Source organism: Petaurus breviceps, unplaced genomic scaffold (assembly GCF_028583685.1).
Source record: "Petaurus breviceps papuanus isolate PSGF00001 unplaced genomic scaffold, PetGlider_PUasm1.0 90721, whole genome shotgun sequence".
In the NCBI taxonomy this organism is placed as follows: Eukaryota; Metazoa; Chordata; class Mammalia; order Diprotodontia; family Petauridae; genus Petaurus; species Petaurus breviceps.
In genome coordinates this window covers 6,321,629-6,457,571 of record NW_027187322.1, presented here as the reverse complement: position 1 = coordinate 6,457,571, position 135,943 = coordinate 6,321,629, and the positions used below count along the sequence as shown (strand labels likewise).

At 50.4% G+C, this 135,943-nt stretch overlaps 1 protein-coding gene across 1 annotated transcript; it reads right to left on the bottom strand.

Annotated features, from left to right (window-relative positions):
• Positions 1 to 18,859: 18,859 nt before the first annotated feature.
• Positions 18,860 to 115,237, bottom strand: ANO1 (anoctamin 1). Its single transcript, XM_069066539.1, has 26 exons — positions 115,016 to 115,237; positions 95,744 to 96,058; positions 84,567 to 84,665; positions 83,658 to 83,809; positions 80,480 to 80,534; positions 77,201 to 77,246; positions 75,083 to 75,148; positions 74,528 to 74,583; positions 72,663 to 72,704; positions 70,995 to 71,059; positions 70,038 to 70,172; positions 67,068 to 67,228; positions 52,650 to 52,732; positions 50,042 to 50,053; positions 49,301 to 49,372; positions 44,401 to 44,475; positions 41,820 to 42,021; positions 41,621 to 41,732; positions 39,481 to 39,538; positions 38,799 to 38,899; positions 38,092 to 38,231; positions 35,298 to 35,450; positions 29,200 to 29,252; positions 27,259 to 27,443; positions 24,758 to 24,863; positions 18,860 to 20,741 (listed from the first exon to the last, which is right to left on the bottom strand). The coding sequence occupies exons 1-26, from the start codon at positions 115,124 to 115,126 to the stop codon at positions 20,481 to 20,483; spliced, it is 2,916 nt and encodes a 971-aa protein (XP_068922640.1). The 5' UTR covers positions 115,127 to 115,237; the 3' UTR covers positions 18,860 to 20,480.
• Positions 115,238 to 135,943: the final 20,706 nt, after the last annotated feature.

Sequence of the window (135,943 nt, the reverse complement as noted above, 5' to 3'; positions counted from 1 at the left end):
CACCAAGCATTGATTGAGTGCTTACTGTATGCCAGACAGGAAAGGCAAAGACTCAGAAGCCAAGCCCGACTCGTCCCCTGCTCAGTTACTGCTTGGCTGTGTTTTGTCCTCCCCTCCCTCTCCGAACTCTAGGCATTTTCACTGGCTCTCCCCCCCCTTTCTCCTCCCAGCCTTTCCGCTTCCCTGGCTTCTTGGGATCCTCTGGAGGAAGCCTCTCCCAGCCCTCTTTGATCTGAGTGCCTCCCTCTGCTGATCGCTCTGTAACCCTTGCCTGGAGCACATTTGTATGTTAGATTGGGAGCTTCCTGAGGGAACGACTGCCTGGTGCTTAGCACAGTGCCTGCCACAAAGGGGGTGCTTAATGAACGCCTCCGTGAGTGTAGGCCCATCCAACACACATCCTCTCATCTCTGGGTGTAAGGGAGGCACAACAGCTGTTTCCTTATTCCCTGTGTCACTGTAGGCCAGTCCTTTGCCCTCCCTGAACCCCAGCTCCCTCCTCTGTCTGTCTGGCCCCAAGGAGCCCATCTGTGGCAGCTGCTAACCCACAGCCTGTCTGGAGCTGGCATGGAACTGGATCCACTGTAGCTTTGGAACGCACCTTGCTGGTGCTGTCTTTGTCGTCCAATCATTTCAGTCGTGTCCAAATCCTTAACATCCCATTGGGGTCCATTTGTCATTTCCTTCTCCAGCTCATTTTACAGATGAGGATATTGAGGCAAATAGAGTTAAGTGACTTGCCCAGGGTCACACATCTAGGACATGTCTGAAGCCAGATTTGAACTAAAAAGTGCTTTTGACAAAGGCCCAGTGCTCTGTCTCCGGCAGCACCACCAAGGCCCTAAGGGACATGCCTAGGATTTCCTTACTCTGCTGAGACCCTTTCCACTTCATTCTAGAACTTTGTGTGGACTGGTTTGGTTCTGGATGGGGGCTTGTACCTGACTCCCTCCATGCATCAGGCTCAGCCTCTGGAGGCTGGGGCAGGGACTGTGTTTCTGCCTTTCTTTGGGTTGTTTTTTTTTTTTTTTTGGTGGGGGCAGGGAGGCGGAGGGGCCATGCAGATGGATTGGACTCCTGTTTTTCAAGCACTAGCACCCTCTGCATGCCCAGCACCTGTCCATGTTTGTTCTGTGTGGCCAGCCTTTGATGGCCCTGGATCTGTCAGGGGGAAGCCTCCGAAGTCGCTTAATGACGCAGAGTGCCCTCTGCCATGCTCCTCCTGGAAGGTGTGGGCACAATTTGTCCCTCCTACAAGCCACCCACATGCTGGGTCCTGGGAAAGCCTTGCCAGGAGCATGGCAGGGCATGGCGCCTGGCACTTGTCACCTCTTCAGGGTTAAAGAAGGTTGGGGAGACAAAATCCCCCCGTCTCCTCCGTCTCCCCATTTTGGTTTTCTCCAGAGGCTCCCAGGCCTTTTTGACGCTCTTCCCTGCCCCGCCTCACCTCCAGTGATGCCATACTCTATTCCCGTTTCTAGACTCCTGGAGACTTCTCTGCTAGATTCCCCAGAGGGAGCTCCAGGCCTTTGAGAGGGACCTACCAAGTCCTGGGCCACACGGGTTTCCAGGCTAGAACCCCTGTGGACCAGCAGGGTAACTGGGGGCTGTTGTGAGCATTCATAGTACAGCAGAGTGGGAGGGATTTTTGAGCAAATAGACCTACTGGGTCTCAGAGGTGGAAGGGCCTGCTAGCCAACTGGGGGCCGAACAAGAATGTCTGCTAAGACATCCCCGAGGAGCTGTCATCAGCCTCTGCTGTAATACCCTCTGGTACAGGGAGCTCATCACCTCTCAGGGCGGCCAGTTTTACTTTGGGGATAGGTGGTTAGAAGTTTCTCTTTGCAGGCCGGCCCCAATTTCTGTGCGCTGGAAACAAGCACAACGAGTCTGACCCCTCTGGCACTGGAAAGCAGGGAAGCAAGGATGCACTTAGAGGCTTGGGAGCCGAGTTCAGGTTCTAGTTCCACCGTTCCTCACCTGGGCCCCTCCTGGCAACTCTCCAGGCCTCAGGCTCCCATCTATAAAGGAGGGCCTGCGGCTGGCTGACCTCTAAGGTGTCTCCCAGCTGCAGGTCTAGGACTCTGGGGCTTGACACTAATTGGTTTTGAATCTCATCTAATGAGCACAAGTCCAAGGCTCTAGTCAATAGAAACTTAGAAGCCAGGCGTCTCATTCCGAGTTCAGAGTCCTTCCACTGGGCTTAGAGTCTACGTTCTAGTCTAAAGTTCTTCCCACTTGGGCATTCCATGTTCTAAGATCCCTCCTCACTCTGACCTTTAACATTCTCTTTCCTGAGACCCCTCCCAGCTCTGACATTCCTTATTCTAGGTAGGAGGATCCTTTCCAGGGTTGACATTCTGCTTTTTTATAGTCACAGAATTTGAGAGTTGCCAGGGACCTCATCTAGTCCAACCTGCATACCAAAGACACCCCCACTAACATGCACCTGTGGCCATGCAGCCTGTATTTGAACATGTATGTACTAGCCCTGCGCACACCCCTGTGCATTCTGGGACAACCTGAATTGGGAGGAGGGTGTTCCCCACATCTGGTATCAGTCAGTGGCTTCTTTGTAGCTCAGGGCCAAAGAACAAGGAGATGTCTTCTCTACCAGAGAGCCCTGAAATTCCTGACCGGGGCTGTTCTCTCCCCTGCCCTCACGCGACTTTTCTCTAAGCACCTTCATCTTCCTACTGGTGATCCTGGTCTGCCTTCCCAGACCAGGCCAATAAGTCGACTCCTCTTCCACTTGAGGAGTCAAGGCAACAAGCATTTATTAAGGACCTTTTATGTCAGACACAGTGCTAATGCTGAGGATACAAAAAGGCGAGAATACTATCCCTACCCCAGAGAAGCTTATGTTCCAATGGGAGAGACCATGTGGACACAGGTATGCACATACAGAATATATATGTGTAAGTGGATGCTAATCTCAGAAGGAAGACATGAGCAGCATGGGAGGCACTAGGAAAGACTTCTGGTAGACAGAGGGATTTGAGCTGAGCCCTGAAGGAAGCCAGGGCAATGGACAATGGGGGTGAGGAGGTAGTGCCTTTCACAGTGGCCCCCAGGGAGAGCAGGGAAGGGGGCACAGAGACATGGGAAGCTCAGTAAGGAGACCAGTGCACAATTAAGTGGACTGTAGACACAATGTGTAAAGGGAGGAATGGGGAAGATGGGAGGGGGTCAGGCAATGAAGAGCTGGGAAAGCTAAACAGGGTTTTATATTTGATCCTAGAGGTAGTAGGGAGACAAGGATGTTTATTGAGTAGAAGAGGGGGAATGGTGAGTAACAGTCAAGCTATACTTCAGGAGAATCACTTTGGAGGCTGAATGAAGGGGGCCTGACAGGGGAGAGCCTGGAGGCAGGCAGAGCCCCCTCCCTGCAGCAGCTATGGAAAGAATCCAGCTGTGAGGTGATGAGAGCCTCTCCCAACACACTGGCAGTGTCTGAGGAGAAAAGGGGGCTTTTATCAACTATTTTATGAAGGTAGAAGCAATAGTGTTGACAACTGATTGGTGAGAGAGAGTGGAGTTGAGGATGGGACCTCGGCTGCCAGCCTGGATGACTGTGAGGGTGGTGATGGCCTCAATAGGAATAGAGAAATTAGGAAGAGCGGAAAATATCAAGTTCTGTTTTGGACATGTTGAGTTTAGGATGTCTCCTGGATGTCCAGTCTGAACTGTCTGAAAGGCAGCTGGAGATGAGAGATTGGAGGTCAGCAGAGAGATTGGGGCAGACAAGGCAGTGTGAGAATCACCATCATAACGGGGAAAACTGAATTTTTGTGAGCTGATGAGATCCCCAAGTTATATAGTACGGAGGGAGAAGAGAAGAGGGCCCAGGACAGAGCTATGGGGAGCACCCAGAGTTCTTGGATCTCCCCTAGGGAAAGATGCAGCAAAGCAGATTGAGAAGAATCCATTAGGGAGATAGAAGAGCCAAGAAACCAGCACTGTGACCCAGTGTTAGCTCTCCCTTCCAGCTTTGGGCCTACTTGGGATTCTGTCATCTGCAAATCAGATAAAGATGTTGCTTCATCCTTTCTCCCAGTCATTGATAAAAAATGGTAGATGGTGCCAGGCCAAGCACAGACCCTTGGGGCAGTCCACTGGAGACCTCCCACCAAGTTGAAATGGAGCCATACTCTTGAGCTTGACCATTCAAACATTTCCTAAGCACCTCAACTGTTTTATTATCTCTAATATCTCCATGTATTTTACACAGCCACAACAAGAGACACGAGACACTGCTGAAATCTGGGTAAACTGTATGGGCGGCATTCCTCCAATTTATCACTTTAGAAACTCTGGCCAAGAAGGAAATGCAAGCTTCCTGAGTGACCGATGGTTGGATGGACTGTGGCGTGACTTGTTTCTGAGGCTCTCCTGCCGGTTCAAGGCTGCCTTTCCTGGAAACTTACCAACCATTCTTCAATGATGCATTCTAGACGCTTTCCAGGCATCGGGAGTCCCATTCACTTGCATTTTCTTCCACTTTTTGAAAATGGCCCCTCAGGGCTCTGGCATTCTATGTTCTGTCCTGGGCAGGGTTCCCCTCTGCCAGCTGCTGCCCACCTCTGGCTCTCACCCCCTCTAGCCTCTGGCTAATGAGGAACAGCAAAAGGGGCCATGTGCAGCTTGCCTCTGAGGAAGACTCCCCAGATGCAGGAGGGTGATTCATCTCCCTGACTCTCTGACTTTTGACAGGGTGGAATTTGGCCTGGACTGGGGAGAGGGGACACTGACCTCCTGGGGACAGACACGCCAGTGCAGAATTCTGGTGGCATCTCTACAGTGGACAACGTACTGCTCCTGGAAGTCAAAAAAGACCTAAGTTTAAGTCTAGTTCCAGATACTTACTATGTGGCAAACAACTGAAATTTTGTTTGCCTCGGTTTCCTTCTCTGTAAAATAGGGATAATAACAGCATCTACCTTGCAGGGATCAAATGAGAAAATATTTGCTAAAACAAAGTGCTGACAGAGTTCAGTGCTTGGCACATAGCAGACGCCGTATAAATGCTTACTTTCTTTCCCTGCCTGCCCCTTCCCCATACTTATTTGTTGGGCCACTCTAAGAGGGAGGGAGCCCTCCAGAACCAACAGTGTGCCAGGGGCTGGAGACGCAAAGACAGAAAGGAATAATTCCTGTCCTCAAAGAACTTACATTTTGCTGGGCAAGAGAGAACAGCCCCACCAAGATGATTATGTAAAAGGGATTACTTCCCTACAGGAGTGAGAATCAATGGGGAGGAAAATTAAGTAACAGTTTAAGACCCAGCAAGAGCCCAGAACTTGCTGTTTTAATCTGGATTTCTTGAGACCATCTGCTGTCTCAGCAAGTTTAAGAAACAAGGCACTTAGTGAAGAATGACTGAAGAAAGATGGCTTGTGACTGTGCTGGGGCACCATTGGGCCATAAGAAATGAGGAAGGGGATGGTTTCAGAGAAACGTGGGGTGTGGTGCTGGGAACCCATTTCCAAGATCCCACTTCTCCCTAGCCTCTGAACACTGTCCCTGACAGTCTTCTCCCTAGCCCAAGGGCACTGTGCCCAGCAAAGACTCATGAGTGGACCCCAGTAAGACAAACTCTCTTTCCCCATCACAAGAACAGGCTGACCTCTGAAGATATTCTCCTGTAAAAACAGGACTATCCTGTAACCACAGAATTATCATGCATCGATTCCCAAAGTTATTGTGTTCAACCCAGAGGTCAAGCTATAGGCATCAACTCTCAAAGTCATCTCGCTGCAGCCTAACAGCTCAACAGACCAAAAGTACCCCTGAGAAAGCCTTCCCGTGGTATCCAGCAGTGAATGAGCCAGTGACCAAGGATGGAGGTTATCACATAACTAGCATATCTGCCAGATTATCCACTGCTTTTCCTATATAAGCTTTAGCATCATTCCTGTTAGGTGGCAAGTTCCTTAAGAAGCTCTGCCCGCCATATTAGTGTTACAATAAACCTTTACCACCTTGACTTAAAGAATGCTTGAGTCCATAAATTCATTCAAGACGACCCTGTTATGTACTCCAATCTTTGAGGGGTCCCTGAACCCCTTAAACCACGTCACCTGGGAAGACTTGTATGACCTGACACAGAAGGAGGCAGAAGCGGAAGGATTTATTATATCACACCAATATTGTAAAAATGAATAATTCAGAAAGGTTTACAGACCCTGACCTATGAACGGATCAGCCACGATTCTGGGGACCTCATGACAAAACATGCTCCCCATCTCCTGACAGGCAGGATAGACTCAAGATGCACAGAGACAGATTTCTGGACGTGGCCAGTGTGGGGATTTGTTTTACCTGACTACATATATCTTTTTTGTTCTTTTTGGTGGGGGGAATGAAGGGCTATTGGGGTTAAGAGACTTGCCCAAGGTCACACAGCTAGTGTTAAGTGTCTGGGGCCAAGACTATATATATCTTACAAGAGTTTTGTTTGTCTTTTCACTTGTTTTTAAAGGAGAACAGGGAAAGGAAGCAGAAAAAAATACTTGTAATTAAAAAAGCCCCAAAAAGTACCTGGAAAAAATTGCCACAGTCTCCAGAAAGGTTGTTTCTCTCATACTGATTGATGAATTTTATTTTAATTGAAAAGTGCCCAGAAAGCCGGGTAGGACACAGCGCTTCCTGCTTTGAATGGAGAGGAGGGGCCTTTGGGTTCAGATAGCGGTCTGAGCCAGGGGTGGTGGCTGTGCTGGCCGGCTTTGTGATGAGGGAGGGTTCAAGGAAGTTGGATATTGAGAAACACAAAATCCATAGCATTTATTTAGTGCTTTAAGGTTTGTAAACACTTCATAAACATTACCTCATTAGAGTCTCACAACAACCTTGGGAATTAGGCACTATTATTACCCCCATTTTACAGATGAGCATATTGAGGGCTAGAGGTTAGATTACTTGCTCAGGGTCCCACATCTAGTAAGGCTGTGGCCAAATTTGAACTCAGGTCCTCCTTGACTCTGAGTCAAGCTCTTTATCCCCTTAGCTGCCTCTTTAATAGATATTAATTAGCAGACATGTTTATTGTAAGTTTGTAAGGTGTAGTAGTTTGGAAACTGACCCCAGAGTCAGGAACACCTGGGTTCCAGTCCTGCCTATGAGCACAGTAGCTGGGTCATTCTGGGCAAGTCCCTTGCTTTCTTGGAGCCAGCAGAAGGTGAGTCTTTAAGAATGAATTTTAGAGAAGGTCTTGCCCTGCATCTTTTCTTTCTTTCTCCCCCCACCCACCAGTTTAGAGGTTTGGGGAGGTAGAAGGATGCATGGAAGGACCTGGGGATGTTTCCTCTGGAGAAGAGAAGGCCAAGGGGAAGTGTGCTGCTGTCCTCTAATGATTGTGGAGGAGGGAGTGACCTGGCACTGCCAGACAGCAGAGCCAGGACCATGGGAGTGGGGGGGGTGGCAAAGTAGCCACTTGGGGCTGGATGGCAAGAAGCACTTCCTGGGCTGTCCAAGGTGGCACAGGCAGTCCCGGGAGGTGGTGAGCTCCCCTTCACTGGGGATCTTCAGACTGAGACTGGAAGTTTCCTCATCAGGAGAGTTACAGGGGAGATTCTTGACAGACTGAAAGCCTCTGAGGTCCCTTCCAGCTCAGGAACCCAGGGGTTTGAAGGATGCCCATTCCACAACCAGCTCCCAGAAGCCCAAGGGGTTAAAGAAATGAATAACGGGTTCAGAACCTATCTCAGCCTGAAAGTATGCTTATTCACATTGAAGCATTTCAAGACAGCAAAAATATTTCCCCTCCTGTATCTTAGAAACCCAAGAAAGTGGAAATCCAGAAGGCTTAGTGTGGTGGTGGAGACACTCCAGGGAGTGTCTGTGTGATTTTCACTACAGCCTAGAAAGGGGCAGACTGCTTGTGCCCTCCTTGGGGATGGCAGAGATGGCCAGCCAAGGTCCCAGCAGATGCCTGAAATACTCTGTCAGTAGCTTCCAATTCTGACTTCACCTGTACTTGGTGCCAAGCCCAGCCTGCAGAGGCCTCCCCCTTCTGCCTACATGGGAAGTTTTCTCTGCTCCCCTCTAGCCACATGGCAATTACATTATGACAGGCAGGCTAAAAGCATCTTGAGGACAATCTGGCCAATGCCATATCCTTCAGGGGGCCCTGCTGCTCTGCAGAGACCTTGGGTGCTCTGGGCTGGTGCCTGGGGCTTGGCCAGCAGGAAGGTGGGTGGTGAAGGGGGGAGCAGGGAACAATCTTGTTAACTGTGGCTTCTTACAGCTCCCTTTATCCCCCAGCCCTGGCTGGGGCTTTAAGGGTACTCCAGTCTCTATTCCTGTCTGGGTGGAAGGCTTTCAATGCTGCTCGTAGACTCCTCAGGACTGGGGATGGGGCAGGCTAGGGGTGGGGATTGTCCTGCTGCACAGAGGGCTGAGAGATGGAAGGAACCCTAGATATCATCAGGTTGGCATTTCTGTCTTTTTACCCCCAGTGGCAAGTACAGCGCTTGGCACATTATGGCATTTAATAAATGGTGTTGAATTATAAGTCAATGTTGACATTTCTACAATTCTGAACTCTTCATTCATCCCCTGCCATCAGTCTCATGTCCTTCCATCTTTCTCTGGTCTCTTGCTCTTTCTAAAGCTATTCTTTGCCCCCTTCCTATAAGCCCACCTCTACATTCATCTCTGCTTCCTCAGCCACCACCCCTGCTCCGTTCTGCACAAGCTTGAACTATGACTAACCGGCATCGAGGTAGACTTTGTACTCAGGTCCAAGTCTCTTGGTTCGTAACCCTAGCCTAGAGTCACCTCAATTCTTTCCTCTTTCTCTCCCACATCTAGACAGGTGCCAAGTCCTCAGATACTACCTCCATGAGATTTCTCAAAATTGTCTCCTTTCCGTCTATGGGATCACCACCCTGATTCTGACTCCCCTCCCCCTCTCAGGGATGCTTGCTTTCTCTTCCTAATTGGTCTCTCTGCCTCTGGGCTCTGTCCATTCGTCTCGATCCTGGCACAGCCTGCCACATCTGGCCCCCTGCTTTGCAAGGGGCTTTCGAGTGCAGACTTTTCATCGTGGTATTGATAGCCCTGCTCAGACAGATTTGGTTCACCCACGTGCTGGACCCTGCTTCTCCCTCTCTGGGCTTGTTTCTCCCCCACAACTCACCAGTCTTTTCACCCTGCCCCTGTGGTGCCTTCCTCTGATGGATCAGTCCCTCAAGGGCGTCCGTTTTCAGGAAGGTGCCCAGGTCTTTCTGAACTCTGCCTCCTTGCATGTTTTGCTCCTTCTGCTTGCCAGCTCCCTCTTTTGAGTAGTCTTCCCCATGAGAACAGAAACTCCTTAGCGGCAGGGATTGGCTTTCTTTTGACTTGTATTTGTATCCTCAACCCATAGCACAGCCCTTTGCATACAGGCAGCGTTTAAGAAATGCTTGTTAACTTATTGACTTGACTTCATGTCCAGTCAATGGGATAGATATATGTTCTCTGAATTGGCATTCCTTCTCCTGTGTGTCTTTTCAGCTGCTTTTTCCATGCTTGGGAAAGGATTCCTTCACTATTCCTTCTCAGGAGACTGATTTTCCTTCAAAGTTTAACTCTATGCCTCCTCCAGGAAGCCTTCCTAGATGTCTTAGTGGTCAGTGCTCTCGTCCACCTCTAATTCATTCATTGTTTGTCCATGTCCCATAATTAGCAAGAAGGCTGAGATCAGGTAATTTTTGTCTTTGTATACCTAGCCCTGAGCTCAGGATCCAGTATATCATGAGAGCATAATAAATGTTTGCTGATTGCCTGGAAAATGCCTACTCAGTCTCTGATATACTTTTCTTTTCTGGAGTTTGGCTAATGAATCCCTGTTGAAAGTCCTTAGTCAATAAGAATCTTTGTGTTCTTTCAGGCAGAGTGGAGCTCATAGGTGGTCAACGTGTGTATGTGTGTGGGCAGTGCATGTGTGTGTGCCTGTATGTGTGTGCATTGTGTGAGTGTGTGTGCACGTGTATGCCTGTGTGTGTGTGCATTGTGTGGGTGCGTGTGTGCATGTGTGTATGTGTATGCCTTGCGTGTGTGCATTGTGTGAGTGCATGTGTGCATGTGTATGCCTGTGCGTGTATGCATTGTGTGGGTGCGTATGTGCGTGTGTGTGCACGTGTATACCTGTGAGTGTGTGCATTGTGTGAGTGCGTGTGTGCATTGTGCATGTGTACACGTGTATGCATGTGTGTGCACGTGTATGCCTGTGCGTGTGTGCATTGTGTGGGTTCATGTGTGTGCATGTGTATGTGTGTGGGTGCTTGTGTGTTTGTGTGTGTGCGTGTGTTTGCATTTTTCCAAATGGACGTATCCATAGAATGCCTGAACTAGAAGAGAAGAGAGAACTCCCTTTGCCCTCGTTTTGTAAACGAGAAAGCTGACGTCCAGACAGGTGTACTAGAGCCCAGATGAGACAGACTCACAGTTTAAGAAATGCTGGACCAGACCATCTCTAAGGTTCCTTCCAAATGACCTTCTGTGTTCAATGTCTTAAGGTTCATTCATTCATCCATTCATTAATTCATTCGTTCGTTTGTTCATTCCTTCATTCATTCATTCATTCATTGATTCATTCATCCAAATGTTTCTTGGTCAAGGTCCTGTGTAGAGACACAAGGATGAGTAACAGACCTCATCCCTGTCCTCAGGGAGCATACAGTTTAAGACTCAGTTGTTAAAATGAAGGCACATTCCATGTATTAAACTGAATACAATGGACATTTATTAAGTGCCTACTGTATTCTGATCATGGCTAGACTTTGTGTGTCCCTGCCTTCAAGCAGCTTATAGTCTAATAGAGGTATAAAGTCAAAATACAGATTAATGATATAACTTAAAAGAGTAGAAAGAGGCAAGCCTCAAGGAAGATGTGTTGGGGTGGGGTGAGGTGGTGGAGTTGTGAAGCAGGCAGAATCAAGGAAGGCTTCCTAGACAAGGTGGCATTGGAAGTGACCTTTAACAAATGGACAGAAGGGGTTAGGGAGGAAGCCTTTTTTTCTCATTCTCCTCTCCCTCCACTTCCCCTTCCCTCATGTGCATAGAAGTGTGTGTGTATGTGTGTGTGTGTGTGTGTGTGTGTGTGTGTGGTGTGCTTCCTTTGGCCCCAAGAGGAAGCCAAATCTCTCTTGTCAAGTTCAAACAGATGGTTCTGGGTTCCCATCTGTAGGGCAAAACCTGGGCCCGTCAGTTCAAGCTTGAGTCCTTGTCTTTAGCTTTCTTCACCTTCCTGACCTTGAACCTCACTCCCTCATTGGTTAAGAATGAGCCTTGAGCATTATTTAAGGCCAAGTGACTCATGCCTGTCCCAAGTCCAAATTTTTGGGTAAAATGTGTCATTTGGTCCAAAGGTCACATCAGGAAAGAAATGGCGCATCCTTCCTCCTCAAGAGCTCCCAAGCGTGGCACTGAGGACTGGCCGGGACTTTGTTTTCCTTTGATGCCTCTTACATTACACTCATTTCTGCTTATATGTCTCATCTCCCACCCCCAAGGGAGTTTTCCATGATGAGGAAGGAAAAGAAAAACCGATTATGCAAAACCAACCAGCACAATGACCACAGCTGACAAGGCAGCATCCCATTTCTACCCACAGGACATCTCTCCCATCTGATCCAACCACACCTTAATTCAAGTCCTTATCACCTCTCACCTAGGTAGAGGGCAACAGCCACCTCCAGAATCCCTTCCCCACTCCTAGCCCTCCTTCACACTGCTCCCCATGATGATTCTGACCCCATGTGACTCCCCCACTCAACTCCTGTGCCTTCCTCTTGATTTTTGGAAGAAATGCAAAAGTCTGTTCTTAACTTGTAAGGTCTCACTCAACTTGAACTCAGCCTCTCATTCCAGACTCATGTATCACTCCCTCCTTACCTCTGCCTAGGAGAGACCCTCTCTTCCTTAACTATGAAGTCCAGACTCTCCCTTCTACGTTAAACTTTGCTGTAGCCAGCACTCCCCAAAGCAGAAAAGTATCCAAAGGGTAGGTGTGGACATGCAGGCCCTGTACTCAGTGGCTGCATCCCCACTAGCACAGCATGTGGTGCCCAGAGGGGATTCTTTATTTAATGTATTGTGCTGAGAAGTCTCCAACCTCTTTTCCAATTCTCCAAATCTGTGATCTGGCAGGTCACCCCCTACTCAATAAACTCAATGAAATCCCATCTTTTATAAGAAACATTTCCCAGTACCTCTCAAGTCCAGTTCCTTCCTCTTGTGGGTTATTTCCAGTTTTTCATTTGTACATCTGTCTATCTATCATCTGTCTCTGTCTCTGTCTATCCATCCATCCATCTCTATCTATCTATGTATCTATCATCTCTCTATCTGCCTGTCTATCTATCTCATTTGCATGTTGTTTCCACTAGACTGTGATGTCCCTAAGAGCAGGGACCATCTTTTTTCTTTCTTCGTATCTTCAGGACTCAGCACAATGCTTAGCACATGGTGGGCACTTAGTGAGTCTTTATTGACTGAATACAGGATGTGACCTTGATGGGACCATGTGGGAACTAGACTGCTTGAGCCCATTCCCCCAGGAACTGAGGTGGGATAGAGGACAGTGTGCCTTCGAGGTGTTGGGGGGGGGGGATGCCTATACTTCTGTCCTTGCTATGTCTTGGAGATACATGTTCTTTTATCAAAAGTAATTGATGTGAAGTGATTACTTCAGATTACTAGGATGCTGGTCCTTCAGTGGCATTAGTGAGGGGGATAAACCAGCACCAGAGAAGAGATGCCTCAAATCCCTCAGGGCACTTCTGGAACCCAGGGCAGAGGTAGCACTGCCATGCCTCAGCATCTTTCCTGCAAGTGTATGACAATGCTCTTACCTGCCTCCCTTGGCCATTGGCTTCTGGTCCTGATCCATGTGACAGGGTGCAATGGCCAGGAGCATGTGCCAGCATCAGAGCCCTGGGCAGTCCTTGGCCTTGAGTCAGAAAGGAGTGCAGCAGCCCCTTCCCACATCCTTTACTGTTTGTGTCCTATTAAGCCCAGGGTCATCCAACAGATGGACTCCAAAGTCCCTCTCCTGAAATGTTTGGCCAGAGTAGGCCAGCTTGACAATTAGCAAAGCCATGTCTGAACCCCCAGGCCCTGCTCTGTTCCCCAGGAGGTGGCCTGTTCTCAGTCTATAAACACTAACTGAACTCAGATAACTCCCTCTTTGAAAAAGCAAAACCAGTCAGCAATCTGTTGGACTTAATGAGTTGTTCCTAGGGATTTTTCTGTCAGTCAATGACCTGCCCTTAGCCCTGGACCAGAGATGGGGGCAGAGAGGGTCTGCTTTGGAAGAACTTAAGAGATCCAGAAGGGGAGATGGGAAAATACACATAGAAAACCCCAGGAGCAGGAAAGAGATAAATAAGGACATAATGAGAGACAGCATAGTATGGCTGGCTAACTCGGGGTCAGGCACCTGGATAGTCTGGGAGACCCTAACTAGCCCCCAGTTAAAACCCAAACAAAGGGAATCTTGGTGTTCCAAGATTAATCCCTACATGAGCACCCCACAAGAGGCCATCCAGCCTCTGCCTGAAGACCTCCTTCGATGGGGAACTCCTTCCCTCTGGAGACAGACAGCCCATTCCCCTTGGAGGCAGCTCTTTTTTTTTTTTTTAAGCAATCGGGGTTAAGTAACTTGCTCCAAGGTTACACGGCCAGTTATTTCTGGGTGTGGTGCTGAGTATCTGAGCCCGGATTCGATCCCCAGGTCATCCTGATACTGGAGCCGGTGCTGTTACTCGCTGAGCCACCTGGCCGCCCCTGGAGGCAGCTCTTAATGCTGGCATGTTGTTTCTTTTTAAACTCGAGTCTATACCTACTTCCTCTTTGCAACTTAAACTAACCCCAATTCTGCTGTCTGGGGCCAAAGAGGACAAATCTAATCCTTTCTGCAGGTGACAGCCTTGCCAGTTCAGAAAGACAACTGTCCTCCCAGAATCTTTTCTGCCTTGGCTGAACATTCCTAGTTCCCTGAACCAATCCTCATGTAACAAGGTTTGGGGACCCTTCCTTTTAGAACCATCCCACTCCAGACAGTCACTCACCAGCCCATCCACAAACTTACTACAAAATGGCACCCACAGTTGATCAGACTCCTCTGGGTGAGTTGGACTAGGGAAGGCCCCGGTGGCCAGAGGATGGCCGGACTTTCTGCCCCTCCCCCCCAGCTCTTATTATACAGCCTACAGTCATGTTGGCCTTTTGGGATTTGAGGTCATAGTGCTAACTCCTAGGAGCTTGTAGGCCATAACAACCCCCGCCCCCCGATTTTTTCATCTGAACTGCCATGATTGAGTGATTCCCATTCTATAATTGTGCTGTTGATGACTTGGAGTCCAAATGTAAAACTTGACATTTATTCAATTCAATAAACATTTATCAAGCACCAACCATGGCATTTGTTAGACTCAGTCCATTGTTCTCTATTGCCAAGGTCTCTTTGGTCATCCCCTTCACAAGCTGATAGTAAATTGTTCATGTGGGAGCTGACAGTAAAAGAGAACCCCAGGGGCTGAATGTAGAATGCTCAGAGGGCTTATTTCATCAGATTTTTACACCCGCACTGGGAAGCAGTCTGCATGCAGCAGCCCCATTTTTCAGGTGAGGAAATTGAGGCTTACAGAGATCAAGTGACTTGCCCAGGGTTCCAGAGCTGTCAGAGGCAGGATTTGGACTTGGCTCTCCCTGACTCACCTCTAGCATTCCTGGATTATCTCTCTTACCTTCATGTTTGATACCCAGCTGACAAGCATCTCAATTGATCATTTACTCAAGTCACGGGTAACAAAGAATGGCTAGGACAGTTCCAGCAGAACTGACCTGGAGAAGGAGCTGGGGCCTCGGTTTCTGCAGCTGCTTTGTGACCTTGGGCAGGCTCCTGGTCCCTCCCCCGCCCCCCCCCCAGGGCCACTGAGGAGGAAGTAAAGTGGGTGGGGCAACTTTTGGGGCATTTGGGGCCTCCTGCTCAGGATTCTGGGACTTACAGTGACTCTTACTGAGGTGAGACAGTCTCTTGGCCAGGTGGGTGTTTTGGTGAGCTCTCAGGGTCCCACAGTGTCCTGGGCTGCCCCGTAACTGACTCACAGCCAGTTCACAAGCAGGGACACCTCAACCTTCATCTTTTTTTTTTTCCTTTTTGGAGGGGGGAAGGCAGGGCAATTGGAGTTAAGTGACTTGCCCAAAGTCACACAGCTAGTAAGTGTTAAGTGTCTGAGGCCAGATTTGAACTCAGGTCCTCCTGACTCCAGGGCCCGTGCTTTATTTACTGCACCACCTAGCTGCCCCTTCAACCTCCATCTTTTATAGAGTCTAAGACTAGAAGAGATGGGAGGCTAAACAGAGAAAAGCTGGTGACACCCACACCCATACCCATACATGAGAGATAAGAAGGGGGGAGACAAAGAGAGGAAGAAAGAGAAGCAGAGAGAAGGTGGGGAGAAGAGAGAGAGAGAGAGAGAAGGAGGGAGAGACAGGGAGAGGGAGAGTGTTGTGGTCCTCTGGAGGTGAGCATGTGGTATATGGCTAGGCATGTGGCCCCTCCAGCTGACCACAAGGTCCCAAGGAGGGCATTGGGTAAAGGCAGCAGTGGCATGACCAGTGAATTATTGGACGATGTTGAGCTGCTGGATCGTGTACAAGGTGAGGAACTGCCAGGGAAAGAGCCACAATATACTTGAACAAACTCACCAGGTGTAAAAGAAGTCTGGGTTTGGAGTCAACAGACCTGGGTCCAAGTTCTAGTCCCCTGCCCTCTCACCATAGCCTTGGGCAGGTCACCTGTTGACTGATGTGTGAATGGGAGGGCTGCTCTAGCTGATCTCACCATGAAATCTATCCTTTCACTGGTATCATGACTGCTAGGGCCTGGGCAGGTCCAGGATTGGGGGTCTGGGGACTTGGGTGGCAGCCCTGGCATTTTTGTGTGCTCAGTAAGACACAAACCTGCCCTGCCTCTATTTGTTGTCTTGTTAGCCTGAGTACTTGTGTGGTAGCTGAGTGGAGACTTAGACCTGTGTCAAACTCTGATACTCCCACCAAACCCAACTTCTAGATTGTACGTTAGATTGGAAGTTCCTTGAGAGAAGGAGTTGTCTTTTGCCTTTTTTGTATCCCTAGAGCTTAGCACAATGCCTGGCACATAGTAGACACTTACTAAATGTTTATTGATTGATTGTGTAAACCCAGAACTTTGGTTCTGCACTATGGGGGCTTTTCCAGGAACGTTATGAGTTTTGGGTCAAGCAAAGCAGACTCCTGGACTAGCTGACTCGTCCCATTTGGTAACACTGGATTTCTATTTGGGGCCAGTGATTTCCGACTGATCAGTGGCCAAGTTTAGACAGACTCTTATAAGAAGAGGGCAGGCACCAGGTCCAAGGAGCAGTGGACAATTGTGTATCTGGGTGAGTGTAAAAACCAGTTAAGAGATCTTGATTTTAGGGTCCCATACCAAGTGTGAGAAGGGCACCACTGAGAGGGCTCTACATGCTGGATTGACTGAAGGAGTGAGCAGTGAATAGAATGCTGGGCTTGGAATCAGAAAGAGTCATCTTCCCGAGTTCAAATCGGACTGCAGACACTTCCTAGTTGTGTGACCCTGGGCAAGTCACATAAAGTTGTTTGCCTCAGTTTCCTTCTCTGTAAAATGGGCTGGAGAAGGAAATGGCAAACCACTCCAGGATCTGCCAAGAAAGCCCCAAATGGGGTCATGAAAGGTTGACCACGACTGAACAGCAAACAATGTTGGGCGTATAGTCTATTACAATCCTCCGGTCTTCTCACATAAACAATTTTTCTAAACTCTTCTCCTCACCCTGTGCTGGTGCAGCTGGATTTTACATTTATTCCTATCAAATGTGCATCATCTGTTAAGGTTGAACATGGAGGGAGGAAGATATGTGTACTATGAAGATAAACAGGAACTTGTCATTGGATGTCAGTTATGTGTCCATCCATCCTCCCTGGCCTCTAGGCTATAATGAGACATCAATGAATTCTTTGGATTCCACCCATCCATGTGCAGAAGGGTCCGGAGATCTGGTGCATGGCTACATCAGAGACAGCCTGGAGCAGTTCCTGAGGGACAGAGAAAGCACTCAGGACTTCAAGGGATTAATCATAACATTTTTGTCTGGAAGGGGAGTTGGCCTGTGTTGTGAGTTAGTACCAACATTCTAAGAATTCTGAATGAATGGGAATTGAGTGTGACCAGTGGAGAGCCCAGTAACTTCTGAGGCCCTGAGAGGGAGGGAAACTCCACCTGGGTGCTGGCAGTGTGCAAAGAGGGCTTACTGAGGCTAGTGAGAGGTCCCGGGTGGGGCCTGTGGACCAACATCAGCTTTTAGGGAGAAATGAGGGAGAGCGTGGAGGATGCTGGCATGTGGCCGGCAGAGCAGGAAGTTCCAAAAGTCTCTTATGAGTAGAGGTTTCTCCCAGGGAGAAGCCACTGGACACAGGCCCTGGTTATGAGTGTTGGATCGGTGTGAGCTATGGCACCACCTTCTGAATACTGATTCCACTCTTTGTATTAGCTGGCCCTCCCAGTTCTGTGTCATCCACAGAGCGGTGTCAGAAGCTGGTGTCCTGTGACAAGCTCTGCCTGCCAGAGAGCTCTGCACCCAGCAGTTGGGGCTTGCCCTGGTTGTCCTCTCGGCATGCTGGGAGGTTCGACCTCCCTCCTTACTGTGCCACCACCTTACAATCCTAGCTTCCTCCAAAACATCCTGCCCACTCAGATGCCACTGCTGCCTCAAGCTATGGAACTGCTTGCAGCAGAAATCCCCCAACATTTAGGAGACATGTCTCCAAGTCCATGTGCATTCGCTCCTCTTGTGAGATCAGAGAACATTTCCTTTCTGCTTTTGTTTTCCCTGAGCCCAGCAGTGTCTGGCACAGAGTAGATGCTTAATATTTGTTGATTGGTTGATAGAACACAGGCTAGACAAGGGGGATGAACACACTCCAGTAGAAATTGTGATTCCCCACAACTCAAACCTTTCATTATTTAGGACAACAACCTTCGGTCCTCTACTTTTAAGAAGCAATATAGAGGAAAACATGCAAAGCACCCCTGCCCACTTTGTGGTATGGGTTCTGGGAGCATGCCTTCCTGCTCTCTCCTACCTCCTGTGACTTGGGCAGTGATTCCGGCTGCTGGGACGGAGCCTCCCACAGCACAGATAAGTCCCTGTTGTGCTCTAGATCTTTACCAAAGGGCCTCAGGTGACGGCACAGATGACTCTGCACATGCTGCTGCCCACCTGAGGGCTGCCACACTCACAAGATGAGATTATTTCCAGTTTCTTCCATCTGTAACTCATTTGTACATAGTTTGCAGGTTGTCTCCACCATGAGACTATGAGCTTCTTGAGAGCCAGCACTGTCTTTGGCTTGTTGACTTGACTAGGGTTAAAGGTTTTTAGGAATCTGGTTTTAAGAGGCTATTTAGAATTTTAGTATTCTAAGGTTCCCACCCCCCCACTGAAGTAAATGGACCAGGAGTGTGACTCCAGACACAGCTTTGCTCAACCACACATAAAGGGAAACATAAAGCCCCAGACTAGATAGAACCACCAAGATTGCCTAGTCCAACACAGGCTCAGACAAGAAACTCCCCTAAACATTTCCATTAACTGGTCACCATTCTGTGATTGGAGACTTCCAAAGATGGGCTACTGACTACCTTTAGGATATCGAGCTAAATGCTCCACACACCCAAAATCCAGAAGAAAGGAAGGAAGGAAGGAAGACACTTCCAACTTTGAACAACTAGACTGCTGAACTGACTTATTTCAACCTTTCAAATCTCCTGTAGACAAAGGGGCAATGGAAGGTCTCCAACTTAAGAAAGGATTGTGCATTTAAATTTATTTTGAATAAATGCTCAGCCAAAATACTACATGGATCTGTGTACATTTACTTTTCTTTAAAAAAAATTGTTTCCATGAAATGATTTTTTTGGGTAATCACCTAATTTTTAATACAATATTTATATACAAAACCCCATTTCAAATAACTTCCTGTACAAGAGAAAATAAAGCATCCATTTGTACAATTTCAGCAAATACCAAAAGTATCAGAGCCCCTAGTGTTGGGGACAGGGACTGCCTGCCGCTCACACAAACGTCAGGCCATCACAGAGGGAATGGAGAAGATGAGTGATTACATTCATTATTCTCTTGGAGAGGGTCTGGCCTTTGGAAATCTCAGACCCTTAGGCTTTGGTGTACATGGACAAGACTCCTGCTACATACGAGAACTCTGTGTGTGTGTGTGTGTGTGTGTGTGTTTAATAAACCTTGTAAATGACTGTTGTACAATAGTGAAATTCCTGTAAGTAAAGATAGAAGAGAGTGTTACCAAAATATAAGCCCTTTATTAATAAAAATCTTTGGTAGGAACAATCTTTTAAATGCCTTGCAGAGATATTTGGTTAACATAATAAATTCTGTCCACCTCTGGTACATTTTAGGACAACTGCAGAAAAAAAAATCAATCTCACCCCATAATTTATTTTTGAAACCAATAAATACCATGATGCTGAGACTGTCTCCTCTGGAGTGAGTCGGTATGACTTCTATTTAAAACTTGAAATAGCCTCTAAAAATACCCCTCAGGATGCCTCGCTTCTAATAGTCCTTTGTAAAAGTGGTTTCATTGGAACTAAAGGGTTTGACAAAGGATTGGGGGTGGGTGGATAGGGGAAGGAGAGGGACAGTATACATTGGGCTTGGCCACTGGGGCATGTGGGGGTGGTCTAGAGTCCCTTCCTCCGATGGCAGGTCACACTCTGCTCCTCCCAGCATGCACTGCATCTGGGACCTGGAAGGCCAGACTCCAATTTCCATTTCCCTGGGCTGGTTGGGGCAGGGCTTTCTTGGGTGGAAGCTTGGAAAGCCCCATTATGAAGGACAAGAACATATCTGGGCAGAAATAAATTCTTTTCCCCTGCTCTGGTAGCTTCTGAAAACCCACCTCCAAACATAGCTTGTGATTCGACAACTCCCTCTGCTGCTTGGAGCTCAGGCTTGCATCTAGGAAAACTGCTTTGTCTACATGTTAAGGCATCAAAAAAGTTAAAAAGGTTTTTTCCTCTGGTGACCCTTGCTCATCTTTCAGCAGAAAAGACACTAATGAGTCTTCAGAGATCTGTTTCTAGTAAGTATCTGCTATCTGCATTGACTCTATGGGCATCACCATCAACTTTTTTTTAAATTAACCTTAAATAGAGAGAGAGAGAGAGAGAGATTCCCTGCATTACAGTTTGTGCAAAAAGAAAAAAAAGGAAAAAAATGTCCCATCAGGACGTGGTCCTCCGTTTCTGCAAGAAGATAATCTCTGCTCAGCACAGGTGCCACAGGCATTGACTGGCTCTGGCCCCTGTGTCAGGCTGTCCACGAGGCCTGCGGCATTGCAGGCAGAGTGGCTTGCACGTGTGCCCCAGGGTTCTGGAATTCTGAGCCTCCCTCCCACTAAATCGCCACGTGGTAGGAGTGCCTGGCTGCTGTGCTGTCTCCCTGGGTCCTGGGGAACGTGGGGCTGTGGTTAGTGCAGTTGTCACCCTGGAGGGTATCTTTCTCCTTCAAGGTGTCCAGCATCTGCTGCTTGCCCTGTTCTTCCTTCATGAACAGTTCCACCAAGAGGACCTTCTCCTTGTGAATCTGCTGGCTGATGTCTTTGGGAATGTCAGGGATGATCCAGTCTACGAAGTCACTCATGAACATGACCAGGTTCTGGGGGGAAGAGAGAAGAAGGGTGGAAGGGAAATCACCACCATAAGAATTCAACCTTCTTTCTAGCCGTGCCCGGTGACCCCTATGCTATCACCCATTGCTGGGCTCTGAGTGGTCCCCTGACCCCTCCACTGGGGGGCCATTGAAGGGGATGGGTAAACGAGCAGAAAGTCATCTACTCAGGATGTCAAAAAAGAAACAGCTTGTGCTTGGGAACTCCAGGAGTTCCAAGGGATGGAGGCCATGGGGGAGGAAGGAAAGAGAAGGGAATTTGCCTTTCCTTCTTTTCCCCAGCAGTAGTGAGGGTGAATCAAGCACAGGAGGTGACCCAACCCACACGAATAATTCATGTTCCTTCATCACAGCGGCACCACTTGATGACCCTCTTCTCTGAGGATTCAGAAGGCACTTCGGGACTTTGTAGGAATCATCATTCTGAATTTTTTAGGTGGAAGAGATCTCAGAGACCATTTAAGTCCAGTAAGAATGCGTTCTCCAACATCCTCAGCAGGGGCTGTCCAACCCTCTCCCAGAACCCTTCGAGGGGGGAGCCCACATCCTCCCAAAGCAGCCCCCTCTCCACTGACTGCTCCTAGCTCTGCCTTTGAGGGTAAGCAGAACAAATCACTCTCTTTTCCCCTACATTGTGCTCCAAACACTTTCAAGATGGCATCTCAGGTTCTCCAAGGATCACAGATCTAGAACTGTGGGGGGAGGCTTGGTGACTCCAGGTTTGGGTGTCTTTTCACTGCATCTCAGTGCCATCTCCAGGTTCTTCAGCTGATCCTGTATGTCACAGTACTATTAGCCAATACCATGGAGAAGTGGGTAGGCAATGACCTGACAGGCAAACTTGCTCTTCTGCCCAGTCAAGGTCCTTTGGTCCATGCCAAACTGATTAATTCTATCGATAGGCATTTGCCAAGCACCTGGGATAGCCTGCATGGCTCTGTCCATGGTGCTATAATCATCATTTGCATCTTCTCCCTAAGATGCCTTGAAACCTCTGGCCTCATGGTTATACCCATGCTGTGCCTACTTTAAGCATGAGTCAGAGCACATGGGCAAGGGAGGCCAGCAGCTTTCTGCTGACTCTACAGGGTGACCCACCTTTCTTTGCAATCACCATTCCTACAAGCTGGCCCTGATGGGCAAAAGGAACTGAAGGATCTGCTTCTTCCAGAAGCTACTCTCTTGACTGCTATAACCTACAGCCCTAGGCTTCCACATGGTTTGGAAAGTCACAACCTAGAGCTTGGGATTGGGTTCTCTCAGTCCAGACGTCACCGCTGGTACATGACTCTGGAGCTCTGCCTAGGACTGGGCCGTGGTTTGGGCCCTGCTTTCTGCTGGAGAGCTCTTTCCAGCCTAATTTACAGAGACAAATGGTTTTCCCCCTTTACCACTCAATATCTTGTTGAAGAGAGAAAGAAGTGACAACAGGCTGATATAGACTGCTCTCTGTTGCTGTCAACCAATGATTTTCAGTTGTGTACAACTCTCCATGACCCCATTTGGGGTTTTCTTGGCAGACACTGGAGAGGTTTGCTATTTCCTTCTCCAGTTCATTTAACAGATGAGGAAAGGGAGGCAAGCAGGGCTAAGTGACTTGCCCAGGGTCACATAGTCAATAAGTGCCTGAGGCCAGATTTGAATTTAAAAAAAGATGAGTCTTCTTGACCCCAGCTCTGGTTCTGCATGCACTATGGCACCACCTGGCTGCCCAAGGCCACTCTCTAAGGAGCATCAAATACAACAGCCGGGGCTCAGGTCCTCAGTGTGCATATGTTTCTTTAAGGAATTCTGGTAGTCAAGGCCCAGACCTTTGTCTGTGTAGTTTTTATGGACCTGACATCTTAACTTCTCCCAATTAGTGCTCTAGGAAATAAAGAGATGTTTTTTAAAAATTAATTTAAAATGTTCACCAACACATTTTGTTTTCCTTTCCATTCATTTCCACCTACATTCCTTTCCCACCCCTACCCAGTGAACCATCCTTTGTAACAAAGAAGAAAAAAAGAGAAAGATCTCCAATTGAGCCTGACAGGGTGTGCCCTGCTCCACACTCATAGGCCCTCACTTCTGCAAAGGGAAGAAAGGACATTTTCTCAGGGCTGTCTTTAGGGAGTTTCTCCTGGGAAAGTCCTCTGAGAGGCCCCACCCGTTGGTCTCTCCCCTGGTTATCTCATATTGCTGATGTTTCATTGAAACTCCTCCTACCCTTAGCTCCAAGCATTCTTTTTCCAGCCCCCACAAGCCTTCCCCTTTTCCCCTCCTATTGAACTACTAGCACCTCCCCAAGGCTCTATGTTTGGTCATTTGTTGGCCTCCCTCCTTGGATGAGCTCATTAGCTGATGTTCTTCCAATTACCACCTGGACATGGATAATGCTGGAATGATTGTCAAGCCCTGACCTCTTTCCATTCTTGAATAAATAAATGAAATTTGTTAGGTGCTGACTATATGCCAAGCACTGTGCTGAGCTCTGGAAATACAGATCCAAAAGTGAGACAATCCTTGACCTCAAAGAGTGTGCATTCTAGCAGAGGGAGATATCATCTTCATTGATTCTCTAGAAGGCTTCAGAACATTGGGCCAAATGAGCTCCGAAGTCCCTTTCAGTTCTAAAATCCAAGTATGACCTGCTAATGATGTCTGCTTGGGTGTCTAACTGCCACTTGCCCCAAACGAGCCCCAAATCCCTCAATCCTGATTTCATCATTGATACCTTATCTGTCCCCTCATTACCACATCCTGTTCTCTCTCCTTTATCCACACCTCTCAGATCTGTCCCTCTCTTTCTTATTTCTGCAGCACTCCCTTCACACCTCCACCTTCCCCTCCCCCCTCAGATTATGCCTAGATTCTTGTGACAGCCTCCTTGGTGGAATCCATGCCTCTATTCTCTCCTGTGCCCACCAATCACAGAACTTTAGAATTCTACCAGTACTTAGCAGCGGCCAACTAGTCCAACCCCCAAAAATGAATCTCTACTACTTCATGCCCAACAAGTGGACATCTTGCCTCTGCCTGAAGACCTCCAAGGAAGAAGGAACCTGACACTTTCTAAGATTGGTCACACTACTTACAGCAAGGAGACCAGGACTGCTCAAATACCCTTATCATTAGGTCACTCTTCTCCTTAAGAACACACAGTGATTCCCTAATGCATCCAATCCCAAGCCTACAGAGTCTTCCCATGGCTGCCCATTCTTACTGTGCCAGTCTTGCGTGGTAAGTGGTCACTGTGTGCCAGGCACTATGCCAAATGCTGATGATACAAAGCAAGACAAAAATGGTCCCTGTTGTCCAGGAGTTTACATTCTGATGAAGGAGACAATGATAGACATCTAAGATATATTCAAAGATGGAAGATGATGGTGAGGAGAAGGCACCACCATTGGAAGGGATGGGCAAAGGAATTCTGCAGAAAGTGGGAGCTGGAGAAAAATGGGAGGTGGAAATGAGGAGGGAGACAGCCAGTGAAAAAGCAGAGATGAGATGGAAGGCTGGAGCATGTGAGCCACTGCGAGGACACCAGGGGAGCTGGATTGTAGAGGGTGTGCATTGGGGTCAAAGGAGGGAGGGGATGTGTGAGAAGACTGTAAAGGCAGGAAGGGCTTTAAAGGTCAAACGAAGGATTTTAGATTTGACCTCGGAAGCAAGAAGGAGCCACTGGAGTTTATAGGGATTGGGTGGGGTAGAGTTAGAGTCAGACCAGAGCTGAAGGAAATTCCTTTGGCAGCAGAGTGGAGCACAGATTGGAGACACTTTAGCCAACTAGGAGGTAATTTGAACAGTCCAAGTAAGAGGCTATGGGAGCCTGTGTAGGGAAGAGAGAGGGGAGACATAGACAAGATATTGTGAAGGGAGCAATGACAAGATTTGGTGACAGATTCAAACTGAACCCACTGCTCAGGTGAGGGGGGGAACCAAACCTCCCAAGGACCCTTGGCTCTGGGATTGTACGGCTTATGTCCAGATGCCACATGAGGGGTCTGGACCTGCCCAGGTACCTGGAAGACGATCACAAAGGCCAGGCGGGCGGCCAGCACGGCCCAGAAGTCCTTGGATATCTCGTACTTGTTTTCCGACCAAGGAGGCTCTCGGTAATCTTTGTACCTGTAGAAGACAAGAGGAGGCCAGACAAGGCTTTAAACAGGACCTGGGTTTCTTGTATTCATTCATTGGTTAGGCATTTATTAAGCACCTGCTGTGTGCCAGGCCATCTTCTAAGACTACAAATGGGTGAATCCATGTTAGGCACTGGGGGTCCCAAGATAAAAGCCAGGGTTCCTGCCCTCAAGGGCCTTCTGTCCTATTGGGGAGACAATGTTCCCCCCTGTGAGCACAGGCAAAGAAGAGGGAAGGTCATTGGAGGGGCAGCAATCAGGGAGCAAGACCTCAAGAAGAAGGAGGAGTGGAAGGGGGGGCGGTGTGTGAGCTAAGCCAGGAGGGGCTGAGGGTGTACAGGAAAAGTGTCCAAAGTGCTCCCTGGCAGACAAGTTTCACCACTGACCCTTGGTCCAGCCCATGGGTGAGACACCACCCACGAGATGACAGGCAGCATGGAAGACCCTGAATAAGGGGCTGTGGCCAGGCTGACCCCTGAAGATGGTGCTGGGACATGGACTGAGCCAAGGAGATGAGAGACGCCGCTTGTGTGTGATCGGCCCGGGACTGGAAGGGCCAGCTAGCATTTATTAAGCACCGATTCTGTCCTAGGCTCTGTTTTCAGGGCAAGGAACATTCATAAAAACAAAAGAGAATGGGGAGGTGAAAGTTAGAAATGGAAAGAGGCCTTAGAGATCACGTCTCTGTCCCTTTCACCTTACAGCTGGGGAAACTGAGGTCCAGGGACAAGAAGTGAATTGCCCAAGGTCACACAGTTGTTAGTGTCAGAGTTAGGACCAGAAACCCAATTCAAGACTCTTCCTCTTACTCCTGCCTCAGTTTCCCAGAGTGCCAGGCTCCTGATGAGACTGTGTCTGCAAAGCCAGTAGGGCAAGTTCCAAGGATGGGATGAGGGGAAAATTTTCCCTGGAAAAGGGAAGGGCAGAGTCACCCCAAACCAGCTCTTCTGGTTGAGTCAAGGCTGAGAGCCATGGGCCACCAGGGACATGTTTTCTGCCTGCTTGGGGAATCCCACAGCAGCCCTGGGAATATGGAGGAGCTGTCCCACTGCCACACATGGCTGGCACAGACCAGGTGGCAAGGCAGAGCCAGCCCTGGGCTGGGAGTCAACAGGCCTGATTTCTAGGGCACCATGACCAGATTGCTACACAACCTGGGGCAAAGCCCTTGCCCTCCTAGGGGCTTTACATCAAGGGGCTTTAAGAAAAGTCAGACTCTCCATCCCCTTCTGTGATTCCAAGCTGCCCCACAGAGCAGCCCCAGAGGGACAGAGTCAGGTCACCACAGCACCTCTGGACACCAGAGGCAGTCCCACCTTAGCCTGATCTGGTCCTCCCTCCAGACCCATGCTCAGAGGGCTTTCAGCTTAGAAGCAGCCAGAGTGAGCCAAGGCCGGCTCTGCAGACCAGGAAGAGAGAAGGCTGTTGTGGTCTAGGACAGCAGGCTCCAGGAAAAGAGAAGCAAGGCCAGTGAGGGGTACTGGCAGCTAAGGGCTCTCCCAGCTTGCTCCCCACAAGGCCCCATTGTTTCTTTCCCCAAAGGCAAAGACTAGCCCTCACTTGCTTCAGTCGGGTGCCAGGAAGGTTGATGACTTCATGCCTGTGACACAAGCTGGCATTAAGGAAAAAATACTCCTGGGGCCACTAAGAGGGTGATATGGGAGTGCCTTAGTCTTTGGGTAGGGAGGGAGGGGTACATTGGGGAACAGAGGCAGTATGGGGAAGAGGCCCCGGGTGGGGTCCCAACTCTATTAGGTAGATAAAAGGAAAGGCAAAAATTCTGTGTCTGCCCTCAAGGAGCTGCCATTCTAATGACAAATAACCATGCACACAGAAGATATAGACAGGATAGGTCAGGGCTGGGGGCCTTCTAGGTCTTCCGGTGCGTCCAAGTTCTATGGAACAAATCCTTTTACAAAGGGGATTTGTTCTGTGAAGTTTGGATCCAGTCAAAGGGATGCACTTGAGGGCCTAGGGGGCTGCAGATTTCCCCACCCCTGGTGTAGGTAGAAGAGAATGGCCAGGCTGAATTGTCAGATTACTGAGGTATCACTGGATTTCAGAGTCACAACTTAAACATTTTCATCATGGGAGGAAGCCCGCCTCCCCAGATGTCAGCACCTGGGGGCAAAGCCCAGTTTGCTCCCTGCTAGTTAAATTTGCTGGCCCATCCTCTCTGGCCATTGATGTCCACCTCCACCTGTCCAGCTGCTGGCTTCCCCCAAGAGCCTGAGGACAGAGAGGGTGACACTGAGGATGAGGAGCTCTGCTTCCATCATCAGGGATGCCCAGGGGAGGGAAGGTATGCTGTCCCAACCCCAGGCTAGGCCAGCACTAGGCCAGCACTCCCACTGTGTGCTTCTCCTTTTTGTAAGGGGCCATACCTGCAGATCTGCACCTCATAACCCAGTTCCATGGGATTGTCGGGAGCCGTCCCAGCTTGGAAGTCGCTGACGTTGAAGTAGGAGAGGGTGTGGTTCACAAAGCCATGCATGGAGCCATTGGAGCTGTACATGTAGCGATACACGAGCCGGGGAATGAAGTCTGAGGTGAAGGAGATGACGAAGGCCTAAGGCCACAGAGAAGAGAGTCAGTGGCACAAAGATGGCCTAGCCACCCAGCACATGGCGGGTCCTAGCCCAGTTCCATCCTGGGGAAGGAAGGCCTCAGGACTTTCTCTGAGTAAACCTGCCTTGTTCCCATTTCACTGTGCCCTGAATGAAGTGAGACCTTTGAGCAGGCAGCCCTGAGCAAGGTGCTGGCTGGAACTCCTGTAGATGGCCTCTCTGCACCCCACCCCCCTCAGCCCAATATTCCAGGCCCTCCACTCCACAATACGAGATCCCATTGGCCAGCCCCATTCCCAAGCAGTGCTCTGTGCTCTGGGCCTTCTTCCCTCTCCCCTGCCCAGATTTCTTGGCCCTGTGCTCCATGCCTTCAGAACTCTGGTGAACCAGATAAATCCAGTCCAACCAGGCTGATGATGGCCTCATGTCCATGTGTCCTCGCTCTTGTGTACTGGGGACACTGGAGGCCTTAAGACAAAGCCTAGAGTCTTGGGGAAATGTCAATACTGGGAAAAGCCAGTGAGAGAGACTAAGGCTGTTCTTCAAACCCCACCCTGGCAAGGAAGCTGATCCTTGTCTACCCATTGGTGTAGCCCTGGTCTGGAGGCAGCAGCCACAGACAACACCTCCAGAGATGCCTTGAGGAGTCCAAGGGAGGGCTCCCTGCCAATCTATTCTTGGTGAGATTACTAAGATGTTGTTGGGACAATGGCTGGGTGCCTCCCTGGGCTCCAGGCACAACAGGTGTTTCATAGATTGGGTAAGCCTGTGCTGATTGGCTACCCCAAGGACAGGCTTTGGCTGCTGGAGAAGCAGCCTCTGGCCTTCTTGGACAAAAGTCTGCTGGCTTCTGATCGGGAGCACGGGGCTTGAAAGACACTGCCCAGCTGCCAGACTTCCTCCTACTTAGGGAACTGGCCAAGGAGACTGCATGGGAAGTGACCACCAGGCCCAGCGTGCACATGCTAAATGCAATTGAGGAAAGTGCAGTCCAGAAGTCAAGTGCTTTCCCCAAAGTCACACAGCACCTACATAAGAGGGAGGATCTAAAGCCAGGCCTGGTAAGTCCAGAAGCCCACCTTTTCTCACTCTGGCACCCGGCCTCAGCGGGACGACATGAGGGGACCTCAGCTCCATTACTGATGTCCCATGGGAACTTAGGCCAGTCTCTGCTTCTCTGGGCCTCAGTTTCCTTGTCTGTCACAAGAAGGGATTAGACTATCTGACCTCTGAAGTCTTTTTTAGTTTTGAATCCTCTGGGCTTTTCCTGAGGCTGTGACAAAGAAAGCTCTAGTATGAGTTTGTATGGTTTTTTATCTCCAAACTAGCCAAGCCCCAGTCAATATAAGGAGGGGGCTAGGAGGTGTAATACATCTCAGAGTCAGGAGGACCTGAATTTAAATCCTAACTTAGACATTGATTGGCTATGTGGCCCTGGGCAAGTCACTTTCCCTGAGGCATCTGTAAAATGAGGGACCTGGCCTCAGGGGTCTCTAAGGCCCCCCAACTTATCTAGGAGCTCAAGAGACAAACTTCTGGAAGGGAAACAATTTCTTTATCTGGGTTTAACTCTCTGGAGGTCAGCGATCTCACCTCTTCTAATTAACCAAATGGCCATTCAGGGGATGAAACAGTAGGGGAGGTGAGAGAAGGGCCTGGACCTTGCAGGGGCCCTGGATGCACCCAATCTTCATGCACCCAGTCCACTGACCAGCTCCACACCGATGCCCTTGCTTCTTGGGTAGTCATTGTACTTACATTGATGATAACAGCCAGCTTTCCAATGCCTCGGAGAATATTGTACCAGATGCCTAGAGGAAGGAAAGAACCCCAGATGAAGTCAGAGTGAGGGCTGCTTTCTTTGGGTTCATCAAGGTGGCCAAACACGGTCAGTCAGGACCAGCTGGGGACAAGAGCCATTAGAATCCATGAAGAGCCTTATTTGAAAAGAATGCCCATTGGATTCTTTGCGATGGGGTGAGGGTGAGGGGGCCATAGCCAGGACTAGAATGAGGACTGGGCACTGAGGAGGTCCTTAAGGAACCTGCTTTAATGAACAGATGAGATGTGATCATTAGCTAATCTGCCATTTAGAAGGAAGTGTTTGCCAGGGCCAGCTCATTCCCCTTAAGCACGTTGGACTATCTTCTCTTGTTTACACTGATTATTTGCTTAGAAAAGGCTCCCAACATAAATACAGCCCAGCTCAGCTTCCGTTTAGGCCTGGACCAAAGGGTCTCAAATTCCCCAGGAGTGGTGGCCAGATCCATGCACTATGGGCCACTCTGCCTGGGGAGCCAACTTCGGACGGAACAATGGTCAGCGAGGCTGGGGCAGGCCCTGGGAATGAGCTCCGAATGGAATTCCTGAGGGGCCCCCCAAGCCTGCCAGGGTCTTGGGTCATATGTCAAGGTAGATGAGGCTTCCTGGAAACATGGCTGGCGTTCCCCAAGTAAACCATTCCCACCCCTGCCACCAGTCAGCTTACATTAGGAGGGGGTGCCTGGGAGGGCAGGCTTCTGCCGGATCGCATGTGTAAACACAGGAGGAATAATTCAGACTTGGAGTATACACAGCGCTTATTCATCCTCTCATTACCCCAGAGAAGGAGGGCCTTAGCAGATGCCAGGGAAGCGGCCCAGCTGCTTCCGCTCACAATGTGGGGTCAATGCTTCCCTCTTGCCCTCAAGCCAGGAGTAGGTCCACAGGCACAGAACAATGCTGGCCCGATCTTGGGGTGGAAAAGAAAGGCTCAGCCTCCAGGGTGAGAGGGCCACAGTCCTGCTGTCCTTCCTTGGGCAGACCCCCTGGGGAGTCACTTGTGGGCACCAATCCAGAAAGGACCTTGATAAGCTGGAGGGCATCCAGGAAGGTAGTTAGGATGGGGAAGGAGCCGAGAGCAAACCATCCAGACCCGAGGGAGGAACTGAACTCGGCCTGTTTATTCTCGAGAAGACAAGACAAGAGGTGTCAGATGTGACAGTGTCGAGGAATTGTCTCCCGAAAGAGCAGTCATCACCCGTCATCTGAATTCGTGCAAAAGCCTTGCGGCTGGTCTCCCTGGCTCCAGCCCAGCCCCATCTGAGCTGCCAAGGAGAGGTCCCTAAGTAAAGATGTGGCCAAAGAACTCTCCTGCTCAAGAAGCTCCAGTGATCCCTGCTACTTCCTGCTGGCATTTGGGACCCTTCCCAAACCAGCCCCTGTCTTTTTTTCCCCACTTTGTGATGCGAGACTCTCCTTGGCACGGGCTGTAGCTCAGCCAAGCTGGCTGCTTGCTGCTGCTCAGACATGGAGCTCTGTTTTCTGCTTTCATTTCTTTGTCTGGGCATATTGTCCCTCCTCACCTCCACCTCTCAGAATGCCATTCTCCTCTGCAGAAGGCCCCCCATACCCACTGAAGCTGCTGCTACTTCTCTCCACACCAAAATGGCCCCGATCCTTTTGGATCTCTTTGGTGCAAACCTCTAAGGTTGGCATGTGCCTGCATTGTCTTCCTTGGTAGAGAGGTACTCTCTGAAGGCAGGACTTTCCTTTGCATCTTCAGTACCCAGCCAGGTGCTGGCACACAGTAGGCACTCAATAAAGACCTGATCAACTGATTATTGTGCTTGGTCTCTGCAAAGAAGTCAACTTGGGCTTGAGGTGAAGAGAAGCTGTCAGAGTAGGCTGACTGGGATGGGTGATGGTCTCCCCATTACTGGAGGTCAGAAAGCTGGTTGGGCGGCCACTTGTGGGGATGGTAGAAGGGATTACTGTGCATGGATGGGCTGGAATCAACGCCTCTGAGGTCCCTCCTACCTCTGGGAGCTGGTGTCTCTGCAACATCTGTCACAGCCTGAATGAACTTGATTGGGTCATTTTTGGCCCCAGCAAACTCTTGCATAGAGGAAATGCCTAATAAGTGTCTAAATTCAATGACCATGCACTTGATGCCTACTGTGTGCTTCAGCCCTATTTGGGGGGTACAATGGAGTAGCTGACACCTTCCTTCCCTGTAACTCAAGGGGTCACAGAAGAATCTGAGCAGATTGGCCTCAGACAAGTGGGCCATAGCTGAAGGACATGTCCAGGTTTGGGCTGGCCAGGGAGGTCAGAGGAAGGAGAGGGCTGTGGGGCCTCAGTGATGCTCTGGGACGTGTTCAAGGCAGGGCAGATATGGACAAGCAGTGAGGAGGGGGAACCGGCAGAAGTAGAGATGTGGAGGAATGACTCGGCCTAGGGGGGGACAGAAGGACTCTTTCAGGAAGCACTAGGAGGCAGTCACAAGATATCTTCTTGGAGCCTTCTAGTGATGAGAGGCTCGCTACCTCCTAGGCAGCTCATTCCCCTCCGAGACAGCTCCCATGACTAAGAAGCTTTACTTTATCTTGAGCCCAAATGTATTTCTTGGTCACTTGCACCCACTGTTCCTGGTTCTGCCCTGGGACCCAATGGACCAAATCAACTCAAAATCTGACAGATATTCACCATCACTGCCTTCCAAACATCTTCTGCAGGTTAACTATTGGTTCCTTCAAGCAGTCTTGTATGGTGCAGACTGAAGGCCCTTCCTTCTCAGACCAAATTGCCTGTCTCTGGATGCTTGCTGGGTTAGCTCTGCCTTTGCCCAAGTCAGGAGGGGGAAGGTAGAGTGGACAGAGAGCCGCGAATGCCAGGATGAGTGACTAGGACTCCTCGGTCTTGGTGGTCAGGGCCAAGCCCCCAAGCTGAACTCAGAAGGACCATGGTTAAATCCTGGTGCCGCTGCACACTGCCTGGGCAATCTAGGCTGCATCTGTTTTCTTCACTGTAAAAACTTGATCCTCACAACAACTTTGCTATTATTAGCCCCAGTTTCCAGATGAGGAAACTGAGGCTAAAGTGATTTGTCTAGGGGTTACACAGCTAGTATCTGAGTCAGGCCTCTATCTAAAACGCTGCCAAGTGGGCAGAGGGTTGGGGCTGGCCCAGGAGGGTCCTTCTAGCTCTGGCTCTGGGAACTATGGGCAGGACTGGGTTGTAGCAATGCTTTTGGGTTTCCCCTGGGAAAGGTTTTCCACCTTGGGAGGGGCTGCTGATTGTTATCACAACCAGCAACTGAGCAGCAGCTCCAGTCTCATGGTGGGGAAAGAGGCAGGGGAGGCCCCAGGCCAGGGGGACTTGCCTCTCCTTCTGCAGGGAACTTGGGGTCTCCCTCCACCACTCCCAGTTGAACTTGCTTCACCTGAGGTGTCTCTAGACCAAGCCAAGCCATCAGGCCAGCCAAGCTTCTCAGAGCCTCCCTGATCCTTCTAGGGCAGAGGGATGCATGTAGGGACTTGGCCCAATCTCGTAGGGATGCCCGAGGGGCACAGGCTTTAGCGTCTCACCTAGAGCTGCTTTGGCAATAGTCACGCGCTGCTGGAACTGGCGCCCAATGTGAGAAAAGGCATCCTTTTTGTAGCCAGCCCCCTGAACTCCCTTCCCCTGCCTGGGGCTGGCTGCTCCAGGCCTGACCATGGATCATAGGCACAAGACCAAAGGACTCTCTTTTCAGGAAGGGCACACTCATGGAGTCCACAAACAAGCCCCGGAAAGAAGAGTCAGATTCGGGGTTCTGAAGACCAGACAGGAACCAGGTAAAGGCCAGCTAACTCTGCAGGAGTCAGCCAAGGGAGCAAGAGTTCAGAGGAAATTAAGCCAAGGGTTAGCCCCAGTCCGAGGCCCGGTGTCCAACCCTCTCAGCCCACAGGGAGAGAAATGGCCCCTCAGGCAAGTGAAGCCATGTGTCCGAGGCCACTCAGGTGGAGAGGTCCAGAGCAGAGACTGGGACATGACTCCTGAGGCTCCTTAGCCAGGGACAACTGGAAATGCTCCAGGGCTAAGGGCGCAGGGCTAGGGGGGAGGGGGGAATAACCCTTCACAAAAGAGGACAAAAAGCCACAACCAGAAGTGAGTCCAAAGAACCATCTGCCCCAGAGACAGGGAAGGAGACCGCTCTCTGGCTTCCTGGCCCTTGGAGGTAGAACAGGGCACACTGATACAAGCTGCTGGAGCACAGACCCAAATGGACATCATCTGAACCTCCTCTTTTGTCTGTCACATTCCTTCATGTCCAGTGTACCCATTTACTAGGACCCTCTAGGAGAAAGTAAACTGGGGTGGGGGCAGGGGCATTGGCAGCAGCAACTCAGTGCCAACAGCAGGACACTTTGACAAGGCGTATAAAAGGAATGTGTTGCATGGAACTGAACCTTTGGACCTCAGTTTCCTGCTTGGTTAGAGGAGGGGCTTTGAAGATGATGATCCCAGAGGTCCCTTCTGGCTTGCATTTATAAATAAGTGTCCACTATGGGCTAGGTGAGAAGCACTCATGTTATGCAGTGGCTAGTGGGCAAGCTGGCCTTGGAATCAGGAAGCGCCAGGTCTGGGCATCTCCTCTGCCGCCTCCCAGATGTGGGGCCCGAAGCAGGTGCTGATATGCCTGGGCACGGGGAGAAGTCAGAGCCAGGATTAGGCATATCCCTTTGGCAGCAGCAAGGAAGACAAACTGCAAAGGAGTGCTTAGAGGCAGAGAGAACAGGAAATAGGACCTGAGAAGAGGCCAAATGAAGCGGGAGAGAGGCCTGAACCAAAGCAGGGGCTGCAGAAGTGGAGAGAGGGGAGGGGGGTGCCAGTCTCTGCAAGATTTGGCAGCTGATCGGATGTGTGGAGTGGGAGTGAGGGAAGTCTCAGAGGAGCCTGGGGCCAGGCAGCTGAGGATCCAGAAGGCCCAGAGACACCCCTGGAGGGAGCAGCAGGGCTGCATTGTGGGGGTGACAGAATCACTTCTGATTTGGCTATGTTGAGTTGGAGGAGCTTGTGGCCCATCTGGTGGGAGCTGTCCAACAGGCACCTGGTGACAAGGGGCTCAGCAGAGAGACGGGAGAATGGAAGCGGTGGGAACAATCCCCAAGGGGGATGGTATGGAGAGCCAAGAGGAGGAACCTGCACAGAGTTGGAGGGGAGTCTGCAGCGAAGCCTATGACGCTGAGCCCGGGGTCCCGGAGGCCATCAGGCTGGCTGACACCCGCAGAGGAATCTTGCCTATACTGCCTGGCAAACGGCCATCCCTCCTCAGCTCCTGAAACTGCCCATTCCAGTATAGGCTCATTCGACTGCTTAGAGAGCTTTCTTTCTATGTAGACTAATTCAGCCTCTTTCCAATGGCAACTGCTCCAGTCCTGCTCGCAGGGGCGAGCCAAGAAGTGCCAGTCTCTCCTCTCGCCAGCAGCCTTCCAAGCACCGGAAGATGCTATGCAGCATCCCCCCCGGTAAAAGATTGCTGGTTCTTCCCACTGTTCTTCACGTGACAGGGACAGATGACATTGCTGGAGTTTCAAGTCTTTTCTCCTTAGTTTTATCACTTGGAAAATAGGAGCTGAGTCCTCAAAGCTATCCTCTTTCCCAGTTTACAGGGACCAGAACTGTGACTTCACTGACAGCAAACTGCCAATGGAGAAATGCCCTCTGCCAGGGCTGGCCTGCCTGCACTGAGATGTTAGGGGACTTGCTCAGAGTTGCCCAGCCTCTGCATGTGAGGGGCATGACTTGAGCCCAGGTCTGGCTCTGTCTGCAATGCCAGACTGCTAGGCTGCCCCATTAAGGCAGCCCTTAGTGCTCTGGCCCCCCTGGAGCATCCTGGACCTTGGGCTGACAGACTGTCCCCAGTGATTCTGTGAGAAGCAGCAGCTCCTAGGAAGGGGCTGGGTCAGTGGGTTCAGTGATAGCAAGGTGAAAGTGTCCAGACACAGGAGGTCTCCATCAGATACTCACTCTCTGAACAATTGGGTTTAGGGCTGCTGGGGAATTTGAGGGACCAACAAATGATGGCCTTACTCTTTTCTCTCCTTACTTACCTATGTCTTTCGCTCTGACTGCCACAGGTCTCCGGAGCTCAGTAACAAACTTCTTGGCATCCAGACGGATTTCTATGATGTTGTTCAGCAGGGCAAACAGAGGTGCCAGTGGGAAAGAGGCAACGAACAGGGTGACAAACCCAAACTGGATTACTGGAAGAAAGATGAGGATGTATTTATGATCTATGTATATATGTGGGTGTCTAAGGGTGCCCTGACCCAGCTGGGTGGCTTTAACCTTTGGGAGAAAGGCACCTTCTGGACAACTGATTCACTCAAGGCCTTCTATGAATTGACACCATGGTGTGGCACCCTGAGATCTAAAGCACCATGGCAGGTCTGATGACATAAGAAAGGGTTCAAGCAAGGGCCCTGGGACCAGCAGGGTGTCTTCTTTTTGAGGCCCCTGATTGGCTGTTTTGGAAGACTGGCTCCAGAGGAGGAAGCCTTCAGCTATAGCAGCACTCAATACCGACAGACTCCTGAGAGTCCTAGGGTGAGGAATGGGTGGAGAAGCTGCACAGGTTAACTCCTAAGTCACAGAGGGCCTGGGATCTTAGGTACTCCCTCAACAGCCCTTTCTATGTACTGAAGAAAGACCTTGGCCATAGTTAGCTGTGAAACCTTAGGCAAGACCCTTAACCTTCCTGGTCACTAGTTTGTAAAACATGAAAGCAATGGAAAAGGATGAGCCCTGAGAGCCATTCTGGCTTTAGGTGAGCTGTCTCAAGCCCTCAGAACAAAATGGCCCGCGGGGGCCAAGCTGTGCTTCCTGACACGAGCTCAGGCCTTTTCCTGGCCACACCCCTGGGTACCTGGTCTTCACTCCCTGCAGTCTGTGGGATCGGGGCGCTTCCTATGGAGCTGGGTGTGCACACTCTGCCAAGGAAGAGCATGGAGTTGGTGGTGAGAGGGAACGGCCATCCCGTCCCTCTCATCACCTCCCTCACACCTGGAGTTGTTGCGTCCCAAATACAGAGCCCTGAGCTTTGGCCCAAATCACAGCTATCCCGGAGTGGGTGGGTCTTCCCTGGCTGGCTGAGGCACCAAGCTAGAGAGTGTCTGAAGAGGAAGCAGAAGTCAACTCTTCCTGATTCCCACTCTACTACATCACACTGCCTCATCTGAAAATGGGAAAGAGTAACATCGGTGCCCCCTGAGGTGCTCAGGAGAAAAGTGCTTTGTCAGCTTCAAGCACCAGACCAGTGAGGCTGCCACTGACCCAAACACCTGTATCAGCCACTGCCTGCCCAGCCCGGACCCAGCCCTCCAGGAACTCCACCTCCACAGCCAGCAAAGACTACTGTTGGGAGATGAAGCCCCCAGGGGATGGGAGGCTCATCCCCCCAAATATGAAGAGTAAAAGATGAACCCTAAAGACACCAACCTGCCCAGAAAGCCAGTAACACAGGAGAGCTCCAGAGGCCTCACCGACCATGAGGAAACCTTGTTAGAGCAGGATGCTGCCCCCACGCCCTACCAACCCCGGGAGCTATGTTGTAACTGAACTCAATGTCACTTCAGGAATACAGTGGGCGGGCCAGAGGCTTGGAGCACCTTCCCCTCCCAGGGGCCAGTCCCATCCACTGCTCCATCTTTTATTTAGATGTGGTGCTGTCCATTAGGCTAGGCGCTCTTTGAATGAAGAGACCGAACGTCTGCCTTTTTTGGAATTACAGGTGCTTTGCACAGCACCTGGAATACAGCAGGCACTTAATAAATGCATGCTTATTGCCTGGACTGAACAGAAATCTTTTCCCATATTAAATCTCAAAGCTCTTTGTATATGTACAGGAGTAAATTCCTGTACTCTACTCCTGCCCAGTTCCCTGGAAAGTCCTTTTGGAACGTTAGGAACTCGGTTTGTTTAAAACAATACTTGTAAGAGAAGGAATTCCTCCCTCTAGGAGGACAACTACCCAGAATGCTTTGCCCAGTGCTATCTTCTTCATTCTCACTCAAACTGAGGTAGAGGAAACATCTGTGTGGTCCTCTGGATGCCACAGACCCTGACTCTAAGGGGTAGCAGAGAGAAGACAGTCTTGCCCAGGGTTTGGGGGTGATCACAGAATGATGACCTGTAATTTTTGGCCCTGAATCAGACATCTCCCAAAGAGCCATGATTCCATCCTGTCAGTGCTGCCCCCTGCCTCCCCCCACCCCCATCCTAACCCCTCATTGCCTTAATCAAGGATCCCAATGGATGGCTGTGGCCAGCCTTTTGAAGAGGTGCTCCTCCAAACTTAGCTTGGATGGTGAGCTGGCCTTTGGATAACTATCCATCATAGGCTTATTTATCTCAGTTGGACCTGTCACACTGGGCCCTTCCAGGACAAGGCTGATTACTTCCAGAACATGGGGAACCATCAGAAGTTGGGGAAAGGAAAGAGTGACAGTGAAGGAAAGGAGTGCTTCCCACTGGGAATTTGATGAAAATTCCTCTTTCCCTTTGTCAAAACTGCGAAGCAGGAGAGCTGTGTCCTGGCAGCTTCCCCCACCCCTCTGCAGTGCCTTCTGTAGAGGAGACGTCCCTGCCTGCAGTGCCTTCTGCAGAGGAGGCGGCCCTGCCTGCAGTGCCTTCTGCAGAGGAGACGTCCCTGCCTGCAGTGCCTTTTGCAGACGAGGCGGCCCTGCCTGCAGTGCCTTCTGCAGAGGAGGCAGCCCTGCCTGCAGTGCCTTCTGCAGACGAGGCGGCCCTGCCTCCCAGGCAGTGCCTTCTGCAGACGGGGCGGCCCTGCCTCCCGGGAGGCACCCACACTGCCACACAGTCCGAATTCCTTTAAGTCTCACTCACTCATCTCCATGTACTCTGGAGTCAGCCCTGCAAAGGGTTCCAGGTTGTAATCCACCTCGTACCGCTGCTTCTTCTTGGCGGACTCTTCATGGTCAATTGGTCCATGCTGTTTTAAGTAGCGGAAAAATTTCTTCATTTTTCTGGAAGACAGATGAGGTGGCATTAATTAGCTTTGGGGGCAGCCAACTGTCAGGTGCAGCCATCTTAGTTCTACCAAGTAATTAACATGACTCAGGCCATGGAGAAAACCCTACATTAATTACAATGTTGAGATCCCTCCTCCCACCCTTATTCTTGAACCTATATAAAACTCAGGGAGAGCAGATGTGGAAATGGGGGCCCAGAAAGAAAATGACTTGTTCAAGGTCACACAGGTAACACATGTAGAAGTCTAACGCTTGGACTAGGGCTCTTTCCAACTCATGTTCCCTATCTCTCCATGCTGCCCAGAGAAAGTTGGAAGGTTCATCAGACTGTCCTGATGCCCAAGGAGGTGAATCCAAAGGCCCCCACATTTCCATGCACTCACTGCCAGGGACTTTTGTGGGGGGCATGGAAGGGGCCTTCAGGGTCATCCAATCCAGCTTCCTGCATAGGGGGCAGAGAAGCCCCCACTCCACCCCAGTGGGGGACCACACTCTTGGCTGCTCTAGGGCCCCAGCCCGGGCCCCTTCAAGCTGCCCCGCCCCCCATGGGGGGTCACTTACGGGATGCCAATCTCGAACAGGTTGTTCTGAATCAGCTGTTTGCCCAACATGATAATGCTAAGCTGGATACAGAGCTCCATCAAACAGCCTCCAGGCGCACACTGGGACAGCAGAAGGGAAGGAGAGCTCATCAGTCTCCGCCGGTCCCCTCTCCTGTCTCCTTCTCCGCCTCTTCCCCTCCACTCCCCCTCCCTAACCCTGCCAAGCGAGCTGGGGTGGGGGCAGGGGGCTCTGAGCCACTCAGAAGCATCTCTCTGCCAAGCCCAGTGTTTCCTGGGAAGAGAAAACCTTAGTGAGCCCCTGGGAGAGCACCGAGGTCAATGCTTCTCATCAGACCTGGGGAGACTGAAGTCCAGAGGGCACTCACTGAGCTGTAACCTGGCTATCAACCAGACATGGATGGCTAATGCTCTACCCATTAGGCAATGCTGCCAGTCTGGTCTACATGTGTTGATATTTATCTTGTTTTTAAATCCAGGGAAATATCCTGTTTGGGGGCCACAGTCTAAAGAGGTGGACTGTGCAAGATCCAAGCTCAGCTGAGGATCTGGGGACGGCATAAGCAGGGATTGGCGGCCATCACTGCTTCCCCAAGTCAGCTGCTTTCTTTGAAAGGCCCAAAGGGACAGGTGATGGAATCAAGGCCAGAGCTGGGTGGGGAGCCCTGGGGAGGGCCAGTTACCTCTTCCATGCGGAAGGAATGAAAGATATAGACGTAGTCTCCCGGGCGTCCGACAAACCTAGAAGATGAGGGGGAGGGGGTGATGAGTAGGAAGCCCAGCTCCTGAAGCATCGTGGGAGAGCAGCTCTTCCTCCCCTCCCCCCTCCCCACTGCTCTGGTGGGAGGGGTGGGGAGCATGACCGGAGGGTCTGCTGGTCTAAGGGACTCTTTGAAGTGGGACCGGGCTGAAGCCATGCTATCTCCACACTCTCGTCTGCTGCTAAAATACCACAGATGTTTCTGCTTTGCCAACATTCAGTCTGACCCCTGTCTCCCCTGTAAACATCCCTTAAAAGTGTAAGAGAGTCAAGAAGAAAGACATTTATCTTCCCCAACAGGAAAACAAGGATGGAGGATGGGGAGAATGTTGCCCCAAAGTGGGGGTAGGGAGGACAATGAGCTCAGCATCTTAGCAGAGGCTGGGTCAGCCCTGGAAGCCATCTCGAACCAAGCAGTGTGTGGTGCCCCAGGACCATGCCCTAGTCTCTCCATACACTTCATGGCCATGAGACAGACCCTCCTACCCAATACAAGAGGCTCCAGGCCTGGGAGGCTTGTTGTGAAACTCTCTCTCTTTCCTCTCTCTATGACTGACACACAGACACAGACACACACACAGACACACACAGACACACACACACACAGACACCCCCCCCCCAACACACACACACACTGAAGGAGATTGAAGTAGAAGCTGGGGGAAGGAGAGGACTCTTTTCCCCATCTTTGCCTTTCTCTCCTCTTTTTCATTGCAATGGAAGACCAAAGGGTTTTGGAAAGTAGTGGTTTCCTGGGGCTTCTCCTGTGAAACAAGTGCCCTGCTGGTGGAGGTGGGGAGTTGCTGTAGAAAGGGGGGAGGTGGGGTGTCCTGGGTCTTCTTAGCAGAGCTGCTCTGAGCTGGCTTCATGGCCAGACAAGCCAATCCACAGGCTTTTTGATTGGAAGAAATCACCAATCGTCCCATAGCCCTGGGACGGCAGCTGATGGCATCACAGTGGCAAAGTGCCATGATTTCAAATCTGGCGTCAGACACTTCCTAACTGGGTGACCCTGGGAAAGTCATTTAACCCTGTTTGCCTCAGTTTCCTCACCTGTAAAATGAGCTGAAGGAGGAAATGGCAAATCATTCCAGTAATGGGGTCACAGAGTTGGACATGACTGAAAAAAATGGGATTTTGATTGGAAGAAGTTCCCAGAGATATTTGTGCAACTTTTGACCCCCTTTAAATAAAATAATAATAATAGTGGGCCACAAAGCCAGCATTTTCCATGGTTCCCATCAGAATTCTGGGAGGGAGATGTTATTATCCCTATTTTACAGATGAGGAAACTGAAGCAAATAAAGATTAAGTGACTCGCTCAAGTTCACAGTTAGCAAGTGTCAGAGGCAGGATGTGAACTCAGGTTTTCCTGACTCCAGGCTTAGAGCTCTAGAGGGGTAACCTGGAATGTGGTCCCCCGGGATTGAATCTTTTAGACTGGAAATGAGGCTGATTCCATGGGCAGAAGAAGTGAGCTCTGAAATCCAGGCGCATTCCTGGGAATGCAGCCAGGGAGGCCTTGGTGCAGATGGTCTGGAAGCTGTGGGTACTGGGTAGGGCCTTGCCAAGATCACCCCCAATGGCCACTTCCCACTGGCCAGCACCTGAGGAGGCGGGACTAGGAGGGCCAGGGCGATACAGCTGGAAGGGGCCTTCCCCTCATTGACCCAGGACTCCATGTTGAGTTAGGATTCAAACTCAAGTCCTCAGACTCCAAAGCCAGCTGTCTTTCCTTTCCGCTACATGACAAACCACCCAGGGTTGCTGCCCTGAACCAGCCTTAGACCAGGACAGGTCTCAGGTCTAGACAGTAATGGGTGATTGGGGTTGTCTGGGCATCTGTTCATCTCATTTGGGGGAGGGGAGCCCCTTGACTATGTGAGGTGAAAACTTCAGCTGCTGATGTCTGCTTGGCCACTGTTCCCTTGGCATTGAGTGACCCACCAGGACATTCGGGTGTTCGCAAAGTCATTTTATTATATACAACCTGAAGGGCTGCCTTCCCCCTGTAAGGCTACACCCTCCCAGGGACCAAATATGCTGGTTGCTGGGGTTCTCACCGGCCTTTGAAGAAAGCCACGTAAAATATGGGGGTGTAAGCATTCACAAACTTCAGCAGGAAGGCCTTGAAGATCAACCGCTCCTCAAAATTCTTGTCAGTCTTGGGAACCTCTAAAACCAAGAAGATGGGTTTTGTATTCAAATGGCCCCTGGCGTGAAGCTCCAGTGGGAGTCCGTACCAGACTGACTGCTACTCACCGATCTGGGTTAACCATCGCGCTATGGAGCCATACAGCTCATCCAAGATAATGATGACCACTAGGTTAATGATGACCGCTGTGGCTGTGACCGTGACTCGCACGTTGGACCGGCCAGAGGGGGAGGAGCTGATGGCCAAAGCAGCCGCGGTGGAGATTCTGTAGATAATCACTCCAAACACAATGGCGAAAGTCAGTCCGATCTGGGAAGGAGAGAGAAGCGTGTCCTTCATTCTCTCAGAAGAACCAAGTGAGTCAGCAGAGTAAATCCTGGAGGCCATGCATTCAAGCAGCCCAGGTAGTCCTGTCTTATCGGAACCATACAACATAGCATGGATGAATAAAACATCTACAGAGCAATTACTGTGAGCAAACCAGCAGAGATTAATGCAGAAAGGCACTAACTCAAAGGCACTCCCATTCCATTGGGGGAGGAAGTTGTCCTAGGGTGCAATGACTTGTCCAGGGTCATCCAGCCAATTCATCAGAGGTAAGACTTGAAACTTGAAACCACATTCTTCCCGGCTCTGAGGCTGGCTTTCTGTCCACTACACTGAACTGCCTGCAAAACACTTCACATTCATTCTATCCTGATGTTTACAATTGCCATGGAAAGGAGCTGTTATTATTGTCCCCATTTTGTAGATAAGGAAACTGAGGCTAGTTTTCCAGGAGATATTCACCAGGAACAGAAACATTCAAGTTCTAGCCCTATCTGGTTGGTTTGATTCATCACCAGAGAAGCCCATGACTAAGCAACCAGAAGATGCGATGAGTTCAAATCCTGCCCCAGACACTGTCTGTAAGATCCTGGCAAGTCACTTAAGCTAAATCTCAATCTCCACATCAGTAAAGTGGGAGCAGCCAAATCTAGACTATCTTCCTCACAGGGCTATTTTGTTGGGGTCATGTTTTCAGTCATGTCCAATTTTGTGACCCCATTACTGGAATGATTTGCTATTTCCTCTTTCATCTCATTTTACAGGTGAGGAAACTGAGGCAAACAGGGTTAAATGACTTTCCCAGGGTCACCTAGTTAGGAAGTGTCTGAGGCCAGATTTGAAGTCATGGCAATGACTCCAGCACCTCTGTGATGCCACCAGCTGCTGTACCAGGGCTATGGTGAGTATCCAAAGAAAGACTACATTAAACATTATACATGTTTTATCATTCTTATTGCTGTTATTATTTTCACCAGCAAAGACATACCCTGATAGGCTTAAAAGAATTAGCTAGAACAAATCATGCCTTGTTTTTGTTTGTGGTGTCTGAAAACAGGGATAACTGGAGAGAGGAACAGAAGCATCCAAGAGATTCAGGAGATGAATAAAGATTCTACCTAGAGCCCTTCCCTTCCCAGAAGAGCCCTATGGGGAGACCCTCCCTGATCAGATAGCTGTTTCTGAGCCAGAGGCTTTCTTCCACCTTCCTCACTCCCATCCAGACAGCAGCTGGCAGTTCTACCTTGTGGGTTCGAATGCAAGAAAAGGTGACACCACCCTGCTTGCTGATGACAATGATGAGAGGTACTGAGAGTCAACAGCCTTGGCAGGAGACAGGGCCAGCTCTGGCCTCCCATTGGGTCCTTCTCATCAGCAGATCCCAGCAATGCCTGGAATCCCACCCAACTGGAGAGACTGCTTCCTTTGCTTTTTAGGATTTGAGTTGGGGAAAGAGGAGAGGAATGGAGGCAGAGTGGGAGATCTGGCTTTTAATCCCCCTTTAGCCAACTCCTGGCTGGTTGACCCAGGGCCATTTCACTTTTTTTTTAAGCAATAGGGGTTAAGTAACTTGCTCAAAGTTACACGGCCAGTTATTTCTGGGTGTGGTGCCAAGTATCTGAGCCCGGATTTGATCCAGGTCATCCCAACACTGGAGCCGGTGCTCTCACTCGCTGAGCCACCTGGCCGCCCCCCATTTCACCTTTTGTGACCTCCTCCATGAGATGGGGAAAAGCGCTGCTCCCTGTGAATTCATATAAGATCCCACACCCCAACCGAAAAGGGAGATGGAGACGCTAGCTTTCCTTGCCCAGACAGGACCTTAATGCTGAGTCAGCCTGAGGCTCACATCTAAGAGCTGGGAATCTGGCTTCATGACAAAGACGAACAGCTGATTCTGAAGCTGATTTAGTCATCCAAAAACCAAGACCTCAAGGGCCTGATAAACTTCAAGGCTCCTATTCTGGCCTGTAAGAAGGCTACTAGGCAAGGTGTCTATCCGGTGCCCCTGCCTGCTGCAAGTCCAAGACTGATGGCTTCCTTCTTGGAGTCCTGGGTTTGAAAGTCCTAAAGCACAGGTGTGATGGTGCTATTCCTCTGGCCAAGAACCATCAGTGGCTCCCTATTACCACTCCATCCCCCAGTTCTTATCACTTCCCCTCCCCTAATTACTTTGCATTTGCACTGAATGTATTTCTTACTTATTTAGACAAGGGATGAGTCCCCAGAGGGCAGGGACCATTCCAACTTTGCCTCACCTCTCCAGAGGCTGGCAAATAGACCTGCCCTATTGAATTATCCAGGATTCCTGCCCAGCCAGGAGAAGTCCCCAGGTCTGCCTTTGGTTTCCTGAGCTCTTACCATGAAGATGAAGCTGACAAAGTTGGTCAGGTAGGCTGGGAGTCTGTCCTTCCATGTCAGTTTCTCCTTATCGATCTATAACATGAAACGAACATGTTGTCACTTATCCCTGCTCTGCCAGCCCTGGGCAGGAAGCAGGCTTGTGTGTGCGGTGAGTTAAAAACAGGGGGGCAGTCCTAGAGAAGGGAGGCCAGAGTGCTCTTCCTCCCACTGCCTCCCAAGCTGGGGGAACCTGGCTTGCCTTGTTGTCCATCCCACAGTTCTTTTCCTCCTCTACATCAAGTTGAAATAAGCCTTCCCCATCACAGGTTAACATGCTATTTGCCACCCTCACCAATCATGATGCCAATTTCTAAGCACTCTTTTTGATTTCAATCCGTTAATTTACCCCTTTGGCTATAAAAACCAAGAAGATGGTTATCAAGCTTAGGAGGCAATGTTGTTTAGAAACCTGCCATTGACCCGGTAACCTTTCCTGCATGGGACTGCGGGACTCTGGGGTTATCAAAGTGCTGTTTAACGAAGACATCCCTGAAAACAATGAAAGGGATATATACGTGCCAGGTGGGCAAGGGGGCATGCACGTTCATTAAAAAGAACACGTGCACCCAAACCAAGCACACAGCCCACAGGCAACTGGGTCAAGCTAGTTTGTCATGCTTCAGGAACTGCTAGCATCTCCCTCCTTTCAAAAACAAATCGCGATCTCAGCCATGCAGTGCCAAGCTCTCCATGGGTGCTAGATGGGCAAAGGAGATGGGCATGAAAATCAGGAACAAAAGCCTGGGAAGCCAGACTTGGCTGGTGGCAGGGGGTTAAGGCAGGGAATGATGGATATCATTGACTGTTTTTCAGCAAATGCCCCAACATTTCAATTCCTTCAGGAAAGGAAATGTGCCAGTTTCACCCCCACCATGGCTGTCTTAACTCTTTTTCTCCATCTGTTTGCTGTCTCCTCCGGCAAATGTCCAGGCTTCTGAGAGCAGGGGGAGGGAAGGAACAACAAAGAAGGACCAGGAGCTGGAGTGTCACCCCAAGTGGATGCTAGGTCCCGCTGAGTCATCCTCACCCGCCAGACTGGTGTGCGCAGCCCAAGCAGAGAGCTCACCCTATGCTTTGCTCACTCCAAGGCTAATTTCTGGTTCAGGTCAATTTAAACAAAGAACAGATGGCAGGTGTTCAGCTTTGAAAAGAAATGCCACAGAAGAGACATTTGGGAAGAAAGGTCAAGCATAGAATAGAGCTGGATGCCGCCGCCATGCTTGAAACCACTCCATATCCTGGGACTGGAGGCCAGGATTTAGTACTTAGAGGGACCTCAGAGACCACAGGCTCCACCTCTCTCTTTTTAGAGGAAGCTTTGGACTAGGCCAAGTCCTTCCGGGATCTGAGCACATAATTACAGATTTAGAACTGCAGGAGAGCTCAGATTTCAGTCCAACATCTTCATTTTACAGTGAGGAAACTGAGGAAAAGACACTTGCCCAAGTCATGTGTGGAATTCAAACCCAAGTCCTTTATACCCAATTTGATGTGCTTGCCCACTGATCCTCTCCTGCCTCTGGGCCTTTGCCAAGGTAGGATGCTCAGCCTGTCTGGAAGGCATGCCAGTCCTTCTGGCTTCTGCCTCAGAGTCTCTCATTTCCTTCAAAGTCTTTCCTGACCCCACTCCCTGCAGCCATCAGCACTTTCTGCTGTTCTCTGTACTAACTCCCTTGGGAACTGTTCTATCTCTTCAGGAGAATGGCAGCTCCCTGAGGTCAGGGACTGTTTCATTTTTGGTCCTCCCCCAGGACTTGGATTTAAGGTCCTGTTATACCACAATAGTGTTCCTCTCTCCCTGCAGGAGACTGGATGAGGTCCTGACAGCCCCCTCAGCTCTCCAGTCACACAAGCCCACATCTCCCAGGGACTTGCCCCCCCCTCCCCTGACCAGGAAGGAAGGATGCAGCTTTTACTCTGACACATCCCAACACTCACTTCTCTCCTGAGTATGAAGGCCTAGGGGGTGCTCGGCCCATTGTGATCACTGGCTGGGTCCCCTGATGACAGGACTCTTGACCCTGTCACCAGCTATGTGGCCTTGGGCAAGTGGATGCTCCTGTCCAGGCCTCAGTCTCTTCATCTATCAAATGGGTTGGTCTAGATGACCAAAGTCTAAGGTCCCTTCAGGTTTAGGCACTTGGATCCTGTTACTATATTCTCCCCATACAGGTTGTCGTAGGTTGCTAAGTGGCACAGTGGGTACAATGCTGGCCCTAGTCAGGAAGACCGAAGTGTGAATCCTGTCCCACATGTGGGTTGATGAGTTGTGTGGTCTGGGTCACACCTACCCCCTCTTGGTCTCTGCTGCCGCCTCCCAACAATCGGGGACCGACCTCACAGGGCTGTTGTGAGCCCCAAATAAACATACGAAAAGTGCTCTGCCCACCTTTAAGTGCTACGAAAATGCAGGTTAGTTATCCTTGGCTCACTAGTACTGGGATGGATTCAGCTTTTATTGGCCTGGACCTCTGAGGCAGGCACTGAGCTAGCTGCTGGGGAACCTCGATCCAGAGGGCAGGGGATGCAGCGTACACCATACCCACCAATGAGCTGATCCCCACCAGGTGGCAGAGGAAATACTAAGTACTTTGGGGCTGGCGGAGTGCCAAGTGTCTGAAGAATGCTGGGATTCTTCCAGGCAGAGGTAGAGGCAGGAAGAGCATTCCAGGCAAAGAGAGGAGGAGGCTTTCTTTTGTGCCATCAAGGGCCACATCCTGCCCCAATTATTTCAGTCTGATGCCAGGAACCAGACACCAGCTGGGCTCCTAGGCTCAGGCCAGGAGAGCTAGCTGTCGAGGGTCACACTCCCACACCTCCCAGTCCATCCACTAGGGGCTCCTCCTGAACTCTTCACTTCCTCACCCCCACCACCATGTCCAAGCAGATGACAAGCCCCTCGTCTGCCCTCTGACATGGCCCCCAGCCTGGTGCAGCTCCTTCTCCCCTCACACCTGGATTGTGGCTGTTGGGTCTGCCTGCCTCAGTCTCTCCCCACTCCAGCACAGCCTAAAGCCCAGCTCTGATCATATCACTCTCCTATTCAACAAGCTCCTGTGGCTCCCTATGGCCACCAGGATCAAATACAAAATACTCTTTGGCATTTAAAGCCCTTCCTGCCTCCTACCTCTTTCTGGGCTTTTATCTTATGGCTCTACTCTGTGACTCAGTGACATTGAAGGGCCTCGTGGCCCTTCCCCAGACAGGTCCCTTCGCCTCCTAACTGACCACGCTCACCTGCTGACCTAGAACTTGCCTTCTCCCTCCTCTCCCTGCTTAGAGAGTTTCCCTGACTTCCTTCAAGTCTTTGCTGCAGTCCCACCTTCTCCAAGAACCCTTGGCTGGTTCCCTTCCCTCTGACAATCACCAGCTCCTTGGTTTCCATCTGGTTTGTGCAGTCATCTCCCCCTCATACTGTGGGCTCCTTAACAACAGGACTGCTTTCATCAGGTTGGGGGGGGGAGACCCTAGCAATTAGCACAGTGGCTAACATACAGTAGGTACCTAATAAATGTTTATTGACACGTACAAGGTGAAGATCTGTCTCAGTACATGGGCAGGGACATCCTGTATTAGCAGTGAGGGGCCCAGGCACTGGGGAAAGCCTTCCTTCATCCGCCTGCCTGGGCACCTACCTCCTAATTCCAAGACTGAGTCCTCCTCGGACACCCTGGGGCAGCACCTGGGGAGTCTGCCGGCAAATCTGGCCGGGGAGACAGGGGGCTTTTTTTTCAGGTGTTTCTATCATTTTTCCAGACACGAGCAAATGCAGAGGCTCATAAATCACTGAGGAAGAAAATCCTCCTTGTAGACATCAGAGGGGAAAAGGCCTGGTGACTGGCAAATGTATATCTGGGATGGGAGACAGTGGAAATGAAAGCAGGCTCTCTACATCTCTGCGCCTAGCACAGGACCCGCTGGGAGGGCGATCGAGGAGGGCTCACGGGAGGGGGAGCGGGGAGGGATCGTGGGAGGGAGGGGCTCCTTGGCACTGGGCCCACCTCCTGCCAGTGGGATTCTGGCTGCTTGCTGAGGGTCCTGAGGCTTCCAAGGGGGGACGGTCAGCCTTGCAGCAAGCACAGAACTGCCCAGTTATCCGGCAGGCACAGGTCAGGCCACCTCCTGGCTCCAGGAGCTTCAGGGGTCCCTGCTGCCCACAGGCCCCTGTTGGGAGGAGGCTCTGGGCGGCCCTCCCAGAATGAACTCCCAGCACTGCTCTCGGTGCTGGCCTGGGGCCCTCCTTACCCCTTACTTCCCTTCAGCTGCCTCAGCCTTCAAGGGTCTTTGCCGACCAACCCTCTCCTCCCCACATCCCACACTCTGCAGCTCCTGGGTATATACTTTCTATTTACTTCTCAGCATTAACACTGTATCTTGTCCATGGAGTATCACTCTCCTGAGGGCAGCACCACAGGGCACTGGCCTTGGAGCCAGAAAGACCCAAGTCTGAATCTGCCTTAGACATTTCATAGCTGTGTGACCCTGGGCAACTTACTTCATCTCAGCCTCAGTTTCCTCATCTGTGAAATGGAGGTAATGGTGGCCCCTACTTTCCAGGGCTAGTACAAGAATCAGAGAAGATATTCTATGTAAAAAGCTTTGTAGACCTTAAAGCCACATATACAGCTGCAGGTCTGTGTGGCATCATCACACCATTATAGTTACTGCTTCATTCCTGTGCCCCAAGGGCCCAGTGGAGCCCTGAGACAGGGGCATAGGGGCTTACTAGCCATCCTGGTGGGCTCACTGCTGGGCGACCCTTTGCCTGGTGAGGCCAGCTTCAGGCCTCTAAGAGAATGCATTCCCCACAAAGGATCCCGGCTCTTACTGAGTACTTCCATGGCCACAGGACACCTACCTCCTTGTTTCGGGAATCTTTCCGAAGGGATTTCTCCAAAACCTTGGCCTCATACTCTGCCCTTGGATGAGCCTGTGGAATAAAGTCAGTCTCCAGTTTAGTTACAAAGCAGAAATGCCAGGCCAGCCCAGATGTGAGCACATGGCCAATGGCTTCCTTGACTTGGGTCAGGTGTGTGCCTGCCCAATTCACAGAGCTGCTGGAGGTTGGTGCCAGGTCAGAGCTGTGCCTTTTGGACCACCCCCACCCCTTTCCTGGCCCTCACCCTTGTAGTTTCCTGGGAATTCTCCCCACTGGCAATGGAGGAGAGGAGCTTCCCCCCATACCTGGGGCAGCTTCTGTTTCCTGGCAGCAAACCCCAGGCAGTGGAAGAACTTGCTGACCATAGAACTGGTAGCCAGAGACAAGTGCCATACAGCCATCAGAGGAAAAAAGAGTAGCCTGAGCAAGCACCAGCAGATGCAAGGACCTCCCACCCTCCCATCCCTCCCCCATTCAAAGGCAGGCGCTTGGCTTGAACCAGCTTGAAGAACAGAAATGAGAATGGGAGGCTGAGTGTTAAGGCAGGCCAACGCTGGCAGGAAAGGCAGCCTGGCTACTGGGCAAAGGGCCACCATAGAGGGCTCTGTCAGAAGCAGGAAAGGAGATGAAATGATGGCCAGCATCAGGGGTGAGCGCACAGTCCCTTTCTGCAGGGAGACAGGGCGGGAGAAGGAAATGGAGTCATAAAAAGTTCCAAACCTTGACGGTCTCCTTCATGGATCAGTAAAATGGGGGGAAGAAAGAAACACAAATGTGGAATTACTTCAATGGGCTCAAGGGAGACATCCACTAAAAACTGCAATCTCTCTCTTTGCCTAGAAGTCAGAAAGCCAGGGAGAGCAGAGCTGGAATGGGGGCAAAAGGGACGGCTGGGGAAGGTTCCACCCTGGCGCCTGTCGAATCCCGAGTCATTATTTAGGGAATCATCAGAATAAATCATCTTTATTCAGGAGCCTCCCAGAGGATGTGATCTGTTTAAATCCTTCAGGCTCATGTGAAGAAAGCACACAGCTGAGTAATGAGACTCCATGGGCCTCTTGCCTCCTGATTTTACCCTTAGCCAGTGGTGCCCAAACCTCTGGGGACACAAAATGCCCCAGGGCGCTAGCATCTCACTCCTGTCTTGTCTAGCAGTGCCTGGGGGGCCCAGCAGGGAGAATGGGCCTACCCTCAAGAAGTCCACTTTGGAGACACTGGGAGTCTGAGGCCACTCAACTGTTTGTATCATCACCATGGCAGCAGGCCGGCTCTCAATCCAGGCCTTTAGCTCCCTGGGCCCATTTCCTCTCCCTGCCAAATGAGGGGCTTGGGCCTCTAAGGTCCTGTCCTTCCAGCTCTGTCTCCAGGTGTGGTAGCCTATGAAAGACTCAAGGGGAGCACAATTTTCCTATTGGGGATTTCCCATTCCCAAGGCACACCAGGGACTGGTGCAGGATCTTCCTACAAAGACGACCCATGTATAACTTAGAGTCTTGGAAGACTAGTTAGCTGAGGTTTCGGTTGCTGTGTCCAGGGCCACACAGTTAGTGAGTTGAAGAGACTGATCCCAAATCCAGCACCTCTAACCACGATGCCATGTTGTCCATTAGGCACAACATGTCAGAAATGCTTCAGGCCTCCAGGGTCCTACAGCCATGCCAAGAACAGCTTTGGGTGAAGAGGAACCTTCCCCCCAGTTCCCCTCTTCTCTTCACCTCAATCAAGTCAAAGAGTCAGACTCTTCCTGACTTACATTAGGAAGGGAGCCCCTTGTACCTCAGCACTTGGCACCAAGCAACAGCTTTCTAAATGCCATTTAGTAATCTCATTTGATCAAGCTTCATCCACTTTTGCCTGTAACACACATGCATGCCCTCCTCATGCGTGCCCACACCCCCGGCTCCTATAGCACGCACAATCCACTACACCAGTGTCCTGCCCATCGCATATGCTACACATGTGTTCCATGTACATTCTCCGACCACATGTTTTCTACACGTGTGCCCTGCCCCAATATTTTTGTGGTAATTTATGGAAGAGTGTGCCCACGCAGCAGGGATCATTTCTCGTCTCTCAGTTTCCAGGTTGTTTAGTTAAATATCTCTTTTGGGGACAAACCATCTTGTCTTCTGTATGGCTGGTAGATGTAAGCACATCAGTGGGGGCTCCCAAGCTGTGCTTGTTTGCGGGTAGCGACCCAGAAAATGCCTTCAGCCTAGGGCACATGCATGGGGCCTGGGCATCACATTTCGGAGAATAATGAGGGGGGGCATTGGGGATTATGTGATCCCCATGGGAAAAAAATCAAAAATCATACTTGTGCCTCTGACCCCAATGGTCACTCTCCATCGAGATAGGTGAAATGACTGCTGTTGTGTCCCTAGACATATCTGACTGCTTTTAGACACAAAGGAGATTTTTACGTCATAACCCAACTGCCATTAAGGGTTTAAAAAATAAATGAATGACTTAACAAACTCAAATAGTCTGCTATAATGTGCAAAGGAACTCATGAGGTCACAGGACTGGCATCTGGTGGGATCTCTTGAGGCCTTGGGGTCTGTGCCAGAAACATTTCTAATAAATGATCCCATTTGTTCATCTGACAAGATCTGAGGGCCTGTACCCGAAGAAACCAGCAATTAGTGATGAGTCAAAGAGGGCACTTCTCCTCAGATGCTGGGAGAAGGCAGAGAAGTCTGGCTTCAAGCCCTTCCATGAAGCCATAATTACACTTTGAATCTTCCCTCCTTTTTTTAGATCCCAAAGGGGCCAATGGATTCTTGTCCCCTTCAGTATTTCCACCTTCTCCCCACCCCGTTGCTGTTAACCACACCCAGTGGTAGAAGCATTAACCAGCCAGCTGGCCAGAGGGAAGTTTGGGCCTCCTTTGTGTGAGCCTTTCATCTCACATTACCCTGGCAAGGTCGGTGGGCACGCCTGGAGGGGCGGGCTGGCTTGCATCACATGGCCCAGGCCCTGCTTTTAGCACCTTAACCAGAGCCCCAAGGGAGTCTGGGTAGACAGGAATCTCCATGAGCACACCAGAGGCTACAGTGTCCCACTGGTGTGGATGTCCAAAGCATTCTTGCACATACATGGGGCAGGTCTCCCTGGTAACCAAACATGCTTCCAACACAACCAGAGATGAGCTCAGAAAGAGGCCGTGTGGAGCATTTTCATTCAGCCCTTGGACGGGATCACTTTCCATCCCATGCCACACTCACACAAGGCTGGAGGACAGACTGAGTTATTTTGGGGCCTACAAACTGCCCAGCAAATACGGAGCAAGAAGGTTGGAGATGCAGCCAGCATCCAGGGCACTAACCTCTTCCTCCTCGAACCCGGTCAGGTCCCATTTATAGTTGAGCCGCATCTGTTTTCTCTTCCAGTGTTCCATAAACATGGCAGCTGGACAGAGCAGAGAAAAAAGAAGTGAGTCAAATTCACAGGCAACTTGGTTGGTGTCTACACGGCTTATCAAAACCCACTTCAAGCCGCTCAGAAGGACCTGTTTCGAGGCTGACTGCTGAGGCTGAAGTGAGTCATTACGGCAATCCTCCCCACAGGGCTGGCCTGGGTTAGCTTTGCATTTCCAGGGCCCTGGGATGGTCTGTGTGCAGCCTCAGCAGTCCAGCCCAGCTTCCCAGACCCCGAGCTAATGCCAGCTCTTTCACGAAGCCTTCCCTGGTATCTCCAGCTGGAAGCCACCCCCAAAGCACTTTGTCCTTCTCTTGAGGCACTCACCACAGTCTCCTGTTATTTTTATCCATGTTTTATGTTCCCAAGTCCCATGAGGGGGGACTGAGTCACCTTATACATCTACCTGCGAGCTGTTTCCCCGTCTGTCTACAAACATCTAAGTCTCCCATATCCTTCAAATAACCAGACCCTTCACTTGACCTTGCTGCCCCCTCAGGCTGTCATCCTGTCCTTTCTTTCCTCTCACTGCTCACTTTTCATTCTCTTGCAGACTGGCTCCCAAACCTACCACTGGACTCAAAAATCTTCTCCCAAGCCACCAGTGACCTCTTAACAGACAAACCCATAAATCCTCGTTCCACTTGAGTGCTCTGCAGCTTTGATATTGGTCACACACATCCCCCTCCTCGACAGACTCTTTCCTTGGCTTCCATGGCATGGCTATCTCGGTCCTCTCCCTTCTGTCTGGACATTGCTCCTTCTCAGTTCCTTGGATGGATGATCATCTGTCTCCTGGCCCCAGAATGGCTGTTACCTAGGTCTGGATCCTGGACACTCAGCTATCCATCTTGAAGCACTCACCAATGTCCATGGGTCACTTAGCGCCTCTATGGTGCTGCCGTCCAAATCGAGTCTCTTCCTTGGGCACCAGGCACTGACCTCTCTGGACAGCCCACTGGACTCTCTTCCTAGATGTCTTATGTGCATTTCCAACTCCACTTGGCCAGACGGGAATTCCGCATCTGTCCCCCTGACCGGCCCCACCTCACAATGTTCTTCAGTCTCTTGAGTATATCATCCCTGCAGCCCTCCCGCTTCACCACCATGGAGTCAGCCTTGATTCTCCCTGCGCCTGGCCCTGTCCACTTCCAGTCAATTGTCAAACCTCGTTGTTTCTATGATGATCATTTCTTTCACGTCACTTTCCTCCCATCCACTCTCATGGATACCTCCCTGTCTCAGACCCTCAGTATCTCTGTTGGACCACTGTGACAGCCAACTGCTTCTCCTGCATCTCACACGCAGCCCATCCTCCCCACTCCTGCCATGTGGATATTGCTAAAGGACAGAACTGACTATGTCACCCCATTGCTAACTGCCTAGGAAGCTCCCCCATCAGGTTCCAACACATCTCTCTAGTCTTATTTCATATATTTTTCCATCCTGAATTCCCTGTTCTACCCAAATGATTGAGTCACTATGGCTGAAAGCTGGTCTTTGGCTCTGGTCTCTGAGCAGTGCTTGCAGCCATCACTTGAACCCAAGACCCATGGTCATCACTGTCAATCCTTTCAGGCTCCTGGAGCTGCCACCAGTCCTCCAACAGTAACTCTGAGGGCAGGGCTCTGGGCTCACATACATTGAATTCTATCAGTATGTGTTAAGCACTTAACCTTGGCCAGGCACAGTGCCAGGCCCTGGAGATGATATAACAAAAAGAATCAAAGAAACTGTGCCTGCCCTCCGAGGGCTTCAAGTCTCACTCAATACCAGCTGCTTGACTTTCTCCTCCCTGTAAGCTCTAGCTTTGTGTCCTCATCTCTCTTCTCTCTCCTCAATCTATTATCTTTCTTTGCCTTGGGGACCTGCTTGGCACACAGAGGCCTTAAGCCTGAATTGAACCGGAAATGTGCTTACACATTGGTCCATGATGTGCTTTTGAAAGGCAGTCTGGAGAGCAGACTCTCTGGAAAGATGGCTCCAGGAGGAATCTTGGTCTAATAGCTAGAGGACTGAAGATCTTGGCTTGAAACCTGCCTCAAACACCTACTAGCTATGTGATTCTGGGTAAATGGCTTAGCTCACTGGGCTTCAGTTTCCTGATCTGTAAAATGGGAAACACTGATCCAAGGGGGTTATTATCAGGCTGGAATGAGATAGTATGTGTAAAGGACTAGGGCAAATCTTAAAGCCTCGTAAGCTCATGGGTAGCCTGAGCTGCCCTGAAGCTCCATGTCCTCATCTGTTTGCATGTGTGGAAGCTTTCCAGCCATTTAGATGCTTTAAGCTTGTGGGCTGCAGCCCTGCCTGCTGACCTGACTCTGGGCTCTCTGCTGTCTCCATATTTTATGTATTCTCTCACCTGTGGCCAGGTGAGGGGACCAAAAGGGAAGATGTTAGACATGCGGTAGAGAGAGAAACCCCACAAGTAGGAGCTGCCTGAGGCCAGGGGCTCTTGGGGTCCAAACTCCAGCCACAGTGCCTGGCACAGAACTGGATCTCCAGCTCTCAAGGGCTTGGCTTTGTATGGTATGAAGCAAGGAGGGGCCCAGCCAAACTGTGAATGTCAGGGATGGGTGAGCCAAAGACAATGGAGGCCACAACCTTCATTGTGTGTGTGTGTGTGTGTGTTGCAGGAGGGATGTAAGGCCAGAGACAGAAAGCAGCCTGCCCAAGGTCACACATACTCAGTGGCAATTAAGTCTTGTAATTCTGACTTGCTTCTAGGACTGTGCCAGCTATTTGGGAGTTAGGACTTACACACACAACATGCAATTCGAGCCAACAATGGCAAAAGCAGGCAAGTCATAGTAATTGGGGGACAGAAAGGTCTAAGAATCAATAGTCTACTCAGGCTTCCCTTGAACCCCAGAACAGTGCCTCCCTTCCCACCCTCCTTCCTTCCTCCCTTCCCATCCTCCTTCCTTCCTCCCTTCCCATCCTCCTTCCCATCCTCCTTCCTTCCCCTCTTTTCTCCCTCTTTCTTTCATATTTTAAGCTTCACCAATGCTTTTAGTTTTACATGGAAGTCGCTTCTAGAAATCCTCCACCTCAAAATCAAACTGTCAAACACAAGCACCCTGTAGCTGTCCTAGACGATCACTCATGACCAGGGGCACTGCTGGCACTGTGTAGTCACTCGCTTGCCAGAAAAGCACATACACGCCACACTTGGGAGGCAACACTGTACTGTTAACATTTTCTTCATCACTTTCTTAAGTCTAGATAATCAGCGAAACAAGAAATCAAGCCCTGATCTACAGCGACTGTTGATTTCCAAGCTGTAAATGTTAACATCTGGTTCTTTAACACCCTAATGTCATTGCCCCCTGACCCCCCCCCCCATCACCCACTGTGAGGGGGGCTCCATCGCTGGGCTGCCTAGCTCACATCGCTCTGCTCAGTTCAGTTCCTGCACTGGAGCTCCCTCGAGGCCCACACTAATCTTAATTCTCAGATCAGACCAACGCTCAGGGAAGGATTTCTCAAGGTCATGCTAAGGATCAATGGCGGAAGCTCAAGCCAGGCCCCCTCCCCCGCCCTCCTCCCCAGCGCTTCCTCAGCAGGTGAACAACAAAGGCTGTGACAGTTCAGGAAGCAAACACTTGGACAGAAGGTGGTCCAACAGGTGGGGACAATGTCCTCCATTCAGTAGGGGCAGAAACAAAAGTCACTCTGGAGTGGGGAGCTGGCGTTTCTCCGGGAGAGCCAAGCCCCTCCCTTTCTGCCATCACTGCCTGGAGGAGGAGCTAAAGGAATCCAAAGGCACTGGGGCCAAGGCTGGCTGACCTCAGGCTGGCCCTCTCACAGCTCCAGCCCGGACTGCCCCCCCCCCCCCCAGCAGTAGCCAAGACCACATCCTCTGTCTTGGTTGTCCCTCACTGCGCCCCCCAGAGGCCTTGTCATGAACATCCCAGAGCATCAGAGTCATGCCTTTTGTTGTCCAGTAAAAAGCAACTCCCAGAAGGCAGGACTCTTGTCTTTGTGCCTCCAGTGCCTGGCACATAGTAGGGCCTTCATAAATATTTGTTAAATTGAAGAGGGGAGGCACTGAATGGCGTCACATTTAGGCCAAATGATATCACTAAGGAGAAATAATAGACTTCCCAGAGGTCTTGCCAACTCCTTCCTTCTAGAAGGGGAGGCATGGCTAGACAGCAGTCCATATGAAAAAGACCTGGGGGTTTTAGTGGACCACAAACTCAACATGACTCAAGAAAGGTAGCTTAGCATCCAAGAGTATGGCATTTCATTTCTAGTGCCAGTCTTCAGGAAGGACATGGATAAGCTGGAGGGTTTCTAGAGAAAGCCAACCATAATGGTGAAGGGCCTGGAGTCAACACTATCTGAGGATTAGCAGAAGGGAAATGGGGATATACCCAAGGGTAGGGAATACAGGCAGCTTTCAAGTATCTGAAGGGCCTCTAAACAGAGAGGGATGAGCCAGCCTAGTGCCGATTGGCCCCAGGAGGGCAAACTAGAAACAAGGTGGGAGGGGGAGGACATTCATCGAGGCAGATTGGGACTTGTGGAACCCTCACCTCCAGAGGCAGTGGCCTCCCTCCTTCCCACCCATGGAGGGCCACAAGCAGAAACTTTGTGGTGATTTCTGCTGTGCCGTGGATGCTCATTCATGTATGGGCTGCCCTCTGATGGCCTCGGTGGAGCTCCAAGAAGCTCTCACCTGTCCTTGGACTTGGCCTCCTCCTCGCTGGAGCTGGAAAGCTGGATTTGTCTAAGGGCTCAAACCTACAATCTTCTTACTGAGTCATAAGGAAAAGGACCCATTTAGTCTTAATTAGCATTCACACCAATTACATCTTTTGCCTTTTAATTATGGTGGGGAAACCACAATGTGATCTGCCCAAGATCTTCAGCTCTGTGTATCTTGGTGAGGGGGGTGGGGGAGTGTCCTAACTTGTTAAATTCCATTCAAGCCTCTAGGATCTTGGGGGCAGGCCTTGGGAGAAGAGACACTGTCCCACCTTGGAACATCACTTCTCTAAGGGAGGGACAGATGGATCAAACCTCTCCCACTGGTGTCCAGGTTCCTGGGCTTTATGGGGCAGTTAACAGTCCATGACCAGGGAATTTCAGAAAATGGATCCCAAGAATCCTCATAGCTTGGGTTCATCTTAACCAGTCCCATTATGTAACTCAAGGCATTAAACGGTTTTCAAATGAGAAAGAGCGTGGCATCATGGATAGGAAGGTGGCTTCAATGCCTCAAAGAGCTGGGTTTAGGTCTTATCTCAGACTCTAGCTCTGTTGAAAGAGATAAGAAGCTCTGGGTCTCAGTTTTCCCCATCTATAAAATGGGGCTATGATGCAAGAAGTACCTGTCTCCTTGGATTATTATTTTTATTCACAAAGATCAAAGTAAATACTCTGGAAAATAGTTCTACTCTGAAAGTTCTAGGACAAAAACCAGTGGTGCCTAGGGGCCATTCTATTCACAGTTTTAGAGCTGAAAGGGACTATAGTGGCCATTTAATCCAAGTCTCCCATTTTACAGAGAAGGAAACTGAGGAGGGGGCTACTTAGGTAGGGTGGGGCAGTGGGGCTGAGCTAGGATTTGAACCAGGGTCCTCTGATGACAAATCCAATCTGATCTGAAAGTCACCAGAGGCCACCAATCCAAAGTGAGAGTGATTGTGACAAATATCTGTGACTACTATCAATTGTCTCAGCCTAGGGGCTGAGTACAGAATGCAGCAGGCTGGAGGTGATTCATCTGCCACCCTAAATACCCAGCTTGGTTCCCACAGTGACAGCGAGGCTGGGACCTGCCTTAGACAGTGCTTGTCAAGGCCAGAAGCAGGTCCAGGCCTTCTCTTTGTGGCTCTGCTAGAAGGGGAGGGGAGCAAAGGGGGCCAGGATGAAGTGGATGAAGGAAGAAGGGATTTAACTGCCCCTATCTGGGGGCTCCCTGGGTGTCTGAGCATCCCTGGATGAAGAAAGCACTTCTCCTGTCCTGGCAGCCTAAATGCCATCCTGAAAAGGCAGCACTGGCCATCGGGATTCACCTGTCTGCCTTCCCATAGAATTACCTCTGTCAACTAGTCAGCAAACACTTAGTAAGCTCTGACCCAGAGCCAGGCTATGTTAGATGTGGGGCTATCAAGGAAAAGCCCACCCTCAAGAAACTTGCAGTCTAACAGAAGACACCTAACTATGTCTGCTATAGATGAAGCTGAGTAGAAAATGGACCAGACTGGGGAGGATCCAGTGAGGAAGGCGCAGGCTCACAGCAGCACCCTCACCGGGGGTGATGTCTCCCATGCATGGTCTGCACTGAGGGCAGATATCAGGACCCCTAGGGGCCAAGGAGGTGGGGTGTGGATGGGAAGGAAGCCCCACAGCAGCCTCACTACCAGTCCTGACTGTCTGTTCTTTCCACCACACCCTTAAGGAGTGGATACAAAACCCCTTTTTCCCCATTTGCCTAATTTCCCTCTGGCGACCTGCCAACACATGCAATTCTGGGCCTGTGATGACTTGCTGAGAGTGCACATGGATGAAATGCCTGTTATGTGTAAGGGGCTGTGATGGGGAGAGAAAGATGAAAAACACCCCAGGCCCTGTCCTAGGGGAGCTTATGTTTTCCTGGGGGGCATGTGGTCGAGCTACAGGCTGTAGAACACCAGACTTGAAGGGGTTAAGGCAAAGGTGAAAACCAGGGGAAGCTTCGTAAAACAATTTGAGAAGAGAGGAAGAGAATGTTAGTAGTTGGGAAAAGCAGGGAAGGCTTCCTGGAGGAGGCGGTCCCTCAGCTTGGCCTTGCAGGCAGAGAAGGATTCTGGACAGATACAGGGGCCATGGAGCACACTGGAAGCCGCCTTCCGGGCACCTGCTTCTGTCCTCGCGGTGGCTCAGTGCTGGGAGGGCTAGGCATGTGGGGGAGAGGCAGCGAGCCCTGAGTGGTCCCTTAGTCCTTTCCCCTGCTCTGTGACACAGCAGGGGCATGGCAGCCCCTCTTTTCCTGGACTCTTCTCCATGATAGGGGGCCATGCTCTGTCTCTAGACTTAGTGACAGATGAGGGGGCAGGATGGCCAGTGCCCTTTGCTCTGACCCTGACGCTGTTCCCGTGGGTAGCATGGATTCCGTAAGTGCAGCTTGTGCCTGGACCCCTACAGGCTTTTTATATTTTGTCTTTCTTTTCCCAAGGAGGTGACATCATTCTCAGGTTGGTTATAGCGAGGCTTAGAGGCAACCTTGGAGAGGTCTGCTAGATCTGGCTTCTAGCTGACCACACCTGGAGGATGGTAGTGGTCATTTCTGCATCAGAGAGGATGGCCGGCAGCAAGAGTATTGACCCAAGCCTCATGTTCTACCCAGAGCTATACTGGGAGGTTGGACAGTGTGAAGTAGAGGTGAAATGGAAGATGTCTAATTAGCAGTGCTGCCACCACTTTAGGTTCTAATGAAGTTTAAGTATCAGCCCCTCAGCAAGGTATTAAGTAGTTGGAAGTCAAGTTACTGAATACTGGTAAGACATTCTGTTAATACAAACTAGGAGAGGGGCGGGTAGGTGGGGCAGTGAATAGAGCACCGGCCCTGGAGTCAGCAGGACCTGAGTTCAAATCTGGCCTCAGACACTTAACACAAAAACTAGCCATGTGACCTTGGGCAAGTCACAACCCCACTTGCCTTCCAAAAAAAAAAATAAAAAGCAAAACAACAACAACAACAACAAAACCAAATATGACCTCAGACACTTTACACTTACTAGCCATGTGACCTTGGGGATGACACTTAACCCCAATTGCCCTGCCCTCCCCCCTCCAAAAAAAAAAAGAAAAAGAAAAAAAATATGATCTAGGAGACTTTTATATCTAGCATTTCTTTTGTATGTAAGCATAAGTTAACTGCCTCAACACCTGACAGAGATCCATACATTGACCATCTTTGAGTCTCCCTCTGCAGGGAAACCCTGGAAGTGAGTCATAACCTAAATTATGAGTAAATTTGTTCCTAAAGGTGTGAGAATGGGGATTTAATGAGTCGGGAGAAAATGGAGCTTTACCTCTGTGATTATAAGCCAAGCTCCCCAAGGACTGACTGCAGGCTAAATGACATGTTTTAGGCCAGAACAGAGGGACCTCTCTTCTTTGGGAAGGAGGTAAGGTGGGACCTCAGTGTGATGGATCCATTAAAAATCCTTCAAGGTCAGACAGAAGTGAGGAGGGGAAGTATTCCAGGTCAGTCTGGACAAAGGCTTAGAGGGAGACAGGAGATGGCACATGGAGTCTGAGAAACAGCATGTTGTCCACTTTGTCTAGCTTAGAGTGAGTGAAGTCCATAGAAATGAGTTTAGAAAGGAAGGTGAGAGCTATATTGTGGGGGACCCAAGGAGTTGGGCAGAGATCTTTCCTTCTAAAGGCAATTTGGGAGTCTACTGGATTTATAGGGTACATATTTGGTTCTCAGGAAAAAAATTGCATGTATGTTAATTGAAGGATCGCATGCAAGGGCTATGAGCTATGTTGAGTAAATTCTGCTGGGTTAAAGCAAATAGAAGAAATGTTTGCTGAATCAAATTGAGTTGAATTGTATTGTTCTCCCCCAATTACCACTGCATTAAACCTGTGCAAAAAAATCCTCAAACCATACTAAAACCAAAACCAAAAAGTAGCAGAGACTTCAAAGGCACAGAACACTCTATGCAGAGACTTCAAGAATAATGGAGAGGGTGGCTTCCAGTTTTGCCTAATGGAAACATGTATTTTAAGAACATTGGAAGGAAGTAGAGAAGGACATATTTTTTGCAGAGAAGAGAGTCCTTTTGAGGTAGGAGGGATAAGGACGAATCTGAAGTCACAGTGCTGAGAAAATATCGTTAAGATTCCTCCCAACCGCTAAAATCCTTTGACTCTATGAGTAATCAACCCATAAGGATAGTGTGGATAGAGCTGGGGTGGGGACAACAATCAGGTCCACTAGGTTTACATTTCTGTTAGAGTTGCCTAAGCTGAAGGAGGTATGTTGGAGCCCCCAATAATTACTGACAGTGACAAGGTGTTATTCAGTTAGTTTTTCCTTCAAATATTTAGATGTTATGCCATTTAGTGTGTGTGTGTGTGTGTGTGCATGTGCAAATACAAGTACTAAACACACACACATACATACATAGAAAAATATTGAAGAATGACATTGTTCCATTATTTATGGAGCATTTAAGCACAATGTAATTTACCTTCTTGGACAGATATGTTTCAGAAACAATGTCTCGGAAACACATCTATATTTTATGTTTCCCTGTCTGAGATAAAATCCGGCACTGCTGTTAAAAAAACAAAGAAACCACAATTCTGTTCTGACTCTTCATTTTAACTCTATAAAGTTTTATGTTTTAAGTGTGTTCCTTATAAATAACTAATGGTTAATCTATTCAGCCACTGTGCTCTATTTTATGGGCAAGTTCCATCCATTCACATTCACAGTTATGACTGAATTTGTTTTTCTTTCCATTAAATCCTGTTAAAATATTTCTTTTCCTCACTTCACTCACAGTTAGCTATGATCTGAAGAAGAAACTTAGCCAATAATTTAGTTGAGAAGAAATATGGGCAACCATAGACATAGGGCCTTAAACACAGAATGTGACGGTCTAGATGTGACATGCCTGGGGCTGTGTACATGTTGTTTTCCCCAACAGAAGGTGAGCTCCTGGAGGGCAGGGCCTATGGCAGAAGCTGCCACAAAGCCTGGGACAGAGTGGCTGCCTAGTAAACGTTTGACTGATTGATGAAGTGACCTCTGACACTGCCTGACTGTGCTTGTCTGTGGGAGGAGAACTTCAGGAGCTGATGTGTGAATAGTTTGGGGGCCCTGGGAGAGCGTCTTCCGTGTGCTCACTGTGCCACAAACAACCCTAGTTTTTAATCTACCTGCCTCCTCCGAGGATACCCAGGAAAAAGCTTGCCTCCATGTGGCCAATGAAGGCTGGTGGCAGAAGGGCCCTGGAGAAAGCCAAGCCTCCAGGGCCTTGTTCCGCCCTGGATCTCCCCAGATGAGTCCAGCAGGCTTCTCTGTGGCATGCCACAGACCCAGGAATGGGAAGGCACAGACACACTTTCATAAAGCTACGGTGACTGGGATCCAGCCTCGCTCCTGAGGGCTCTCCCAGTCGGGGTGGCCTTTCCTCAACACTTAAATCTTCAGCCCCTGGGTAACTGGGTGGCTCTAGCCTGAGATGGCTCGAGCCTGGATGAAGTTTTTCCTTCCTAAGTTTGGTGTTTGTTCCCTGACTTCCCTTGGGACCAATTGCCTAGAAGACAGCTAAAGGAACGAGAGAAGATGGGAAAGTCAAGGCGTTTCTCCTCTGCCCAAAACCCAGAGACTTTTTGGGTGGCTAGAAACTTCTTCCTGTCATACTGAAATTTATAAAAACTGGGAGCCATTTTTATCCTCAGCCAGCTGCATCTTTAGGGGACAATGCCGTCAACAACAGGTCAAGAAGGAGGGGCTTAGGGGCCCAGTGGGGACAGGGGCACATTCTTGACTATTTATCCTTAAGGGTGAGTCAACAGAGGCTAGGTGGAGAGTAAGGAGGCCTCTCAAGGCTGCCTCGTCTACTTTGGGAGTCCTCATCATTAGAGACGGCCTCCCCACCCCAAGACTAAATGTGCCCCTGCAGTCTGCCTCAGGGCTTCTTGTTCTGTCCTCTGGAACTAAACAGAAAATCTTAGACCCTCCCTGCATGCCAGACAGCCCTTCAAAGATCTGAAGACAGCTCTCATTTCTTCCCTGTGCCTTCCCTGGCCTAAATGTTCCAAAGTTCCTTCGCTTGGTCCTCATGTGACATTGTGTCCAGAACCTTCACCATTGGGTTGTCTGCATTGCCCTGATCTATCAAATGAAGTCTCCCCTTTGTGATTCTGATGTTGTCCTTCCACCAGCCTCTCCACATAAGCAGCCAACTATTCCTTCACAAAGGGCAAAGGTGTGAAGCTCCAGCACTTCTGGGGAGAGAGAGCCCAGAGGGATAAATGTAGAATCCCATTCACTCATTTATACACTCACTCCATCACTCATTCACTCAGCAGACATTTGCTGAGGTTCATCTCATGTGTATACTGACCCTGTCCTCGAAGGCTGGAGCTCCGTAGAGGCAGAGGACAGACAAGGACTCCGAGACCTCTAACTTGGATGCAAGGGATGGTGGGAAGGGGAGACAGAGCCCTGGGTGCGGTGCTGGGAGTGGCCCCGGGAGGCACCCCTGCATTCGGGCCTTCACCCTCCTAGCCGACTGGCTCTCCTGAAGATCAGCCCCAGGAAGGGGCTCGAGTTTCCTATTGGCTGCTCTTTGGTATTTCACACTTGAATGTTTGTGTTGTTCTCGGACGTCAGCTCCTGGGTGAGAATGAACGTCTGGGCTTTGGAAGGACTGGAGCCGTATTCTCAGCTGGTCCTGGGCTCTGGCACTCTACGAAGTCAAGGGCCCTTGCTGGAGGAATGAATTCCAGGACATTCTTCTCCCTGTCTCCTCAGATCCCTCAAGACACTCAGCCCTGTCTCACAGAAGGATGCAGCTCTCCTTCCCAAGGCAAACTCCTCAATGCACAAGAGATCTCATCCCCTTCCATCTTGCTTGGCTGGTAGACTGCTTCGTCTGTCAACTCCATTCTCCAACTCATCTTCAATTTCCCAGCCAACTATCTCCTTCTTTGCTGCCTAGAACCACGTCTATGTCTCCCCTGACCTAAAAAAATTCTCACTTGATCCATCCCAGCCCTCCAGTGGTAATCCTATCTCATGGTGCCCTTTTAAACTCTTGGAGAAAACCGCTGTCCTTCCTCTTCTTTTCTCACTTTGCTCTATTACTTCTACAATCAAATATGAATAAGTTTCTGCTATCAGTAAGTGGTGCTACTGTCTCTAAAGTTCCCATGATGTCTTTCTGGCTGATTTGAACAGCTCTCTCTCAACCCTCCTCCTTCTTGATCTCTCAGTAGTCTTTGAACCCGGAGATCACCTTCTCCTCCCGACACGCTCACCCTCTTCTGATTTGGGTCAGGAGGCTTTCTCCTGCTTCTCCTCTTCCCTGTGGGACCTCCCCTTGTCTCCTGGGCTGCTTCTTCATCTAGGTCATGCTCATTAACTATGGATGTCCCCCAGGTTTCTATCAAGGCCCACTTCTCTTTTCCCTCATAAGATTCTACTTGGTGGTCTCAACAGTCCTGGGGATCCAATGATCATCTCTATGATTTCAATATCCATGCCTGGCCTTAACCCACTGGCCCTGGAGTCACACATCACTGACTACTTTGGATATGAATTAGATGCGCAATGCAAGATGGGTGTTGGCAGCTTGAACTCAACAAGTCTCAAACTGAACTCATTATCTCTTCCCAGCCTGCCCCTCCCTCCCTGCTCCAGCCGAGCCTGCTGTCTCCCACAGCTGTCTATTGCTGTGGAGGGCCCAGCCATCTTGCTAAGCCACCAGGCTGGCTCACCTCCAGCTTCTCTCACGGTCACTTTGTGTCCACTCTGGGGCCGGATTCTCGTGCTTCTACGTCAGCAATATCTTTCAGAGATGTCCTTTCTCTCCGCTCCCACAGGCCCTTGTCACCTCCTACCTGGAGGTGAGGCCGGTGGGTCTGCCTGCCTCAATTCTCTCTCTGTTCCAGTCCTTCCAGCTACCGGGCATCTTCACAAAGCACAGGTCTAACCATGCCTCTCTCGCACACACACCCCTCGCCTCACATCGGTGACCTTCGGGGGGTCCCTATTTTCTCTAGAATCAGATATGAAATCCTGTTAGGTACTTAGGGCTTTTCAGGACCTCCTGGTCTCCCTCAAGACTCAGCTTCACTGTCAGCTAGTCCGGGAAGCTTTTCCCAGACGCCCCCATGAGAGCGCTTCGCTTTACACTGTATTTTGTGTTCACAACATTATTCATGTGAAGCCTTCCCCTTCAGGCTGTGAACTCCTCGAGGGAGGCTTTTAGCTTTTCTGTATATCATCAGAATTTAGCCCAGTACACAGTGGGTGCTTAATAAATGCCTGCTGCTTGACGTGGGTCTCTCACAGAGCTTTCTAGAACAGAAATGCAGAATAGGCCAGACCGGAACAGTCTAGGCCCACAGACTCCACACACCTCCCACTTCATAGTTCAACCCAAGGAAAGAGTCAACATTCCATGTCTTGCAAAGAGAAGGCCCATCATTGGCACCTCTGGTGTGCACTCTGAGACGATGGCTGCCCCGCCTCCTGAGGGCACCAGCTGCCATTTCCCTTTCTTGCCATGGAGCATTTTTAAATTACTTTAGAATTGTCCAACTTCTGTGTGACCTTGAACTTCTGAAGCCACCAACAATGTGGGCTGCCCTGTGTATTAAAACAGCATGGAGGAGAAAGGGCAGCCAACGATCCCGAGGGTGGGACGGTCTGAAGCCACAGGGCTGGTCGTCCGCTTGGTTTTGAGTATCATTCAACACTGAATAATTGGAGACTTGAGCCGCGTGGGACATCTGGCCCAAACAGGTAAAATTCAGAATCAGAGAGTGAGGGCCTTGGACAAGCCAGCCAGGAGGCGCCATAATGCCTTCACATGCCTAGGCCTCAGGGGCCTGGGGTGCAGAACCAGCCAGATTCCCCAGGTCCTGGCCAGTCCTGATAGCCTGTGGCCTGCCTGAACACTGCAGGAGAGGTTCTTCTGTCCACCAAAGGACAGTGACTGTTGAAGTGGGCCTGCCGAGATTAGGTATTGGGGACTTCCTTAAGCTCCCCTCCCTTCTACCCTCTGTGCTGTGCCCAAGGTCCTGAGCATGAGAAGTGGCCCCATGCTCCCCTCTGGGCAGGCTGATGGGCAGAGGCTGGGCAGATACGTCGATCAGGGGCCCAGGGGCCCTTGAGTAGGGGGTGTGGTTTTAGTCCCCAGTCCCCAGTACCAAGAAGGCTGTGCTTTAGCATAGCCTGAGGAATAAACCAAGTTCAATAGAGTTAGAATAGAGGGATTTTGGTCATTTGGCCCAAGCTCACATTTGACAGATGAGGAAACTGAGGCCCAGGAAGTTACTAAATGGAGTCACGCAAGGTCACATAGAGAGTGTGGGGCTGAGCTGGGATCAGAAGTCATGTCTTCTGACTACAGACCTAGCAGTCTCACTCTGAACCATATGTAAACCACTCTTAAGCAGCCAATAAGCCCCTACCAGCCTCCTTCATTTTCATCAGCAGCAAGGGCCTTGTAGGCCATTTTAGGAGGAGAGAAACAAGATGAATACCTGTGCCTGCCCCACCCCTCAGGGGCACCAATGCAGCCCTGCCCTCAGCAGGATGCTTGCCCTGGGGCTCCTAGGCCCAGGGCCCACTTACCCCACAGGGCCATGAAGATGGAGAAGAAGACAGTAGCCGGGTTGTCAAAGAAGTGGCTGGCTCGAGCCGTTGCACAGGCTGAACTTAGTTTCCAGTAGCTGCATGTTCGATCACACAGGGGGCACATGGTGATGTTGTTACGCTGGTCACACATCTCCATGCTAGAGAAAGATGGGGAGGAGGCATGAGGATGATCAGCCCAGTGGGGAAGGCGCAGGGGGCAGGGCTTCTTGCCTGGGTGGGTAGGTGAGAGCCCTCTAGCCCTAAGAGCCTTTTCCCTCAACCCTCCACTCCAATGATGGAGTGAGGGATCAGAATAAGTATCAGCTGGAGATGGAGAGGATGGGCAGGACCAGGAGGAAGACTGACCTTCATGCTGCTAGCCCACTGGACATGGCCTGCTCCCTGCTTTACTCTCACCTTGGCTCTCACAGGGCTGTTTATAATGAGGCTCACACAAAATACTTTGCACAACTTAAAAAGTGCAGTAGAAATGCCAGCTTTCCTTCTGATGGCCTAGATTAACAAGCAGAAACACCAGCTAGTACCGTGGGCTGTGCCCTGCAGCTTCACGAGGTCACCCCACGTGCCCTCTGACTCTGTGATTCTTGGCTCCTCCTTTTCCTTCCTTGTTTTTTTTTTTCCTTCCCAAGGTTTTGTTCTGAGTTCCAGCTTTAATGAGCTCCACAAAAAGGATCTCTTTTATTCTACAACTGAGGTGATGTAGAAAGAAAACACCAGTCCTGCTTCTCCGGTGCCCAGGGCCCATCTCACCATCCATGCTGAGCTTTCTTTGACTCCAAGGATTTGCTTCAGTTTCTTGGGCAAACTTACCACAGGCAGAAAAGCCCACCTTCTTGGAAAGGGATGAGCTGCTCCCCCCTTACACTCTGGGGCCCCCTCCCCTGTCCCCTCACTCCATCCCCAATCCCAGACTCTCTCCTGGCCCAGGGGAGGGGAAGGGAAGTGGTGGGGGTGGAGGGGAGTTGGCAGCCACCGGGAACTTCACACATCATTCCCAAAGTGACTTTTGCCAACCTCCTCCATTGGAGAAGAAAAGCCACTGAATTCCTAGGCTCCTGGACTGAGAGTGGGATGGGACCTCAGAGGGCATGTCTTGCCTCCAACCCCCTGGGCTTGGCATTAAAGCCCTTCCTCTGCTGGCTCTGTGGATGTGTTTGGTACATGGTATCTAAGCCCTTTGCAGCCTTCTTAGGTCCCAACCCAGCTGGCCAGCTTGTTGTGTCCAAGCCTCCTCACCTCTGCCCCTTGGAATCCTTAAGGCTCAGCTCCCAGGCCGCCTCCCCCATGAAGCCCTTTCTGATCACCCAAGCTCCGCTGGGTCATCATCAGAGTCACAAGTGACTCTGTCTGGACTATGGGCCAGGCTGGCCCTGGGGCTCAGGTCCTACTTTTAACACAGACCAGCCATGTGGTCTGTAGGAAAGGACACAGTCTTTCAGGGCCCTGGCCCCTCTCAAAGAAGCTTCTGAAAGGGGGCAGCGTGTGGGCTCCCACACCAGTGAGACCACAGGATTCAGCACTGGTCCCCTGTCCCACACACTCCCAGGGGCTGTTGTGAGCCTCAAGGGCTTAATAAGGCTTTTCCCCTCCCTCCCTTTGTGCTCACCTTTCCTAACTGACCCATTTGGTGGACAAAGAAACTGAGGCCAAGGGAACTGACCAAGGTTCCACACCTGTTACTTCAGGCTTGGTTCATGTCTCTAAATGGCCCCAAAACCACTTCATAGAGCCAAAGAACAGCTGAGTTGAAAGGGACACCAGGTGGCCTTGTCCAAACTGTAGCTGATCCAGAATTTCCCCACAACACAGCTGTCTTGGGGGTCCCCCACCTCGGATTGCATCCCTCCAGTGACGGGATGTCATCCCTCCCTGTGACAGCCTGACCCACACTGGGATGGCTGTCGCTGGTGGGAGGTTCCTCACTAACATCAGGCTGATATTTATAGCATCCATCTCTTGGCTCGTGGCTCTACCCTCTGGGGCCAAGGAGAAGCTGGCTAGCACGAAAAGGCTAATTTTTTTTTCTTTCTTTTGCAAATGGAGAAAATTATTCCAAAAGGCTGAAAATGATGCCAGGGGCTCAGGAGGGAATGCTAAGCCAAGCACCATCCTCAGGGAGGAGGGCAGTCCCCGACCTCCAGGGAGCTCCCATTAGCACACATCAGGCAGCAGTGGCCAGGTTTGAATGGTGATGGAAATGTCAGAGGAACAAAGAGAGCCCACTTTCCAGGAGCCATGCCACTACTGAAAGGGTTTTTAGAAGGCAGATGACCTTTACCAAAGCAGGTAGCACACAGTAGGGCGGAGACCCCTGGCTTGGGAGCCATAGGACTTAGCTCTGCCACTCGCTTCCCAAGGCCCTCTGTGCGTTTTGGTTCCCCCATTTGTAAAACAAAGGGCTTGGACTCAGTGATCTTGGAGGTCACTCTGCACTTGGACAGTTTGACATCTGGCCAAATCACCAGGCCCATTCTCTTGAGTTGCCTCTTAGGTCTTGCTGTCCCTCCCAGATCTGAACACGTTTGAGCTTTGCCTTTGAAATGAGAAGCCCAACACTCGGCCCACAGTTGACACCTTGCCCCATGCTCACAAAGCACGGGCTTTTTGTTTACAACATGATTTCTGTGGGAGGGGAAGCAGTACTTGGCACACTTCCTTGGACCCTTTCTTCTTCCTTTTGTTTCTCATGAGGGATGAAATGACACTTGAGGATTTGGGGGTAGAAATACAGGATCCTGAGGGCCCAGGAGGTCATTGAGTCCCATCTCATTTAGAGGTGAGGACATTCAGGTCTGGGGGGGGACTTGGCCCCAGGTCACAGAGGTCATAAGTAGCCCAGCCCATGGGTTGAAGCTGGGTGCTCAGATTCTAAAGTCAAGTCCTAGAGCTCATATTAGGAGCTGCAATCAAATTCGACCCTTTCGAGGTTATTGTTTTTTGGCTTACCTGGGTGTGTTTTCATCCACGGTGAGACATCCATAGAGAAACACGATGATCCCAACAATGGAAGCAGGAATGAGCATTTGAGTATACACGCCCAGCCAGGCAAAATATAAGCCGACCTTCTCTCCAAAATACTTCCTGAAACCAATGAGGGGGGAAAAGGGCTCAGAGAAAGAGTTATTCCCCTAAGTCCATTGTGAAAGGTGCCCCCATCCCCATTCATTTTCCAAGGCCCATGGCTGGGGGGGTGGGGAAGGGGGAGCCCAGCACAGGCTTTCTTGGAAATATTTCCTTTCCCTCCTTCTCTCTCGCCCGCCCTTCCTGCGCCCCCTTCTTTTTCCCACTGCTCTCTTGTTTCCTTGAGTCCTGAGCACACATGGGAAGGGTCCTGGCTTCCTGAGCTGGCTGTCCCAATGCTCTCCTTTTCATTTTCCTGAAAAGAATCTTTTGCTCACAAGAACAAGAGAGCTGCCCAGACCTCCCTGTCTGCTGCCTAAGATGATTTTATCCTGCTGTCCCTTGTGCCCATGGCCTCTCCCTCACAGTGACCAAGGTGAGAAGACAAGGGCTGGTGAGGCCTAAAGAAGGAGAAGAGGGGGCACTGAGAGGCAGGAAGGAGAGGAATTCTTCCCTCTAAGTGGGGTTTTCCTTTGAAGTCCATTGTCTACCTTGAATAAAGACTCAACAGCTTCTGGGTCGGACTTAAGTCACTTCAGGCTACATTGCACAGCCTAAGAAAAACCACCAAATTCTCAAGAGGAGATGGGTTGGTTGCTATAAACCACAATCTCCTTCAAGTTCCAACAGGCTCCAAGGTGGAATGTAGCTCCAGTCATGGGACAGATTTGAAATCTATGTCCCTTACTGGAAAGTGGATCTGATGCCACTGTAACCCCGGCCCATTTTCCCATGACCTCTGCTCAGAGAGGCAGGGTCCATTCAAGACCAAGTCTACCTCACCTGATCAGGTGGATTGGCTGGTACTTGTAGAAGGCCCCATAGGTGGCCCACTCCTCACACAGAATCTGGAAGACAGAAGGGGTTAGGAAGGGAAGGAAATCATATCACCCAACTTTCCTGTGTATTTAGAAAGATAAGGCAGCCAGAAATCAAATATTAGGAGGCATAGAGGATCATTTCTAGGTGGGTATGGGACAGCGGAAAGTTGGGTATGTGCCTGGAGGCTGGCTAATCCAAGACCCAGAGCAGTCGTGTCTTCACTTCTCTTCGGTACAGAGAAGTGGCCGTTGAGCATTAGTGGATGGAACTTATGCACCAAGAATTTTCATACCCATGAAATCGCAGCTCAGGACCGCACCCGCAGCCCTGGGTGGAAAAAAAAAATGGGCTTTTCATTGGAAATTGTGGTTTTCCTGTACTTTAGTCCCTGGAGTGCACCCACGCTCTCCATGAGAAACAGCAGAAAAAGCTTGTTGGCAGGGGACAGCCACATTGGTACATCCTTCAGGGCAAAAAGAACACGGCTGCATTTCTCTTGGGAGAGCTGGTGGGATTATTTATAACCCTTAGGAAAAACGTCCACACACACAGGCATGCTGCCATCACCCCTCTGACCCTGGGGAATGGGACACCCGCCTTCAGGGAAGGACTCTGTAGGAGATGAAGACTCTGCCCTGGGGGGGAGGAGGAAGGCTTCCCAAACACTTCCACCCTCCCACAGAGCATGTTGTCCCCCCCACTCTCCCCTCAACAATCTCCGTGGTTCCTGGTCACCTCCAAGACCAAGCAGAAAGCCCCTGCCTGGCTTTTGGAAAGTCCTTCCCACTTGGCCCCTGCCAAAAATCCTGTTTCCATCAAGATTCTTCTCTGCTATATGAAGCCTTTCCTGATGCCTCCACCAGCCAGGCAGGCAGGTTCCTTCCCTCACTATCTCCCTCATATTGAATGTGTATGGACTTTCATTTCGAATACACTAATTCACATTGTCGACCCCAATTGCGGACAGCTCCTTGATCCCAGGGACTGATTTTGTTTCTGTCTTTGTGTCTCCAGCACATAGCGGGTGTTCAATAAATGGTTGCTGATCAACAGAATGATTGACCAGTAAAATGGCTCCCAAGGCATAGCAGGAGGCCATTTAGAACAGAGCAGGGATGCCCTGGATTCTGGCCAGACTCAGCAAAGCCTCCCACCAGGGATTCTTGGGATTTTAAGATCACCCATTTAGAGGGGTGAGTGTACTTTGAGGCCATCAAGCATAACCTTAATTTATGAGAAAACTGAGACCCAGGGACATCAAGTGACCTACCTAGGGTCACCAAACTATGAAGCATCAGGGGGCAGGATTTGAACCTGGGTCCTCACCATTGTATTAGGAGGAGGACTTAGAATCCCTAGCCTCAGTGAAGTCAGCTCCAGAGCCAAGCTCCCCAGGGAAGCCCCCCTCCCCATCTCTATGTGCTTAGTACTTGCTACCTCACCAAACAGTCATGTATATACTATCTGTTTTGATGTTGTACCCGCCCCTCCCCCCAGTAGAATGGAAACTCCTTGAGGGCACAACTATTTCCATTTTTGTCTTTGTTGCCCCAAAGCTGAGCACTGAGTCCTGCACAAGGGTAGATGCTTAATCAATGCTGGCAGCATGAATACTCTGCCTTAACTTACTTTTCTGTCATTCAACTCAACGTCTTCTCCTTCAAAGTCACCCTGTTTAAAAAAACAAAAGGGAATAGAAAAATCACCTGATTCTGTAGTTATCCCTTCTCTGATGTCCTCAGGGATGTACTCACAACCCTCCCCCCCCCATTTAAGGGGGTTCTACCCAGTTGATCTTATAGGGCAGAAACAGATCATTGAGGAAGCACAAAGCATGAGAGGAAGGGTGGATTGTGCCATTTCTTCCTCTTGTATGCCTGGCACCCAGTAGGGGCTTAATAAGTGCTTGCTGATCCACTGGGAAGAGCCGGGGCTCTGGACTTAGGTCTTGGGTTTGGATTCCAGATCTACTGCTTGTTCTCTGGGTCACTGTGAGGGATCTGGGCCTCAGTTTCCCCAATTATGAAAGAAAAGTTTCTATTGGACGGCCCTTGCAGCCCTGCCCAGCTCCATGATCCATGATTTGGGATCTAAATATCCTCATTTTACAGATGAGGAAATGGAGATTAAGGCTTGCCCACACGGAGGGCATGCTGGGTGATTAGTCCCAGCCTACAAGCCAGTCTCCTGCTTTTTACTGCCCTGCTACTAGCCAGCTCTAAACCACAAGCATGATTGGCTCCCACACTGCTTAGACCAACCTGGAACCCTCTCTGCTCTAACATCCCTTAGCTTTAGCCCTGCTCCTATAGAGCCAATGAGGACAATGGTTCTTCTCTTTAGCCTGAGGGCAGCCGGTCACAACCGGGCTCCCACATGTCAGGGGACAGAGACTTGTGGGATGGGTCCAGGAAGCCAGCTTCTTGCTCTGAATAAACCAGGCTGAGCAGATGGTCAGCCCCAGAGAAAGTACATCACTCCTCAGCCTAGTCCTCAGCTACCCCTGTGAAGTGGGACTGGAGAACTGCTCTCATGACCCTCAGAAGGCTGGGTGTCACACAAGGGAAGCAAAGGGGGGGGGGTCCTGTCACCTGGCACACAGGGCCAGTCAGTCTTGACACTGTATGTAAACTTCCTCCACCCTTGGATGATCAGAGAGGCAGCCCTTCCTGGACCACTGCAACCCCCTCCCAAGTGACTGCTAGCTTCCAGACCCTTTCTTTTTATGGTTAGGGAAAGCGAGGCCCTGGGCCCCTCACAGTGACCCAGATCCAGATCCAGGGGAGGGGAGAATAGGGGAAGGGAGGGGAGGGGATCCAGAACTGAGTCCAAAGCCAGGGCTCTTCCCAATCAATTAGCAATTAGCACCCACCCTGTGGCAGCCAAAATCATCTTCCTAAAGCACGTGTCACACCCCTGTTCAATGTTAGGGCTACCTATTGCATCTGGTATCAAATACAACCTGCCTTCTCGGAAGTCCATACTCCTCCTCATCAAGCTCTAAGGCCAGCCCTCTGTACCTGTTTACCATCATTCCTCTCCTACTCAACGCTCCAGTCAAATAAGCTACTCCTGGCTCCAAGAGCTCAGCAGTCCATCTCTCCTGCCTTTGCTCAGGCTGTCCCTTACTCCTCACTGTTTCCTGCTAGAATCCTCAGCTTCCTTCAGGGTTCACCACCCCAGGTCCCACCTCCCCAGGGAAACCTTTCTTGTTCCCTTTGGTCTGGCAGTGGTCTCTCCTGCCTCAAACTGTCATGGATGGCTCATCGGCATCAATGGATCTACACTGATCTGGGAGCAGAATAAAGTGTAGACTCTCAAGGACAGAGATCGTTTTTGGTTTTTGTCTTTGTATCCCTAGCTCCTACCCCGGTCCCCAGCACACAGCAGGCGCTGGATCAATGCTTGTAAACTGACAAAGAATTCAAATTGTAAAACGAGTCATTTCCCTCTTCCCGTCACACAGGGATGAAGTGCGTTCCCAAGTCACTTACATCGTGCAGGGGGTAGGCTGCAGTATACACTCCATTGGCCAGGAGGCTGGTGATTCCTTAAAAAGAAAGGCATGTGAGGGATTAGTGACCAGCTCCACATCCCATGTTCTCCTGAAATCAGCAGAAATATCTCAGCCACCAAAAGAGCTTCCACCAAGAGAAATCAGTAAGTCTGGCTCCCCAGAAATCGGAAATCCCTCTGCACTGATCTTCCCAGGGAGGCCACCTCCCTCGAGGCTGTTACTGAGCAGAAGATTAAAACATGCTCAATTTTCGGGATTAGAAAGTTACAGAGGAAAAAAGATAGCATTATGTCTGGGAGGGACTGAGAACCAGTTACTCCTATTATCCCACCTGCTTGGGAGGGAAAGCTGCAGATTTGAAAGTATGTATTGGAGGGGTTAGAAAAGGTCAAGTCACAAGAAAAACATGGAAGGGGAAATTGATGGTGTGAGAAAACACACACACAATTTAAACGAGGTTGGAGATTGGTTGGAGAAGCGGGAGGGAGAGTTTTCCCACAGCCTTGGGCAGGAGTGGGAAGATGGGACTTACCATATTGACCACATTTTCTCCTTTTATTTAAAAGGGCAGTATCCTTCTTTCTTCCCTCTCCTTGCCCTGTTTACACATCAGTCTATTAGTTACATGAATGGGCTTCCAAGCAATTTCATATTGCATTTGGAAATAAAAGAAGCACGCTGACAGAGAATGGGGGATGGGGGACTCAGGAAGGCTTGGGGACCATCCCCCTGGATACTGGGCTCAGACCCATTCCAAGGCCATCGAACTTCTGGGCCCTTCTGGTAGGGGGATGTTTCAGAGGTCAGACTCGTTCTTAGAAGCCAGCCCGGCTACCCTGGGAGTCAGGGATGGGCAGACAGGCCTGTAGGGGCTGGCTTCTTGCAAGCTTCTGTCTGGCACAGTGGAAAGGACACAGAGGAATTAGATTTCAATTCCATCTCAGAGGCTGACTGGTTACTGCTTAACCTCCAAGACTCTTTTCCTCACTATAAAAAACTTCTAACCTTGAAGAGCCCTAAGGTCTTATGATCCTAAGGTATTGGGCCCAAATTCTGGAAGGCTGGGCCAGTCCCAATCCTCGAGCCAAGGCCACTCACCTGTCCTGAGGAACTTGGCCCAGGGAGTTTGTAGAGGCCTCCTCTAAATGGAAGGGGAAGTTTCCCCAGAACTGGGTTCTTTAGTGGGGGGTGGCTAGGTTACCTCACTAATTGAACCAGAACAGAAAATAGAGCCCATGGCAGAAAAGAAAAATGGGACCTAGGTTCTAAGATGGTTTCTCCTGCCGACTGAGTGACCTTGTATAAGTCACATCCTCACTGTAAAATGAGGACCTCTGAGGTCCTTCCCGCTAACATCCTATGTTCTGTGTCTCTAGAGGAAAGGATTCATTGTGAATATTCTAGGGAGAATTCCCTGACCCCTGCCTGCCTGCCTGCTGCATGTCCCACCCCCATTAGGACCGTAAGCCTTCGGAGGGCAGGCCCAGGTGCCTTGTGCACAGAGATATTTATTGCAATGAAATGGAATTCAGACTGCATGGGGAGCAGACCCCACTCCGTATTTTGTACCCCTTGGTCATTTGTACCTGGTCTCTTCATTAGAATGGATGTTCCTGGGAGGCAGGAGCCAGAGTTTTGAGTCCCAGGCACACAGCAGGTGTTTAATAAATGGCAGCTGATGGACTGCCAAATGGCTTCTAGTCTCCTCCCTTCGTCCCCAGTCCCTGGGCATAAAGCCTTCATCAGCTGCCAGGATGGGCCCTCCAAGAAATTCTCCAAGAATTTCAGTGGCCCCAGGGGCCCTGCTCATCAATGCCTTTTGTCCCACAGGGGCCCAGAGTTCAGGCCTCTCTCAGGGCATTGTTTCAGCTGCCAGGGAAGGAGGAAGGAAACTCTGATGACTTGAGCTTGCCTCCCACCCAACCTGGGTTCCCTCTGGAGGGATTTCTACCCCTGCAGTAAGTCAGCTGTGGTAAGAATCAGCATCCCTGAAACAAACTGACTTCACTTATCACCAGACTCTGCTGTGAACCACAGACGATGAATTTCAGCTCTTGGCAGTATAACAGGCCACCAGCCATCCCCGCCTGTGAAGCTGGTGGGATGGCTGAGCTGGGCCCGAGTCCCAACCCCACTAAGACTAGAGGGTCTAATGTCAGCAGTCAGAAAGCTCCCGGGGAGCCCCAGTCTGGGTGGAGCATAAGCTTCTAGAGAGCAGGCCCTACTTTCTTCTCCGTCTTTGAAGCCCCAGCACCAAGCACAGGGCCTAGGCCAGAGATGCTTGGTGATGAGTACTCTGACACCAAGGAATCATGATGTTCTTATCATTCTCAGTGGCTATTGACTCGCCCTGAGAAAGTAATGATCCCCTCCAGTGATAGCCAGTGTTACTGAGACCTCCTGCCACAGGGCTTAAAAGGACCAAGGAAGCTCTGGCCAGTTGATCCAGACTGGCCCAATATTAAAAAAAAAATCTCTCCAGTTCTCTTGTTGAGAACTGGCATGTGAACGTAAACCATTACCAAAAACTCTAGAATAGGGGAAACAAAGGAAGACCATTGCAGCTGGTGCCGCCCCTTTCCCTTTCCCGGGTCTGCACTGGAAAAGGGACAGAAGCACAGATCTCCAGCCCTCCCACGCGCCTCCTTACCCGTGCTGGCTTTTGAGCAGCTTGTCCTCTTCAGGATCTCATAGACCTAGGTCAGAGACAAAAATGGGGACGGAGTTTCACTTTTAGGAAATGTACCTCGACGGCATTCTTCCCTAAAGTCACAAAAGTTCCACCAAGTCCTGGGAACACAAACCCCATGACCCCCGAGGTAAGCTTTGCACTTGGCTCTGAGTGATGCCAGCAATGGAGATGAAGCCCCTTTCCTGGGGAAAGCCCCCTTTCCTGAGAAGTCTCAAGAAGCCTGCTTGTGTGCCCAGAGTGCTAGGAGACATTGTCACAAAGGAACAAGAAGATGCAGGGCATGGGGCTACAGCTGATCTTGTCCTTTATTCCCACCAAAGAGGGGATCCGTTACAGGCCTTGTGTGTGGCTCAAGGCTTTTCCTCTGGGAGCCATGAGCTGATGCCATCAGCTCATTGGCAGAGGGAGAGCTGCCCATGGGATGTCAGATGCCCTGCTGTCTTTTCAGAGCTATGTCGAACTGGGGGCTCTTTCTAATCTCTCTAAATACATAAACCATTTTTTGCTTATTTCAAACATCAACTTTTATAAAATAAAAAGCCTAACCTTTTATAAAGGGGGCAACACTAATATTCTTCAAGCCTTCTGAAGATAAGCGATCCGGAAATCTTACGGCAGGACATCGAAATAGCCTTAACTGCCCTGCTTTAATAATATTGTGGTAGAATCAGCAGGGCTCCTGATGGACTCGGTGAGCTCCCTGGGGCAAGGAGCCATTTGGAAGTCCTGAGGACATGTCCTTACACTATGGAGGCATCTCTCTGAGAGGACTGAGGGAGGGCTTTGCCTAAGTCTATGTGACTGGGGTGACCCCCAAGATTAGGAGCATGGCTCACAGGCCAGTGGGGTGGTGACACCCACGGGGATTGCTGTGTCTGCTGCACTCTCAGGATCTCAAAACCAAGCGGAAAGAGGCAGAAAGCAAGGGCTGCGATGAAGACCTCTCTCCCCACCGTCTTTGATAGGCCAGTACAAAGTCATCTCCACCACAACCTGCCCGTCTTGGAGGAAACCCCCAGCATGGAGACTTCATCCTTAGTGCCCCCAAGAAGGAATCAATGGACAGTCTCAAGCAAAGGTTCAAAAATCCCCTACCCCCTCACCCCCAAGCTGACCATCACTCTCCCTGCCCTCCTTGTAAACTGGTCAGGGAACACCCTTGATCATGGCATACACAAAACTGAAGACATTAGTGATAAATTAAATGTGATTTTTCTTATTTATTTATGTTTATTTTTTGCTTTACTTTTATTTATTACTGGTTTGTTTATTACACGCCTTTGCTAGATCTCCGTCTGTCATAGCCTCTAAACTTGGGGTCTCCCCTTGACTTTCTCCCAGACTCTCTTCACTTCTCAGCAGCCCCCAAACAACAGCTCCCTCTTGGACCAGGCTGGAAAAGTGATGAGGAAATTCTTTTCTAAAGAACCCTTTGATGGAGATAGGACAAGCACCAATCTCTCCGCTTTACCTATGAGTAAAATGGAAACTCGGAAGAGGCAGTGACTCAACCAAGGTCACACAATTCAGAAGTAGCAGAATGGGGACTCCAAACCTCTCTTGGAAGCTGTCTGCCTTTCAAAGGCCTGACGTTATAATATAGGATGAGACTTTGCGTTGCTAATGGGTGTGGTGGAAGTCTCGGAACACTGGAGACTGGTGAGTTGGGGCAGGATTTGGGGCAGAGAATGGACTCTGGCCTTCCTTACTTGGCCATCAGTCTGCCCTGCTCAAATACCACCTGAAGGCCTGTGCTCACTTCTGGGCACCACGTTTCAGGAAGGACATTGAGAAGCACAGGATGACCTCCAGGATGAGGCCTCCAGTTCCGGCTATGTGGGGAATAGCTGAAGTTAATTTGGGGGAAGGTTTTGCCTGAAAAGAGCTGTGTCTGCAGCATTTGAAGGGTTAGGACCTAGAAGGGGGGTTCACCTCCTTCTGTTTGGCCCCAGGGGGCAGAACCAAGAACAGCAGGTGGCAGCTAGATTGAATGAGAGCTCCCTGACAAGGAGAGCTGTCCCCAGTGGGAAGATCCTCTCTGGAAGTGGGAGTGGATTCCCACTCTGAGGTCCTGGAGCACAGAAAGCCTAGCTACTGGTTGGGAAGGCTTCAGGGATTGTCCTTTAGGTCCAAGGTGGGGCCAAGCAGGCTGTGCTGAGAGCAGAAGCAGAGCAGGATCTTGGAAGGGGGCCTGGAATTGGTTTGAGGAGATCTGGGTTCAAATCCAACCTCTGCTCCCTCCTTCCTTAAGGATGCAAGCCCCTTAAGCTCTTTGGACTTTCATGTGGCAAACGAGGCGGGTCTGGAGAATGTGTAAGGCTCCTCCCCGCTCCAAATCTGCCTCAGTGAACTCGATGCCAATCTGGCCAGGGTCCTCAGGCTCTGGGGCTGCACCCACCAGCTGCTTAGGCCTCCTTTGCCAGAAGAAGAGAGACTCTTCTTAACCTCCTCCTGAGAGAATCTGACATACTCTTCAGCTGCTGGGCCCACTGGGGAAGTGCTGGCTAGACCCACGGCAGGACTAGTGGCCACCTGATCCCCTCCTCCTCTCCCCAGCAAGGATCCAGCTCCAGGCTTGTCTGCTGGCTCTGCAGACGAGGCCTGAGAACAACAACTTGGCTGAAACATTAATTTCTTGTTTAGATAAAAGGCTTGCCCGGAGCTGAGGCACATACAGTGTGAGGGCTGGCTGCCTTCCCAGCTGGCCACTGACAGATAAACACAAAGCAGCCCCTGCACCAGGGCAGGGTGGCCCCGGTCTGATTGTAGGCACTCATTTGTTTTGACCAACGGGCACAATTTCCACACCAGACCTGGCCCCTGGCTCCTCTGAGACCCACATCCCATAATGTGCAGGTCCAGGTGCCAGCAAACTCCAAGGGTGAGGGGACATTCAGGGGCCAGGAGTTCACAGAATATAACCCAGGCCAGATTTGCAGGGGGCTCTGAGAAAGTTAGCACTTTCTTCCCTGATTTATGATGATTCGGGGTCAGAGACATTATTTCCATGTGGAGACGTCCATTCTGCTTCCCGTCTCTCTCTCACTGTGTTCAAGGAAGGCTTCTTCTTGTACACCTTTGGTCGGCACAATATTCTAACCTGGAGGATCTGTCACTCCCTGATTATGGCATGAACGCCATCCTCCCATTGGACAAGGGCCTTGGCAGGGGGCTCACTCTGGATTCCCAAGGGCGACCCCTCAGCTGCAGGGACACAGGGAGACCAGCTATACTCACTATGGTACTTCGAGTTTTGCTGTCAAAGAAGGAATCCTTGTCACTCAGGTCAAACCTGCAGAGAAATGGAAGACAACAGGGCATTGGTTACTGGGCAGAGCCTTGTCCCATGGTCTAGCTACAGGGAATTGGGAAGTGACAATGTCCCTAGGACATGTTTGCAGAAACCGGACCATTGCTGGCAGCTAGGAAGGGAGACTGACCACTTGGGCCACGTGGTATCCAAGCCTTCTTTGGGGAAGGAGGCTATCCATGAGCAGGACACAGCAGAGTGGTCTCTCCCACTTCCTACAAGGCTCCTCATCCACCCGCTCTGAGAACTTGTGGAGGGTTAGAGCCTGATAGGCGGCTCACTCGTGGACTTTGTCAGGGAAAGGCAATGGAGAAAATGCTGGACTTGGGAATCAGGGAGACCCGAACTCAAATCCCAGCTCTGTGACTTTGCCAAGTGTCGTGACCTCTCTGGGCTGTAGTTTTCTTATAGCTAGGAGGAGGTAGTGGTCTTGGGCCACTAGGCAGAGTACTGAGCCTAGAGTCAGGAAGACCTGAATTCAAGTCTGGCCTCAGACACTCACTAGCTGGGTGACACTCCCAACATTGCTTCACCTTGTCTGCCTCAGTGTCCTCATCTGTAAAATGAGCTGGAGAAGGAAATGGGACCACTCTAGTGTCTTTACAAAAAAATCCCAGATGGGGTCAGGGGAGTCAGACATGCCTGAACAAGCAGTCTAGAGCTCAGATCCCATAATCACACACACACACATGTGCACACATGCATGCACACACACGCACGCACACATGCACACACACACACACACGCATGCACACACACACACACCCTCATTTTACAGGTGAGGAAACTCACCCTCAGAGGAGGGGAGTGAGAGTCCAAGGTCACACACTGCTAACAGTAACTTCACTTTTAGTCTTTCTCACGTCACCCTGCCTCATGGAAAAGAGGCAGCAGCAGCAGCAGCCCTGGAGTGGGGGCACTCACCGGCTCCAGGTTGGGGAGCTGGGCTTGGCCCCAGAGGTCAACCCAGCAGGGTGTGCCTGATCATTCCGGGGTCTGACTCAACCACCAAGACTGTGACCTCTGTGTGATCACAGCCACGTCCAAGCATCTCTTTCCTCATGGGTCCAATGTAGATCTCACACTGAGGGCCTGAAGGGGCCTCAGATGTCACCTAGCCCAACCTCCTGTATCCTTTAGCCTCCGGCCCATCAGAAATGGGGCAGCTCAGCTCAAAGAGCAGAGGGCTGGATTCCAGGCTGACTAAAACTGTACAGTGAAGAAAGGCAGGGAGCTGAATCACAGTTGGCTGTTTCCATGCTGCCACGCCTGAACACACCAACCCACAGGTTTCTTGGCCTATGGACAGCCCAGTGGTGCAGCAGTACAAGCCTCCAGATCCTGCTTCAGACTCTTCCTAGCTGTGTGTCCCTGTACAAATCACCTAACCCTCATCTGCCAGCTATTATTACTGTTATTGTTATTTATATGGTTGGAGGTATTGACCTCCCACCAAGCAACTATGGGGCTCCAGGGCTCTGTAAGCTTTGGCTTCCTTAGGGAGCTTCTGGTCTCAACAGGGCATAAGGCTTCTATGTGGATGCCAATGACATGGAAGAGCAGAGATGTCAGTAGCCTTGCACAGGAGGGAGGAGGTCAGGGCTGCCCAGAGCCAGCAGAGACCCCAAGGTAAGCCATACCTCTGCCCAGCCCAGCTAACAGAATGAAACTCCTAGTGAAACAGATCAGGCCTTGTCCCTGCAACATCAAGCCTAGGCCTCAGTCACTGAGTCAGCTGGGAAGGGGGACTTAGAAGGGGAAGATTTCCTAGCTCACTGCTGGGCCGTGAGACCTTGGGCCAGTCCCTTCCCCTCTGCTGAAGCTCTGCATCATTGGAGGGCTGGGATCTGAGTTACTGGATCCCTGGGGACAGCCTGAGGAAGACGGAGGGCTGAGGCTGTGGTGGGATCTGTTAGCAAGGCTCACTGACTTGCTCAGTATCACTGGGGGTGTAACTGCAAAGAGTGTTTGCTTGTGAGATGACACCAGGGCAAAGGAGGGGCGGACTTATTGATTTAGGGGCCTCTGGTTCCAAACCAAAGAAAACAGTATTCCCTTATTAGGAGCTAAGCCAACTGCCCTCTGCCCAGACCAGACTGCCTCCCCGGGCTGGTGAGGGAAGAGATGCCTGGGTCAGGCCTGGCCTCCTTAGGAGCCTCCCCCCCTGCCCCGCTCCTCATGGGGCCGACTCCTTCGCCTTTCTCCTGGCTTCCTCAGCCGGCCACCAGGCTCTGAGCGGCACAGCCTAGAGTCTATGCGTCCAGGGATCCTTTCCCTCTGGAGCTGGCTGTCTGCTCTCAGACCACAGGGCAGCTTGCTTTTCTTCTCACCTGCTCTAGAGGGAGAGAGCTCTCCCTTCTCAGATTGTTCCCAAGACTCCTTTATTTGCTCAATTTTGGTCTGGCCCACAGCTGCATAGGGCACCCGCACTGGTGAGCACACTCCCACTTTCTCCCTGGACTGCCTGCCCTCCAAACCCCTGGATTCTAGGTTCCTTGAGGACCTAGAATTCAGTTCCACAAGCTTTTATAAAGTACCCACTATGTGCCAGGCCCACTTTGTACTCAGGGATACAAAGTGAGAATGGTCCTGGCACCTCGAGGAGCCTACATTCTGTCAATGGAGGGGAGGAACAGCCCTTCTATCTACACACACATGGATGTTTGTATCCCCCTAGAAAAGTGAACAGAAAAGCTGTCCAAAAGGAATGCCAAGGAGCACATCTGGGGGAGGGGGAGCACCAAGGGCTGGGGGCTTGATGAAGGCTTGGAGGAGGAGGTCCCGCTTTAGCAAACCTTGGGTTCTAAGGGGCAGGGGAGGAGGAAGAACAGACGCTTATGGGACAAGCCAGCCAGTCTGCATCCCAACAGCCCCTGAGGTCACAGGCTCAATCCACCTTTCTGGAATCACAGCAATTTACTGATTGGCCTCAACACTGAACACCTCTGCAAACTCTCCTGGCAGAAGAGCCATGCCAAGCACCCACTGGGTCAGAACAGTTGTGCATCTTTTCAGTTTCTAAAGACCAGATACCCAGGTGCCCGGGAAAGTGTGAGAGACAAGAAGCTGGCAGCCTGGGCCAGGCCAGGCTCAGCACATACTCACAGGTGCTGCTTTTCCCTGGAGAAAGCGAAAGACAGTCTCTTCGTGGTCTGGGATCTGTTGTCGGCCACTCGGGGTTGGATGGGCTCTGTTATTTTCTGGAGGACGGAGTTAATTTTTTTGAGGAGGCCCCGACTCTGGTTAATCTGGTACATCTGAAGATTGGAGGAGAAGGAAATAGGATTCATTTGTCTGCACATATTAGGATAGACAGACAGACAGAGAGACAAACAGCAAGTTCCTGTAATAGTCCCAAAGAGCCTGTAAGGAAGAGGAGAGAAAGCAGCAATGTTGTCAAATCCAGCAAACTTTCCCTCTAACACATCCAGTGAGATGCCTGTTTTCAGCAACTGTTATATGATGCAAGAAGGCACAGCCTGATTGATAGGACTATGTAAACAGCCCCTCATACCTCCGGTCCTTGTCTCTATAGAGAAATAAACCAAACTAAACAAAGCATGAGGAACAGCCTGTAAAGTCCCTCCCTAACTGTGCATTTTCAGGAGTGCAGCAAGCAGGAAATGGGATGAAAAGGAGCGGGATAAATTGGGCTAAGACTCCACAAGGAGGCCTGGAGCCCAGTGTTTCCTTTCATTTTCACTGGCCATCAATTTCAGGGGGCTTTAAAGCCATCTCTTCTAGCATCTGAGGCTTTTTCCCCTCCAGTTTGGGCTGGTATCCCATATGCTATGAAATATCAGACCCAGACTCAGGTCTGTGTTTCTTTTCAGAATACAGAGTACTTTGGTGGAGAAAAAAGACCAGTCACCATTGCCATGGTGGGCCACGCCACTGGCCAGCAACCCATCTGTCAAGCAGCCCAGCCCCACATCAATATCCTTATCTGGGGCTCAAACGCTCCCAAGCTTCCTGGAGCCTCGGCAGGGCTTGGGCAGACATTGAACCACTGACCTTCTTTGTGGGCATTTTGAGTTTCAAAAATTCAGCCTCTCGGCACAGAACGTTCCATGGTGCATGGATTTTCACAAATCCAATTCCGTGTATTTTAGTCTGGAAGGAGAGAAAACAGTTTTAGTTGGGGCAGTTGGAGATCTCATTGGGACTGGCATCCCAGCTCAATTTTAAGGCACAGGAAATCATTCAAGTAAACTCTGGCCTCTCCATGCGCACCCTGTGAAGCTGAGAGGCATCTAACTGCTTGACAAGTCTTCTCAAATCCCATCTCCCTAGTCAGATGTCATTGCCTTAGCAGGGGCATGGAGGCTGGAAAACACAGGGTATGTGCATGTAAAAAAGATACTTTGAAAACAAACTTCGAATGTATTGGTGGAGGGAGATAGGAGGGTAATATGACAAAGAAGAGAGGACCAAGATGTCCTGTGAATGAGCTGAAGTCATGTGTCCAAAGGAACTATATTCTTAGGTAAAGATCCAGAGGATGTGACTGCTGAGTCAAGGACAAGGAGAGATTGTGGAGAATGAGGGTGCTGAAGGACTGGAAAAAGGCAAAGGTCTTACTCTTCAAAGAAAGGACCACTTCCGGTCAGTAAGTGTGATTTCAATTCAGGCACTTCTTATTAAAGGGGTGGCTAGTGAGCCTCTAGAAAGGGAAGCAGTGATCACCCAGAGTCTGGCTGATTTCATCCAAGATAAGTCATGCAGGTCGAGCTAGGCTGATTTTCTTTTTTGACTAGGTTATTAATAGCCTGGTAGGTCAGGAAAAAAAAAAAAACACTCAGGGCTGCTTACCTTAATTTGGGAAAAGCATTTGACAAAAGTCTTTCAGAATCTATGCTAAGAATGAGAGATGTGGACCTAATGAGAGGATATTTGGGTGGGCTGAGAAATGACTGGACAGTAAGTGCCTAAAAGTAAATAATTATTAACACGTCCAGTCAATTTGGATAGGGGGGTCTCTATGGGAGTGCTATAGGGGTCTGTGTTTGGTACTGTGTGATTTACAGGCTTATCAGAGTCTTGGACTCAAGGACAAGTTTAGGAAAGAATACCAAGAAATCAAATTATCCCAGAATATTGGTCCACAAAAGCATATCCTTCAAGCACCAATATTCTGGGGAGCTCATCTGTACAGCAGAATCGGGACGACCCAAGTTCCAAACCAGCTTTAGATCCTTGTTGTGTGACACTGGGCAAGCCTCTCTCAAGGATGGAATTTCAGCTGAGAAGACCGTGAGATCACAAGTTCATAGGCTCTATTGGCAGTCAGGTGACCTGGGGAAAGCGCGCTGGACTTTGTGTCAAATTGACCTGCCTGTTAGCGACATAACCCAGGCCAGTCTCTTCATGTCTTTTACCCTCACTTTCCTCATCTGTAAAAAGATGACCCTTAAGGTCCTCAGAAGACACAAGGTCCAAGTTCTCATTTCGCAGATGACCTACCTGGAGTCACACAGAGAGATGGAATCAGCATCTAGGCCTTCTGGCCCTAACTCTAGAGCTCTGCACACATCCCCACTCATTCTTTTCCAATAAAATATAAGCTCATCAAAGGGAAAGAAAGTTTCATTCATTCTACAAATATCAATTATCTTCTATGTGCCAGGCACTGAGTTTGGTTCTGGGGACAAAGACAAAAAAAATGAAACAAACATCTCCCTCAAGGAGCATATCTTCCATTGGATGAAAAGAATATCAACAAAGATGAATTATTTTAAAATGAATAAAGCAGATACCACTTCATTTAATCAGAACATAAGGGACACTAGCAACCATGGGCACTGGAGCCACTTTTTTTGTCTTTCTCCCCTCCACTCTTGGCACATGGCCCCTCACACAGTAGGTCCTCACTTGCTGAATGAATTCTTCCTGCTGGTGTATATCGTGTCAGTGATTTTTTATTCTAAGCTTAGTCTTCATGGTCACTGACAGTGAATGAATTAATTCAGCCTTGATTAAGCACCTACTGATTGCCAGATATTTGTTGGGTTCTGAGGGAGAAACAAGATGAGGACTTTGTGGGAAGAGCCAAAGTCCAGCTGGGAGAGAAGCCTCCAAAGGAAATGTGTCACCACGGCAGGCACACAGGAGACCAGACAGGGGAAAAGCAAGGACCTTGAGGTGTGAGGGGAGAGATGGGAGCTTAACAAGGCCAGGAAGGGTTTCCTGGAGAAGGGGGTATGTAAACAGGGTTTTGGGGATGTCTAGCAGGCAAAAGTAGAAGGAATCTCAGAGGCCACTGAATTCAACAGTGTTATTTTGAAGATGGGGAAATCAAGGCCCAGGGAAATCACAGGACCCTAGAGCTAGAGTTAGAAGGGGCCTCAGAGGCCATATAGTGCAATGCCCTCATTTTACAGAGGAGGACACAGGCCCACAGAGTCCAAGCGACTTATCCAAGGTCACACAGGTGGGATTTTAACCCAGGGCATCTGACTCCATACCCAGCCCTGCCTCTCAAGGAAGGCACACAAGACTGAGAGACCCTCTTGGGCAATCCCCCCTCCCCCTCCCCACTGACCATAGCTCCTTGGTCCAGCACACTCACAAACTCACTGCTGGGGTAGTGGGGACCTGCCCTTGCAGAGAGCCAGTGTCCATCCCACTCATGCTCAGTAAATGATTTCTGAGATGCCCCAAACCTCATGGGGACGGGGGAGGGGGAGAGGATGGGGAAGAATCATCATCATCCCAAGGGCTTTTTCCCATGCACACACAGTACACTGCCACACAAGAGACTGCAAGTATCTGCCTCAAAATCCATGGAGACCGCTCCTGGCAGTGGCCCCCGACCTGCCGTTTGTTCCTGGCTCTTCGGTTTATGTGAACAGCACAGTTCATCCTTGGAGACATCTGGCCAGAGCAGGCTCCGGGTCATGGGACCCAGGGTGCACACAGCTCACGCAGGATGGGTTAATAGCAGTGCCCAGTTTATTGGCCAAGGAGGCTGGGAAGTTTGCATGAACACTCAGGGAACCCGGGCTTCATTTTTTCCCAAGCTAAATGCCAAAGCCGACGTGGGGCCCGGCAGGTTTCCGGCTGCTTTCTTTCCTCTAGGGGCTCCCAGACACAAGAGTCAGTTGGTGCGGCATTCTGTCCCAACCACCAGTGAGAAGACACAAGTGAGACAGCTGCCTGAGGGGGCTCGGTCAAAGCCAGGCCTTAGGACCACCTTGTACTAATTGGCTCTCCCAACCCCCAGCAAAGCACAGACACACATGGGCTCATTCAAAGGAAGTGAGACACAGATTCTGTGATAGGAAGTGAGAAATCTTCTGAACAGAGACCAGTGTAGGGGAGTTATGAACCCCCACTGACCTGGGGCAATGGACTTGGAACTGGAGGAATCCAGGTTCAAATCTTGCCTCATTACTGTGCTTAGCACCTGGCCCATAGTAGGTGCCTAATAAATGCTGATTGATTGACATGAAGGAAGTTCTCGTCTCCCTTTGCTTTGATTCCTCACCTGCAAAGTGAAGGGGTTGGAGCAGTAGCCCTTGGAGGGCCCTTTCTGCTTCTGATTAATGACACATTGATCTGGAAGCCACGTTTAGGAGGGAGAACCACAAACTTAGTACCTCATCTTTTAAATTCTTTAAGCCCTAGTTAAAATTACCCCTTTCTCCAGGATACCCTGTTCAGACCCTCTTATTTCCAGTGCCTTCCCACTGCTCGTTATTTCTCATTTCTCCTGTCCAGAGCTTGCTGTGTCTGATATCTGTTGGCTGGTCATGTGCCCTAGGCTCAGGGAACTTCCTCTGATGATTGGGAAGCCCACTCAAAGCCAGAAAGTAGACAAGAAAGACCTTGGGAGTAGACAAAGCTGGGGAGCCTCAGGGGCCTGCCTCCCCACCCAGCATGCCCATTAGATTGTAAGCTCCTGGAGTAGGGGCCAAGGCTGTCTTTTGCCTCTTTTTGTACACCAGCACTCAGGGTCCAGCATGCAGTAGGCATTTACTAAATGAAGGTGCACACAGCAGGCACCTAATAAATGAACGTGCTTCAAAGACTCTTCTCAGAGGTTTCCTGAGGAAAGAGTCACAGTGGCCCAAAGGTGTATCCGTCCAAGGTCCCCTCCAGGGCTGGAGAAGAAGCGTCACTGCGCCCATCTGAAGAAAGGAAGCGAAGCCCTCCCCAGTCACCTGATTAGTGGGATGCTAGGATCGCAGATTTTGACTGAGAAGGGACTGGCGAGGAGCTGAGGCATGGAGACATCAGGTGACTTGTCTAGGGTCACACAGATCCAGCGCCTGCCTTAAGACTCCAAAGAGCCCTGGGCTTGCAATTAGGACCCCTGGGCAGGCAGACCTTCCAGAATCTGCTTCCTCACCTGTCAAATGGGGACAATGAGCAGAGCATGACCTGCCTTCCTGGGTGCTTTGAGGAAAGCCCACCACCTTCGGTAAAATGCTAGAGAGCCCTGTGTGACTGTCTGTGACAGCAACATTCTTCTGCTGGAGCTCCATGGGGAACCCCCATCAGACTGATTTCACCCACTGCCACAGGACAGAGCCAAGACCTGCAACACCAAGAACAGATTCAACAGAAAACAAACACCAGCCACTAAGCCTCAGTTAACCAGGAAGCCCAGGCTGCCAGAGCCCTCCCCCCAGCCTTCGGGTTAACAAAGGCTTGCCTGTAGGCTGAAGCAGAGGTGCTTAATGGGGAGGAGGAAAAGTCCCCGGGGGAATTAAGGTTGGAGGCCCAGCCTCAGCCACCCCCCCAGGACAGGGAGCTGAAGAGGCCAGCAGCAAAGGGAGAATATGGAAAGACTCATTAACCCTCCAAGTCAGGAAGGGGCTGCCTAGGGGCTGGCCCCTTCCAGCAGTGAGCACCTGGTCTGAATCCTGGGAAGGGGACTCCTGCTCAGGAGACAGAAGGCCCAAAGTCCTAGAGCAGGTCCCTAGCAACTCAGGGCTCTGGTCATGCAGGGCAGGACCCAGGGCAAGGGTGCCACTCATACAGTAGGTGCTGCATAAATGCTTCCTGAATTGCGCCTAATCTGGGGGGGGGGGGGGGGGAGGAGGCCATTCTTATCTGACCCTCCCAACCAGGCAGATATGAAGGCTGCTACTGCTGATGCTCAGACTTTCAGTCATGTCTGCCTCTTTGTAACCCCATTGGGGGTTTTCTTGGCAAAGACTCTGCAGTGATTGGTTCACCATTTCCTTCTCCAGCTCATTTTGCAGATGAAGTGACTTGCCCAGGGTCACACAGCTATGAAGTGTCTGAGGCCACATTTGAACTCAGATCTCTTTGCCTCCAGGCCCAGTGCTCCATCTACTATCACCTCCATTTTAAAGATGAGGAAAATGAGGGTCCTCAGAGTCTTCCTCTCAGGAAAGAGCAAGAAACCTCACAGTTCTATGGCAGAATTTGAACCCAGACCTCTGTAACCCCAAGGGAACTCCCTGACATTCCTGCTACCACAGGAAGACACAAAGAATCTAGACTTGTTTCAGCAAGAGAAAAACTCCACGTGCTGCAATTCCTACAGTAAGTTAACCTTTATACAGCACCTACTCTGTGACAGGCACTTAGAACTGTTACCCATTTGATCCTCACAACAGCCCTGGAGGCACTTGGAAGATGAAGAAACGGAGGCAGATGGGGGTTAAGTGACTCATCCAGGGACACATGACTAGTGCCTTCCTGACTCGAGGCTCAGAGCTTTACCTACTGCAAACCACAAATGGCAAGCCATCCTTGGAGGACCCAGGTGAGTCCAAGGGACTTAGCTGTCTCAGTGGCACTGGAACCCAGGCCTAAGCTCTCCCCTGTCTCCACTAGCCAGTTGGTGCTGCATCTCCTGATCCTAGCCAGGCTGGCTTCACCCTCTTGGAGAGTAAGGTGGCGCTCTCGGAAGCCAGGAGCACTCCTGGTAGTGGTGGGCCTGCAGTGCTGGCTGGAGCACTCTCTCTCTCTGGACTCAATTCCCTCCGGACCAATAAACATTCCACAACCAGTGCCCCAGTGCCCATGGGGTCCCAGGCACTGTGCCAGGCACTGGTGGGTGCAATGCCCAGCATGCCCTGGGCTCCATTCCAGGCCCTGCCTCCCAGGCTTCATGACAAGCTGGGCTTCTTGGGGCTGGGACACCCACTCAGGTTCTCTTGCCTTCTACCAAAGAGGTGGATTTGGTTGCCTTTTCTGAAGGTGTGCACTGTGGTCCCAGGAGGCAGGAAGGCCACAGGTATAGGAGTGGCTCCAGGGCCCAAGGCTGGTGGGGCACCCAGGGGTGATAGAACTCTGGTGATCTTGGAGGGCCTCCCTCTCTCCCTCCCTTGTGTGGAAGGGTGTCCACAGTCATGGAGTCACTAAGAGCTCAGACCAGGGGCAGCAAACAATGAGGTCATGACCACCGACAGAGGTGGGCTGGGGGAGGGGTGAGCCAGAAGGGCCCACTGGCTTTGGAGTAAAGTCAGGGAGTTCTCCCTGCCAGCTGTGTGGGCCTCTATTCCTCATGTTTCAAATGGAGTTAAGGACACTTTCCCTACCTCACAAGGGTGTTGAGAAGAGAATTTCTAATCCCAGAAGAGCTCTAGAAATGTTGGGTCCTTTCTTTTCCTGGGTCACAGAGCAACACTTGCTTCTGTCCAAACTCAGCATGTCTGGGCAGCAGGGAATCCCCTCAGGGCTGAGGCTAGAGGGGGTCCCTCTACTCAGGGATGGCCCCAGGCCAACCTGGAAAACTGTGAGGGCAGTCCTTGGCACACTTGCTCCCTCCTGGTTCAGCCACCAGGAAGCAGGAAATTAGAGATGTGAGGTGGGGAAGGGGGTGAGTGGGGGCAGTGAGGCAAATTCAGCCCAGCACCAAGAACTCTGAACAAAGCCTACCAATGGGCACTAAACTTCTGCTTAAAGTTTGTCAGTCACAGCCCAGTCCACTTGGGACAGTGGCTCTCATGGTCAGGTCTAAATGGAACTCCTGCCACCTGCCACCCACTCTCCTGGTTCTGTCTTCTGGGATCAGATGTAATCCCTTATCCAAACAATCCTGAAGATCCTTGAACACAGCCATCACACACACACACACACACATATACACACAAACACAAATACACACACTCACATATACAAACATACTCACATACACAGAGACACATAAACACACACATACACACACACACATATACACACACACCTTCAACTTCCTCCCTGATCCTTGTATGGTAAGCCCTTCTCATGCCTGGGTTGTCAGCAACCTCTGAATACTGGCTAGTGTATTAACATCCCTTCTAAACAGTGGGAGACACTCAACACTCTGGGAGTGACTGGGCCAAAGGAGAGACCAGCATGGCAGTCACCTCCTTAGTCCTGAACACTCTACCTCTTTGCAAGGTCTCAGCCCATGAGTCACACTGCTGATTCAAATTGAGCTTAGGGTCCATTAAGACACTCAGATCTCTTCCCATTGCTTCTTTAAATGAGACAATATTTGTAAAACATTTAGCACAGTGCCTAGCACATAGTAGCCACTTAAGAAGTGTTTGTCCCCTCCCTGTCCCCTCTTTTACCCATTCTTTGGGTTCCCATGTTTTTCCTGTGATTGATTTTGGAGCTGTCAAAGAATTCCCACTCAGCTGTTAAATAGGGCCACCTCCCACCCCAAGCATCTATGCTGATCTAAGGGATTCAAAGGTGTCCTTCACATCCAAAGGAATGACTCTTTCTTGATGGAAACATAGACACGAGAGAATCGTGGAGTCCTGCCTAGGCTGCCAAAGAGACAAGGTGACTGAGGCAAGAAGTGATGATCCTGTGTCACCTGGCTTGTAAGTGTCCAAGGCTGGATTTGCTTGGATCTTCTCTGACTCCCAATCCTTTCTTCCCCTTCTACATGATGCCCCCTAGCTGCCTGGCCATAGGGAGTGGGGATGTAGCAGCCTTCTCACTGCCAGGCATTTACCACCCAGCCTGTTTCCTTATCTGCTGACCTATGTGCAGGGAGACCTTTCCCTATTCTTAACTTCTTCTGCTTCTGCTAAGTCAGCAGGCACAATCCCCAGCATCCCTCCACCAGCTCGAGGTCCAGCCACTGGACTGGACCACAGTCCCCCAGCAGTCTATAAAGGAGCCTGCCGCCTTTTCTACCAGGGACAGCCACCTTTCTCCAAATCGGGAGCATCCACAGAGTCAGGACAGAGAGAGAGAGAGAGAGAGAGAGAGAGAGAGAGAGAGAGAGAGAGAGAAACTCTAGGACAAGTCTGGAATAAGATCCTGGACATAAGCATGCAGCATTGAAGGTAGGAGTGCTTCCATTCACAGAGCTCCCACTCGCATAGCTCACTCACATAGCCTGGCCAGCTTTTAACGGTCATGCCTTTAATAGGGTCTCTCCAAGTTCAAAACTGGGACAGGGTGTGCTTCCTCTCCCCCTTAAAGGCCAGCCTCCAAGGGCATAGAGTCCAGCTATTTTGGGTCTGGAGTATTCGGCACTTTCTAAAAATAAATTACTCCCATAATATAAACATCCAACATCCTATATGGCACAGCTTCAAAAAATGTCAGTTTTAGACAGGAAGAGGTATTTGGGTGGTAGAGTACGTCCATCTTCCCACTCATGGAGCCCCACTTCTGGGGCCCAAGCCCTCGGCCCTCAGTGTGCTAAGGCCTCCAAGTGCTTCCGTAACCAGAGGCCTTTGGATGGTGTTCACGATGGACTGCCGGACACCACCAGTATCCTGTGTCCTTGTGTGTAAAATGAGGACCCTGCATTTCCTCCTCGCTCTGCCTCTAGGAGCCTGGGACCTGATCCCCTGCAAGGGATGGGCCCATCTAACTTTTCATTCTGCCAGCTCCAAGGGCAGGGAGAAGAGTGCTCATTTCTGTCTTCCTGTTAATGTCCAGCATCAGGCTTTGCATACAGGTGCTTAATAAAAGTCTGATGGATTGGGTTGAATAATTGACTCATGCATCAGTGAGGGGGCCAACGCCACAGGTGCAGGTCCCATTCCAGGGGCCCCCAATGTCCCTTGTCACTGATCTCAGCACTCCTTTTGTTCTATCCACCAGACCTGTCCCAAGAGTCACAAGGGAGCCACGCCCTTGCCCTTGTGGCTAGGTACAAAGGCCACGGTGCATGGAGGCTTGGAACCACCACTGTAACACAGGCATCTTCCCATGATGCTCAGTAAGTATTAAGAGGGGAGGGAAGGAAGCAATACATCACCCCTACTCTCTAGGCTCAGCAGAAGAGAAGAGGGCCAACCTGAGGCCTGGGGCAAAGCTCCCTCTAGGGTGACAATCCCACCTGGGTAGATTTTGACAGTTGGGTTGGCTTTTGTTTGTTTTACTTTAATTTCTATTTCTTCCTCTTTTACTGACTTGACTTTCTTTCTCTTTCCATCTCTTGAAAAGAAAAGAGTAGAAGGTAGGCATTGAATGTCCTTTTCTCCAAAGGACCTGACAGATGGGTCTTGGTGAGGCGAGGTCTCTGACGAAGTCAGCTCCTCTCTGCCCTTTGACATGGGTCAGAGTAACCGTCCCTGGTAATCACCCTAGCTCCAGCTCCTGCACCCCTCACATATTCCCCATCATCCAGGGAGCCTTTTAAAAGATTCTGGCCTGGGTTTGTTTGGTTGTGCAGACGGCAGCTATGCACTGTTCTCTACAGCAGACCCACCTTTGGGGGTGAAGTTCCACTGGGACATAGGATAACTGTCCTTGAACCTTGAACCATGAAGCATCCTGCACACCAGATTAGGGGAGGTTGAAAAAATTGAGACCAGCATCAGGAGCATTAAAGTATCTGACAACTCTTTAGTCATAGCCATGTTTAGTACACACCCAAGAGACATGTCCAAGTGGCCACGAGGCAGGCTTGAGGAGCAATCCCCAAATAAATTGGATTCATTTCTTTGGAATGGAAAAAACGCTTTGCCTTGAACTTAGCTCCCTCAGGGCTGTGCCCATTTAGAATCTTATTTAGAACTGCTGGGGGGGGGGGGGGAGGCTGATTGCTGAGGTGTGCGCACACACCTGGAGTCACATCCTGTCATGTTTGATGATACCAGGGATCTACACCAACAGCTACAGTACTCAGCATAAAATTGCTGCCACCCAAACTGTTTCCCCCAAACCTTCTCAACCCTTGTTTTCTGACAGTTTGTCAGAATTTTACCCAAATGTGATGCCTCAGTTTGAGAAGGGTGCTTTTCATCACCTTGGCCACATCCAATGGTCGCTCTCTGGCCAGGGTCCCCCTGAGGTCTCTCCTCTCCCTCCTCCCCCTCCCCACTCCCTCCTCATTCTCAATCAGTCACAGAGTCTTGTTAATTTCTCCCCTCCCCTAGTCTAATTGCTTTTCTTTCCATTCATAGGCAGCCTCATCCCCTCTCACTTGGACTACAGCAATCACCTCTTAAGTGGCCTCCCTGCTTCCAGGCTGCTCCCAGGCTGCTCCCTTTCCAATCCTGCCTCCCTACAGCTACCAAAGCCGTCTCTCAACTGTATCACTCCCCTACATAATTAATAAAATGCCTGTTGACTTAAATTGGATTCATTCTTTCTTGCCAGCTAAATATGAAGTGGATCTGAACCCAAAGCCAATCTCCCAGAAGTCCCTAGTCCTCAGCCTCCCTGATGCTTTCTCTGCACAGCACCTTTCTTTAGCTGTTCATTCTCACAAGCTCACAGAATCCCAGAACTCAGCTGGGGACATCCTTTGCATTTTTCAGAGACCCCATGCCCAGGTGAAGGTGACTGCCTCACCCAGCAAGCTAGTGTAGATGACAGAACACCCAGCCTCCTGCCCCTCTCCCTTCCCTCCAGCAGTAGCTGTCCCCTGTTCCTTCAATTAAGCAGGGCTATGGCAAAAGGGCAGGGGGGGGAGGGGGAGAAAAATTAGGAACTTGTGTCATGGAAAGGTTATTGTAGTGTTAGGAAGAAGGAAGCAGTTAGTTGACTGTGCTTGGTTTGAAAGTAGACAGGGAAGGAGGGACAAGCCTGAAAATGTGTTCAGTTCTGAGTAGAGTGTGTGCCTTGGTCCTTGCCTTGGGTACCCCTGGATGGAGCAAGATGTTAATAGTGAGAAAATAAATCTTCCCAGTCCTCCCCATCTAAAAATCAGACTTGACTCTACTGCTGGGCTTCCCAGCAGCTGAGCTCTGGCCTCCCCTCACCCTTGCATGTGCCCACCAGGCACACTGATTTAGGGAAGACATAATTACATCCTCATCTTTCTCCAGCTCCAGTCCAGCCTCCAGGAGGTTGGTCTCATATTCTTCCCGGCGGAATCGCTTGTCATCCTCATGATGGTCAATCTCGCCTGTGTCCAGGGGCCCGTCCTTGCCAGGCAGAGGCTCCTGCTTGAGACTCTGGGCCCCCAAGGAGGGATCCACATGGAGGACTCGGGCCAGGATGTTGTGGCCTGAGGACCTCTTGTAATTGTAGACAAGGATGTAGTCCACTTTCCTCTGGCCATCTCGAAAATAGATGCCATACTTGCAGTTGGCATCAGGGTCCACAGTCAGTGAGTTCAGTAGCTGCAGAGAAAGGAAAGAAAGGTCATCGGTCATGGCACTCTACAATCATTTAAAAGGAAACAGATTGTAACAAGAAATGATTTGTGTCTCTGGAGAAGAGACCCCAGAAGGCAAACTCTGGAGGGCAGAACTTTCTTATTTTTAGTCCTATCTCCCAGAGACAGCAATAAAGGAATCACATTGTAGAAGCTTATGTAGACACAGTTAAAATATAGAAGCTATGTAGATACAGTTACATTGTAGAAGCTCATATATACAGTTACATTGTAGTAGCTTGTACAGAAAGTTACATTGTAAAAGCTTGTATATAAAGTTACACTGTAGCAGCTTATATAGATAGTTACATTGTAGAAGCTTGTATAGAAAGTTACATTGTAGAAGCTCATATATACAGTTACATTGTAGCAGCTTATATAAACACTGTTGCATAAGTGGATAAGCGTGCTGGGCCTGGAGTCCGGAAGACCCCAGTTCCAATTTGACCACATTCACTTATAACTGTATAACCCTGGGGAAATCCTTTAATCCTGTTTGCCTCAGTTTCCTCATCTGCAAACTGCTCCATTATCTCTTCCAAGAAAACCCCAGATGGGCTCATAAAGAGTTGAACATGGCTGACAACAAAAGTCAAGCAGGTCTGCAAAGTCAGGCACCAATGTGGTGGGCCCCAGGGACCAGGGGACCAAACTTCCAGGGAAGGAGGTGACTGGGCCAGGCTGGAGCCACAGCAGACCAAAGCTTCCACACCAGTCAGCAGTGGGATCAAGACCATGAACAGCTGCCTCACTTCTGGTCTGGATGACATAGGGAGATCAAATCTCTTTTGCATTTCCTTCTCAGGGCCAACTGTCCTCTCCAGCAGAATGTAAGAGCTAGGAGGGCAGGGACTGTTCCTTTTCAGTCCCCCTAGCACAGTGACAGATCCACAGCAGGTGCCAGATGAGTCCCTGATGAATTAACCTGAGTAGCTACTCCATGAATTTTCAGCTGAAAAGTGAAAGGTAAGATTGCTTATTGGCCACCTCCAATGCTAAAGGAGTCTAGGACCTGGAGAAAGGAAAGTCCCTGAGGACAGTAACTGATTTCATGGCTATCTTGGATCCTTGGAACCTAATCAGCATCTGGAACATAGTAGGCTCTTTTGACTGATAAGCCTGGAACATAGTAGGGGCTTACTAAATGCAACAGTCTATGTGACACTGTAGAGAGACCAAGGGATGGGCTGGAAATGAGGTGAATTGACTTCGAGTCTTGGCCAGACTCTTCATTCCTTTTGGCCCAAGGCCACTGACCAACCCCCCAGAGTGGAGATGAGGGGATGGTCAGGGGCTCTCAGATTTCTACTAGGAAGGTTCTGATCCCACCAGAAAGGAACTGGTTGAAGCCAGCAGGAAGGAGGCACTCACCAGACCTAGGGAATTAAACAATTGGTCTGATCTACCTTGTGCTGCACTGGGGCTTGGGTTCCAGCTCTGTCGCTCGCTAAGTGGACAGACCCTGAGGAGCACCAGGCTTGGAGCTGACCCCACTTTGGATTCCTGACAAGGCCAAGGAGGCAAATAAGAATCCTGAGCCTGCTTCTTGGGGGTTGGGGTGGCTGTGACAAGGCCAACGAAGCGAATAAGAATTCTGAGCCTGCTTCTTGGGGGTTGGGGTGGCTGTGACAAGGCCAACGAAGCGAATAAGAATTCTGAGCCTGCTTCTTGGGGGTTGAGGTGGCTGTGTACAGAGAGCATCAGGATACAACATTGGGTGTAAAAGCAGGTTGGCACCCAGGGGATGTACAAGGCCAACCAAGGTGCAGGTTGCCTTTGAACCTGCCTTTCTGGTTCTCCAAAGGGATTCTGAGGAGAAAGATCAAGTAAGCACTTCTACAAGGCTTTCAAGTTTGCAAAGCCCTTTCCCATTTGAGCCTCACAACAACCATGGGAGAGAGGAGTTGTGATTATCCCCATTTTACAGGTGAGGAAAGTGAGGCAGGTGGTAGAGTAATGACCTGCCCAGGGTGACACAGCTAGGAAATGACTGAGGTTGGGTTTGAACTCTTCCTTGTCTTCCTGATTCCCAGCCCCACATTCAGGTGCCCAGATGTGCTGAGTCACAACTCGTGATTTTGGGGGGGGGGGGTGGTGTATAAGGTGCTATAATGGGAATTCTTCTAATTGCTAGCTTTAGATGGCTCACTGTTGCCTCATTCAATTTTCTTCTGAGTGGGTTAATTAATCTTAATATAGAGCAGCCTGCTCTCTCTGAAGACATCTGGGCTGTCGTCCTGACCCTGGGATTAATAGCATTCTGTGCAGGCATTTCTCACTCTGACTATCTCTCCAAGTAGATGCAGCACCATCTGAGAAGGAATCAACCCAGAGCAAGGATGAAGGGGGCCACTGTCTCTCTCTCTCTCTCTCTCATACATACATACACACACACACACAAACACACACAGCCTGGACCCAGGCCACAGGGCTGGGCTCTACTCCTGCTTAGCTGGTGCCTCTTCCCATGTGCCCCAGGACAGCTTTCCAAGGCTCTGCCCAGATTTAAAATGTCACTGGGCATTTTAGGAGATGGGACCAGGTGCCTGATCCTGCCATGGATGCCCTAGGGCATTGGTCCCAATGATCCCTCCCTGGGTGACCTTGGCAAGTCCCTTCCAGCTCCAAGCCTCAAGCTGGAAGCTTTAGGGCTCATCTGATCCAATATCTGCTTTTTTTTTTTTTTTACAAAGGAGGAAACTGTGGCACAGAGACAGAAAGGGACTCATCCAAGGTCACACCATGGGTGACAAAGTGAGAATTCAAACATAGCCCAACTTGAAATTCAGGCATCTTTTCCCCAACCTCCTGAGTTAGAAGAGATCATTTCAAAATGCCTGCCTGGTCTAAGGCCAAGGCACAAATCAATATTAAGACTTATTTCATGCAAAATTCTGGAAATTTACAGAGCAAGAATTCCAGAGTCTAAAACTGGATGGGGCCTTGGATATTCTGTATTATGTATCCTAATCCCCTGAAACACGAGGAAACTGAAGTCAGGTGGCACAGGACTTGGGGCTACAGGTCTTAGGTTCAGATTCTGACTTGGCTTCTCATTACCTTGGTGACCTTGAGTGAGTACTTTAAGCTTCTAGGCCTCAGTTTCCTCATCTGCAAAATGAGGGAATGGGACCACTGAGGTCTTTTCTATGGGACCCAGGTGGGGAAAGGGACTTGACCAAGGTCACACAAGTGGTAAGCAGCTGATTACAAAGAAAACTTCTGATGAATTTCCTCCTTAGAGGCAGCTACTACATGGAAAAGGTGGCCTCAAAGGGAGGAAACAGGATTTAAGTGCCTGCTATGTGCCTGATGCTTTGTTAAGAACTTTACAATTATGATCTCATTTGATCCTCACAACAATCCTGGGAGGTAGGTGCCCATTTTACAGTTGAGGAAACTGAGGTAGATGTGTCTGAGACTGGACTTGAATTCTCCTCTTCCTGACTTCAGGCCCAGCACTCTATTATCGTACACTGAGAACAAGGACAAGCTCAGCTCAGCCTCCCTCTCCTGTGGGAGGGGCATCCCCAAGGCATTACTATTCTCTCCCTCTACACCCCATGCTACCTTCTGTTTATCTGCCACCAGTCATTCCCCTCAGCAGAATGGAAGCTCGCTGTGGGCAGGAAGTACTTCTCTTTTTCAGTCTCTGTATCCTGATGCCTAGTGCGTTAGTTAGGATTTATGAAGTGTGTTGAATTGCACTGAATTCAATGTGGGAAGGACAGGAAATACATCACAAGTTTGCAATTTTAAAAAGAAAATTGGGGGGAGGGGAAGCCTAGCAGGTAGAGGGGAGTGCAGGTCAGCCCTGGGACTCAGGGCTCTATGATTCAGTCCTGCTTGTAGGTGACTGCCTTCCCCCCAAGAAGGACAGCTCCTTCCAGACTGGTGCTGTCTGTGCTAATGGCCCATGTGCTGTTCAGAGCCCAGCCCAGTGCTCAGCCCACAAATGCCACTCAACAAAGGCTATAAATAAAGGGTCATCAGAAATCTCAAATAAGAATGTGCCAAGTGTGAGCTCAGATACACAGAGGAGAAACCAGAGCACAGAGCAGGTCCCCAGCATGGCTGGGGCCCTGGTCCACTGATCCCACCCATGTGAACGTAGCCTTCCGGTGACTGAGGTCACCCTAACCACCCAAGATGGAGAGAGGATGAAGCCCTGTCTCGTGGAGGTGCTGACACTGGCCATCCCAACAATCTTCCAAAAAAATAGCCCCACCATTTTTTACCTTTTACAGATGGAGAAACTGAGGCTTAGAAAGGTTAATGGGAATGAAAGAAGAAAAAGAAAAATCTGTTTTGGAGCAAAAGGAAGAGTTTGAATCCCTGCTCTGCCCCTTACTTCCTATGGAACCTTGGGCACTTCTCTTCCCATCTCCAGGCTTCAGTGCTGGCTTCATACAATGAAGGTTCTGGAGCACAGTGCCTCCAGGGGCCCCTTCTAGCTTGAAATCCACCAACCATGCCCACCTGCCTCTCTCTGGCCCCAGCTACCTCACCATGGCCTCTGACATCTCTCCCTACATAAGGTCCAGGATTTCCTGACCTGGGTCCAATTCAACAACCATTTATTAAGCACCAACTATGGCAAGCACTGTGCTGGTCTCTGGAGAGATTGACAATAATGGAAATGAGTCCCTGCCCTCCAGGAGCTTACATTCTCTGGAGAGAAATAACATGCCCAGAGAAATTAATCATGACATATACAAAACAAAACCAAAGCAATTCTGAGGCAAGTGCTGCTGATTGAGGGAGCTGGGCCTCAGAGACAGCTCAATTCTAGCAGGGGGAAGTGAAGAGGGAGGGCACACCAGGCATGTAGCATGGCGTGGGAAAAGGCACAGAAGTGGAAGACAATGAAGACAGGGACCTCCACAAGAAGGCCAGTTTGCTGGAATGTAGAGTATGTGAAGGAGAGAACTGTGCCCTAAACCTGGAAACCCAGTCATGACGGGCTTTCAGAGTCAGACAGGGGGCAGCTAGGTGGTGGAGCGGATAGCACACCAGGAGGGCCTGAGTTCCAATTCAACCTCAGTCACTTACTCCTAGCTATGTGACCCTGGGCAAGTCACTTAACCTCCTACTGCCTCCCCCCAAAATAAAATCAATGGAAAAGTTTCTGCTTGGGTCTAGAGTCCATAGGGAGCCCTAGAAGGTTCTTAAGCATATGGTCTAACTTGTTTTAGGGAGATTATTTTGCATCTGTATGGAAGATGCATTGAAGTGGGAAGAGACTGGAGGTAGGAAAGGCCTCAGAAGAGAAGGCCAGTGGAGTGGGCCAGGACAGGTGAGGGGACCTGAGCTGGGGTGCTGGCTGGGAGTGGAGAGAGGAGGAAGGATAGAGGGACCAAACTGCTGATGGCTCTTTGCCCCCGCTTCCTGCCCTGGCTGAACTAGCCAGTCGAGCTCCAACAGAAATGGGGTGCCTAAACCACCCATCAGGATCCCTGTGGGCTCTAACACGTGGTGGTATCTGTGGCTTATTATTTATTTTGTTATTTTTTCTTATTTTGAGAAATGTTTCCCAATAGCATTCTAATCTGGTTCCACCACAATGGGGAGTATTCAGGCCACACACCTGCCATTTTCAACATAAAGGCCTCCCCAGCTCTATGATGTGACATGACTTGTCCAGGGTCACTCAATAGTAACAGCCCCACAATTGGGACCTGGGCTTTCCCTGACCCTAAGCCCAGGGCTCCTTCCACAGACACTTGACTGCCTTTCTGAGAAAGTCTGCAGGGATGAGAGAGTCTGGAAAAGGGAGGGAGACCGCAGGTGATGGGAGCCAGAGGTTCAGGCAGTCCTGCTGAGAGCTGGCTTGAGGTCCAGCTGGGGCCAGCAGCAATGCTCGGGAACCCCTTCTGAGCCCAGTGCCCAGGGCTCAGCCATATTGAGATTGCCACCAATGCCAAGAAGTGATGCCTGGTGCCGGCAGCTGGAGAGGGTCTTGGGCACTTTTATCTGCTTAGATTCATGGGAGGTTTGATCCAAAGTCTGAGCCACAGAGACTGGACCTTCAAGATATGAGCTTCCGGAAGTAGGAGGCTGACCCACCTGTCACAGCTCTGCTCTCATTGGTGAGGGCTGGACACAGGCCCCCATAGGCAGGCTGCCAGGATGAACCCTGCCCTGGCACAGGATGTGGGACATGCAGCAGGTGCTTAATACATGCTCACTCACTCACTTGTTTTTTGAAGACAGAGTTCCTGACAGTACCCACCATCTCTTATCTCCCACCTGTGCACCTCTGCGCTGGTGGTCCCTCATGCCTAGAATACTCTGCCCCTCCCCTCCAGCTATTTGCTCTCCCTGGCTTCTTTCCAGACTCAGTTCAGCTCCCACCCTCTGAAGGAAGTCTTTCATGCCTCAGCCCTCCACCCCCGCCCCAGTTCCTAGAGCCTTCCTTCCCCCTGTGGTTTCCCCTGTTGCTATATGAGCTCTAGGAGGGTAGAGAGATGGAGTTTTTGTTCTCCTTTGTATGGCCAGGAGTTAGCAACAAGTGTTGGGCAGACTGTAAGCACTCATTCAAAATACTTGTGAAGTGACTGACTACAGCAAAACAGCCTAACAGAATGGTTACAGCAAGCTCTGGGTTTGAATCCTGCTGCAGGCACTTAATGACCTTTCAACTCTAGGCAAGTCACTTAATTTGTCTGACTCAGTTTCTCCATCTATCACGTGGGGATAATAGCACCTCCCTTCCAGGGCTATGGTGAGGATTGACAGAAAGGTCAGCTATTCTCATCCCATAAATGGCATCTGAGCATTCCAGGCCTGGAGGAATTTGTGGAATTTGCCCAAAGTCTTCCCCAGGTGGATTCCAGCCCCTCCTAGAATGCCTTCTAGGGTCCCTTTCCTCTCCGGGAGACACTCCTTCCTTTCCAGTCCCACTAATCAGGGCTGAGGTCAGTACAAGGTGCCTGCACACAAGAACTCCTGGGATCCCCAGCCTTGGTGAGGGGGCAGCTACAATCATCACCACGCCCATTTTATAAGCAGGTAGAATGTTCTTTGTCACAGGGTTCCTAAGTGCGGGAGGCAGGAAGATTCCAACTCTGGTCTCCCTGACTCTAGAACCAGTAACCACTGGGGAACCCTACCACCTCTGTGGGCCCTATTAGCTCTGGCCCAGACTATTTCAATAGCTTCTTTACAGGAGCCTCCAGTCTTCAGTCTTGGCCCCTCTGGGCCCTTCCTGCACCAGACGTCCATCCCCTCATTCTGATCCACCCTCCTCTCCTCTCATGTAGTGCCTCCTCTCCATTCATCTTCCACCCAGCTGTGACAATCACCTCCCTAAGACACAGGCCTGTCTATGGCCTTCCCTGGCTCAGAGCTGCCCAGTGTTTCCATTAGTGCTATTGGAAGAAAATGCGCAGTCAGCCTGGCGTTTCAAGCCTGGCCCAAACAATGCCAGCTCTCACTTTTCCTTCACCTTAATACTCTTCACTTCCTGGAGTTCCAGCTCAAATGTCTGTTAGCTGCTCTCTCCATTTAACACGCAGCCTCTTGCCTTGCCTAATATACACAGTTACCTTGAGTAACTGGGAGCTCTGGGGACCTTCTACCACATGTGTGGGAGACCCAGGCAGAAGCCACATCTGAGCAAAGGCTTCTCAAAAGTAACTATGGGAGAAGATGACAAAAATGAGTCAGAAGAGCCCTGGCTTTGGGGGACGCTCCTGAGATTGGCTCTGCTTCCTCCTGCTGCTGCCACTGCACTTTGGGCTTCGGGGCCCTGGGCTGCTCTCCCTCCTTCCCTTTCCCTCCCAGCCTCGCTTGACTTCCTAGATTTGGTATGTGCTCATTCCTGAAATCAGCTTCCATTTCCTTATCTATGAACATGGGTAATGGCTCTTTCCCCAAACAGGGACCCGCTTCTGAGGGCTTTGTCTCCCTAAGACCTAGAAGTCTGCCAGAAACATTGTAGGCCCTGAGTAAATGTCAGCTGAATGGACCTGGGGATCCCAACTGCCTGTGGGACAGTGTCCACACTCTCATACCTGGCACCCTAGACCCTGTACAATCTGACTCCAACCTGTTTATGTCCCAGCACTAACAAGCTGTCCCATTTCCAATGCATGTCATAACTTCTTCATAAAAGCCTTTCAGCACAGGACAGTACAAGGACTATGGGACCCATTTCATAGGTGAGGAAAGTGAGGCTCATAAAAATTATAACTTGCCAATGGTCACCCAGCTACTTGTGTTAGTTAGGGCTAGAACCCAGGGCACCTGACTGTACATCATGAACACTCCATGAAGGCTGGTCCTCTAAGACTGTCGAGCTCTTCCTTACCTCTCCCATCTGGTCCCTGGGTTTCATGTGGAGGATTCAAACCCAAGTCTTCCTGATTCTAAGTCTAGTGCTCAGCCCACCAAAGCCATCTACCTAAGATGCAACTATGTCTGAATTGGAACCCAACTCCTCTGACTCCAAATTCAGTTCTGGGCATTGTGCCCAAATTTATTCCTGTCTTGAGCTATCTTGTTACTGGTCTAGTGGAGAGAACACTGAGTTGGGGGCCAAAAGTCTCCCCAAGGTTTGAATTCAGTGGCTGCTAATTCCACCTGTGAGACCTTGGCTAAGTCCCTTTCTGTCTCTGGGCCTTTGTGTGCTCCTCAGTGAAATGAGGGACCTGGAGGGTTCCCTCCTGTTCTGTATCCTATGACCCTCGAAAAGTAAAGATTTCAAAGCAGGGGAGTGAAGCTTTTGAAGCTGGGCACAAGGAGAGAGCTGTTAATGCTGTCTTGGTATTTCCCATTAGGCCTCGGGGGAGGAAGTCAGGTAGAGCAGGGCAGTCCTGTAAAGGTACCTGGAAAGTTCTTGGAAGGGACACTGGAGGCCATCAAAAATCCAGCATTTATGAAGCACCTACTGTGTTCAAGCTCTAGGCTAGGCCCTGGGGATACAGACAGAAAGATGGGACACTCCACTCCACCATCTGGTCCAAGCCCCTGCCTGCAGCCAGTGAGTGAATGAGTGCATCCCTCGAGAAGAGATCAAGCCCAGGCCTGAGGGGCCATAAGCTCAGAAGGATACTTGACCTCTACACCAGAGGAAGCTGGGCACATAGGAACATGAGCTGGGCTGGGCTTTAAATCTTGCTGGCTTTGTGACCCTGCATTCCCACACTGCGCCTCCTCTGTGCCTCAGTGTCTGTAAAATGAGGGCCAGTGCTTCCCTCCCAGGATGGTTGGGGAGAAAACATTCGTAAGCCCTGAAGAGCTATGGCTATGGGGAAGAGAATGGTCATCCTTATGATGGTGGCAGTGTGTAGCAGGGAACGGGGAGAGCTAGAAGCCAGCCATGAAGCCTCAAGGGTCCTACCATAAAGTACAACTGCCCCAGAGAGCCTCAGTTTCTTAATATATACTGTAAGATGAATAATGCCTTGGGGCGGCTAGGTGGTGCAGTAAATAAAGCACTGGCCCTGGAGTCAGGAGGACCTGAGTTCAAATCCGACCTCAGACACTTAATACTTGCTAGCCGTGTGACCTCGGGCAAGTCACTTAACCCCCAATTGCCCTGCCTCCCCCCCTCCAAAAAAAGCAACCAAAAAAAAAGGGATTAATAATGTCTCAATCATGTCATGTTTGCTAATGTGGAAATATTTAACTTGATTGTACATGTACAGCCTATATCAGATTGCTTGAGGAGGATAGAAGGGGGGGAGAAAAAATTTGGAATTCAAAATCTTATAAAGTGAATATTGAAAACTATCTTTATATACAATTGAAAAAAAAATACTATTAAGTGGGGGGAAAAAACAAAGTTAAAAAAACTCATGCCATGTTTGGGAAGCTAGGGGGCGCAGTGTCCACTGTGCCTGGAGTCAGGAAGACTCATCTTCCCAAGCTCAAATCTGACCTCAAACACTTCCTAGCAGTGTGACCCTGAGCAAGTCACTTCACCTGTAAAAAGAGCTGAAGAAGGAAATGGCCAACCCTTCCAGTGTCTGCCAAGAAAACCCCCAGTGGGGCCGCAGAGAGTCAGACACAACTGGAATGACTCGGTGATGAAAAGCCACGGTCAGCTGGAGGTGCCACTTTAGGAAGAGCCACCTGTTGGGCATCTTGAACTAGGGGCTACCTCCACTACCATCAGAGGTACCACTGTGCTCCCAGCTCCCCAGGTCTGCCTCGTTGGTCTCCAGATCCCTTCAACACTCAGTTACAGCATCACAGGGTGAAGCTTCCCCATTCTGAGACATCCGATCTAGAGTGGCTTCAGCATCCACTAGGCCCAAGTTTAGAAGTCACCTGACCTTAGCAATGGAGACCCTCCCCAGGGCCACCTCAGCACAAGGCATGCCAAATAAGGGCAAAGCCGCCTTCCTGGCCTTGAGCTGGACACCCACGTTTCCCTGTTCTTTGTCTCCAGGATAGATTCCCGCGCTTAGATTGTGAGCCGGCCTCCCTACCAATGAGAGTGAAGGCCAGTTGGGGGTTGGGGTTTCTGCGTTAGGGGGTATATAACCCTGGGCTTGCTTCCACATGTTGCACTCCTTGGCAGATGCTATTTGAGTGACAGGGGCAGGACCTTTTCTCATGAGAAAGAATAAAGACCTTTTCTGATCTCAGACTGAACTCTTTCATCTCACACAACTGTGTGCAGCAGGAGCCCTGCCTTGTTTTCTCCAGCTGCTGGTGCCTTTCCCTCGGGGATGATCTCCCATCTGATGGGGTACCTGGGGTCTAAACCAATTTGTAAAACCAGTTTGTACAATTGTAACTGATTTACAAATTGGTTTAGACCCCAGGTACCCCATCACATCTATTCTGTCTGCTGCAGCTTGTGTCCATAGTGGGTACTATGGTCATCTCATCTCCTACATTAGGATGGGAGCTCCTGAGAGTCAAGGACTGTCTGGATTCCTCTGTCTATGACATTGCTTAGCACAGTACCTGGCATACACTCTCACTCACTACCCCATATCCAATCAGAAGCTAAATCCTGTCCTTTAACCTTCTACATCTGCCCTCTCTGACTCACCCTCCCCAGTCCAATCCACCCTCATCTGAGCTAGAGCCCAGGCCTGCCCTAGGGCTCCCTCTTATCTTCTTGAAGCCTGGCCTCTCCCACCTTTTTCAGCCTATGTTACTCCCCTTTAGAGAGCTAGCACTGGCCCTCGCCTAGACTGCAGCCACCACTCACTGCCTCCTCTTTGAACATCCGGCATTCCAACCTGCCCCCTCCATGATCTTAGATCTGTTTTGTAAATGCCGCCAGTCACCCCCAGCCCCATTCTAAGCTCTTGGAGGGCACCTGGCTTACAAGAGCTTACTGTTTGAAGCACTGGGCTAAGCTGATGAAGTGAGGAGTGTCCAGAGGAAGGTGACTGGGATGCCAAGGGCCCTTGGGGCCTGGCTATTATATGGATGAATAAAAGAAGGAGATGATTCATTTGGAGAAGAGGAGCTTGGGGTCAAAGGGGTCATAGTGATCAATGCCTTCAAGTGGCTTGGGGCAGTCAGGTGGAAGAGAGAGCAGCCTTGATTCTACTTGGTTCCCATGGCAGAACCAGCAGGGATGAGGGGAGGGGAGAGCAAAGAGGCAGATTTAGGCTTAATCAAAGGAAAAACATCCTGTAGGACTGCAGAGGGTGGCCTCAGTCAGGGCAGGCACTTCTTAAGCACCTGATCATGTGCTAGGCATATAAAGGAAGGCAAGCACAGTCCCCACTCTCAAGGAGCTCACAATCCAGTGGGGAAGTTAACCTGGAAATAACTAGGTAAATACAAGGCACACAGAGCAGATGAAGTTAATCTCAGAGGGAAAGATGACACCCTTGGGAGGGAGGGGGCAGGGAGCAGGGAGAGGCTTTTGGCAAAAAGAGATTTTCCTTGGGAAGGAAGACAGGGAAGCTGGGGGGCGGGGGGGTAGTGATGAGGAGGGAGGGAATTCCAGGCATGGAAGAAAGCCAGAGAAAATGCTGGGAGCTGAGGTAGGGTCTTGTGTGAGGAAGAGCCAGGAGGCCAGCATTAGGGGCCTGCAGAGAACTGGGGGAGGAAGGTGGAAGGTGGAAAAAGAATGGGGAGGTAGGAGGAGCCCAGGCTGGGAAGGGCTTTGAATGCCAAACAGAGGGCTTGAGATTTGATCCTGGAGTTGACCAAGCAGTTAGAGGTGGGGATGGAAGGATCAACCCCACACTTTAGGAAGATCCCTTGGTAGCTGAGAGGGAAAGGGAGTGCTCGGAGGAATCTGGGAGTAGGGGGACCCCCCAGCAGCTGAGAACTGATGAGGGTCTGCACCAGGACTGTGGCTTTGTCAGAGGACAGAAGGGAACTCATGAAAGGGATGGTACAAAGGGAAAAACAGTAGTGCCAGGCAACAAATAGCACTAGAGGTGTGAATGATGATGCCTGGTTTGTGAGGCAGAATGACTGGGACAAGGTCATACCCTCCACAGCAAAAGGGAAATTCAGACAGGGGGAGGAGCCTGGGGGGGGGGTAGTTCCTGAGCTCTGTGTAAGATGCTTCTAGCTTGTCTAGTCTAAGATGAACAGGTACCTGAGATTTGAGACTGGATAAAGACAGAGGATGGGGATGGCCACACATCAAAGGTCCACCCCCATTCACTGCAGGTCAGTGGCTGGACGAGTCCTTGCTGGCAATGCTCCAGAGATTTCTGGCAGGGCTGATGACCTCTAAGGCACTTTCCTGCCCCAAATCCATGAGCGATGGCCCAACCCTCAAGGAGCAGAACAGAAGGAACCACCAGCCCTTCCTGGACCTCTCTACCACAACAGTGCTGCCGCCCCTACCCCATCAGCCTGCTGGGCAGCTCTGCATGAGGCAGGGGCAGGTGGCCATGGACAGGATGGGAAGCTGGGTAGCCTCTCCCACCTTCAGCTGCCCAGGGACAAAGCAGCTGATGGAAGCCGTATGAACTAGAGGAAAGCCAAGCTCTCTTTCCAAGCTCTGTGGCTGGCCACTCCCCCAGGGTGCCACAAGCCTCCTGGGCCCCTAAGCTCTGAGAGCTTAGGCTAGGAGTTAGAAGAAACAGGTAGCAGAAGGAGGTGGCCCTCCCCCTGGGAAGCTGAATGCCACTGAGAGGATGTGAAGAGGAGGAGGGCTGATTGTGTCTAGGCACATGGATCTCCGCTGCCTTGGCAGGGGCCAGTGGGTTTCCATCAGATATTGGCATATGCTTGCATTGTTCACTTGATAGACAAAGCCCTGAACTTGAGTTGTGAAGATCAAGACTCCAATTTGGCACCTTAGAGTCCCTGGTTGTGTGACCCTAAACAAGTCACTTCACTTCTCAGCCTCAGGCTCAGGCTTCCCCAGTGAAATGGGAGAGGTGCCAGTGCATGTGTGAGCCAGCTGCAGGATATTGAAGGAGAAATAGAAGCAAAAGGTGCCATCAGGGGAGTGTAGGATGGTGGAGAGGCTGGACTGGTGGCCCCAGGGATGGACGGGTGGCCCCAGGGATGGACGGGTGGTCCAGGGGATGGACTGGTTGTCCCAGGGTGGCTCCCCATGGACAGGCCAAGGAAGCTCGAGTGTCCCAGAGAGCTCCCAAGTCAGTCAGCTCACAACATCACTGGAGCACGTGAGTCATCTTCAGAAAGAGCTAGCTCCCTCACACTGGGGGGATCCAATGAGAAGGAAGTGATCTATGAATGCTAAAGTGCTATAGAAACATGCCGTTGTGTGTTATTAGTGTAGGAAGAGAGAGGCAATGCAGCTTGGTGGGCAGTGCCACAGTTGTAACATTATTATTGTAGTAGAAGAGAGAGGCTTGGTGAAACCAGGAAGACCTGAATTCAAATCCTGTCTGACTCATCTTGGCCATGTAACCCTAGACAAGTCAGTCAGACTCTGAGTGTTCCCAAGCACAGGGGCTATGAAGGAAGGCCAAAGACAGTCCCTGCCTTCAGAGCTCACAGTCTAATAGGGGAGACACATAAACACCTTGGTGCAAACAAGAGAGGAGATAATCCACAGAGGAAAAGCTCTAATTGGCATTCAGAGGCAGGGAAAAGGTGACACTCTAGCTGGGCCTTGAAGGAAGCCAGGAGGTAGGAGGAAAAGTGGTCCAGGCAGGGGGCACAAGATCTGCTGTGGAGAGACGAGGGTCCTGGTGGGGGAACTGCAAGGAAGCCAGACCCCAGAGGGCATGGAGGGGAGGATGGAGGAGGACAGCCCCCAGCAGCCCTGGAGAGCCAGGTGGGAAGTGAAGAGGCCAGTGCAGGGCTGGACAAAGCAGAGGAAGGTAGAAATGGCAGGATTAGGCAACCCATTCTACATGGGAGGTGAGAGAAAGGATTGGAGAAGGATACTAAGGTGGCTTGGACAGCAGCTGGGCTGGCTGTAATGTGGGAGTGAGGAAGGAGGGAGGACGAGGAGGAAAGACCAGCTTAATACGGGAGCTTCTGAGCAAGAGGGCATCCAGTTGGAAGTGACCAGGAGGTGATAGGTTGGAGAGTAGAGGTCAAGGGAGAGGTGGGGGCTGGACAGATCTAATGGAGAAAATTGCCCCACTTTGAAATTCCCAAAGAAATCTCAGGTTTAGTCTGGAAGGAACCTCATCTCTAAGGGAAGAGAAAGTAATAGCAACATCTAGGGCTAAGAGACCCACTGGGCTCCATTCCACTTCTCGACTGCTCCCCTCCCCCCACCCACCCAAAGTGGGGAATGTTAAATACCTAGAGGAAGGGTGGCCTCCCTCCATTTGGAAGGGGCAGATGGTTTGTGGGGAGACACAAGACAAGGGTCCCAGCAGAGGAGGTGGGTTTGCCCTGAGATCCCACAAAAAAAGCTGTCCCTACCTCTGCCTGGAGGCAAAAGGAGACAATCCAGTCACCAAAGAGGTAAAGTGGCGACCAGAAAATCTGAGGCAGCCTGCCAAGTCTCCCAATGAAAGGTCTCTGTGGCACGGGTTTAGCAGGGACAAGACAGGCAAGGGGAGAGAGAGAGAGGAAAAAAAAGGACTAGAGAAGGACAGGGAGACATTGACAGATGGTTTCAGTAAAAGGAAGAGGAAGAGAAGGAAGAATGAGCGGGAGGTAGAAGGAAAAAAAGGAAAGGAAAGGGGTAGAAAGAAAATGAGGAAGAGAAAGGAACAGAGAGAGGGGAAGAAAAGGAGGGAGACTGAAAGAAAATGAGAGGGAGAGACCAAGAGGGAGGACAGAAAAGAACACACAGAGAGAACGAGACGGACGGGGAGAGAGAACATCATATGCTTCAGGGTTTTTAATTTTTAAAGACTGAAGAAGAAGCCTTGAAAGATTTATTAATAAAAAGATGGATTATGAAATGTGTCTGGGATTGCTCTAGCCCCTTGCAGGGGGTTGACTGGCTTGACCTCTGGGTCAGTTTCAGAGTTTGCCCTTCTCTCCCTGGGAATTTGGGAGAAAAAAGGTGGGACCTTTGACTATGTAATGGGGAAGGGGGACTCAGATCCCAACTCCTTCATCAAATCTAAGCTAAAGCAACATTTCATTTATTTCCTGAATTTGATTCAGGAAACACAGATTAAATGACTGCTCCTGCCAGGCCCTAGGGATACAGAAAGACAAGTTGCCACAGGGGCTGTGCTCTCTAGGAGCTCACAAGGGCTTGCCTTAATATAGTTTAAGGCTTAAAATCAATTTTCTCTCAACAACTACATGAGGTAAGAGGAGTAAATATTCTTTTGCCCAATTTACAGATGAAGAAACTGACCCTCAGAGCTGTAAAATGACCAGCCTAGTAAGTAAGTAATAGCTGGTAAGTGTTCAAGCCAGAAATCCCAATGCCAGGTCCAGGCCCCCCCCCCCCCCTGCCCCTTGCTGAAATGGGGCTTGTCTACCTGATATAAGGCAAGGAGAGACAAGTGCAGAGGGGAAGGTGGGAGCCAAGCAGCATAATGCTAAGGAGGGGAAGGTGAGTGAGAGCATGGCAGATTTCTTGGAGGAGGTGCATCAGAGCTGGGTCTTGAAGAAAGGAAAGTGACATGGGGAGTGGAGGTCATTCCATACAAAAAACCATACTGTGTAGTCAAAGGCTTGGAGGGGAGAAAGCACAACTCCAGCCAGAGGGGCCAATCCCCTGGGTTTGTCAGCTTTTGGAGTTCGAGGAAGGGAGTAGTAAGTCTGTGACCTAGGGAAAGTGAAATACCAGATAGTCAAGCTTTCTTTTTTAAAAGACCAAAACATGGTATTTGTTAAACTTTGGGGATGAAAATCTTTCTAAAAAGTCTCCCCCTGCAGCATCCTCTCAATCTTTCTGAATAGAGGACAATGAACAATCTAACCTTTTCTTGATGACTCATAGTTGTTGGTAGGGTGTAATCAATGATGATGTTACTTGTGGAAGGTTTTGAGGCTGACTAGGAGAGAAGAAAGGCAGAGAAAAGACTAGAAGCAGCTAGAGGGTGGGTCCATTGAACTCAGCCTCTCCGTGGTCCTCTTGGACTTTCTAATCTATTGTTGGCTAGGAAACCAGAAAACAAAACTTGTTAGGATCCTGTGTAAACAAAGAGTAAACAGGCTGAGTGAGGGCTCTTCAGTGAGAAAAGTGCATGGGCTTTGTGGCATCTTTTGGTTGCTCAGAAGTGTTTTTTTTTTTCTTTTCCTTCCATGTAATTGAGTCTACTAGATAGAGATGGTTTTTAGCTGTACTATCCACCTTCCTCTCCAGCTTCAGGGCACAAATTCTTCTGAGACTAATCCCCCTCCCCTCCAAAGAAAACACTCATGTCAGGTGTTCTTTTCAAAGATTGTCCACATGCTCTAACTCTTTCTTCCTGAAAGGCCATCATTTACAAATGTCCAAGTGTGAAGATCATGAGAGTTGGAGACAGAGAACCAGGGCTCAGATAAATTGATGGGGAGATGGGACGCAGACCTGCATTTTCCCACACATTTCAGCAGCACAGATCACAGGTATCTCACCTGATAGGTGTGGGAAAATTCAGGGTCCAGATCCCATTGCCCCGTCAGTACCAGGTCTTCTCCTGACTAGCATGACCATGACCTTGGGCAAATTGCTGCTTCTCTCTGGGTCTCAATTTCTTCTGTAAAGTGAGATCTCCAATGATCTCCAAAGTCCCTCCTTGTTTCAAACGATGTGCACTGATTCTCAACAACTCGAGAACATAACATGCAAAATTCTTATCACCCCCATTTTACTGATGAAGAAACTGAGGGCCAAACAAAGTAAATGAGCCTAAGATCACTTAGGTGGGAAAGGTGGGACTGAGGACTGGAACAAGCTGCCCAGTTCTGAAAGAGGGCCCTGTCACCTCATCTGGAATTGCCTTCTGGCCCGGATTCCCAGAGGATGTTGCTGTTACATAACTCACTCCCCCACTCTGATCAACTTTCCTCCACTCCGGCCTCCCCGAACTCCCTTCCAACATGTTGCTGCTCTTTTGTTTAGGGTGATTTTGTTCTTAGTTCCTGACCTAATCCTCTTCCCCAACTCCCCTGGCACCTTTTGGGAGGAAGCGGGGGACTCCTAATCACTGTCCTGTACACAGTAGGCATTTCATTAACAAGGGTTTGTTGGTTCCAACTGAATTGAACCATTGTGCTGTGAAGGAAAGTGCCTTGGATTTGGAGTGAGATTGACTTAGGAGACCTAAGGAAAGGCTCTCCCTGCATCAAGCTTTTTCAGGAGTAGAGAGGGCTGGCTGTAAATCTTTCCCCTGCTTTGATGCAGTTCCCCCGGGAGAACAACAAACTTGTGTGTGCCTCAGTTAGTCAAGCGGACTTGGCCACTTCTCTTGACGATTGGCTGAAATTCTCTAGTGAGCCCTGGAGCCTGGGTAGCTGGAAATAAGACCCCCAAATCGGAGGCACTAGGGAAGGCTGGCTCAGACCCCTTCGCAAAGGCAAAGGGAGTGTTTTGAAGACAGTTGTCTCTAACGAACTTTCTGCTCTCTCCATAGCAGCCCTGGGCCTCCTCCCTCACCACCCTGGGTCTGAGGGAGCTGCTGGCAGCCCTTGTAGTGCCCCTGCAGGGCAGGGCAGCCCCCAGAGAGCCACAGGGATAGAAACGCACACGCTCACTCAGTGCCCAACACCGCCCTCTGTGAGCTGGCCTCTGGGAGGAAGGAGTGAGTCCCTGAGGGGGCCGAGGCAGCCCTGAGTACAGTCGGGCTGCCAGTGCAGGCCGTATTCCCGGGAAGGGAAGGTACCTATTGGCACCCAGCAGCTGGAGGGAGGAGCACCAGCATCCCACTGGGAAGCCCCCGAGAGGTAATTGAGGGTCCAGCCCAGCCAGAGCGAACTCCACCCACACGGCAGCTGGGCAAGAGGGGCATGAAGTGGGGCCAGGCGTTTGGAAAAGGAGCAGAAGCTGCCACCCACTGTCCCCTAGGGCTTCAGGAAGGGAGGTGGAGATCAAGGAGGGATAAAGAGCCCAACAAAGAAGGAATGCCGGCCTCTCTTCAATAGAGTGGGGAAGAAACCGGGTGGGGGGAGGTCGCGCTGGCTGGGCTGGACGGGGGAGTGGGGGGAGGAGAGGGCCGCGGTGGTGGGAATCTGGACTTGCCAGTCCTAGCCTGCCCCCTCCCCTGGGGGAGCTTCTCTCCTTCCTGCCTACTTTCAGCCTTTCTGAGCTTTTCTCCTCCAGTTTCGGATAAGCTCGGACCCAGGACCGAAGGCTGCATCCTCCTACACCTCTGCCTTGGGGACTCTGAGCCGGACGCACCTTAGGGCTTCTCTATATCACAGCCTTTCGGGTCAAAGACAGGAAAATGAGGGCTAGACAGAGCAGAACCCCCGCCCCCAGATAGCCTCGGGAGCCCAAATTCGGACCCAGTCGGAGCACGGAACCCCGTGAGCAGTGCGCTCTTGGCCCGGCTTGCCCCAATTCGGACGGCTCCCTAACTTCACCTTCCTCTTGGCCGGGTCGCTGAGAGATGCGCTCCCACCCCGCGCCCGTCGCCCCCCACTCTGGGCAGCGCGCACTCACCGTGCCCTCGGACTGCAGGTAGCCCAGGTCGTCGATGGCACGAATGTTGATAATGTGCACTCCCCTGTCGGCCGCAGCGGGCAGCGACGAGTATTTTTCATTCACCCTCATGGCCTCGTAGCTCGGGATTTCTCCCAGACTGGCGAGGGACACGGCAGCAGGTCCAGGCGGCGCGGCCTCCCCATGCACCGTGCCGGCGTCTTCTGACCCCAGGAGAGAGAGAGAGAGAGCGCTCAGCGGGCTGTTAGCTTCAGTCCCTCCCTCCCTCCCTGCTCGCACTGGCTCCAGGCACCACCCCGCCCTCCAGTCTCCCCGCCCCTGCCCAGCCCAGCTGCGGGAATAGAGGGAGGGGTCCGCTTGCCGGCCAGCCGCCACACCATCCATCCTCCGGCTCTCTCGCCCGAAGAAAGTCCTGGCGCCTTTTCTCTCCCTCCAGATCTGGTTAGTCCCAAGGCTTCCTTCCCATAGTCACGCTGCCCTTCTCAGAATTTTCCTCATGGTTTTGGGCCCTGGTGTCCCTCAGCACGCCCTGCCTGGCTGCCTTCCCCCTTATCTGACAGCCTCGGCAGGCTCCTACCCAGTACAGCTCAACCCATCTGGGAAAGGGAAGAATACCCAGGCGCAAACTGGTTTCTCTTGGTCCTGGGGGGACACCGGCCTCCGGGCAGTTGGGGAATGGGGTGGGGACAGCCTCGTACCCAGGACTCCTGACTCGCTCAACCCCTAAGGGAAATCCGGGCCCCGGCCACCTCCCACAGGCTCAGGCGTGGTCGAAGGCTTGGAGGAACTGGCTAGCTACCTGTGCGGTGAGTCTGACCCGGCCCCGAGTGGAGCCCTTCGGCATATGCCACAGAAGGCCCCGAGTAGGGGCTGAGATGGTCACCGGCAGCCACTTCTGCGGCCGTCCATGGAAGTTGCGGGAGCTCAGATTTGGGGCTGACCCAGGGTGCCAGCCTTTCTGGGGACCTTAGGGATCAAAGGGTGGTAGAAGGGTGGAAGAGACCGCAGAGGTCAGGCAAGCTAACCTCATCCTTGTTTGAAGGGGGAAACTGAGGCCTGGGGGAGATAAGGGACTTAGCCAAGGTCCCACAGCCCTTCATCGACCCCAGAAAGGGCAGAGCTGGTATTCTAACTCTTGTACCCTGACTCCATTACTTGTCCTTTACCTCCTGGCGCAGCTTCATCCAACCTAGAGCCGGATGAACCCAGGTCGCCAGTTGTCTCTCCTATGTCACATCCACCGAAAGTGGGGCCTGCTCATTTTGTCTCTGGGCATTAGCTAGTATAGACAGGACCCTGCCAGTCTCAGCCAGAAAGGCTTGGATTCCAAATCTCAAAGGGTGTCCCTGGGCAATCAGTGCCTCTGGCAACTCTAAGACTAAAATGGAAGGGAAGGCCCCATCTGGGAAGGTCCCCCACTGATGGCCCCCTACTCCCCTGAAATCACAGGACTGGACCAAATTTGTACTAAGGGGGGAAGTTCCTTCTTCACAGCCTCCTGCCTCAGTTTCCTCATCTGTCAAAGATGATAATCATGGCCACCCCACCTACCTTCTTCCTCAGACACTGAGCAATCTACAAGGCAGACTGTTTTCATCAAATTGCAGTTGCACCTCCACCCTCAGGACCAGAGCTTTCAGAGCTGCTGGATCTTCACAATCATTTGGCACCTCAGGGGGTGAGCCCATCTATGTCTGGCATCTGCCCAGCTGGGCATCAGTCACCAGCGGCCTTTGGCTATTCCCTCAGCTGAAAAGTACCTGTCTTGCTCTCACCTTTCCCAGCCCTTTGGCTGCCCACACCTCTCCTCTCTTCTTACCTCATTCTGCCTTGTCTCAGAGGTATCCATCCCTCCTCCCCCACACCCCAATTAGATTATAAACTCCTTAAGTGAGCCGGGACTTTCTGCCTCTCAGCACTCACAGCACAAGACCTTGTATTAATAGAATAAGCTTTATAAATGAACTGGTAGGAGACAGAGGAGTCTGCCCTCTGCTGGCAGAGGCTTCTAGAGCCCAGGGCCGCCTGGGGGCACAGGGAGGTTTGGGAGGAGGTAGAGTGAGGAGACTATGGGCTCACTGAATGAAGCTCCCTATTTCATAAGACCATGGCCTCAGAAATCAGCCCCCCCCCCCCAATCCTTCCATTCAAGTCAGCCTAGAAAACTACACATCTAAGGTCAGACATTAGGCACAGAGCAGATCCAGAGGATGCCCACCACTTTACAGTCCTGGAGCCACTCAATGGGGCCATCTGCCCAGAGGATCTGGAATCTCGGGGCCCCAGTCTAGATGGTCCTCTCTCCCAGTGATGCCAAGGTCAGAGATGACTGCCTGCCCTACCTCCTGCACTCATGAACAGCAGACAGGTGTGCAGGGGTGGGCTTGGGCAATTGCTAGGGACAGGCTTTTGGTTTCATTCTGGGTTTTGCCTCCTTTCTGACTGCAAACTCTCTTATCTCCTCAACCAATAAGCATTGCAAGAAAAGCAGAAAGCTTTCCCCTTCCTTGGGAACTGTAGGAGTGGAAGATGGTCCAGATAATCCAGAGATGGTGAGCTCCCCATTATGGGAGGCTGACCTAGAATGGTCATATGTGTTGGAGAGGTCAGCAGGCTACCCAGCTTGGAGGCTGCTGCCATCTGAGACTGCTGAGTCTTCATCAAGAGGCTGTACAAAATTGAGTTGGAAGTGTGAACTCTTAGGACAAATACCAGTGGCTGAATGGCAATCTGTCTCAAAGCCACAGAGTCCTATTTCCCAGGTTAGCCTGCAGGGGCTCCTCCCCTTCCCATTGGCACCTTCAAGGGGACAAGCCTTGGGGAAGTCATTTCACAAGTCTCACATAATAAGCAAGTATTTGGAGTGGGGAGGGGGGAATGGGTCAGAGCCAAGCTCTGGAGTTCCAATGAAATCACAGGACTGGACCAAAAATTTCTAAGTGGGGGAATTTCTTCCTCACTCTCTGAGTCTCAGTTTCCTTCTCTGTCAAATGTGTATGTGGAGAAGGTCTTTCCTTACTGATTCTGGACCATTTCATCCATCAGGCTAGGGGAAGTCTCCGATGTCCAAATTCAAGTTTCCAGAGCTGGAAAAGACTCCCCCCAAATAAAAATAACACATTGTGCAACCTGATCTCCTTGTTGGTAAACAAGCAAGATTATGTAATCCTGCTGTGCTGAGCTGTCCAAGACATCAGAGCCATAAGGCAGAGAATGAAGCAGAAGTCCCAGGGGTTTGAGTCTGTCCAGCAAGGGGTCATCCAGTCCCTGCCTGAGCCCTTCCTCTCTTCACTGACAGCATGCCCTCACTCCCCTTCTCTAGCTCAGGCCAAACAAGACCAATTCTTCAACTGATCTTTATAGGAGGCACACTGGAGGTCCTCAGCCTCCCAAGAGGCTCCCCACCAACATCCTTCCTCAAAAGTGATGCCTGAGGCTGAGGACAGGACACCAGAGGTGGCCTGCCTGAGGCACAGACCATTGAGTCAATTGCCTCCTGGAGGCCAGGTTGGCTCCCATTGGCTGCTGAGGCTGACCCATCCCACAGCTGATTCCACTGATCTTCCTGAGTCCCTTCACACAAACTGTTGCCCTCCCCCACCTGTTGTGCTGAATTTGTTCATTCAAGTCTGAGACTTTACATTTGTTATTGTCCAATTTTATTTTATTTTATTAGAACCAGCCCAATAATCTGATCTGTTCAGCTCCCATTGAATACTGACATCATCCAGTCAGTCAACAAGCATTTTTTAAATGCCTACTATGTGCCAAGCACTGGAGTATTTGGGAAGTTTTCCATAGATACCTTTATCCAGGATCTGTGCTTGTAAGAAATAAGGAAAGACATATATATGTGTATATGTGGGTACATATACATATATACATATGTATATACATGCATCCACACACATACATATACATACACATTTGTGTATATGCATATATATTCTCAAGCTCAGAGAATGTTTGTATTCTGCCTTCTAAGACCCAGGAGCCAACATAGGGACTGGCATTAGAAGGTACTGAAAACATGCTTATTGAATTGAATGGAAAATAACTAATAAGAATTCACAAGCCCAAAGTATGGGCAGATGTTCCAAAGTGGAAACGACTTAAAGATTTGAATGATTTTAGGAATGGCAGGTCAATGAGGATCCATCCTGCCAGTCTAAACTTCACACCTCCCCCAGCTCAGAGAACAAGGCTCTGTGTTCAAAATGTCTATTGACTAGGATAACTTAGAGTGGCTGCTGAACAGTAATTTTTTCTTTGTTGGGCACATAAACTGGTAGATGGCCATTGCTGACTTGATTCCCTGCTGGCTGAGGGAAGACCAAAATAAGCCAATCTGGGGAGAAGAAAGGTGCCCTTTGTTAGCAGAGTTTTGCTGGTGACCTCCCCCTTCTCCCTGAGTACATTGTTCCTTGGCACTGGCTGTAATGTCACAGACCCTCAGTGAGGGGGGATTCCTCATCTGACCTCTCACAGGCATTATGGAATCGTTGGGGCATTATGGAATCGCTGGGGCATTATGGAATTGATGGGGCATTATGGAATTGATGGGAATGGGTAAAGCTGCTCATGCTCCTGGGATGCTAACACCTGACCTTGGTATCCAAGGTTGGATGCTTTCCAACCTGCCCTGATTGGACTTGGAAATGCCATCTAAGTTGGTTGGACACAGGCATGTGGTGCTCTGTGCTCCATGGACAGAGGAGTCCCCTTGGGATGCACCTCCCCAGAGACCTGCACCCTCTGAGAAAAAGGGAGCAATGAAAGCGGAAGCCTAAAGCCTCAGGAGAGCTGATGCCAGGCAGGCGTGCTCCTGGAGAGCCGGGTTGATTCTCACCTCTTCCTCAGCTGCCAAGGCGAACATGCCTTTCCAGGTGCTCCCTCTGCCCACTCCAGGGCTGATCCCTCTTTCCTTCAGCTTCTCCCTCCAAGACTAAGAACCAGGAACATTTCCTAGGGCAGTTTAGCCAGAAATTTCCTGACAGGGAGTTCCTTCCAGGTACATTCGCCTTATTTTGAAAGTGAATAAACTTGGAAGGGAGGGTGGAACAAAGTGGAATTGTGGGGCTTTGGAGAAGGAACTCCAGGCTTGTTTCATCAAATGCTTTTATTTCAGAGGAGGAAATTGGAGCCCAAAGAGGCAATAAGATCATAGGATTATAAATTCAGAGCTGGTGGGGCCCTTAGAGGTCACTTGATGCTGTCCTTTCATTTTTTTTTTAAAGCAATCGGGGTTAAGTAACTTGCTCAAGGTTACATGGCCAGTTATTTCTGGGTGGGTGCTAAGTGTCTGAGCCCGGATTCGATCCACATGTCATCCCGACACTGGAGCCGGTGCTCTCACTCGCTGCGCTACCTGGCCACCCAATGTCCTTTCATTTTAGAGAAGAGAAGCTGAGGTCCAGAGAGTTCATGTGATCTTTGCATTAGAGATTCAGAACTGAGAGGCACCTTAGCAGTGGCAGACAGTGAACCAGTTCTGTTCCAGGAAGCAACCCTGATCCTGATCACATAAGAAAGGGTCAGGATGGAGGGGGGGGGGGGCATGTGAACCTAGATCTGCTGAGTTCTATTCCCAGCACACTGCCATAACTGTATGACCTGGAAAGTTCCTCACTCTGTCTGGATCTCAGTTTCCCCATCTGTAAAATGGAGGGAAACTTGCCTGGATGGTGTGGAGGGTCCCTCCTCACTCTGACAGTCTTTAAACCTATGATCTGTTGACTTTCCTGTGGCCAGTTATGGAGCACGGGGGTACACATAGATGTATAGACTGCATTCCTTCAAGGGCTGGGACAATATCTTCCACTGATTGTGAGGCTTGGGGAGGGGAGTTCCCTCCATGGAGCTGTAGACTCAGTGGCTTAGGGAGGGGGGTGAGGAGGAAAGCCCATGGAAGGAATGAGCAGCCAGTGATTCAGCCCAATTGGGAGGGTTCCTGCCCAGGCTACCTGCCACACTTACCTCTGGGTTCTGATAAACAAACTTTAAAGTAATAGCCACCAGACCCACCTCACAGTCTGCCAAAAGCCACTCAATTATACCTGGGGAAGACCTGACATGGAAGCTTATTACTGACATAAGGCAGGTAACAAATCTGATTACAGTGATCTCCTCCATTCAGATAATGTTGGGCCTGAGAGTTTCCACTTAACATGGATGGAAACCATGGGACCCATTCATCTGAATGGAACCTGAGCTTGAAGCTCATTTTGGGGCAGCTCCATCAATAAAGTAGAATTTACAAGTGCTCACTGTGTGCCAGGCACAGGAGCTAGTCTTCAGTTCATTTGGGGTTTCCATCTGAACATTTTTAAGAGCCTAGTGGGTTTTGCTGATTCCTTCAGACTTTTCTTCAAAGAAGTATAAAACCTTTTAGAAATTAATTAAGTTCTATTTGGAAAGCATCACTGTGTTTCAAGTGCCAAGGTGAAGAGTTGTTTTTAATCCTAGAAGCACTAGAGAGCTACAGGTGCTTCTTGAGAGAGGGAGGTGGTTTGACTGCATCACTGAAATCGATTCCAGCCTATTGGAAAGAGCAAGGGAAGAAGGGGAAGGGAACATGCATTTATTAAGCATCTGCTGCTTTCCAGGCACTGCACTAAGCATTTTGTAAATATGTATTGTATCCCTCATAAGAAACATTTAGCAGCTTATGCCTGGTGCATTTAAATCTAATAAAATGTCAGGTGCCATGGAAACATCACAGCTATCAGGAAGCCTTGGAGATTCCCCCAGTCAGAGGTAGGTGTGTGTGTGTGTGTGTCTCACTCTTCCCCTCCTATCCTCCCTCTCTCCTTCCCCTCTTCTCTCTCTCATCTCCCTCACTTTTCCCTCCCCCCATTTCCCTTCCCTTCCTTTCCTTCTCTCTCTGTCTTTGTCTCTCTCCTCTCTCTCCCTCTCTGTCTCTCTCTCCTGCCTTCTCCCTTCCCCCTCTCCCTCCCCTGTTTCTCCCTCTTCCTCCTTCTCCTTCTCTTCCTCCCTCCCCTCCCCTCTTTCTCTCTCCCTCTCTCTGTCTGTCTCTCTCCCCCTCTCCTCTCTCTCTCCCTCTCTGTCTCTCTCTCCCCCTCTCCTCTCTCTGTCTCCCTCTCTGTCTCTCTCTCCCCTCCCCCTCTCCCTCCCTCCCCCTCTTTCTCTCTCCCTCCCTCTTCTCTGTCTCGCAGGACCTCCTGATCCCTCCCTCTTTCATGGTCCTTTACCATCACAGACTGCTTTTCATGCCAGTCTCCTATCCAGTTCCACACATTTTTATCTCACTACAATGGGTCACCAATGAATGCCTGCTGCTGGTCAGGCCACGTGCTTCACCTTGGGGCAGGCCCAGATGAGCAAGCCCTGGTTCCTGGCTCCCAGACAATCCTGGTGCCGGCAGTGTGGGGGGAGGACTGGAGCAAAGACAGACACAAAGTGTAGGAGGAGAGAGGAGGGGGAGGGAGCATTGGAGCCAGTGCGGATTAAAAGTCTGTGTGCTGGGCATACCAAGACAAAAGGGAACAAGCCTGCCCTCAAGGAGCTTGCATTCTTCTACCGGGGGTCCCCAGGCTAGGAAAGAAAAAGGAAACAGTCTGAGAAGAGCAAAGGCAGCAAGGAGGAGAGGTGACTTCTCTCAGGAGGTGGTACCTGACCCGAACCCTAAAGAAGGATGACATGAGGAAGGGAAGGAATCGCGTGTATGCCTCTGCAAAGGCAAGGTGGCTGGAGATGGCAGGGCCAAGCAGTAGCAACAAGTTTGCCCAGTTCCCTCACAATCTAGGAGGGCTCCCTGGAGGAGGTGACATTTGAGGCAGGCCTTGGAGGCTGGCTAGCCCCCGACCCCCCCTCATAGCCTAAGGACATTGAGGGCTGCAAACTTATCTCCATTTGGTTCCATTGATCCCCCGACAATCCAGGGAGAGTGTTGGTCAACCACAATGAGCAGCATTGGCTGCTAAGGTTAAGACCTGAGGCATTGTGGAGTTTCACTTCTCTTGTGCTTCGCTTTGCGAACCTGGCTGGCTTTAGTGACCTTTAAGACTCCTCTGCCCGGTTCCCTCGGGGCTGCCCTACTGTGTGCCTGGCACATAGGAGGTGGTTAGTACCCTGAGCTGTGTGAGGAGCAGATGCAAAGAAACCAGAGCAGAGGAGGAGCCCCACCCAGGGATGCCCCCCACCCTCTGGGAAGGCCAGCCCCGGCTCAGTCCCTGACTCCTGCCCCATTTGTGAGACCTGCCAAGCCCTTTTGGAGGCAATTTGCCCTTTGTCCATTTTTAGAGATTGGCATGTCAAGGCATACTCTTTTCTCTGACAGCTCATTTCCTCCTCCTCCTCTGGCAGCCCCTGCTCAGGGCTCCGAGGGAAGGGCCCCATGCCAAGGATGTGACACGGCCGTTGCCCCGACAGCAGATTGTTTAACATCCCCTTGCCATCCCTAGGATGATCTCACCACAGGAGGTACCAGAAGCCGGTTGACAACACCCTCATTCAGCCGAGGTTTCAGCCATAGGCAGAAAAAATGCCTGCTCTGAGGCTGGAGGAATCTGCCTCCTAGACAAACCAAATACTTGGCAAGTCAGAGACAATGTGCTCAGGGAGACAGAGGGACCAAATCTTTGGGGCGCTAGGCCCAGGAAGGCCTTGTCACGGGGCCCTAGGACCCTGGACCTGGAGCTGGAAGGCCCCTCCGAGGTCAGTCGGGCAAAGAAACCGAGGGCTGGCCTCACAGCCCTCAGACACTGAATGTAGAGGATCTCAAAGCACTTAGAGACAAGTACGAGAATCCTAGAACTCTCAGTGGGTCTGTGATCTCACCAATGTGGGTATTCCTCCAAGGATACAGACAGCAGCCCATCCAGGCCTATGTAATGAGAATGTAAATTTTAAAGATCTTCCCTGCCCCTAGGCTAAAGTGCACCAGAAGCCTGGGGAGGGAGGCTTGTTTTTCAGTAGATACTTTTTGATTGGCCAGTGGGTCAATAAGGTTGTTACATTCTCTGAGCCAGGAGAAGGCTATATAAGCCCTGATGTGTAGCTTTGTTTTGGGACTCACTTTGAGAAGTGTTCTGTGATTTGATCTGAATTCTGGGAAGCCGTTGTTGAGAGTCCCCCGGCTTTGAAAAACCCAGAATGTGGAAACCCAGATGTTGACTGGGTATGGATGTAATGGTTGGACAGTTTGGAAATCTGTCTACTTGATGTTTCTGTCTTGATAATTATGCCTTTATACTTTGAGGTTCAGGGTGCTGACCTTTTCTCCTGAACAAGGTAAACGATATATTGTCTGACTGATTAAAGTAAGCTTGTTAACCCATTTTGAGCTGCTTTCCTTTAACAAAGCAGATCCAAGAACCTGTGGTAGCTGCAAACCCTGAGGACGCTTGGGGTGCTTGCTGCTACAGCCTAATGCTTGAACATGGCTCTCATGAACTCCTCGAAGGGCAGTGGTCTCAGCATCTCTTGGCAGGGCGTAGCCCACATATGCCAGTGGGTGACACCCTCAGGACCTAAGACACCTGTGCCCCAAACCCTTCACAGATGCCACATGCCCCTCCTTCATTTCATCTCTGCATCCCCATCTGGCTCCTGACATGCTTGTTAGTTGACTAACTGATGTTTGGATCCCTCAGTGGCATGGGTTTTCCTAGTGCAGACACAGACACCGAGCAAGCCTTAGGAGGCAGGCTTCATGAAGGACTGGCATCGATCGAAGAGTGCGGGAGTGAGCCTGGGACTTGGAATCAGGGGAGAAACAAGACTTAATCCTGCCCCTGCCTCGGACTCATTCTATGATCCTGGATAAGTCACTTCCCCTCTGCCTTAGGCCCCTAGAGTACTGGGGCCTGGAATCAGGAAGACTCCTCCTCCTGAGTTCAGATCTGGCTTCAGACCCTTATTGGCCGTGTGACCCTGGGCAAGTCACTTAACATGACTTGCCTCAGTTTCCTCATCTGTAAAATGAGTTGGAGAAGGAAATGGCAAACTACTCCACTATTTTTGCCAAGAAAACCCCCAATGAAATTAATGAAAAGAAATGCTAGGGATGGTGGACTAGCCATACCAGATTTTAATCTGTATTATAAAGTAGCAGTCATCAAAACTACTTGGTACTGGCTGAGGAATGGAGTAGTGGATCAATGGAATAGATTGGGTACACGAGACTCAGCAGTCAATGACTATAGTAATCTAATGTTTGACAAACCCAAAGACCCCAGTTTTGGGGATAAGAACTCACTATTTGACAAAAACTGCTGGAAAAACTGGAATTTAGTATGGCAGAAACTGGGCATAGCCCATTATCTAACACCATATACCAAAATCAAGTCTAAATGGGTGCATGATCTAGGTATAAAGCCTGATACTGTAAACAATCTGTGAGAGTGAGGAATAGTTTACCTGTTAGATTTATGGAGAAGGGAAGATTTTATGACCAAACAAGAGTTAGAGAGCATTATAAAATACAAACTGGATAATTTTGATTACATTAAATTGAAAAGTTTCTGTACAAACAAAGCCAATGTAACCAAGATTAAGAGGGAAGTGGAAAAATGGGAAAGAATTTTTACAACCAGTGTCTCTGATAAAGGCCTCATTTCTAAAATATACAGAGAACTGAGTCAAATCTATAAGAATACAAGTCATTCCCCAATTAATAAATGGTCAAAGGATATGAACAGGCAATTTTCAGAGGATGAAATTAAAGATATCTATAAGCTTATGAAAAAATTCTCTAAATCACTATGGATTAGAGAAATGCAAATCAAAACAACTCTGAGTTACCACATCTCACTGGCTAGATTGGCTAAGATGACAAAACAGGAAAATGATAAATGCTGGAGAGGATGTGAAAAAATTAGAACACTAATGCATTGTTGGTGGAGTTGTGAACTGATTCAACCATTCTGGAGAGCAATCTGGAACTATGCCCAAAGCGTTATAAATAAGTACATTGCCTTTGACCCAGTAATACTACTACTAAGTTTGTATCCCAAAGACATTCATAAAAATGGGGAAAAGGACCCACATGTACAAAAAATATTTATAGCAGCTCTTTCTGTGGTGGCAAAGAGTTGGAAATCAAGGGGATGCCCATCAATTGGGGAATGGCTGAACAAGTTGTGGTATATGAATGCAATGGAATCCTATTGTGCCATAAGAAATGAGCAGACAGACTTCACAATAACCTGGGAGACATATAAACTGATGCTGAGTGAGAAGAGCAGAACCAGGAGAAATCTGTACACAATCACAGACACAACGTATGTGTGATGAGTGACTTGGATACACTGGGCTCCTCTCAGCAATGTAAGGCTATAAGACAGCTCCAAAAGCCTCATGATGGAAAGAGATGTCCACATTCAGAGAAAGAGCTGCAGAGTCTGAATGTAGAGTGAAGCCAACGACCTGCTCTCTCTCTTTTTCTTGTTTGGTTTTGTTTCCTCTTTCCCATTGTTCATTCCACCTGATACAATCCTTCTTTACAACCTGACTAATGTTTAATGTGAAGGTATTTGCAGATCCTATATTTGATTACATGTCGCCATGGGAGGAGGGGAGAGGAATGGGGAGAAAATCTGAAACTCTAGCGACTGTGGAACTGAATATTGTAAACTAAAAGCAAATAAACAAATTAATAATAAAAAAAAAACCCCAATGGGGCCGCAAAGACTCAGACATGACTGAAAATGACTGAACAATATACCTTTGGCCCCTGCACACACACTTGCTCCCAAAGCACTCTGAAGACCTTCAAGAATCCCACTACAAAGCTAGTGGTGAGAATGCTTGCTTGAGGCCCCAGATTTCAGGACACTGGGGCCACTTTCTTTGACTGTTTCTGGGACAGCAGCCATTGTGTTGGCTAAAGGGCTCCTTCTCACCACCTTTCTATCCTCCAGCTGGGAGGCCAATCTCAAAGGAGCCCCAGCAGCCACCTCCAACCAAACACGAAGAGCTCTCAAAGGGAGAGAGGAGGAGAGGCCATGATAGCATATTGTATTCCATGACTTGTATTCTTATAGATTTGACTCAGTTCTCTGTATATTTTAGAAATGAGGCCTTTATCAGAGACACTGGTTGTAAAAATTCTTTCCCATTTTTCCACTTCCCTCTCTCCTGACCCCCATTCCCATTTCCTGAGTCTCACCACAGTGATCACTGTGTTTCACAGAAGTAAAACACCAACTTGGCTTGAGGGGACCTGGGTTCACTTCCAGTCTGTCACCTTTGTCATGATCAAAGATTCCAGGTGGCCTCCCCTTTGTCACATCCCCATCCAGACCCTACTTGAAGTGGGGGGGGGCGACAGGGGGAGGCGCTATCTCCAAAGGCAGCTCATTCCACTTGAGGAAGATTTAATAGGGAGGCTCTGCCTCTTGGCACCTCCCCCCATCTCTGCTTTCTGGGGCCAAGGAGACTGAGTCCAAAGCTTTCACCCCATGATGGTCCCTCAGTGCCCCCCATATCCTCATAGAGCATGGGCTCCTGATGTACCCCTCTAGGCCATCTTGTCCAATCTGCTCATTTTTACAGATGAGGACACTGAGGCAGGAAAAGCTGGGTGACTTGCCCAAAGCCACTGTACCTGAGGCTGCTGTCCTGGGAGCTCTTCTCTTTCCCCCACAGATCTCACTTGGTGGTCCCTATGTCCTGGCTCTGTGCACTTACACCAGCTAGTCTGGAGTGCCCAGGATGGTCTCCCTTCTTCCCCTTTGCCTCCCTGCTTCCCTTGCTTCCTTCCAGACTCAGCTCAAATGCCCTGTTCTCTGGGAGGCCTTTCTTGCACTGCCCCCTGCCCCCAGTGCCTCTCCTTTGGGATTTCCTCCCCCCTTCTCTGTATATATCTGTGCATACAAGGTATTTATTTACATGCTGTCTTCCACTCTTCCTGAAGGCACTTAATAAATGTGGGGTGACTGTTACTTGACAGATGACCTCAGAAGCTAACAAGTCTGACCCCCTCTTTATGTGAGAGGAGACTGAGGCCCAGGGAAATGCCTAGCCCCATAGCTAGAAAGCACTGGAGGTAGCAGGGAGGACAGGCCTCTTCTGTCACTGCAGGTGAGCTCTAGATTGTTGGTATTCTTTCAGGACACAATAGGTGCCTAATCAATGCATGTTGCTGCACTGAGCACTCTTGGCAGTTGAAGCCTCCATAGCTCAAAGCCTCACTCTGGGATAGGGCCAGTCACACGGGAGGGCCACACGACAGTTGGCTGGCGCTTCTCCCTTATTGTCGAAGGAGCGTGGCCGAGGACCGGATTCTCCGTTTACATGTGACGAGTGAGGGGAAGAATCTTTGCTCAAGGGACTCTTCCAGGACAATTTTTAAATTCCTTGGCAAGACAACATGAAGATACAAGTGAGTCCCTGTTCCAGGGAGGGAGCTCGGCACTGAGCCAAAGGGAAAAAAGTCCCTCTCCTCTTGATATCATCATCGTCATGATAGAAACTGAAGTAACTCCAGTTTTTTAAAGCCAGTGAATGGCTCTGCCCACATGACCCCCTTGGAACCTCTGAACCACAGGTAGGAGGCAGATGGCACAGATATCCTCATCACCATCATCACTAGAACAACTACTATTACTACAACCTTAAAGATGCGGAAACTGAGGCTTTGGTGATCTGTCCATGGTTGCACATGGATCCAGAGATGGGATCTGAACCCGGGTCTTTCTGACCTCAGGTCCAGTGCTCTGTGCACTTGCTAGGCTGTCTCTCTAAGGACTCTCCAAACAAATCCACTCATTCACTAAACATTTATCAAGCTCCTCTTCTCTGGTGGACCCTGGGGGGACACCCAGTTAAGGTTTGACTCAGTCCCTGCCCTCACAGTGTTCACAGTCTTGTAAAGTGATGAAGACACCAGCAGGAATGACAATGATTCCGGATTTCCCATGGTAAGCTCATTAGAGGGGCTCAGTGGGCTGTGAGAAGGGTACTCACTGACTGGGATAAGGGGAGATCAGGAAAGGCTTTCTGGAATAGGTGGTATCTCAACTGATCTTTATCCCATGGGTATGAATTTAATAACCAAAGAGAAGAAAGGAAAACATTCCTGGCACAAGAACAGGCACAAAGGTATGAAGGTGAAAGAAACCAAGATGTGTATGTCTGTGGTGTTTGTGTGTGTGTGTGTGTGTGTGTGTGTGTGTGTGTGTGTGAGAGAGAGAGAGGGAGAGACAGAGAGACAGAGACAGAGACAGGGGGGGGGGGGGGGGGGGAGTCATGCATTTGGTGTGTGTTGAAAGGAGTAACCAGAGTAAAGCTGAAAAGATAAGGTGGTGCCAGATTTTGGATGGCCTGGAATGCAGGAAAAGAACTTTGCTATTGAATTGGGAGGTAAGAAGAAGCCAATGAATATTCTAGAGCAGGAGAGGGACATGACTAGATTTATGACAACAGTAATTATTAATAGAGTAATTGACAATAACAAACAAGGAAGGTTATTTTTGCTTATCTGGAGCCTGGCTCTCCCTCTCTCATGCAGTCTGGACATGTCATGACCTCTCCTAGACCCAATCCCAACACCGATCAGCAGAGAACCTTTAACTTTCTCTGTTTTTCTGCCACAGGCCAGGTGAAGCGTCCTTCACCATCCTGGGGACTCTCTTCTCCCACAGACTCCTCATACTGGTGTCTGATCTACTGTAGATAGACTTTGGGGTTCACCTTCCTGCAGCTCAGAAGGCCCCAACCTCAGGGACTACAGGGGCACCCCACTACCCATCACACCCAGCAGGAAGAACATTCTGATTGTGATATAATCTGATTGAGGAAAGGAGAGCTGATGAGGGAAATTGAGAGAGAAGGTGACTGGACCAGGTCATGAGGGCCTGTCTTGGGGGGAAGCAGTGGGAATACAAGGGAGGTGATGGAAGAGACACTTCATAGATGGGGCAGCTGGAAACTGCCTAGATGTCAGAGCTGAGGGAGAAGGAACAATGAAATGCTACCAGATTTCTGGATGTGGGGACTAGGTGAATGGAGTCTTCTCCTCCAGGGCCCCATGTCCCCTGACCCCCCCATCCCCACCCAAATACTCTCCACTCCTCAGCATCCCATCTGCCACTACCACACTTTTGTATGGATTGTCACACACACCTGAACAAATTCCTCCTGGAACCCTTAGCTCTTCCCCCAGTTCCACTCAGATACCCCCTCTATAGGAGACTTTCCAAGGTTAGGCAGGCAATTAGGGTTAAGTGACTTGCCCAAGGTCACACAGCTAGTAAGTGTTAAGTGTCTGAGGCAGGATTTGAACTCAGGTCCTCCTGACTTAAGGGCTGGTGCTCTATTCCCTGTGCCACCTAGCCGCCCCTTATCCTCTTCTTTTTACTTAGCACAAAACAGTAGAGTCCTGCTTCTGGAGTCAGAGGAGCTGGGTTCAGATTCTGCCTCTGATGGAAACTTTTAAAAACTGCATTGGAGCTACTCATGCCTGATGGAGGACTGAAGCCTTGTCCATGATCTTGGCCTTCCTCACCACTGGTTAATACTGGAAAGTCGGGTCCTCAACCTTCTCAAGAACTTATGTTGCCTCCAAAACCACCCTACAATGTTCCCCAGTCATTCCACAATGGAACCATGTTCCTTTGAATAAGCACAGCAGAACTGAGGCTATAAAGCAGTCAACGTGGAGAGACTTCTGCCAAGCATCTCCCACTGCAGTCCTGGCAGGGAGGGCCCTGAGACAGCAGCCAAGGTAGGCTGGAGGTGTCAAAGACTTGCAGCTGCCCAGCAAGGCCAGTGGAGCAACCCGTCTAGTAGAGATGCTGTGCCAAGGGAAGGGCCCCATGGCTGCTGAGCAGTCCAGCAGCTGCCCAGCTCAACCAAGGTCAATGAGGATCCAGATGACAGCTGACCTAACCTGCTGAGGTCCACCTGAGACACCACACTGTGACTTAAGGGGAGCAAGCCCAGAAAAGCCCCTGTGGACAAAGGAAGGGAACTGAGGCTGTGTTGCCCTGGGGTTGTGAGATGCTGCCTATTACTGTGATTAATGCAGGCGAGGAGGCCAGGAGCTTCATCCCTGCCTTTATCTTGACTCTGTCATGGACCCAGAAAGCTGGAGGCATGAGTGAATTCACAGTCAAGAAGGAGGGGAGGGAAAGGGAAGGGAGGGGAGGGGAGCGTTCTCGTTGTTTGATCTGTCCAGATTTCTTCCAAGGATGCCGTTAGTGTTCTGAGGCCTGGTGCACTGCCCCGATGTCATCCACAAACAGGGGTGTCTGGTGGACATCCCCGTCTCTCGGGGATCCCTCCTGAACTTGGACTTGGGGTCATGTGTCTTTTTCACCCTTCTGTTTCATCAGTGCCGTCCTTTCCATGGCTTCTGTCCTGTAATTCCTGCTTTCCAACGTTCTTCTGTCTGCTTGCACACACTTCTCTCCACTCATCTTTGGGCAATTCTTAACTCCCAACTTTCTTGCGAGTGTGATGTCTCATGTGTGTCTGACTTCTCCCGTTCAGGTAGCTATCACTGGAGGAAGTAGAAAAGGGAATAAGGGGGAAAAAAAGCAGCTGGACTGGAAGAAAGGGGCAGACTCAGCGTGGGCTGGAGGGTGCTGAGGAATCGCTTCTCCAGGTATCCCAAGATGAGGAGAACATTCCCAGACTGGAACAATCCCAACAAGGGGCCAGAGGAAACATCTGGCATTTAGAGATCTTCCCAACACTTTCTTTCCTGACTTTCTAGATATGACTTTCTGCCACATGGTCTCGGGTCCAGCCACACTGCCCTAGTCATTGTTTCCTACAAAGCACAATTCTATGCATTTGGACTAGCTGTCTGTCCTGCCTGGATTGCTCTCCTGCTGAATCACTGGTTTCCTTCAAGAGCGAACTCAAACTAGCCCCTTCTACAGGAGGGGCTGCCCTCTCCTCCCTCCATGGGTTGGCTAGTCTCCTTTATGGCTACCTCCAATTGGCTCTACAGCTTCGATGTCCCTATTTATTCGCATGCTTTCTTCCGTGCTAGAATATTATAAATTCCTCGAGTGCTCATCACTTAGTAGTGTCTGGCCCATAAAAAGTGCCGAATGAATGTTGGTCAGTTGTTCGATTGATTACCACTCTGTAGGCTTAATTCCCTAGCTGTACAAAATTGGAATTAGAATAATCCCCATGTGTAGTAGTCTGGAAAGTAGTTCAGAAGTAGTTCTGGTCTTAGACTGTTCAGACCTCACTTCCCAGCCTAATTGTTGCCTCAGGGAATCTCTTCAACAATGGGTCTCCCCCACACATCGCTGTTCATCTGGACTATTGTCCTGGCACCTCTGGACTTTACAACTCTGAGGATTCTGCACTTCTCTGCCTGAAATCCAATTCATGTACAAGTCAAGACGTCAGCCCCTGATGTCATTGGTCCTCTGAAAAATGAAGTGTGAACAAGAACAGGAATCATACAAGATTGCTTCAAAGATGTCAGCAGAAGAATGGATTCAACTGATTGTTTTGCTTGAAGACCCTGGATCATTGACATCAGGTGAGGCATCAAAAAGGGAGGTGTGCACCTGCCACCATGGGTGTGGAGGACACATGACCCCAAGTCCAAGTTCAGGAGGAATCCCTGAGAGAAGGGGAGGTCCACCAGACACCACTGTTTGTGGATGACATCGGGGCACTGCATCAAGCCCCAGAACATGCATGGCCTCCTGGAAGAAACCTGGACAGCTCAGAAGAGTTGGGTTTCTCTATCCCCAAGGGAAAAAAATGAGGAGAATGCCCATTGTTCTCCTCCTCCTCTTCCTCCTCCTCCTCCCTCTCCCTCTCCCTCTCTCTCCCTCCCTCTCTTCCCCCCTCTCCTCCCTCTCTCCACCCCCTCTGTCTTCCTTTTCCTCTGTCTCTCTCCCTTCTTCTCCCTCTCCCTTCCTCTCTTCCCCCCTCTCCTCCCTCTCTCCACCCCCTCTGTCTTCCTTTTCCTCTGTCTCTCTCCCTTCTTCTCCCTCTCCCTTCCTCTCTTCCCCCCCTCTCCTTCTCCCTCTCTCCATCTCTTTCTGTCTCCCTCCCTCTTCTCTCCCCCCCCCCCCCCCCCATATTTAACCTGTCCTTTAGCCCACATTTCCAAAGGGAAAGCTGATCCACCTATTCTTGGTGAGAGAAGATTTTGTTTGTTTCAGAAAGAGAAAAGCAGTTCAACCTTCCCATTGTTTTCTGAGGTGGTCAGGCAGGCTCAGTGGAGGATTTGTATTAATTTACAAATTCTCCACAATCACAAACGTAATAACACCAACTTCAAGGTTTGCCAAGCCTTTTCTGGGCTTTATCTCATTCATGCTGCCCAGCCTCCACCCTGTGAGGCACACACCATCAGTCACTACTTTAGAGAGGTAGAGACTGAGGCTCAGAGATGTCCCTCACGTCTCCATGCCCATGGTCCTAGAGAACGCCTAGTGATTGCCAAGGATAGAATTTGCACTCAGGCCGTCCAGCAAGGTCTCTATGTCGTACACAAAAGCCCATTAAGAATTGCCCTTCCGGCTCTTAGGGGGCCAGAGGAGCTAGCACTGTGTTCCCTAAAGGAATAGCACTCAAAGAGACTGAGGAAGGCGTGGCCTCTGAGACCCCAGGATCTGTTTCTTATCTGTTTGTGATGGAGGCTAGTTCCCAAGCAGAGGGACAGAACAGGCCAAGCCACTTGCCTTGCTGCAGCTCAGTGACAAGGTAGCCTGAGGGCTGTTTGTGAAAAACAAGCAGTTCCTGTCTCACCCAGCACCCAGGCCAGCCCCATTGTTATTGAAATAATGGGTGGGGCCCCTGTTCCGAGATACCTGCGTGAGGGGAGCTTAGACTCCAAGCAAAGTAGGGCCCAGGAAGGCAGAGCTGTGAGAGACAGTTAGAGGTCCCTTAGCCCAGCCACCATCTATATGAAGCCCAGAGAGGATGACATGCCCAAAGTCACATAGCAAAGAACACAGAAAGTTGGGATTTGAAGCCAGGGTCTCTATCTCTAAACCTAATGCTTTCTCCCCAACTCTGTGCTGATGGAGAAGATCCAGACATCACTGGTTTGCTCACAGGAGGCTCCATGGGTCTATTTGGACCTGCCCCCCAGGCCATCACAGCTGGGGCACCCTAAACCTGTCTGTTGGGTTACTTGAAGCTTCCCCATAGCACCAGAGTGAACCGAGAGAATCTTCCCAGGAGTAAAGGAGATGAGGAAGACGGTGTTGTTTTAACATTTCCAAGGTGCTGTAGGTGCTGCTGAAAAGCCCGCCCATTCTGGGTGCCTTCCACAGGTCCACCAAAGGCCCCTTGACGGGGCCCAGGGGCTGCAGGCTGGGTCCAAGGCACACGCAGGGTCGCCGCTGAGGCCTCCCATAGCCAGACCTATGCACAGTCACACAGTAGCAAGTGGCACTTTCCAGCTGGCTGGTTCTGTCCACAGCAGATAGGAGGCTGGGCCCATAATCAAGAAGACCTGAGTTCAAATTTGACCTCAAATGCTTACTTGCTGTATGACCTTGGCCAAGTCCCTTAATCTCCCTTTACCTCAACTGCAAAGTGAGGATAAGAGCAGCCTCTGTCCCTCAGAGCTGCTATGAGGATCCAGAGAGACCCTGTTTGTAAAAGTGGCTTAACACAGTGCCGGGCACCGAGGTGGAGGTCTATGAACGGCAGGTACTGCTGTATTGCTGTTGTCATTTCCACTGCGTCCAACTGCTCCCAAGTCACTTGGAATCGTGGCTGACAGAACTGAACGCCAGTCCAAATCGGGCTACCTGCCCCGGGGCTGCCCCCATTTTACAAGCAGTTGGTGGAGCCCAGGCAGGGAGTCAGAGGCTGGGGCGGGGCCTGAAGCTGAATCCCCAATCCTGGAATGTGAAAGGTGGAAAGCTTGGTGCCATCTAACCTGACCCAGGCCCAAAGGAAGCCCGTGAGATAATGCACTCCAGCCTTGACCCCAAACTCCAGGGATGCATTCCATCAGTTAGTCAGTCAACAAGCATCTGCCCAGCAGTCCAGGTGTGTTAAGCCCTGGCTTCTCAGAAGCACACTCCTCACTCCCAAAGACATCTGAGCCTGGGGGGCCTCCGCCACCTACCCCCCTAGACTGCGTCGGCCCCAAAGCTCTCTCCCTCTTACCCCCTTTGCCCAGCTGCCAAAATCTTCTTTGTGAGGCTCCTGCCTGACCCAGCCACTCCCACTCACACATCTTCAGATGTTCCCTATTGGCCCAGCTTGGCCCGGCATTCAAGGCCCTCCTTCGCCAGCTGATTCCATCATCCTTGTCCAGCCTCTGCACGTTCTCCAGCCGAGGGAGACAGACGGAGGTTTTTCCCCATTCAGCCCTCCCAGTGTCTGTGTCCCTCCCCTGAGTCTCCCCGGGCTCGCCTGAGGCAGCACCTGCCCCCAGGGTGACGCCCCAGATCCCCTGGATGACAGAATCCTCTCCCTGCTCAGCTTTCCTTGTGATAGCGTGTCCACTCCGCATGGCTGGCAGAGAGTGTCAGCTCCCTGCGGGCAGGGTCTGCTTTGTCTTCATCTGTGTACACCTAACAAAAGCTGCTTCTGGATCCGGTGGGGGGGTTCAGCTAGGGTGGCGCTGGGCACATCCCTATCATTCCTAACATCACTTCATCCTACTGGGCCTGGTCCAACAGTGGATGGAGGTTCCAAGGGAAGTCAGATACTCTTGTGCAGGCCCCTCAGTGACCATCCTCCCTGCTGGCCTGCGGCTTCCTTGGGTTAGTGTCTGATGCCCAGAGTAGGAGGTTGGGAGCTGGTGGAGGCCTCCCCTGGCTCACAGCCCATGTAGCCCCTGCCAAAGTAGGCCTCAGGGCCTGACCCTTCTGGACCCACTTGCTGACACTGCCCATGGGGACAGCATTGAGCCAGCATCTGGGTCAAGGGGGCCAAAGGTCCTAGACTGGAACTGAGGAGGCTTAAGAAGCCTCCCCAGAGGGCCTGAGTTCAAACAGCAGCTTGGCTCTGCCAGCCCCA

Coding starts and splice junctions, on each gene's coding strand:
- ANO1 (XM_069066539.1), bottom strand. CDS start 115,126: ATGAGGGTGAATGAAAAATACTCGTCGCTGCCCGCTGCGGCCGACAGG. Junction 72,705..74,527: donor CAGCCTACCCCCTGCACGAT/GTAAGTGACTTG, acceptor TTTTTTAAACAG/GGTGACTTTGAAGGAGAAGA. Junction 39,539..41,620: donor GTGGCTTTCTTCAAAGGCCG/GTGAGAACCCCA, acceptor CTCATCTTCTAG/GTTTGTCGGACGCCCGGGAG.